At 42.8% G+C, this 111345-nt stretch overlaps 2 protein-coding genes across 2 annotated transcripts; both read right to left on the reverse strand.

The window, feature by feature from the left end:
• Positions 1-6001: 6001 nt before the first annotated feature.
• On the reverse strand, positions 6002-16301 carry LOC309528686 (uncharacterized protein; the record flags this gene model as incomplete). Its single annotated transcript, XM_082216290.1, has 7 exons — positions 6002-6173; positions 7381-7476; positions 8279-8356; positions 8988-9077; positions 10510-10764; positions 11543-11749; positions 16245-16301. Coding segments are annotated over 7 exons (936 nt in total), but the record flags the coding sequence as incomplete, so codon positions are not given.
• A 4453-nt stretch (positions 16302-20754) lies between these two features.
• LRRC1 (leucine rich repeat containing 1) lies at positions 20755-79920 on the reverse strand. The gene is made up of 14 exons (XM_082218326.1): positions 79109-79920; positions 60374-60491; positions 53020-53098; positions 50839-50928; positions 44700-44756; positions 44374-44437; positions 41916-41990; positions 40158-40302; positions 36851-36969; positions 34801-34884; positions 26569-26684; positions 25478-25650; positions 24635-24771; positions 20755-22110 (listed from the first exon to the last, which is right to left on the reverse strand). The coding sequence occupies exons 1-14, from the start codon at positions 79265-79267 to the stop codon at positions 21952-21954; spliced, it is 1575 nt and encodes a 524-aa protein (XP_082074452.1). The 5' UTR covers positions 79268-79920; the 3' UTR covers positions 20755-21951.
• Positions 79921-111345: the final 31425 nt, after the last annotated feature.

A 111345-nucleotide genomic window follows, 5' to 3' on the forward strand; every position in this document is an offset into this window, starting at 1 on the left:
GATGCTATTTCAAAGTAAGGTGAACGGAGGACAATGCTAATTAAAAGGCCAATTTCAGACCTTTGAATATGAGTTACTTCTGAGCAAACATATATCAGGACCTTGTTAGTGGGGTTGGGCACTGCTGGATATTTAATGAGAATATAGTAGCATTTTAAGTAAGGTAAAGGTAAAGGACCCCTGGATGGTCCAGTCAAAGGCAACTATGGGGTTGTGACACTCTTTTCGCTTTTCAGGCGAAGGGAGATGGCATTTGTCCACAGACAGCTTTCCAGGTCATGTGACCAACATGACTAAACTGTTCTGGTGCAATGGAACACCGTGATGGAAACCAGAGGGCATGGAAATGCTGTTTACCTTCCCGCAGCAGCGGTACCTATTTATCCACTTGCACTGGTGTGCTTTCAAACTGCTAGGAGCTGGGACAGAGCAACAGGAATTCACCCCACCCCGTTGTGCGGATTCGAACCGCCGACCTTCTGATCGGCAAGCCCAAGGGGTTCAGTGGTTTAGACCACAGTACCACCTGCGTCCCTTGTCTGTATTTTAAGTACCACCTTTTTGACTCTGCTCTTAGATGCTTGAGAAAAGCAATGCCTCAGAATTGCTAGTAAGCTGCAAGATGCAGGCAACCCAAGCAGAAGTCCATTTAACTGGAATAAGAATATTGCTTCCTTCTGTTATCCTAATATCCCTCCCACTCTTGGCCTCCTTAGTAATGAATGGTAGACTGTAAGCAGCTCAAGGCAAGGCATTCTGTAAAACACCGTGGCACATCAATGGTGCTATATAAATAAAAAAACAAGATTTAATTACATTTAAAAAAACGTGTTTTACACTTCAGAACAGGAGTTTAAATCTTAGAAAACCATTCCCAAATCTTTCGAAGGTCACTTCATAATTACAAAACATCTCCCTTTGTATTTGGGACAACCTATAATAAAACATTTGAGATTTGGTTTAGTAGTATTTTATTGAGTATGTACAGACACACACACAAAGCCTTTTGCATAGCATGGGATGCAGGCTCTGATGTCTAGTTAGTTGTAGAAGAATAACCTGGCAGCAGTTCATGGCTGATAAAAGTCAGCAGTCCAATATTAGTAACTCTGCTGGGAGGGGGATCATTCCCTGGCGCACAGAGCGGGATTCCTAGGTTGACAACAACAACACACCCTTTGGTTGCTACACCAACGAAAGCAGGGCTGCCTTGGAAGTGGTTCAGAGCCATTTGGGCAACAGTTAGCAGCCAGTAGTAGGAGAGCATGCCCAGTAGCAGGAACAACTTGTCTGAGGGTGTTTTCACACATCGCACTAAAAGCGCCTGCGAGTCTCTCATGCCCTATTTTTGTACACTTATGAATGCTATTAACAGGGCAGTGAAAAGTGAATAGTGTCATATTTAAACCAAATGTGCGTTCAAGCCAACTAGATGCCAATGCAAAAAGAAATTTTAAAAAATCGTGGTATGTGTGGTTTTTTGTTTTTGTTTTTAATCCCCCATAACTTCACTCCAGATAATATGATGCCTCAGATTATTAATGTGCAGTAAACTACATGCTTTCATTGAAATAATTCATTTTTCTTTTCTTTTTTGGTAGGTCACTTCCCTGCTATTTCTTGCAAAACCCAACCTGACAGTGTTTTGTTTTGGGACATGAATTTGGATTGCGGGTGTCTCTATGAGCATGTTCATGTTTTCTATGAATTTGCAAAGGTATAATGTAGTTATCTTTTAAAAAGTCAGCTGCTTGGAGACCTTTTAGGTGACAAGTGCCTAATACATCTGCAGAAGAAGAGGAGCAGATTTTTCGGTGGAAAATGAGGTGCCAGTACTCATATAATGACCACTGGACTGTGGTGCCGGCACAAAATGTCTGTCTGGGCTGTGAAAAAAGGTTTGTGCATACTCTGTACCAGTGAGTACTGTCAAAAAAAGCAAATAATAATAATAATAATAATCCCTTAATGCTGTGCTGAATCCGGTCCTCCAATTGCTCAGAACTTTTCTACCCCTGCCAAAGAGTCTTCCATTTTATTTTTATTTTTCCTCTTTCTTGGGGCACTTAAGAATTCTGGTGGGCTTATCTTATTATTGTGAGGTGCCTGTGAGCAGTGACTGTGTCCTTCTTTCCATTAAACTTTCTCCATTTCTGTGCAACCTCCTTGGCTGCCTCTACTTCCTGCTCTGAAAAATCCCCGTGGGAGAAGTTATCTCATGAAGTTCTCTTCTCCAAAGCTTTAACTGAAGAATGGGAAGCTGGGTTGGGGAGTGTGTGTCTGTGTCTACTGAGCACCTGAGATGGGTACACTCACAGATATTGTTCTTGGTACATTAAATATATCCATTTTTGTGTGTATCTTTTTGGAATATCCACAAGTTTGTATAATTATTATTTTCGGGGGGGGGGGAGAACAGCGCTGTGAAATTTGGAGTTTGCAGATTTTGAAGGGCAGCTGCATCTCTCTGCAAATACTGGTTTGATTTCTTCCCCACCCTTAACTCTGGGTGGATGTTCTCACCCTTACAAACATCACAGAAACCCAATAGCCAAGTTGACGGTTTGTGGTTTTCTTGTGAACATTTTAAGTATAGCCAGTGGTAACTTCCTAAAGTGGAAAATGCTATAGCTCAGAATGACTAGAAACATCACATGTCTAAGAACCACTCTTCCATAATCCTGAAAGCACCGGGGATGGTTTCGGGAATGCACTCTGAACGTGCTCAAAGACCTGTTTATTTCTCGTTACATCACATGGTTCGGACACAAAAACATGTTTCTGAGCAGAGGCATGGTGACCCCTTGGCTGAAATTAAACTCTGCGCAGAGAGGTATCCCACTGGAAATGAAATGCACTTGGAGAGCCTGCTGTTATCGTCACAGTTATTCCCTTTCAGCTGGCGTGGAATTGGAGGACGAGGGGGAAGCTAATCTTGTGAGGGATCACAGGCCACATTCCGACAGCAGCACCTGCTGCCATCGCTCTGCAGACAATACTGCTTGCTTTGTAAATACGATGGAGGAGGGCGAGATAACCAGCCATGGGAAATGGGTGGGGGAAAATAGTGTCACGTGCCTTATACTAACTAATACTACGTCCTCCTCTAAGGAGCAGAAACACAGGAACCTTGAGTGCTAAACATCCATAATATGTTTTTCAGAGAGGAACCACTTGACCGCGGCTTCGTGCCAAGCCTTTTTTTATCGACAACAGGCTTCAAGTATGGAATATGCATGCATCTGTGGGGGGTAGAAGGCAGAAGAGTATGTGAAGGAAGAAGTCTGACTATGCTTGTAGAAATATGAGGGCCAAACAGAGGAATTCACGCCCGGGGTGTTCTCAGTTGGAGTAGCTGACAAGGGCAAAATGAGAAAAACAGTGGAGCTAAAATCAGAGTCTCCACCATCTCAGAGGACTGATGGGTGGATGGCTCAGCTTCTTTTATGGATGGTTGTGCAGCTTCAAGGCCAGTGCCGGATTTTATGTATAAGCTAAACAAGCTATAGTTTAGGGTCCCACTCTCTTGGGGGGCCCCAAAAAAATTAAAGGGGAAAAAACTAGATGTACACTTCCAAACTATAAGATAAAAAACAAATAAAATAAAACCTACATACAGCAACAGTGTTTTGTGTTGTGTAGGCTCCTATTTGTTATGTGCAAATGGCTTTAGATACCTATTAGGTCCGTAAATTACCATATAGCATATATTCAACACACAAAACAGTGACAATTTGTTGTTGACAAAGGGCAGCTGGACATATAAAGGGCCCCACTACCTTCAGTAGTTTAGGGCCTCATCAAACCTAAATCCAGCCCCGGCTTCACCTAATGACTGCATCAGCCCTGTTTTGAGAAGGGACATTAGAACAATCAAGTTTGTTATAGCGCAGGATGTAGAGATGCTCTGTTCATCATCAAAAGAATACAGTTAAGAACCCCAGCTTCCAAATTATGGACTTTGTTTTTAAGATTAAGGATAGAGGAAAAGAACTGAAGGGGGAAACAGCTAGCATAAAAAAGAAAATAGTTTCTTCTCTAAAAAAACCTTACAGCAAGCAATCTTAAGTGTCTCAAACTTACTTGTGAGGAGCAAGGACTGCTCATGATATTCCAGAAATCATAAATTTTCGACAGGGGACAATCCCAGGTTTTAACCCTGTGTAATCAGGACAGAGGGTTGATGAGAAGGAGCCTCCAGCCAGGTAAGATGGCCACGAGGGCTTGAAAGACCTATGTGAATCCACCCATTCATCTGATGGAGCCTCTCCTGCATGTACCATTGTCTTCTGACACTTTCATTGGGACAGCATCGCATATGTGGAACTCCCTGTCCTCAGAGTCTAGATCACTTTTCTCTTTATCTCAGTTCCACCAGAGTTTGAAGACCATTTTCCTTTGAAATGAGCCTTTAATTCTGTTGCTGTGCAATTTCATTGCTAATGTCTCGTCTCTGGGGCCTGGGCCATGGGTTTTTTTTAATGCAGCTTTCAGAATTGAATTAGGTTGGCATTTATCTAGTCATTTTAGTGGTGAAATTTTTGTGTTTTGTGAAGCTCTCTGAACATCTCCCTTTGGTTCGGAGAAAATGAAGAGAGATTGTTGTGTAAGTAAATCTTCTTAAGAATGCCGGGGGCTCTGTCTTCTGCATTCTCAGTTATCTTTCCTCTACTAGAATCCTGCATAAACAATGTGAAAATATGGCCACCTATATATATTTTTGATTAGGCCAACATTTTGGTAAGATAAAAAACTTACCATAAAAGATGACATGAAAATCAATGAGAGTTTGGATAAAATGACTGAAAGAAAAATCTGTTGGCCTTTCCTTCAATTATTTCCCAATCATCTTTGAAATAAGTTTTTGTATGACAGCATAGCTCATTTTAAAATGCACTTGAAGCTGAATTTTGAAGCAAAGTTGTGTATGTTTAGCCTGGAGAAGAGGAGAGTGAGAGGAAATATGTGAGCCATCTTCAAGTATCTCAAGGGCTGTCAGATGGAAGAAGAAGAAGAAGAAGAGAAGAAGAGTGTGAATTTGATATCCCGCTTTATCACTACCCGAAGGAGTCTCAAAGCGGCTAACATTCTCCATTCCCTTCCTCCCCCACAACAAACACTCTGTGAGGTGAGTGGGGCTGAGAGACTTCAGAGAAGTGTGACTAGCCCAAGGTCACCCAGCAGCTGCATGTGGAGGAGCGGGGAAGCGAACCTGGTTCACCAGATTACGAGGCTACTGCTCTTAACCACTACACAACACTGGCTCCCATGGAAGATGGTGCATGCTTGTTTTCTCCTGCTCTGGAGGGTAGGACCCAAACCAATGGATTCAAGTTAAAAGAAAAGAGATTCCAACTAAACACCAGGAAGAACTTTCTAATGGTGAGAGCTGTTCAACAATAGAAAAGATTCCCACAAGAGATGGTAGACTCGTCTTCCTTGGAGGTTTTTAAGCAGAGGTTGGATGACCATCAGTCATGGATGCTTTAGTTGAGATTCCTCATTGCAGGGGGTTGGATTAGATCAGGCATAGGCAAATTCTGCCCTCCAGATTTTTGGGACTACAACTCTCATCATCCCTAGCTAACAGGATCAGTGGTCAGGGATGCTGGGAGTTGTAGTCCCAAAACATCTGGAAGGCCAAGTTTGCCTATGCCTGGATTAGATGATCCTCAGGGTCCCTTCCAACCCTACAATTCTATGTACACTACAATTCACTCAGTATATCAGTTTTTATAAATCCCAGTCCAAGCACAATTCAAGGCATATTAATTGAGCATACCAGTAGATTTTGGGCTGCTGAAATTCAATTCCGTTGTGTTGGCTTAAATCAGAGATGGAGAACATCTGGCCTGCAAATGTAATCTAGCTCATCAAACCTCTGAATCTACTGCCAGCAAGCTCCCTAGGCTATCTCATTCTACCTAGCTCTACCCTTTAAAAATATGAATAAATCTGAGCAGTTCACAAACCATATTCAATGCAACAGAAAAACTTTTTTTTCTAAAAAGAATAATTTATTAAGGGGGGTAAAAAGCATTGTTTAAACAGTCTGAATAGAGGTGGCCTTCTGAACTGTCCGTCTCCTCAGGCTCAAAGTCATCAGGGTCTTGCGCTAACTGGTCCGTGTCTTCGTCTGAAGTGGAAGGGCGTGTTAGGATGATTCGAGGTATCTTGGATACAGTAAAAGAATGCAGGGAAGGGGGTAGGGAAGAGAAGTGAATTGCACAAGAGAATCTAGAAGCTAACATTCGTTTGCTGCCAGGAACTCTCCTCTGACACAGATCTCCCTTGCAAATTTTAATGTCATGCATTTTCCACATATTCTCTGAATGCTTAACTGTTCCCCAAATGTTGGATAGCTTAGGAATAGTCTATTCTCATATCCTTCTTCCTCATATTGGAAGGAGAGGCCCACCTACAGTGAAAATATGGCTGGGGTAGGACCAGAGAGGGTCTGTGCTCAGATTATATATGGGGTTTTGATGGATGGTTTTATATTGCTGGATTTTTTCATTCTATTTTTTAGAATGTACGCTTTCAAGCACAATTCAAAGTGTTGGTGCTGACCTTTAAAGTCCTAAATGGCCTCGGCCCACCCCCTTTGTTCAGCCCAAACACAGGTCCAGCTCCGAGGGCCTTCTGGTGGTTTCCTCAGCACAAGAAGTGAAGTTACAGGGAACCAAGAAGATGGCCTTCATCCTGTGGAATGCCCTCCCATCAGATGTCAAGGAAATAAACAACTATATGATTTTTAGAAGACACCTGAAGCAGTGGCGTAGCGTGGGTTCTCAGCACCCGGGCCAAGGCAAGTAATTTGCGCCCCCTAACCCGTGGATTTTAGCACTCGAGTCTCTTCCGCGCCCCCCCCAGATGTTGCGCCAGGTGCACCCCCCACGCTACGCCACTGCTCCCACCACAAGTCTTCAGGACAGCCATACGAAGGCTGGCGCGGGGAGAAGGTCTCTCCGCCCCACCGCCAGGCTTCGGAGCAGCCTTCCGAAGGCTGGCGGCGGGAGGAGGTCTCTCCGCCCCACCGCCAGGCTTCGGAGCAGCCTTCCGAAGCGGGGGTGGGAGAAGAAGCAGAATGTTAACTAATTCTAACTATTGGTAAATAGTATTCATTCTCCAAAGTCGATGATGCATTTGAAACCTTCTGACAAGAGCCCAGGCTAACACTGACATCTGGTGGGTTGTTTTTAATTCAGTACAAGAACCAGACAGATAACTTACCATTCATGGGTAGGTGGGTATAAATAAAAAGAACAGGGGTTTTTTTCTTCTGGGGAGGGGAGATTAAGCTATATTTTACCAAAACATAATAGTAACACCTCTTCAGACACTATTAATGCATAAATATCTTCCTCCATCATTACTTACTGTTATAACATGATTTACTGTCTGGAATGGTCCACTTTTGGAGGGCATCTCAACAGGGCCAGAATCAGGTGTGCTGGGTTCTGATATAATGGCATCCTTAAAAAGAAAAAGAAGAAAAATAGCCAATTCACTTTTCAGGCATTATTAAAACAGGTGAGGAAACCTGGAACCATGTTTATTCAACAAGTGAAAAAACCACCTCTCTCTCTCTCTCTCGGCCATTATTTACTCAAAGAATTTCTTACCCACTCTTCATTATTGAAAGTCACCTCAGAATAAGTTACAGTAGAAACGTTACAGACCAGAGACGTCATGAAAGGACAAAATAAATAGAGGTACAGCCCAGAACCTAACAACCAACAACTGAAGCATGCCACCAGATTCATCTAAAGGTCTGGGTGAAAAGTTAAGTCTTCGGCAGCACTGGACTTAGGTTCATAATATTATTATTAGAATTGGCATTTTAGTCACCTTTTTTGTTTACAAAAAGTAACCAAGAGCAACTTACATTTGAAAATTTTCTCACAGAAGAAGAGAGCAATTTTCTTTCAGTACAGGCCATCTGCTAAAATACACTGCTGAAAGAGGGTAGTCCACAACTAATGAGCTTAATTCAGTATTAAAGGTAAAGGTAAAGGTACCCCTGCCCGTACGGGCCAGTTGTGTCCGACTCTAGGGTTGTGCGCCCATCTCACTTAAGAGGCCGAGGGCCAGCGCTGTCCGGAGACACTTCCGGGTCCCGTGGCCAGCGTAACGAAGCTGCTCTGGCGAGCCGGCACCAGCACAGCACACAGAAATGCCAATTCAGTATTAAGTGACCTTTAATAACCCACCTAACCTACCTTGCAGTCCAGGAGAGCATTTCATAAAGTGAAATATGAAAGCAAAGACTCTATACCTCCGCAACTTTGTCTTCAGATTGTACCCCAGCCAAGTCAAGTGGGCCATCTTTGGACACATGTGCTATTAAGATTCCCTGGGGAGAAATCAGACATTTCAGACCTGGGAGTTTATTTTGGTAGCTATGCATTACTAAGTGCACAGGGAGAAAAAAACTGCCTTAAAAATTATATGGACACCAGTTATTTTGGTGGGCACAACAACAAAAATTGAAGCCAGCCTTCCCGGGCTAGTAAGATCAAACCAAAAATTCACTTGGGAGAGAAGAGGGCCAGAATCAGGTGTGCTGGGTTGGGAAGAGATTTGAGACCATGAACAGAAATGTTTTTGTGGCATGATGACACGGAGACCCTGCCCCAAGAGCAAGGAGCAATTGTGAAATGAACAGGTGTGATACTTGCATTAGCATAGAAGCAAGTAGAGTCACCTTGAATCAAGGTGGGAAATGATACTGGTAATGGCATTTCCAACATATGGGCTTTGTATACAAACAAACAAACAAATATTATTTTAGTCATCCCTCAAGAAGTGGCAATTCATGTGATTATTCTGAGGTTCAGCATAAGCTAATCTTTCTGCTTTTCTTATTAAGACAGGCTGCCATGTAATGACTTCCAATGAGACAATGGCAAGACAGGAGGACGGCTGTTTTGGTCTCTCACAACAAAGAATTAGTAGTTGGAAAATGTGTGAGTAATGAAATGCACCTCATCATTTTCTTTACATGAAGATGAGCCCTTTCCACCAGCAATGCTAATACCAAGACTCCCCATTTGACTGCACACAGTAATCGTTATCTGGAAGAGAATTGTAGTTCATATTGAATAGGCAGTTAACAAGCAAACACAACACTTATTCATTATTATTAGACAAGCAACAAGTAATGAAACTCATGCATGACACACACACATGGAAAATGCTGTTTCGTTCAAAATGAACAGAGATCTCAGCAGTGCCTGTGCTGCAGTAATTACCTTTTTAAACATGGTGGCACAGAACTGAAAGAATACTTATACAACATAAATGGCAGCCCCATTAAATAAATTCTAAGATATATTTGTTTATGACTCCTGGAAGACGGACGTTATTGAGGAAGTGTGAAGGAATTGGAGACAACCCCAGCAGATTCACCCAAACCCTCCAGCATTGACCCTCCCACCTGTTCTCCCTCCAGTTTCCTCCATCTTGTGATCTGGGATGCAATGCAATGGAACCTGTATCAACTGTCAACACAAATTGCAATCTGACAGCTTAATTTTGGGATGGCATAATGAATGTAGGCAGTATATAATGGCAGTCTGGATTCAGAATTAGTCATCAGGGCTATGGATTTCAACGGTTCTGCATCAAGCAGGGCAGTCTGGATCCAACCCCATATTATTAGTTAGCCTCTTAATTTAACAATAAGTTAAAATGAATTATGCCATTAGGCAGTACAAAGTAGTATACCATTAGGTGCTCAAAACACAACATTTACACAAGGGTCCCTTTACCTTTACCTAATGTAAAAAAAAAAAAATCCTTTTAATGATCAAAGCCAGCTTCAATTTTAAAAAATGCATTGTTTGACCAAGAAGCTTGCATAAGTTTAAAGCACAGATTTCTAGCACTCACGTCTCTAACAATTATTTTTAATAGTTTACATCTATTTTGTCTGTCTAGAAAATGTAATTAGTGAAAGCATAAGACAAGTCACAATTTCTGGGACGTTAATCCATGAATATTTTCCCTTAATTTAGTCAACAACACAATCCTCTACAGATCTACTCCAAATAAGTCCGAGTGGGGCTTGCTTCAAGGGATGTGGCTATAGGATGCAGTTTGAAATAAGCTTTGGGTTCTCAGCCTTCTTCTTCTTTACCTCCACTTAGAAAGAGTGCCTTTCCCTCACACACATTGCCTTGTATAAAAGTAACTGAGAGCGTGGGCCTACTTTAGGGACCTAGGAAGGTAAAGGTAAAGGGACCCCTGACCATTAGGTCCAGTTATGGACGACTCTGGGGTTGCAGCACTCATCTCACTTTATTGGCCGAGGGAGCCGGCATACAGTTTCTGGGTCATGTGGCCAGCATGACTAAGCCACTTCTGGTGAACCAGAGCAGCGCACGGAAACGCCATTTACCTTCCCGCCGGAGCGGGAGCTAATGAATACAGACTGTTCCATTTATTAGCATTCCATTCTAGAAAGCAGAACCAAGAGGCAAATGCTTCTTCTTGCTCATGGGTTACCTTCAAGGGTGACTGTGTTGTATCTGCAGCTCCTGGGATCTGCTCCTTGCTTTCTTTTGAAAACCTGTTGCCATCCGTCGGGAAGCTGTTTGCAGCTGCAACTGGAACCTGTGGTTTGCTGTTGGCCACTGGAAAGGGTTTTGACTTGGTTGCCACTTTTTGCCTTTCCTGTTGAAAAGTGACTCTAGCATTTCTTTGATCTCGAAGGTTGTCTCCAGAGTCAAAGAGACTCCCAGAGAATTTGGATATAGGCTCCTGTGCAAATTTAACCAAACAAACAAACCATGGCTTAGCTTTATGTGTGAACCAGACCACAGTAAATGTGAAAAGGCATGAAAGGCAGACAGAGCTGCTTGTGTAGCTTCACTCTCACTTCTGAAGTCACAGCCAGGATTAAATGTTTTCCACAAATCCAGAGAATCTCAGCTCAAGCTCTGAAATCAACAGTTTCTGACAGCAACTCAGATGTCTATGTGCAAATTTACATTGCTGTGAAAATCCCAAGATTATCAGTCAACAGTGATGATTGGCATTGTACAGTTCATCCTGTGAAAATCTGAAGAACAAAATTGTCTGTTCTGGACATACACTAGGGATAGTTGATATATGTCAAAATAAACTAGTGAATTTTACTCAGCATAGACCCATTGAAATTATGAACATAAGTTAGGTCCATTAATTTCAATGTGTAAAATTTAGATGAATACCACCCAGTTTCTCTCACACACCAAAGCCTCTATTTCCTGTTCCAGAATCTCTTGTTCTTTTGCCCTTCAAACTTCTCATTATTTTTTCAGCTACTTCTGATATGCAGCAATCATGTAAATGAGTATTGGACTGATTTCAATGAGTTCAAGGGCTATCATACTGCTAGAAAATCTGTGAATGTTATTACTTCCTAATAACATTCAGAATCTACAACATTAGCCAGCATAATTTCTTTTTTCTCTCCTTGGTTCTTTTCTTTGATTTCCTCAAGCCTGAATATGGCTGCAGGAAGGTGCAGCATATCTTTTGCTGGATTGGCACTTACATCCTCATCAGGATCCTCCAGCTCCTCGGCTTCTTGTTCGGGGCTGATCCGCCCTTCCTTCCGTTTTTCATTGGACGAGTTGAATTTGTACAGACTGCACCCTTGGACATTCTCCTTTCCCTTCAAAGAGCCCCAGCGAGAACCCTGGGAATTCCAGTTATGACTGCCATATAGCTTAGGAGACTTGGGAAGCCATTTGACAGAGTCCTGCATGGAAGAGCAAAAGCACAAGAGTTTAATTCAGCACAGAGTTCAGGCACTCGAAAAGGATGCCTGCTAATTGGACACAAGCTAGAATAGATGACTTCAAGTTTGCCAGGCATCCAGTCAAGCACAGGCTTATCGGGTGTGTTGCGAAGTCAGCCAGTCATTGGCTGTGGGAAATGAATGGAGTCACTATCTGATGACAAAAAGGTTGGACAATAGTGAGCAACTTAGAAGGTGCTGTTGCCTGCCAGAACAATAGGAGGCAGGGGAACACACACAGACATGCACTTTCATCAGTAGCTATTGGTAAACTCTTATTTTGTTGGACAGAGAGATGCCATGCAGAGATGAGACTATCCAGTAACTTGGGCTATCTGCCCCATCTCAAGGCTTGTTTACCCTACCCTTCCCATGTGCTCTATCCCTCCCCATCATTCACACAATGCATAAATGGAAACATAAGTTTGGATGTTTCCATCCACAATATGTGAAAAGGGGGTGCGGGTTGCAGTGGCATGGATGAGCTCAAGGGAACGACAACACACCTTCCCAGATGCAGACATGTCAGTCTTCCTGTCCCCAAGAAGACACCTGATCTTAAAACCAATCTACCAAATTTGTCAAAGTTTCATCTTAAATGTTTTGATACTTCCGGCAATCAAACTGTACAAGAGCTATGGACTTTGCAACAAAGCTCAGCTTCTTCACAAACCTCTTGAACCTTTATTAGCCTTACAGGACGGATTAGATCAAAAAGAGTTGAAAAAGTAACTTCTAAGTTACTTTTGCCTCTGATGACAAATGTGCTTGGAAATTCATAAGAAACACCTGCTATCAAAGGGCTTATCAACTATGGTAGACTTAATAGTCTATTGGGCCATATCTGGTGCCATTCGTGATGACTGCCTAAAACATCCAGATGATAAAGACTAAGGTAGAACAACATATTTCAGGAGCATTCATTTGTTTCTCCTCCTATAAAGCTCTGTACACCTTGGACCCATAACTTACGCCTCATTTTGTCTTCCTGAGACTGAGTTAAGACCTCTGTATTAACAATACACGAGCCTTGTTCAAACAGCAGAGTGATAACTTCAGCATGTTACTTTTCTTTCTTTTTATCCACTCATAGTTCCTGGGAATTGGTGGGCTATAGAAAAAATCTAGGATATTTGGTAACTACAAGCAGTATTTAGGTGGTCTTAATCTCTATAAATAAGGCAAACACTCAGGAAATCCCCAGACTTGTGACAAGACAAAAAAAATGGCAAGCATATTCAAAGCAACAGCCCTTCCACTATCTTCACTGAGGACTGGATCAGATCATTAAATATCTTTAATTTATGCAAATTACATATTTATGCAACCTCTACACACAAACACATATGTACACATATGGGATGTGTAATTGTGTGATACACAAACAATGAATGGAACTTCCAGCAATGTGTCTGTTATGGCACCATCTAGTGGATTCTGTTGCAAGAAACAAACGCAACAGATTTCCCTAGTTCATCTCCAATTGCTGGATCCTATGAAACATTTATTATCTCTATAGCCACAGACAGTGGCATGGTGAAACACTTCCCACTAGGTAAGCAGACTCTAGTGCGAGTCAAAGGAATCTGTCTCTAACCAACGTCTTCTAAAGAAAATGGACTTTTTGCCAACAGCAATTCAAGCCAAATGGGCTGACATAACAGAACACTTAGTTTAAACACACAAAATACGTAAAAGGGGATTTGTGGGTTATTTTTCTGAATACCTCTTTAAGTGTTTAAAAGATTCACACACTTCACGAAAAATCTGGTTCTTCAGCAGCTCTGTTCAGTACTAAGTAATTTACACTTCTAACGGCATTCACACAACTGACAGCCATGCAAGATCTTTGATGGTCCTGCTCTGGATTATTATATTTTCAGTAATGGTTGATTGACAGTAATAAATATTTTGATTGATTATTATGAGATATAGCTGAGAGAGGAACAGGGTTGGGGCAGAGACATGCAAAATCTTTTGGCAATCCCTGTGTTATGGTATCAGATTGTGTCAGGATAAGAGGAAATGTTTGATCAAGGAGTGGCGCTCAAGCAACTTTGGAGCTGGTTGAAGTATTCCATTTATGAATTAAACTCATGTTTGAGTTGGGAAAAACCAAATGAGATGCTCCAAAATGGCACCCGTGAAGACCACAATACACAGCTGTTCAACCACAATACACAGCTGTTTCAGAAACCTATGCTGGTTACAAAGGAAGGAAATACCGTCAGGCCCACAACTATGATTTAGCAGGTGTAGCCTAATTTCTCCACCGCCACCATCCTCACCAGCAAGGCAGGAGCCCGGACAGACAGGGTGCCTAAGCATGCCTGCTAACAGAACAAGAAGAGACTCAAAGGAACCAGTAACTACAAGCCTAAAGTGAGCTGTTGTTCAGGACCTAACCAGAACACACAGTCATCTCACAGCGGTAACAGAAATCACCATGATGAGAAACCAGGAAGCAAGCAAGCCAGCTGTTGAGCCAGCCAAGCACAGTTTTCTTTCCCCTTACACAAGGCGAGGGAGAAGCCCTGCGATGGGTAGACACTGAGCCACAGGATCCTTATCCTTCATCAGGGCAAACGGTTCCCCTTTGCTTCCCAGTGCAGAGAAACAAGCCATCCGGCAAGCAAGCCGTGTTCCACAGTGTGCATGGAACCAATTGGCAAGCCCATGATCTGTATCATCAGACCAACTGGTAAAGAAAGTATGTTGCTATACCAGCTTAGAGATCGATGGAAGCAGGAGGTGGGTAAGGAGCCTCCTCATTGCTGCCGAGACAAACACAGATGATCAGCGCCAAGTGCTTTAACTAAACACTGTGGAAAGTTATTTAGCTAACAGGTATTAGGGAGAGACTGCAACCAAGACTGATGGGATCCTTCAGACATTACAGCAGGGACAGGGAACATTTTTCAGCCTGAGGGCGACATTCCCTTCTGGGAAACATTCTGAGGGTCACATTCCAGTGATGAGGGGGTGGGCAGGTGGAAAAGTGTGTGGAGCAGCTGATGGCTATTTTACCTTTGTGCAGTAGTGTCATTTCTGCACACACACACACACACGTGCACACACACATCTAGACAAGCAAGAGGCATAATCAGATGCACATTCCAGCCAAGAAGAAAATCTAGGTTGCGAAGCAGGGAGCAAGTTCGAAGCACCAGATAAAGGCTTGAAGGGCTGCATTTGACTCTCAGGCCTGAGGTCCCCCACAGATGTGCTACAGTCATGGAAGCACAAAATGAGGACTGTAATCAACAACCTGATCTCCTGGGGTTCTCAACCGTGCAGGGAGCCTCCGTGTGTAGCAAAGGCTCCCTGCTGTAGAAGCTACAGAAGAGCACAAGCAAGCTAGAGGGAGCCATGCAGCATGAGGAGCAGAAATAAGGCACACCCTTGCAACTCCTTCAGGGCTGTGAATCCCAAAGAGGGCTTCAGGGTAGGAAGCCGAGTCGGGCTCTTAGGTCCATCTAGTCCAGCCTTTCTCAACCTGTGGGTCCCCAGATGTTGTTGAACTACAACTCCCATCACCCCTAGCTAGCAAGGCCAGAGCTCAGGGATGATGGGAGTTGTAGTCCAACAACATCTGGGGACCCACAGGTTGAGAACCGCTGATCTAGTTCAATATCATCTACACTGGCTGACAGCAACTCTCCAGAGCTTCCAGTAGGGTTCTTTCCAAGCCCAGCGTGGGGCTTCTGGGGACTGGACCGAGGACCTTCTGCGTGTGCTCTGCCCACTGAGCTTTCTTTCTATAAAGGCCAGATTGTCACCTCAATGTACATCAGCAGAGCCGTACCTTGAAGCAGACAATGGAATCTGCAAGCAGAGGGTGAGAGCTTAGTGCATCAGATGGCAGAGTAGGACAAGGAACCACGAGCAAAAGCGTCAGCCATCCAATACCATTGGCGCATGATTTTAACACGATTTTAAGCAAGAGATATGCAAGAGGGGGACAGGGTCCCACAAGCTCAACCCACACTCCCGCTGACGTGATGTGGGGGGGGGGGGAAATGAGTGGCGTTGGGCAGCTGCCAAAAGTGCAAGGAGGTAGCTATAATGTCTCTCACCCTTTCATGTCCTGGTCTGGTTCGCCCCTCAAACAAACACCCATAGAATATCAAATTTGAAGCCCCATTTGGCCTCCCCGCCCCCCTGCTTTAATGACAAAGAAAGAATCAGGACAGGGCGGGTGCAGCTACCTCATATCCCACTTTTGTCAGAGCGTGTAAGAGATAAATGCTACTTCTCTCAGTTAGAAAAAACAAAAAAGCAGTCCAAAAGGAGCTTGCCTCGTCCAGTGCCACCACCATCATGCAAACAAGCACACTTTATTTCAACAACTTTATTAGCCATCATAAAAAAAATCATTGAGCTTTAAATATTATTTCTAGTGCTATTCTACTACTATGATAATTTATTTACAAACACCTAGTTATTAGACATTAACATTTTTACAAGAACAACCAGGGAACTCTGCATCAGGAACTCCTTCAGATCTTGGTCTGCAAAGAAATTAAAATGGGAAGAATTAGGATAGCAAAAAGCGAGGAATGCTGGCACAAGCCCCAAAACTGCACAGTATGGAGCTAATAAGCACACCAGAATAGCTGTACTAAAAGACAGTTTTAAGTGCATCTTGAAGAGAAGTAGCTACAGAAATGTTGGGGGTACACTCTGGCCCAAATAGAAAAAAAAAGTACTGAAAATATAGTCAAAGAGAAAATGAACCAAGCAAGGCAGAGTTACACCATCCTGTTCCTCTGTTACATCATGGATGACATGGCATCAGTGGCCTAAATATTAATACTATATAAGCAAAGGCAAAAGGGGCAGAAGAGTTGTTCTAACCTGCAAATGCTGTCTTCACATCTGTCTTCACATCAATAGTTTCCTCAGCCCCGTCCTGTAACAGATCTGAAAGGGTATTACCATTTTTCAGTGGCAGGACCACACAGTGCACTACATCTTGCCAGCATACACTCAGTCTCAGTACACAGTGGCCAATCAGATGCGTCCAGAAAGCCCACAGATAGGGCATTAATGCAATAGCCCTCCTGGGTGGAACAACCTTGTTTAGATGCTATGCCAACCCAAGTTTTGCGGTGATCAATAATATTCTTGCACATTGTTTATGCTGCATTGGCCATGCCCTTGTTCGCTACTGAATCAGGCTGCAATCTGAACACCACTTACCTGGGAGTAAGTTTAATTGATTTCTGGGAGGCATAGCTAGGATTGTTATCATGCCACAGCTAATTAGCCAAGGGAGAAGAAAAGTGTTCTTGAAGAATGAAAACTGGTTACTGAAACTTTTATGTGCATGCCCAGCTCTTCTCATCCCTCTCCAAATAGCTGACTGGGAAAGAGTTAAGGAAAAGGAGTGAACAGGGAAAAGAGTGAACAAACTGCTCATGCATTGCATAAAGTCTCAAACTAGGCAAAGCATACCACACAGATTGCTTCCCTCCTATCGAAAAAGAGAGCAAGTGGGAAAAGAGGGAAAGATAAAGAGTATTTTATTAGACATAAAGAAAAGGAACCTACCCTGCTGCTCTGGTTCCTTCCTCCTCTGTCACTGGAAATATTAGCTTCCTCTCAAAGCTGGAGAGGAAGTGAGACTACAACTCCCATGATGCAGTGAGACTTCAAGTAAAAGACATACAGGCATGACTAGGATGTTGTGCAACTTTAAGAGTCTCTTAATCCCACTGTGCAACTTGGGCTCAAGGCAGCAGTTCTTACAGCTGCAGCAGAAAAATAGAAGTACTCTCATCTGCACCAACATCCATGGCCTTTGGTTAGAAGAATAAACAATAATGAAGGAAAGAAGTGCAGTAAGAAACAGCCAGATGCTTTATTGCCTGGTGGATTCTCTTGAGAAATCAGTCTTCCGAGAGAACTGGTGATGGAATTCCATCTACACTGTGGATAAAATCTTTTCAAAAATTCTGGTAACTGGCAACAAATCCTCTGGAAAAAGTCTTTTGAATAAGAACTGAAGGTCAGTAAATGCAAGTGGTAAGAACGATGCTTTAAAAATAAACGTTTTAAGAACTCTCAAAAATAATGTTAAGCTTAATTTCATTTACAGTGATGCTATGTTTGCAAAAATGTTGAGTTCTGTAATTTCAGCCTGGGTGAAAATCTTCCAGGTGGTTGCTCATTGTTTTACTCCAAACATATATATATCTTTAGTATTTTAGTATTTTTTTATCATTTAAAAAAATGCTAACCATGTAAGACACAGGTGCTTTGAAGCAGCAGGAAAAGGCACAAGAGATAGCAGTGCTGAAATGCTGCTCCGTATAGGAAGGGTTTCTGCTGCCAAATTATCATGTTTCATCTGTTTCAAGACATTCATTTCCAATGTAATGAGCTGGCAGGTGACACCAGGCAATGTTCATATGTGTACATATCTCCTATCTAGTAAATCAATACCCCACAGGTGCATACAGTGTTTGTCTGACCTTTTTCTTTTGCTAACAGCACAGCATGCCTTTTGGTCGACTTCATATGCACTTCTCTAAGCATACATTTCTCATTGCTTTGCGATTTTAAAGTGATAAGAAACCTATGGCAGAAACGCAGTGATGTTAAATCTGAAAACTGTGCTTGATGAAGCCATGAAGAGTCTCTGACCAATACACACATGCAGTTCATGTATTGCTTCCCCTGTATTTTCTTCCCAACGGTCCATCAATGCTAGCACTGTACTTGCAGTATTTTAGAATGGTGTTTTTATTTGCTACATTGCAAAAGTAAAGGGCATGGATGTTGACACCCATATGAAATTTGGGGGGGGTGCGTGCATAGGATTTCAACATAATTCTCCATTTGGATATTTATGCACTAGAATGACTAGATCAAACCCCTATTTCCAAGAAGGGAGAGAAAATATGCAAGATATATTGTAGCGCAATATCAGACGCAAAGTTTCAAATACTGTGGCTTCACACTTGTGTTTCAACTGCAACTTGATCAGGATTCTGCTTTCTCCCATTTTTGTTCATTGATGAACACACTTTAGTGCAAATATAGTCCAACAAGACAAGAAAAATATATTCTTGCTTTAGAACATTATTCACCCATGAACACCTACAAGGGAACAATGCCCAGATTGCAATCTTCTAGCCAAAAACATTGTACCACTCAGAACACACTGCAGCCTCTGCTGAATGACAGCAGCCATTCAACTGATCACCCAGCACAAGCCATATTTAAGTAAAATGATTTCATTTAAACTGGGAAGCAAGTATTTCTTCCATAATAGAAATAAACAGTTCTGGCATTGGGGATGTTACTTACACAAGAGCAGTGTACTGAGGCATGCCCATATAAACTAGTGCTAGCAAAAGAAACGACCGGCGGTGGTAAATAATTTAATGCAGTTTAAAGAATTGACCCAAACGCTGCAGAATCTAATCCCACAACAACCATGTTCGCAAGTTGCAAAACTATTTTCCTTTTACTGATAGGGATGGTTAATTGGCAGTTCAAAGATAAAGGGGTAAGCTTTGTTAATGAGTCTCCAGCTATCAAGCTTCCATAATAGGTCCACCACAATCGCTTGGATTATGAAGTGTGTTAACAAGGAAGTTCCTAGAAGGAAAGTTTACTATTCCTTCCTCCAGACCATCTGTGACCCCAGAAAAGCATTTCGGTAGGGTGGGTGGGTGTACCTTCCTGAGCAATGTGAGACAGGGTGCAGGGGCTGCTGCTGCGAGGTGGGGACAGAGTATTTTCCTTCCATAAACTTCCTTAAGCTAAATTATGTTAGGATCCAAGCCAAAACTTTTCAGTGCAGTCAGCACAAACATTTCATAACCCAGTGATCTATATCTATATGGCACCAACGATGAATCAGGCCTTAACAGTTTTAACAGGCCAACTGAAAACTACATACCTGTTTACTGGGGAAGCCGGTGAATTTTACCGCAAGAGTAATGAAAACAATGAAAGAATATCTGTCTCCCTTGAACTGAGTAGTTTCCTTTATTATTTTGCTAGCAGTGAGCAAACAAGGAACTTTGTAGAAGGCTCTCCTCTTAGGGCTGCCCCAACATTGTTCTTCTGCAGAACATGCAAACCTTTGTGCAGATGCTTTTGTAACAATATTCTACCTACATATTCTTGAGAATGAACCCACAATGTTAGGCTTTTCCCCCACCCCCAAATTGCAACTGTTCTCCATCGCAGCACAGTGTCACTCGGCTTAAAACATCTACACATCTTTTCTAAAGACATGTTTTCATGAAGGGTTTACAGAAGATTTTTAGAAATACATTTTCTGGGAGGGCTCTCTTTTGCAAAACACAAGAGCCCTGTTAGAAAACTCCTACTTCAAGTCATAAAAGTCATTTGGTTGGTGTTTTCCAGGTTTGCAGCACACTACACAGTATGTCTGAAGGCTTTCCATTTGCCTAGGATGGGAAATCTGTGACCCTCCAGATGTGGTTGGATTCCCATCAGCCTCAGGTGGTATGGTTAACTGCAAGGAATGTTGGGAGCTGTAGCTCACCAACACCTAAAGAGCTACAGGTTTCCCATCACTTGCATGTGTTCTGATCAATAGGGACAGTTCAGCAGGAATGTTTCACCACCAGGACCACAGAACTTGTGTGACTCAGATATAAGAATTTACATTCCTCTAGAAGCTGAAAACCTTTTATACATTCTTTGGCCAGGCTGTTGGAACTAACAAAGCTACCTTGTGAAGCAACATCTGTTATATTTATCTGCAGGTCTGAAAGAATCGGCATCCAACAAATCAAAAATTTGGTATCACCTTCAGACATTTGTTGTTTGCATTTCAAAGCAAATGTGAAGTAACATTTATGAGCAGTATTATTGGGGGCCAACACTGAGCAGTACTTAGTAAGAAATACAGTGCAAAGGAATTAAAGTTATACATCCATTTATAAAGTACTAGAATGAAAGGTTACCGAGGCACTAAGGTGTTTGGTTTTTTTAGTGTTTTATTAAGGTTTTATAGAGATATAAAACCTTCCAAGTACGTCTGAGAATATCATGCCTGTACAGTACATAACATTCGTTTTCACAACTTATGCTGTTGCTGTTGTGTATTTTGTTCCATTTCTGAAATATATGTTATTCTTACAAATGGCACATTTAAAAGTGGACACCTGAAATTCTAATGGCTGCAATGCTGCTTCAGCCCAAGTAATTTCTTCATGAACAAGTTTTAAAAGTGTGTGAGTGCATCATATTATAAGGCAGTGGCAATTCAGTGTCGTCACCATAGTAAAACACTTTGCAGAAAAACTTCAGCTTTTTCTTCTTCTTAAAACAATGGGAGGAAGTTAAACATTAATTGTTTGCAAAGTCGCACATCTGAGGAGGCACCCTTCTTCAAACTAATCTCGCTGTCTCCTAGGCTTTTTTCTTCTTTAACTAATCTCATTAGGCTGCATTAAGGCACATGCAGATATGACAAGCATGAATGTGTCAATGGAATTCACCCTCTACAAATAGTAAAATGTACCGCTTAAAAATCCTTTTTTTAAAAATGAAATACATCCATCTTGTTGGTTTGTTATGAAACTCGACTCCTATACAAAAAATTATAAAATTTACACCATCTGAGCTGCCAGAGAGGTTTAAAAAGTATCAATTCTGCAATAAAACTACTTTCCCCCACCACCACAGTCCAGAACAGGGCAGAATAAATACCCCATCACTTGAACTGGGGTTGGGGGGAGGGCAGAGGAGAACAGCAGCAGACCAACACCCCTGGGTAAAAGAGATGCATGATTGTATAATAGCATATTCCCCTTGTTAAAAACAAAACAAAAACAAAACAGACCTCTTAATCCTTTTTTTAAAACAAAAACAACAACACTGGAATTGATGGGAACAATTTGCCGGCAAAGAAGCAGGAGTTGTTCAAGCAAAGAACCACAGTGGGGGAGCAGTTTTCAGTGCGCTGCACCCCCTGTGCTCAGATGCCTGGACTGAAATAAGGCACTTTTCTTCCAGTGAGAAGCACCTTCCAAAGGAATGACACAAGGACAAGATGAGTCGGATTTCTGGTTAAAACACATGAGGGTTGATTGGATGGTATTCCCAGGATGCAACAGTAACGGTTCGACAGCAGGTGGGAAGACACAGGAGGCAAATATCTGGGAGGTGAGCCTCTACACAGAAGTGGTCACTCTGTCATTGGCATTATTGACCTCATTTTTGTTTGAATCCAGTCCTTTAGCAGCGTTCATATCATTCCGTAAATTCTCCACTTTCACTTTCATATTCTTTAACTCCCCAGGGTGTGGAGTGGCTCGCCTTAGAAGTGTCCTCTAAAAACAAACAGTGGAATAAATGATTTTTCTCTTTCTTGTGACTCCCCGCCCCCCCTTTTAAGAAATTATTTATAATCTTTAAAATGGCTTTTCAGGCTTGGCAATCAAATACCAGTGATTGAGTCCACCAGGAAATGTGCTGTCAACTTTAAAATAGCTGCTTAAAAATAATAGCAATAATAATAAATAAATAAAATGTGGCAGGGGATAGACCTAATAGCTGAAGGTATGCTTGCCGTGATGCAGAGAGGCAACATGCATTGAGGGGACAACCCACTCAAAGTGCTTCCATCTTCCCAGGATTCAAATACAGTTGATTGGCCCTCACCCTGTCCACCACTACACTGATCCAGAGCTTCCACTGCCTCTCCTGATTTAGTTGTTATGGCAAAATAGGACTGCCTGTCAATGAACTGCAGGTAAATATTATGTTCATTTTTCACATGGTCTAGTCCTTTGCCTGCCCACCCCCTAATATTCTTGAGAAGGTCTTTTTTCCAGTCTTTAGAGAGTAGCTGGAAGTGGGGAGGCAGAAAAAGGTCCCCCTTTCCTTCCACTCTGCAGTTTTAGTCTGAAATTTTAGGCGCAGTGCTGCACCCAGAGCTGAGAAACTGATTGCACTAACAATATTCCCTGTCACAAAATGTGTCCAGAACAATTGGGAGTTTCAAAAACTGGTTGGGTCCAGGAAGTATCCAAAACTACTGAGAAATAGAGCAGAAGTAACAGAGCTGTATTCCCCGTCTCACAATGAAAGGCAACCAAAGTCAACTGGGTTCCAAAACCGAGTCTGCTTGCAGCAAATCTAGATAATGAGTCTCATCCAAGAATACCTGCAGTTACTCCACAATCACCCTTTCCACTATGTTTGCCAAGAAATGGATGTTGGTGACTGGTCTATAGATATTACACTCCATTGGATCCAGAGTCGGCTTTTTAATAAATGGACCCACCACTGTCTTTTAAAGGGACTCAGTCCACCACTGCAGTCCCATGCATTTAAAAGTAGTCATACTCTGTATCTATTTTATCTCTGTGAATTACATGGTATTACTTTTGGGACACTTCATGCTTTATGTGAAAAATACACCCACATTGTCAACACTAATGTTTGAAGAGGAGATGTTCATCAAAACACAGAGGAAACATATTTCAATAAGCATCTGTTCTTCAAACTTGTGTACTGTGGGAAATGTGGTCAACATACATTCACATGTGAGCAGCCATAGCTGCAAAAAGACAGCTGATAATTCTAGTTTACATATGCAGCTGTGAAATGCAATTCTGCTCAGAAAAGTGACTGTAGCACCTTCGTAAAAAGCATCCACCACCATATGCATTCTGAGTCACGACAGCTGCTGTTAGTTATGCAATGAATCTTTTTCCTGCTTTTAATTTTAGTTGATTCTGAAGAATAAAAATAAGTGAAAGTGAGGGGGGTGGCAGGCTGTGTGCACCTTCTATGCACCAAGAAAAATTAAATTATTGTCCCATGATGCAGAAGGTGTGTGCACGCACACACAAACCATGATATTAAATGAATCACAGCGATTTTAACTGCTTTATAGCAGCATTATTTTAATATGAACTGTGCAATTTCACCAGTTACGGAAAGTCAGAAGGACCGGGAGTCAATTTGTTGCCCCAATATATCACCAGTTATGAGGAGGTGCCTTTTGCAGTTCAGTTAAGTATTAATTGCAAGGAAACACTTATGTTCTTACTCTCAAAAATGCTGTAGTCACTATTCAAAGCAAGAACATTCCTTTAATGCATATTTTAGGTTTGTACTGTGGACAATTTCACACATGGCTTCTTTAAGTGTATACCTAAGGTATTTGTTTTTAAGTGTGAACGCAAACACGTGTCTCATACTGCTACACTCCTATATGAAGGTTGCCTGCCTGCCGTTTGACATCTTCTGTGAGTAAAAAGCAATCATTTAAGTGGACCTACTTCACGGGCATATTTGGAGGGAGAGAGGATGTGCTTTACTGGAGGTCTCATAAGTACAGTGACAGGTGCTCCCACTCGGCCCTCCTTCATTTTGAGCAGAACACTGAACATTTCCTGCCAGTTCAGGTGTCAATACAAATGATCGTGTAATGAAGGCAGGGCGATGGAAGGGATTGTGGCGATGACAACAAACAGTATGGTAGGATAGGAGACAGTCCAATGGGGGAGGGATAACTCCAAGGGTTTGCTGCCTACAGGATGTTGGTTCCATATCTTAGATCTTCCACAGAAGATGGATACTTCCATCCTGTTTTTGGAAAACTGAAGGGAACACCCCCAAAAAAAGACAATAAAAGTCAATTAAAGCTAGGATTAAAGTAGGATTAAGTAGCAATATTTTGCTACCCAGGAGTTTCTGCAAGAGTATCTGATTACAAGCATTTAACAAAATTGGCAATTTAGTAATGGTCTGCTGGTGCCGTGTAAATTAATGCCCAAATCATCAATAGTCCAACAAACCGTGCTTACGGCCCCACTTTTTCATTCGCTTTCCAAGAAAACATACCATTTCATTATCCTCTTCATCTTTTTCGTCTTCTAAAAAGCGGATTGCACTGACTCTATTTACTGCTCGTTCATTCCATGTCTCATCTGACATTTCATTTACCAAGCTCTCCAGTGCCCCACATCGGGGAAGGTTATCTGTTATGAGAGATAACAAACAGAGATAGAAGGTTGTTAGAGAAGTCAACATCAACATATATCCAACAGTTCAGATGTCAAGGTTCCCCCCCCCCCCGATAAAAACACATGTTTGACAATTCCATACTACATTCACTTGAGAGGTCAGCTGCAGAGATCTTATGCTTATGTTTAGGAAAGACATTACATCGCATTTGCAATGATACAGTCTTATCAGGAAATTTGGTTCATGTCTCCATATATGAGCAGACAGAGGCTGAAACATCAACTTTCTGGAACTCTTTTCTTTAAGACTGTTGCCCTGAAATGTAAATTTCCCCTATGCCCAAGATTGTCATCAGTTCAAGTGCAAAGAAATCACTTCATGTACGTAACTCTTGTGCTTGCTTGAGCTAAGAGTTAAGAACATGCAACGTATTTAAACATCATCAAGACAAGCTGTTCCAAGATCAAGCTAATGATTTGCATTTATTCAATAAGTTAAAAGTAAAACTACAGGGAATGGGGAGCCGATAAGCCATTATTATCATCACCTGGCAGAAGATATGCAACACTTCATAACCTCAAAACTACAATTTCTTGAAAACCTCTTAAGAGGCATAGCACACTTACATGATACTATGCAGCCAAGGGAGTTTTGTTTGCTTTTCTCATTACCCTGAAGCCATCTTGCTTCATGTGAAATTGATCTGTAAAATGTATTTACCTTGGCAACCGGGCTCAGAAGGCATTTGAGGAAGTAAAACACATGTTAAAATCTTCTCCCCTACTTCAGGGTCTGTGTCTGTCTGGAACGTAAGTAAAGGCTGGGACTGGTTATCAGACAACCACAACGCCTTCAGCTTCAAGCTGGTGAGCGACATGGGAAGATGTAGCAACCTGGCGGAGAAAACAATCCTAATAGTTCTTAAACTGTTATGGAGAATAAAGCATTTCGGTGTTATGAAAAAGTCTTGTTTTTATGTCTGCAAAGAGGTGGAAGAAGGTGCCCCAAACAACTGTTTCCCCATGCAACATCATACAAATTTAATTTTTTACATGGTTGGTTTCTGTGCACTTAATGTAACTTACTGTTTTCCAACAAAAGATCAGCCTTACCACATTGGTTTTGTTATGTGCAGGCAAATATGCAAGAAGCATCTGATGTGATCAGGAAAGAGCTTGGCATTTTCACAAGTATACATAGGTAGTGTCTGGTCTTGAAAATTGCACTATTCCACCCACCCAACTAACTCTTCATATTCCATGCATTTCCCTAAAAGTGTTGTGAGAAGGGTATAGGTATTGCTGTAAGTGAATGGAAAGGGGGGAAATTAAATTCTCTAAACTGGGGAGAGGGGGGATTAATTGCTGTGAACTAAATTACAGACAGACAGCATAAAGACTCACATCCCATTACAGTAGCTGCTGGATCTTAACACAGCACAACAGTCTAAGGAAGGGAGATTTAACCTCCAGTACCTATTTTTTCTTCTGCATGGAAAAGATAATAAAATGATACTAAGATATCTGGTGTTTAAAAACAACATGCCCCAATCTCATTACAGATACAGCTGTACAGCTGTATCCCAGTGGAATAATAGCAAAAAAAAAAATTAAATAAATCTAAATCCAACACATTTCTTCATTTGACTTAAATTGGGAACTAACCTAAACATTTAACTATTAATGTGATTTTTTTTAACTGTCTTTATAACAGCTACCAAATTGCACATACCCCATTTGATGTAGCAAACACTATGCATCTTGAATACATTACAAAAATAATTTGGATTTGTTGTGCATACGAGTACTTGCCTATTTCCAGCTACATCTAGGACATGAAGTTCTGTGGCTTGTGATATCTCAGGAGGAATCCTAGATAACCGGTTGTCACGTACTGAAAAAACATTTAGACTGCAACACCCACCAATCTGTTTTATGAAAAGAAAAGAGAATGCATTATTGTTGCAGAGGCACAGTACGCATGTAAAACATGGGTTGTGAGTACTAATGTTACCAGCACACTAGAATACTCATGTTTGCCTTAGTAGTTGCTTTGTACAACAACAACAACAACAACTTGCTCCACTAAGGGGCAGTCTTGGGACACTCATTCAGATTCCTTCTCAGCTAACCCATTGGACGATGGATGCTTCAGAGACAGCATTTAAAGTTCTTCTGTTTAGCGACTAAAAGAGAGCAGCTGGGAACAAAGTTGATAAGCTTCAGCAAAACATCTGAATTCCTGGTCTGATGGTTCTGCCACTGCTTTTTAAAATTAGGCTTCCTGATCTCATTTCTTTTCCCTACATGCTACTCTGCATCAGGGATGCTCAGGGATGTGCTTGTATATGTTGGCGCACCTGCAAAGCAACAACGGAATACACAAACCTGCTTGCCCAAAGCAAGATTCATTGTCAAATGCACCGGCATCTTCAATTCACTCTATTTGCAGTTGAGGTGTTTTTAAAGCAGCAGTTGCTTATACTAAGTAAAACACCCACAAGGTTGCTCCATAGCAATTATTGAGACTGCACTTATGCAAACTTGAAAACTCAGTACTTATGTAAGAGTGCACTGTAAGGCATCTTGCACTCAAAAAAAAAAAAGCCATAATTTACACGAACCCCAATAATTAACTCAACAGCACAATGGAAAGCAATAGATTGAAGCAATAGATTCAAGCACTTAAGGCATACTTTTTAAGTTACACAAAATCACAATCGCCATTTTTAAGTTAGCAATTCTAAGTAGGTTTTAAAATGTAATAAGATTGAGTAAGTTCCACTAAAATCAGCAAGCCTTTATTCTAAATGAACATGGCTAGGATTTAAGAGTGGGTCTTTTCAATTTACTGTGTCAAATATCCAATTTCCTCTGAAACTCTGTATAAGCTTCTGTTTACATTCACCTAAACTTCAGCGTAGCAAACACTATGCATCTTGAACTCAAGATATCATCTCACACCCAGGTTCTGTGAAGTTCAAAGCTTCATTTCAAAGCATTCTATTATAAAGAACTTCAACAGCACATGCATCTTTAAGATGGTCACTTTGCAACATGAATGGAATTTCCATCATCACATTTCTCTTTTTAAAAGGATAAAAAGTTTTCTACTGTCATTACCACTGATGCTAACCACCAACTTAAAGAGAGTCTGTACCATTTGAAGGAGACCACAATCTTTGTATCAACAAGCCACTTTAAAACCCCCTCTAAGCCTTGGTTATAAATCTAAAAATACTTTTTCAAACAATTCATTAAATGCTAGCTAGCTATTGGAGTCAATTCAATTTTGGTTGAATTGAATGTTCATTCCCCCCCCCATTACAACTGAAATCTTTTTTTCCCCAGTAACCACCAAAAAAAGTATTCTTTTCATCACATTTTAATCTTTATGCAAAGTTTTTGCCAACATAAATATTTCCATCGTATTCCCTTCCATTAGAAACAGGCATACTTTCCTCCTATTTTCATGCAAGGAGTTCATAGTGGAAAAAAGCATGAGCAAGATGATTATATATTGTGTTTTTTTAAGTTGCAGAGCCTCCCCAGGAGTGAAAAACCATGCACTAAAATTTCTCTAAGTACTCTTGGCAGGATATGAGGAACCGTAGCAAAAGTATCCATTGTCTGCCTAACTGGTGCATCTCTAAAATGAAAAAACTGAGCACAATTATTCATTCTGGTTAGTGAATGCTAGATGAGCTGGCAAATGATGCCCTGTAGCACACAAGGAGTGTTTTCTTTGAATGATTCTGTGTCGAGAACAAGCAGAATGAGTTTTGGCCATGCAGCCTTCTTGAGAGGAACCCACCCCTTGAGCTGGAAAACCCCAGACTTTTGGGGGCAATGAAAGTGCAGCCAGTTGGAATCATCATGCATTGAAAGCAGTTTGGATGAAAGGAATCAGTGCAACCGTGGACAGAACAATACTTACAAGGTTACAAGAGTTTACCTGACTCAATTTTTCCAAGCAGCTAACAATTAAGAAAAACACAAGAGACAGTTGTTTGATATAAACACACACTATTATTTCAAAGGACAAGACAATACCAGTCTTGCACAAGCACACACACTCTATGATGAGACATTTTTTTCTCTACCAGAGAACTCAACATTTCTGCCACTTCACTGAAACTGGCTTCCAGCTAGTTCTGCATTGAACAGCCTTGAGCAATTTGCCTGGTGAACTGACCACTGCATGGTAAACTGTAATAAATCTGTAAACTGACTAAATGAAACCATGTGAGAAGCTAGTTGTCCATAATGCTGAGCTTTGTGGACCTAATCCAAAACATGGTAAAGTATTTGCTTACCACAGGGTCAGATAATAATGACCAGTTCCCTATGTGTTTGTATACATCCTAGAGCGAGTTTTGCAAATGAATACTATGTGATAAGTGATTGCTTGCTATCTACACTTCATGCTCATATGGAGGATACAATCAGGAGATGCAAATAATGCCTTAAGGGTTCTCTTTTTTTAAAATAGGAAAGTTGACTATTCAGAGCACAAAAATGCTACACATTTAATGGCTGGCTACACACAGCACATTCTTAATATCTACCACATATAGTTACTTTAAAAATGCCATAGTTTGCAGCTGAGCAACATTGACAAGGTTGAACCATTTGTTACCATGCAGCTCTGTCAAAAATAATAGGTGAAGATGTAGCATCCAATCAAAACTGATAAGATATCAACTGTGAACTAATAGCCCTTCTTGAAATAATCACCTCAGCCTTTTTTTCTGAAACTTACACCTCCACTTCAAAAATTACAGGGTTCCCTAGGCATGAATGAATCCCTAGGTGAAACAAAATTCTGATCTTGACACTTTCCGGTGAAGTTCTCAGGTGTTGTGTGCACACTTAGGAATTTGAATGGAGACAAGGGCTTAGGGTTTCTTTGTATCCCATTCTGTAACATGGGGACACACTGGGTTCAAAAGGATGGCCGTTCAGTACCTTGAGGTTTACTGACCTTGCTGCCAAAATATTTCACACTTTGTAGAGGGGGGAAATATCTACAAATAGTGGTAAGGAGAGTTTGCAGAAACATTTACTTACATGCAACAATTAACAGAAACAATGATTACTAGGGAAAGCATTTTAGTGGGAGAATCCATTCTACTTTTGCGGCAAGCCAAATAAACAGGGTTCAAAGAGCATAAGAATATAAGGGTCTGCTGGATTGAGTGCATCTAGTTCAACACCCTGTTCCTACAGTGGCTAATCAGATGTCTATGGGACGTCCACAAGCAGTACTGGCATACAGGGGCATATTGCCTCCAACACTGGGGAGAGAACATAGCCACAATGGCTTGTGGCCTTGATAGCCTTCTCCTCCATGCATGTGCCTAATCTTCTGTTAAAGCCATGCCAACTTAGTGGCCATCACTGCATCTTGTAGAAGTGAGTTCCATAGTTGAACTAACATTGTTTTCTAAATGGCATGCACGTTCCGAAGCATCCATGCCACAACACTAATCCAGAATATTCTCTCGCCATCTAAGTCAAGTGATGAATAGCCAGTGACTCGCTTGATATTATATTTGCCAACAGTTTTATTTGTCCCCGCTGCCAATTTATATCTGTAGCCACCACTTCATTTTTATGTATTTATAGATACCTAATGTATATCTCAAAACATGGCTCAAGTGCAGGACAAAAAACACAACACAAATGCAAAAAAAAGTCAAAAATAGCAGACATTTGAATCTGGTTAGTTGAATTGCATATATGTTCCTCTGACCCCTTTTGGATAACCTGGTATGACCGAAGAGTATTGTATTCATTTGTGCATGTTACATTGCATACCAAGGATCTTCAGGGGCTCTGATTCTAGACTTCGTTAAAGATCCCCATTTGCAAAAAAGGGAACAAGAAAATAGTTGACAATACGACAGACAAAATTCGTATATATGTATATATATTTATGATCTCAGAACTCCAAAACTTCAACATTAAGTGATGATTTGCAGGTGTAAAACAGCCACCACTAACAAGCACCAGAGTTTTTATATCAGTGCACATCATTTCAGACAATACCTTATCAAAGCAGGCTGCCCCACATCAAATGCCGAATAACAGAGCAATGAAATAAATCACTGTGTATGAATCAGCTGTTAGTTCATATAATGATTTCAAACAGGTAGGAATAAAAGAACCTGACCGTCACTTCATCAAACCTGCCTGCCTGCCAGAAGCTGCCTGCTGAAATCCACCCACTAATCTCCCCATGTCAAACCCCTTTGCTATTAAGGCAACGCAAGCCCACCTCCTTTGATCTCACCTGTCAGAATTTTGTCAAGGTTCCATCCCAACACTGCGCAGCAGAGGTTCTCATTATCACACTTGGCAGTTCACTTTGTCATATTTCTGTAGGTGGCACTGATGGCTATGATTAGCTGCGGAGCAGCCTGAATAGCTGGTTTATGTAACACCAGACACAGTTCACCACTGGCAATATGAGGTTTGAAGGTCTGAAACAGCTACTTATGACATCATGAAAAATACCAAAGAGGGTATAGGGAAATAAATTTGTGAATATTCAAGATCCAGAGAGTGAGCAAAACTAACTGGACTTTTGAACAGTTAATGGAAGCAAAAGGAGTGACCTATTAGCAGCAGAAGTGACACCGGAAGCTGATGTTTGTGACATCCCTGGACAGGAGAAGAAGGGCTTGTGGGTCTGGCTTATACCATTGCCTGCCTCTGTACTAAACCAAAAATAAATTGGCCACCAATTATTTAGTCTGTAGTCAAACACTTAATTGCATGGCACTACAGAGCAGAAAAATTACCCAAGCTTTTTGCTATGCTTCTAAAAAACAAATAAAGCACATATTTAAGGTTATCTACAGAGTATGTTGATACATTTGAAGCTGAACTCCAGTATTTCCTTTCCTGCTCTCAACAAGACAACTATTTGACTCAGCATGCAGTTATCTCTGTACTATAACACAACAGTCAACTTCGTGTAGCAGCTCATTCTGTATAATCTGAAGCTTTCACAGTAAAATGACAGGCTGGATCGACAGGCCCTCAGGCACAATTCAGGTCCCTCAGATATTTGTGACAAATTAAGTGGTACACAGAAAGAAGGCTAAACTCACCAGGCAAAAAACTGTTTCTTATCAGACCCTAGCATACATTCAGTGAAAGACAAAATTGTATTTATAATTTAATTTTATCTCCAGTTTTAAATATCACTGACATCAGAAGAAAACAGTCAGCTTCCTGAACTCACATTTTCTAATCAATGAAGTATCATATAACCACTAAACGTCTCTACTATTGTATGAATAAAACTGTAGAATAAACTCTCAGGGTGGTATTCAATGCTAGTCCTATGCAGAGCAGACCCATTGAAATTAATGGAAATTACCAATTTAGTTTCGTTGATTACAATGGGTATACTCTGAGTAGGACTTGGTCGAACACAATCTTCATTCTGCAGTTACATCCAATTAAGGATGCTGATTTGCTTTGCTTTCAATTAACTGTTCTCATACACTTAATTGTCAACATATTTGTTGGCTTAGAATCTAGAGAGTAACCACATTTGGTTACGTTCCCCAAGGAAGAAAATGAATGTACAGCCCTCATGCTTTCAATGTAGGGCAGGGGTGTGGAACTTGTGACCCACCAAATGTTGAAATCCAACCCTCATCATCCTTGATCATGCTGGCTAAGGCTGATGTGAACTGGAGTCCAACAACATCTGGAGGGCCACAGGTTCCCTACCCAAGTGTAGAAGCTCCCAGGTTCAGTCCCAACATCTGCAAGTAGGGCTGAGAAAGACTCATCTGAAACCCTGCAAAGCTAAATGGAGACCTGGTCTGATTTGGTATAATCCTATATAAAAGGGTATGAGTACACTTATCCAAGGTTATCTCTTTATACTGGGCCCCCTTCACATTTTCTAGCATGTAGAACTGCTCAGGATTGGTGATCCTCAGTGCTCATTGCCCCCATCCATCATGCCTGTTCACAGATACCAGATGCATCTGGAGAGGCCAGAAAAATCAGCATCCAAACTACAAAGAAAAGGAAGGTTCTGAAGACCTCTCTGACTTGGAAGCCTAAAAGTGCAGGAGCATGAGGCCAACTGAACCAACAAACCTATGTTGACCTTCAAGGGCTAATAAGACTGTTTTTGAAATGTTTACTGCAATGTAGCAGTAATCCCCATTGAGTGGCGAGGGCAGAGTTGAAGCCTTTGTGTTACTAGGACAAATCAAACCTACTTCCAGGGCCAAGGCTCCTGTCACCAGGCTGAGTCTGCAGAATTTGTAAGGCTGTCAGCTGGCAGACTCCTCACCACACTGCTCCATCCCTGCAGTCTTTCAGTCTCTGGATGTATTAAATTAAATTTCTTCTTGTCATTTTGACTTTCACACCATGTGTGGCTTTTCTTATTTATAGCACATGTTCATATTTTGCTGAAAGCAAATGTTATCAAACAGCTACAAAAAAAACACCACCAGAAGCCTGTCGGCTGTCATTCCAACCCCCCTCCCACCCTCCTTAAAAACCAAAACCAGTTTCACTCAGCAACAAAGCAGAACTGAAAGCAAACCAAGCAGATTACATGTGCCCAGCACAGTTTTTGCATAAAATGAAGAACGGAAGACACATGTGTGTGAAAGTAATTGTGTCTGTTGAAAGTTATGCCACAGTGACATTTGTTAGCCTTAAAGGACACTGATTTAGACTAAGATGGCAGAACTGAAGCCTACGTTTACTTCCAAAAGTTGCAATTCCCAAGGACTAAAGGGGACATTTGCAAGGTACACTACGCTTTGAAATCAGAAATATTACATTGCAGGATTCAGTTACAAGGTACATGCTTGCTCAAACAGATCACGGGACTAGCTTCCTATGAGGAATCTAGGGCTCCTGAGGATTCTCAGCAGATTTGCGATAGGAAATCTATTAAATCGTTTTTTCCCCCCTGCAATGCTTTTTGTTTTGCTGCAGTAGACTAAGCACAGCTACCCCTCAGTAAATTATTCACACAGAAAGACACAAGCATTCTGCAGGTCAGAGCCTGCCACAGACAAAAGTCTGTGACAATAAGACTGCCAGGAATGCAATCTCATCAGTGTGCTAAGTACAATTTTTTTAAAAAAAAAACAACAACCTGCAGATGTTGTATAGATATCCAAGAAGGCAGCGTTCTTCAGTTCATTTGTTACAAGCACCCAATGCCATTTCAAATCTTGTGACCTTGAGACGAACTTCTGCATAGTAATTTTTAACCATAAAAAGCTAAATGGCTAACCAGTAATACTCATAATTGCTTGGGACTTTCAAGGGTATTCTGATAGAGCACCACACACCACACATTCATCAGCAATTAGTGTTCCAAAACATTGCCCTGGGAAAGGAACTGGCCTTCTTTCTTCCTTTTTCTAACTTTGAAAATGCTTCATCTGCTGTGTTGAGTGGATTTTGATGGAAATTAAGAGCTCCTTTCAGATCTGGGATGTCCAAGACCATGAGAAGTGAAATCATTTGGGCTAAACCCAGTGGCATAGCGTGGGTTGTCAGCACCCGGGGCAAGGCTAGTAATTTGTGCCCCCTAACCCATGAGAGAGCAAGTGAGCCAGGTAGGGGCAGAGAGCTGCGAGTGCAAGCCCCCCCCCCAGATGTTGCACCCGGTGTGGCCGGCCCCCCCTGTACCCCCCACGCTACGCCACTGGCTAAACCACTAGACACAAGCCACAGCACATTGGACAGTAAATTACCATTTCAGTTACAGACTGCTCTAACACACTTCCTTACTTCCTTATGTGCATTTATTTCCATCCACCTAGGTCCACTTATTTCAGGTTTTACTAGTCAGTGCAGTCCAAGCTCTCGCCCTACTACATTTCATTCTAGTTGAGAAATGGGGAACCTATGGCTCTCCATTTGTTATTAGGCTACAAGCCCCATCATCCCTGACCCAAGGCTGCTGGCTGAATGGAAATGACATACCTTTTTGCATGCTGTCCAGTTTCCCCTGCAAAGACAAACAACAGGGATATTGCTTACCTCTTTGGGTAAAGACACTAGTTTGTTTCTGTCAGCGTTCAGTATATTCAGCTTCTTTAGCCGTCCAATGCTCTTCGGCAAAGTCTGTTTCAGATCAAAGCAGAGCAATGTCAGTGATTACCAATACCACCAGCTTTTCAATATGTGTTTACCTTTCAGAGCAGTTTGGAAATTCCAGGTGATACAGGTTGTTGAGATTTAAAGACTTAAGATTCCAAGGTGTGTGAGCTCAATGAAGTTCTCGGGGTGAATGTGGTGGGGCAGATCAGAGCAAAGCAAGGTCATGTTTGCACTAACATGACCTTTGCCACCAATCCTCTGCTACAACCATGTGACTATGACCTCAATGCTGACTCAAACCTAACCCCATCCCAGCTAATGAGCAGTGATGACAGTGCCAAGAGAAATGCTCACCACCACATACAGATTTACATATGAATAACCTGAGGATGAAGCCGCATGTAACAGAGTTAAGTAACTATGGTGTGCACTCTGTTTTTATGTTTGCGTCTTGTCTAGCGAATCAAAATGCTGCTGTGTCATTCAGGACCCTCCTTGCTTCCTCACCTCTGCAGCCATTACTGCTTTTGCCTTCTCCTCCTCCCCTTGCTTGAAAACACAATGTCCCAAGATCCAACACCATCCTAACTTGGGCACCCACCTGGAAGTGTCAGAAACAGCTGCCAACATAAGCAGCCCTATTTAGGGAAGCTTTTAATGTTTAACTGACCACTGTATTTTAATATTTTGTTGGAAGCCACCCAGAGTGGCTGGGGAAACCCAGCCAGAAGGGCGGGGTATAAATAAATTGTTGTTGTTGTTTCCATTTTCTTTTTCTACACTGCCTTTATTTCCAGCACCAGGGACCTGAAAACACCTTTTGTGCACTATGGATTTCTACCTCCTCATTCCAATACCTTTAAAACATCTAGTTGATTTAAGAAACTTGCAAAATTATTAGGCGAGCTTTTGTGCCATAAGCAGGAGCAGTTCCCCTGATGCAGAGGTGGGTGGGTGGGTGGAGCTACAGCAATAGCATTTGCACAACCCCAACCTCATCGCTCCCAGTAAGTAGCAGTGACTATGCTGCTGGGAGGCTATTGCTGCTGCTCTGCCACACTGGGCAAATGGAGAATGTTGGAGGTTTTAAATTAAAGCCTCTCTCCCTCTGAAGATATAACCATCAGCTTACTATAGAGCATCTGCAATCAGATATTCATTTGGGGAGATATGTGGACCCAAACCCTTTTAATCAAGGCTTTTCATTATGAGGTGAATGCATGTTAGGAAAAACTGGGTAGGGAAGGAAGATAGAATGACACAGTAGTGAAGTCCTACCAGCCAATCTTGGCAAGTTTCTTAAATTTGGTACAGGTGTTCCTACACTAGAGCAGTGTTTCCCAAACTTGGGCCTCTAGCTGTTTTTGGACTACAACTCCCATCATCCCTAGCTAGCAAGAATGATGGGAATTGTATTCCAAAAACAGCTGGAGACCCGAGTTTGGGAAACACTGTGCTAGAATGTAATGATGGGACATTTCACCCAAGGAAGTAATAAGTAGCTTTTCCATCCCTGTGGTTTCTTAAATATGCAAGCAAAATAAACAAATATATAAATAAGCAGGGTAGGCAAAACATATTTATTAATCAAATGTGCTTTGGACCCTACTGGCCCTTCTTTGGGGAAATCAAGATCCAGTTCCATTTTTTGTGTGGGGGGGTTGTTCTCATTTCTGTTGCACTTTTCATACATGCCACAGATGGTTTCTGAATAATTTATTGTAACAAGCTAGATACAAGTAACAGCTGCTTAAAACTAAGTTTGTTCTCATTCTCTCTGTTAATCCCATATTTTCCCTAGACTACAGCCTCCATGGTATGCACAGTATGTGTTTAAGAAAGCACATTGAAGGGTACTAATTCGACTGTCTTATATTTTACTAGAGTAGTCATAAGTTGGAAAAACAAAGATGCTGCAGTGAAAATGAGTCAGGATGTGGCAAAAGGCTTAATTACTGCCACCCATTTGAAGAGCTGCAGCCATACTTACCAGCAGCTGGTTTTCTGTGAGAACTAACTCAGTAAGGCTTTCACAGTCTCCTACTGCTTCTGTTAACTGAACAAGCCGGTTCTGGTCAACCTTCAAGATGGATAGGTTTTTTAATTTACCTACAAGCAGAAGAGAGAAGTTTATGCTAGTTACTTTAACTGCACCAGTAGCAAATATGTGGAATAAAACACTTGCCAGACATCATTAGCAGGTATTCTAAAATACTTGAGGTGTGCCAGCAAAATTTTGTGGTGATGTTGTTTCTAATAAGGTCTTTTCAAAGATAATTATTTCAGGTATGTTTATAATCTAGAAAATGAAAAAAACAAAACTCCATGTGACTTTTATCTAAGTTTTTTTATCCAAGTTCTTTAATGATAGCTGTTGCAGAACAGGAAAGGACAATATAATCAAGAACCATTGAGGTACACCTTCCATCAGATAAACTGAGAATAAAAGTTATGAAGCAAAAATGTGCAAACAGCCTTCTAAGTGATTTATGTAAGATGATCAAGCCTGGCTACACCTGGCTTGCAATGTTTTTAGCCAATGAGTGAATTCAAAGCAGTGATGGATGAGTGAGTTGTTTAGATACCAGGATATAGGAATCACTGGGGTTTAATGGGGATTAGTCTTAGATTTCTTGTGAAAAAGCAACGGGACAGTTCAAGATGGGAGGAGGGTTGTCATTATCAATGCAGATATAGGTAGACCACTATGTTTAAACTGTTGATTAAAACTTCTTAAAAATCAAATAATTGTAACACAATTACATTATTCAATGAAAACAAATTCCATTTTAAATTTATGCTAGTTATTTCAGTGGTTCTGCTGTGCAGCAAAACACCGAAAAGTAGGGAAAGGCTTTGTTTTTATTTTTAACTAAGCAATTAGGAAAAATGCTGACCGTATGCTTTTCCTTACTATTTCACCTGTAAAAGCAAAATAGTAAAAAGCTTTTTAAAATGAAGGAAGATTACTCTGTTGTCCACAGTCCCTTATTCGTGTCCGTTGTAGATCACGGGACCCTCCCCCCATGCCTACCCCAAAAAGCTCAACAATTTATAGTGGGAGTAGATCTCAGTCTCTTGAAAGTTGGACATGCCTGCCTTATGGCACCACCTCTTTGGAATAAATCTTCTGTGCACACTTATCTGTGAGTAAGCTCAACTCAGAACAAGTGGGAGTTATGCATCCAACAAACACAGTAATCAGGCCAAATTAAGTTTGGTTAAAGCCACAGAGTTGTACCAATGTATATGTGTGTATGGGGGGGGGAGTCCTTTATAGTACAAACCTGCATCTCAGGTTAAAGGAAGCAACATTTGATGCATATTATACCAGCACTAAGTCTCTGTTTTTTTGCCATTTTATGGTAAGTTAAGTGAGTTTAAAATGTGAAACTGCCCATTTTCAGAGTAATTTCTTTTCGTTTAGCAAGGCTAGCAAACTGTCTTTTGCTTGTGTTTAGCTGACTACTGCAAAATTGTAGTTGCTATTTTTTTGTAGTTTATGAAAGCTTATGCCATAATAAATTTGTTAGGTACTTTAAGATACTTCACAACTTGCTTTGTGTATTCGGTGCCGGGAGGGGAGACAACTACTTTGCAAACTGCGCCATGGCCCCCAATCACCTTATTCCAGCCTTGATTTCAATATACCCTCAACAACCCTGTAAAGTATGTTAAGCCAACAGAGGCAAGGCTACCCAGCAAGCTTCATAATGCAGCAGGGATTTGAATTCTGGTCTAATTCCATATTTCCATCCACTGGATATAAGACACAGGTGTAGAAATTCATGCATTTTTAGGATAGTTGCTTTTGGGGAGGGCAGTTTCATTTTTAATGCCGTGGCCACAGTGAGAGAGTCTGATGAAAGGTAATTAATGGCCTCATTCATAAGCCTCCAGTTGCCCTCTCCGTAATAGGTAATTGGTTATGTACCAATAAAAAATTGGCAAGGCACAGCGAGTAAAAAGGAAACTGCTGACTGACTGCTTTGGGCTATATCACCAAGAGTTAGAGTACTAAGGGCAGCAGCCAGGATGTTTAGCAAGTGGGAGGAAGGCAAGGACAAAGAGGGAGAGGCCTGGGCAGCACCAGACAAGATAAGGCAATCAAAATAAAGCTTGCGAAAATAGAGATATTACAGTGGGAAGAATCTCATGTGAGATGTTTTCTTAAGAGTATTCCCTTACTGTACCTGAAAACCATTGTACTTGAGTTACTATTATTTTCATAGCAACATCAATATGTATAGTGCTTTAACTAAAGCAAAAAAATAAAACTAGGTCCCTGCCCCAGGAAGCCTGCTAGCAATAGTGGGAAAGGAAGAAATGTCGCAAAAGAAATGGATGCAACCAAATGAATTTGCAGCTATCACACTTCGTTTAAAAATGACCACAGGACATAAATGGATTTGAGAGGGAGAACCATGTTGGTATTCCAGAACAAAGCTACAGGCTCAAGTGGGAGAAAGATTTAACAGCCTGTATCATGGAAGACGCAGGAGTCTTTTGAGCAGATGAGGTAGCAGAGCAGAGAGTGACTAACTACAGTTTACAAGTCCATCTGAGTCCAGACTAGCTAACATTAGTCTTAAGCACCAATTTACTAAAACGGAAGCAAGCTGTGGTTTATTATACTAGTTTGTTTTTATCTCTCACTTTTCCTCCCAGGATCTCAGAGTGGCATATATGATTCTTTTTCCTCCCTTGCTTTATTTTCAGGAAGTAGATTTGACTGAGAAAAACCAAATGGCCTAAGGACAACCAATGAGCTTCATGACTAAGTAGGGATTTGAACCTTGATTTCTCCCAGATCCTGGGCCAGACATTCTCTAACCCAGGCTTCCTCAACCTCGGCCCTCTAGATGTTTTTGGCCTACAACTCCCATGATCCCTAGCTAGTAGGACCAGTGGCCAGGGACGATGGGAAATGTAGTCTCAAAACATCTGGAGGGCTGGCTCTCTTCACAGCTTAAAGTTTGGATACAATACTAAATTGAGGATAGACAAAAGCAGAAGCTATTACTATTCTGCTTATGGCCCCGCCTGAGGAGGAAAGAGGCTGGAGAATACATGAGTCCAAGAGTCACACAAACTCAATCTTGCAACCCTAAACCAAGGGCTAGTGTTATGTGTAAATACAGCCAATGTACTGTGCTGTCCTTTACCAGCATTAGTCCAAAGCAGAAATTTCTTTGAGAAAGAAATTGTTCCATTGGAAATGTTTGGACTTGATTAAATTCTTGTTGCTCTATTTTATTATTTTATTTTATTTTTTTAAAAAAACACTTTTCACTTACCTACGCCATCCGGTAGCACCTCAAGAAGGTTCTGAGAGATGAGTAGGTCAGTTAAAGACAGCAGACCACTTATCTCTTCAGGCAGTTTTTCCAGTTTGTTTTCGGAGATATCCAGGCATAGCAGGTTTTTCAGGCTTCCTATTTCCTACAAGACAAACATCTAAGTCATGTCTCAACATGCAGCACCCAGAGATCTGACAACTGCCCCATAACAAGATGCTTAACAGCAAAAGGGCAATTCCTCTCTGCCAGACGACAACTCGTTTCTGATGATATCACAAGTGATTCACCAGTAAAATCTCTGTGTGCAATACCTAGCATGTGCTAACAGTCCAAGTTAATTTGCTGACTTATGAGTGTAGCCCAGCACTGCCAGCCAGTCATTCATTCAACAGTAGCCAACACCCAATTCTGAATACTATTCAAGGTGAAAGGGCTAAACATGTAAAAGCTTAGGCACACAATTAGTCAAATCAGTCCTTGCTGACTAAAGCTTCAGTATCAGTATATGGGGAACCTGCCTCTGCATTCCTTATAAGAAGAAATATGTCTAACAGGGGGATATTTTAACTATTTAATCTCACTGAATTGTATACCAAGTTTTGCCATTATACCATCAATGTTTGGATTACAGTTAGCTGAAGATATGGGTGCTTTATGTTGAATTCTGCTCACATGCCAGTGAACCCGCACTATAAAATCCACACCTACACACATTTTCTCATGGTTCATCTCCCAAGTTATCAAAACACTCGTGTTGCTGAATCGGCACAGGTGGAAAGATAGCAGAAAGCAGACATTCCAAAACAGCAGCTCGCTCTTTCTATGTAGAGCATCTCTCACGTTCCTCATCTTCCAAACAGAAAACTGCGAAAAGCAGAGGTGGGCAACCTGGAGTTCAAGGGTCAAATGCAGCCCTCTAGGCCCCAAAGCATTCCCCACGCCTTACCCCCTCTGCTTGGGCAACACCTCTCGTCATCTTTAAATACATTTGATAAGTCTACTGCTTCTTGGATAGAGGGGTGTGAGGAGCTACAGAAACATCTGGCATTTGAGTAGCTGAAATGTAGCCTATTCTACAAAGGTAAGTGCCTCTATTCATTACGGTGCCCATTTTAGTCCCTGCCCACCTGCCCTAATGTTTGCCTCTGGTCACACCCGCTTTTACCTTTGGCCCCCTTCCCTGGCATGTGACCACACCCACCCACAAGAAAGGTCAACCATGAGGAAATGAATCCATCAGACTGAAAAGGATTCACCACTCTTTGGGGGGGGGGGCTTAATATCCTTGAGAGTCACCTACTTCCCCCTTGAGATTATCATGGCCCCTTCCACTTCCTTGCAGTTACATGACACCATAGCTGTCAGCTTTCCCCGTTTCTTGCGAGGAATCCTATTTGGAATAAGGGAATTTCCCTTCAAAAAGGGGAAACGTTGGCAGCTATGCATGACACATAAGTGACCTCTCCATTGTGAAGCAGAGAGGGAAACCGATCCATGCCTAGCAATGGGTTTCTGGAGGAGTCACTGACATCACATCCCTTCCCCTGTGCTTCTTCAGCTTCAAAACACACATACAAAGATGAAAAGACATTTACAGGCGGAAATCAAATATTACATAATCTTTAAATGGGCACTTTGTCTTTTTTAAATAACAGGATATGAAGGGCTTAGATTCCCCCTTCAGTCATCCAATAACAATAATAATGTTCGATGTAGTTCAGTGTAATTTAAAAATTTATGAGAATTGTCTCTTACCTGAGGTAATTCAGCCAGCTGGTTCCCATCTAGCCAGAGATCTTTAAGATTATAAAGTGCACCTATAGTTTCTGGCTGCAACACGTGAAAGAAAATGTATCATAAATACCATTGCAAAATACTTTTAAATACACAGGGGAATCCAAAATAACATCATTTCTTCAGCTAAGTATCCTTTATAGCCAAATCAAGAATGCAGAACTCCTGCAAGCATTACGCCTGTGTTTGCTATATCCAAAGTCCCATAGCAAAGAAATCTCACAACAAATAGGTGCAGCCATTGATAAGGAATAAGCACAAACCCTGTGTCTCCTCCTGGTTCTTGGCTGGCTCAAGCATGCCATTACTTAACACTGCTAACAGTTCAGAACTTCAAGGAGGAGGAGAAATGGTATCTCAACATGTTGCAACAACTCCACTTCCAGGGTCAACTCCTGATAACCCTAACCACATCCCAAAACACTCCAGCCGACATTCCACAGCCCTTTCTTCAGTTCATGGAAGTGAAATCTTTTCCAGGCAACATTCGGAGATACAGAGTTTCTTGATTACAACCACAACCTACAATGTGCATGAAACATTGTAACGAGAAGCGCTTCATTTTCACCAACGACAGAAGGGCCATCTCCCTATGTTCTAAAGTGCTGGGATCTAAGAGTTTTACATTATTCTGACGGGCCACTATTTTGAGAAGTTACGTTTTATTATTTCTTGCTAGAAAAACCTGGCAATTTTTTCTTTCTCTTTAAATGAAGTTATATGACCCGCTTGAAAGAGGAACATGCCAAGAAGAGCAAAATGCCAAGACAAACAGTGCAACTAAAGCCCGTAAGCAAACTTACTACCAACTTGCAATGACTCTATACTGCAATAGAGCCACACACACACACACACCCCTCTCCCCTGCTTTTTAACAGTGAGCTTCCAAAACCACACTATAACATTAATTACCATTATTAAGAATTTAACCTCAGAATATTTTTAGTTGCTATAGTCTGTCTTCCATGCACATTCTCTGTGGTTATTAAATGAGAGCCTGCACTGTATCTAATTTTTTTTCATGCTCTGCCTTCAGTGCCACATCAGTGGATGGGGGAAAGGAACTAAAAAAGAGAAGCAGCTGGAATGTTAATCTTGCCTAGTTTGGGGTATGAATTAAATTTGTGATTTCATACTGTACAGTTTGAGCTTATTTTAGTGTGTGTGTGTATCTGTATTTTTAAACATGAATTAAACATTAAAGCAGTTAAGGAGGGCATGTGGGGATTTTCTCTTGATGTGCTTGCCATTTCTGTCACTAGTGAGGACTGTTAAAAAGAAAAACACTACAAACTGAGTGGCATAAAAGCAAGTCTTAAGAAGAATTTGCAAATTTTCAAAAAGGGGGGAGGGAAATATAGTTTTGGAAAGCTGAGGCGAAGAAGAATTTAGAGGCGATGACTATAAGGACAAGCCTACAAAAATAATCTACACAGGGAACACGATGGGCGAGTCTACATAAACAGTAATCTATACAAGGAAGCATCACCAAGTTGTGACAACCTTTCACTCTTCTATGGCTGTATACATGTCATGTGTGCATTTATACATTACCTGCATGAAAATGAAGTCAAACAGAAGAAAGGTAATGCTAATTTTAAGTGCTCTCCATTTCACCCAAGAAAAGCGTATGTATGAGAACATGTGGGCATATAGTAATTTCAGTGAGTTCGCATTTCATTAGTATTAACTTTTGTAAAAAGAAAAAGATGATCATCCTAGACTAGACAATGGTGTGAATAGCCCATGGAACTCAAAGTGGGAAAGCAGAGTAGTGGGTTTTTCAAGCTCTCTCCAAAGTACATCTTAAGACCAACTGTCCATGTTTTAACATTGTCCTATTTTGACAGACTATAAGAGATGTGGTGGCTTTCCTTCTTAGATGTTGAGAAGGTGCCAACTGGAGGGCAGTCAGTCTCAACAGCAGATCGCTGGTTATTCTGCTTCAGGAAGTGGAAGCAAACCACAGCCTTCCTCCAAGGGGCTGTTTTCACTCCATTTCGTTTGAATGGGATGGCTGCTTGGAAGCTCCTTCTGCAAACCCTTGTTATTCATAAAAGCTTCTCATCCATGGACCACATGATTAGATCCTCTTCTCTTGATAAAGCATGAGCAACAGGTGCTGCACTTGTGTACCCAAGATGGAGTTACATTCCCCAATAACCTTCTATAGTCTCCCTGCAAGAGGTTCCTTATCCACGTCCACAGCTCATACGGCAGCCCTTCAAACACAGGTGCTTTCGGGTCCCAATAAGCAAAGACAGTTCCAAATGCTACTGGAACGAACAGCGTTAATTGCAATCAGTACAAAATAACGCTCTGGAAGCCTTGCTCTTTTCAGATGTCACTGTTGCCAGTTTGGGAATTTGCATACTAACACGCCAACACTATAAACCAGAGGAAAGTGTGGGAAGCTTACCAAATTATAAAGTTCATTGTTCCCTAGGTCTAGCTCTTCTAGTCTCTGTAGCTGGGCAACTGACCTAGGAAAACAAGAATAGTGTATTTTGTACACATGGCTTTAAAAGCAGCCTATTAGCATTAGGGCTAGGACATTCCCCTCTTAATTGTTGAATAACATTCACACAAATTAAATTAAAAGATGCTAATGAAAATGTTGCGTTCCAGCGCCATCTCTTTGTACCGAATGACTCATTTAAAGAATGGGGTTGGAGAAAGAAAGGGAGGCAGAAATGCTGCAATTCATGCTATGAATGCAAAACAAACTTAAAACGAACAACTTACTCAGGTAAATATGTCAGCAGATTCTCTCTTAATTCCAGTGATGCCAGGTTATAAAGGCTAAAAAAGATAAAACAAACCTCATTAATCCTTTGTCTTTGTTTAAAAAGAACATTAAAAATAATTTCCAAAGGGGTAGCAGTATTAGTCTCTTGCAGCAAAAATAAAGCATCTTATGGCACATCTTAAAGATTATAGCATAATCTTTTTCATGGACTCATGCCCACTTCAAAAGCCATGAAGAGTAAATGGCAAATACAAGATCATTTACTTATATCGATGTGTAGGGAGAGCTTCCACATATCACAATAACAAGAAAAGGCACTGGTGGATACACATCACTCAAACTGTTGGGACGGAGATCAATAAAAAACATTAAGGAAAAACCTGGACTTTCACCTCCTTACAGTTCTATTACAAATTGCAAAAGACTGATCCATTTCATGTTTCACATTGCTTAGACACCAATAACTCAACACTAAAAGAAAACTAATGCTATTAGTGAATCTGTGTAGATTAATAAAATCTGGAACACATAGATAAGGACAAACACTTGCAATGAGAATGTGTTAAGGCAAATGAGAACCTATTTTAAACAAAACTGGTGTTTTTAAAATGAGTACCCAGACAACGAATGAAAACACACACACTTAAATTCAAAGTTGAAAATGTTTGTTTTTGAATGAGTGGTGGAGTAGAGACAAGAAGAAAATGATGAATTGCCTGGATGTGTCACGCAATGGTTAGGCGTCAGTGTGTAAAGCTTCCCCCCTTTTTTCAATTAAAGAAAACGTGCCTTTGGTATACGAACTGCATTTATTGGTTCAGCGCATCTCCAGCTATCCATAACTTCCCATTTATGGAGTGTTCATCATTGTAAGTGGCATTACACGACTAAGCTAAGCTTTCCACTCACTTCCCATCATAGTAAAAGCCTATCATCACCATAGTAACAAACAATTCCCCCACCCTGGCCAGGGTTTTATTTAGGACCAAATGGAACACAAGGTATCGGACATTATCCCAATGCTGTAATCTGCCTTAATCCTCCAACCTCCCTGAACAAAAACAAAAAACAGAAATGCATGCCCATATTTTCTGCATCATAGCTGCCTCTGCCTTAAATTCCAGAGGGGCAGCCATGCTAGTCACTTTTGCAGAAAGACACAACAAAGGGCTCTGTGGCACTGTAAAGAACAACAATGTTATTGTAAGCGTAGGTTTTCATGGGCTACAGCCAAAGCTGGTCAGATGCATGAAATATTACTTCACTTAGCAGATAAATACATGGGTAAAAGTGGGGAGGGGAAGGGTCACCAACACTGCAGCCATAAGTCTGTGAGATGCAAAGTTAGAAGTTTGGTCTGCAACACTGTTATGCTAATAACACGTAAAGAGAATTAATTGCATAGTGTAGTGGGAAAGAGACCTCCCTGTCGCTACTGAATAAAGTCAAATTCACACATAAATTTTGGTTGCAATTTCACACTATACCCACCCTTTGAAATGTATTGTCACTGTACTCAAAAGTGACAGTGGTTAGGAATATGTCTAGGCCAGCCATGCCCTGTTACGTTCCTTGTAGACTGAATTCCACGGAAACCATTCGGACACACATAGGGTTACATTATCATAGCTGTCTCAGTGGTGGCCAAGGAAACCTCAGAATGGCATCTGAGACTTCTCTAGTCACATTCCAGCTCTGCCCTCCCTCTGGTCATTTTTGTGTCATGTGACAGCTGAGTAGACACTATCCTGACATCACCTCTGGTTTGTTTGTTTGTTTTTAATGAAGTTTTATTGCATTTTTTCACTATACAATAAAAGACCAGCTAATCTACACAAAGAATAATAAAAGGAGAGAAGAGAAGAGAAAAAAGATGGAAGAGATTGAAGAATACAAAATCCTCTCTCACAATGTACCTTAACTTTTGTCTCATACAGAAAAAGATGTGTCTTCCCAGCTTCCACCTGGAAGCATCCCTCTCTTCTCCCAGTCTCTCACCCTGGGATATCTCCCCTTCCCTGTCTCTCTCACATGGTCCTTCAAACTGTGCATTACCTCTGTTGAAAGCACAGTGGTGTTAATCTCGGGTTGCTATGCTGGCACAACTCCCTGGGCCCAGATTCCAGTTCAAGCCATGGGATTGTGAACTTAGAACAGCGGGGTGTTCTGCAGTAACATATAGGTGTATCATTCACTATTGCCTCTTTTGGGGAAGGAAATGCAAAGTATACTGCCACAGTATGTACACATTTTGGGAGGAAAAACCCCAATGTTTTCCCATCCAACGTCCAGTGTTTCAAAGCTCTGTTCAAGTATAAATTCCATGCAAAAAATATTGCCAAGCCAACACAGGGAGTATGCAATTTCTGAAGTAATTACAATTGTTGTTTTTCTCCCTCGGCATTCCAGATGTCTTTTCTACTTTTAAGTATGGGATCAATTAGAAGCCTGTGGGGGCTACATTCCAAAACATGCCCTTTTCAGAAGAACCAAGTTGCTGGCGCAGTTTCAAATCAGAGCAGCGCTTAAAATATGCTGGCTTCATTCAAATATTTCAAAAGTAATGTAGCTATCTATTAATGCAGCTAAACCATAACTAGAAGCTGAGGTCCACCTACCCTGGGTATGTATAGAAGTGCACAGACCTATCTATTTTCTACTAGACTAGACATCTATAATTCGTTTTTCCTATACCATTTTGGTAGGTGAGAATTCAGTTTGTCCGATACAAGAAACTGAAGAAGCAAGCAGTATCTTTAGTTACTGTGGCTCAGCAAAGCTGTCCTGTAGCTATGCATGAAACACATACTTATAAGTCAAGGAAAAAGGAACTGTGTGGTGTATGAAGCAAGTATATTATAATATACTATGCCTCTACAATTGTATGTTTTTCTATCCCCATATACTTGCTGCCTTTGCTATTTCTACTGCTGTCTTTATTTTCCCTATTTATGTATTGCAGCCCTGTAAATGACTGGTCTGAATGAATGACGACTCTGTTCCAGAATTACTACAGGGAAGAAAGCAGGGTGGGAACAGAGATGAACTGCTAATTATTATAATAAACAAATAGGACATTAAAACTCTTGCTTCTATAGCACTATCAAAAAAAGCTACCAGTGATAAGAACCATAGACCTCTAAATTTCCAGGCTTCACAGGAACCCCAGAAGTGAAATTCCACGTGGCATTCCAGGGGATAGATAGTATGCAACCTTCCCCAGGAAGAATCAACATCCTGAGAATTCCCAAATTCCTAGGAAATGCGATAACAATCAGCCTGCCATGCACCTGAGAAATTTGTGAAGTGCAAAATGAATAGAGGAAGAGCCTAAGAGAACAGATTCAATAGCTAGAAGTGAAAAAGGTAGAAGACTCCCAGAGACCTAGAGCTGTTTTGGAGCAAGATCTCTGCATCCCCCAAACAATGGAAACTTCCACCATGCCCAACTGCACCTGAAAACCTAGCTGTCAGAGCACTGATTCCTGATAAATACTTGCTGTGGGTCGCAGCAGATTTAAAAAGAATAATTTGTATCCTCAGTTGTACTGCTCTTCTGTAGTACAGGCAGATTTCCAGATATCTGGAACAAGCTGTCACACAACTTAACCAGTACTCTACTAATAATCTATCACGTATAATGTGTTGAAACCTGATCATACAAGCAGTTCCAGCATACATAACAGAGGGAGGCCAAGGGTCCTACTCACTTAATTTTAAATCATATCCGGTTTCCTCTGCAAATAGACAGGGAACTGCAGCTAGAGCATGAGATGTAATAACTGAATATAATGTATGGAATATATTTTGCGTACATAACCCACAGAATTACTCTTTTTAATCACATTTCTTGCCATGTTTCCCCTTTTTCTGTATTCAATTCTGTATGCTTATTTGCAGGTGTCATTTGTATTTAACACACATTATACATAATTGGTTCCTGTTTTTGAATGCCAGCCCATAAGCGTGTGTGCACGCACACACGCAGACAAGCACACACAGAACAAACTACTGACTCATATTCATTGTACAACAAAAAGTGATACCAAAGTTACCAAGTAGACCTTAAGTACTTCCTGAAGGTCAGGGGACTGCGCTATTTTTACAGCGAGTTGAATCAGGCCACCTCAGTTTGTACGTGGGCATAACTACATGCCCATTATGTAAAAGAAAACAATTATCAAAAGAAGAAAGCAAAAAGAACAAAAGTTTTTTTAAAGCTTCATGTTCCCTCTGTTCTACCTATGGAGAACCTCTAATTTTATAGAAGTGAATTCTGTTTTTGGTTCAATAAGTACTAAAATCAACAATTGCAATGGGAAGTTAAAAAGTGCTTTGACTCCCTGAGTTCACAAAGGCAGTAATCATTTTCTTGAAGGTGTTATTGATTTAAAATATTACCCAAGTGTATTTATAGATACTTTTTGTGCATATGTGTAGGTTAAGGGGGCTCTTTGCTCTGCTTTTATTATATAAACCCAGTGAAATAAAACTTCAGCAGCAGGCAACATCTAGCAATAAACAATAGAACTTTTATCATAAATTATCATAAAATGGCTGGGAGCAGAAAGAGGCTTTTCACCAGGTAACCAAATGAATGTTAATGATGGTCCCAGGCAGATCTAACTGAGGAGGAACATTCAACAAGTGAGAAGCCACAACTGATAAGGTCCTCTCCCCTTGTCCCCACCCTCCAAACTTCCCTAAGAGGGGCAAGTGGAGGAGGATGTCAGATGAAGATCAAAAGGCCCAGGAAATGGGATCCAAAAGATAGTGGAATCTTGAATTGTGCTAGATCAGGATTTCCCAAACTTGCATCTCCACCTGGTTTTGGACTACAACTCCCACCATCTCTAGCTAGTCAGGGATGATGGGAATTGTAGTCCAAAAACAGCTAGAGACCCAAGTTTGGGAAACCCTCTGCTAAATGCTTTTATTTTATGAAAGGTTTTTAATTGTCTTGTGGCATTTTATATGGTTGGCCACCCAGAAAAACAAGTTATTGGGCAGTTTTATATAAATCTAGGGGAATTATTTATGAAACATATGCTTCTTTTAAGATATGGAACTTCATATTTTCGAGACTGTTCAAAGACTTTAGGATAATAGTGTCCACATAAAAGTGATCAACTAAGCATTGCTTAGTTATGAACTATTATATAGAGTTCTTATATATTTATTTACACCCTGTCTTTCTGCCTGATGGGACTCAAGTTGGCTTACAGATTTAAAAAAAAGAAAGAAATATAGAAGAAACAAGCATCAAAAGACAATTAAAATTTGATAGGATAAAAACTATATACATACATAAAAGCTGTTTAAAACATAATTGCGATAAAAACAGCACAGCAGTTGCCCTTTCATTTAAAGCAGTCAATTCCCAAAAGCCTATTGGAACAAGGTGGTCTTCAACTCTGCTCTCCCAGTGGGTTGTGTCGGTAAAGCTTCCGATAACAGATTTAGAAAGTTTTCCATTACATTCAAATATTGGAAACTGGTTTGTTCTAGGCAGTTAATCAACCAGAATCTGAAACCACAGTTTGATTAGCCTGAACCAAATGCAGTTATAACAGTTTCCCATGTTTGGATGTAACAGAAAACTATGGTTCATTAAAAATTGTGACAGGAAGCCTTAAAACTTGCTCCTCACACACATGCAGGAAGAAGAGTGGAAAGCTCATTATTCTAAATCATCATGAACATTCAATTTGTCTGAACTGGGACACTATCTCCATGAGATATTGAATGTTATGAATTTTAGGTGAGTTTTTATACAAGGCATTCTTCCAGCCTGAAGTGTTGTATCTGTACACATGTTGAGAAAGAGAGAAAGAGAGAAAGAGAGAGAGAGAGGACTTACTTCATACAAGAGAAGGAGAATTCTGCATTAAAATAAGGGTTAAAAGTCATTAATGGATGGATGGTGGGATGCAAATTTGAACTGGAGACTTGCCAGCTTACCTGATAGCCATGCTACCCCAGCTCTAGATGACCTAAAAGATACTTGCAAAATATCCTGAGAAAAAAACAACCAGTTTTCTATACCATGTTCACAGGTATTTAGGCTTATGCATAAAATCCACCATTGACAAATTTCAGGCATCAATTTTTTATTTTATTTTAAAATGAACTTACTTTCCAATGTTATCAGGTAATGCTTGTAGAGAGATATCATTTACAGAAAGACATGTTAGATTCTGCAGCTCAGGGAAGCTTTCAGGCAACCTAGAAAAAAGGAAAGTACAGATCAGCCAAGGACAGCAGAAAAGGACATTTCCATCTCTCTCTCTCCTCAGCATCTTGCCATGGAGAAACACTGCATGGTTTACATTGCAGCAGCTAGGAGCTGAACTTTGCTCTGCTATTCTTCCAGTGCAATCCTTAAAACCAAAATGCCAGTTTGTTCAAACACAAATGGAAAAAGTAAATCATCGAAATTGTGGTAAGTGGTTCAGTTTTGTTAATTGTGTGTGAGTGTGTGTGTTAACATATATTTTCTTCTCCAATGTGTTGCTGCTGGAAGGGCCTTTCTTCCCACCACCTCCTTTGGATTGCTTTCATCATACGACTGTTTTCTCAAGGACAAAGAGGGGAAAAATAAAGCCTTCTCTCTCTTACAACCAGGCAGCTTGGCCTGCAACAAGGCACACAGCACATGCTGTTTTTTTTAAAAAAAAACAAATCAATAGTTCATTAAAGTGGAACAGAGCCACAACACTGAATCCAACTAGACTGACAAAAGGCAAACATCAATCAGCTGCTGTGTCTTCTTTTCTTAGCCCTGCATGCGAGGAAGATGGCTGTCATTCACAGGAGCTCATTTCAATACAAGAATCTGCAGCAGATTAGATATCATCTCTCATGATCCTCTAGTTCAGTCAAGGCTTAATTGCAGTGAAAAAAAGATTAACATCACTTTCTCCATGTAAATAATTAGCCCCTTAGGAGGCGATAAACAGCCTCTGTTTTTGTCTAAATGTATGTTGTGTGTTAAACAGGAAGCAGTTAGTTGTTGATGGGATCGATAAACAGAATAGGAAGTATTGCAGCTTAACTAAGGCTGCACTGCTTGCCTCAATTGTAATGTGCAAATGTTCAGGGGCTGAAAAAAGCAATGAGGCAGCATAAGGGACCACCCAAGGCAGAATATGATCAGCTTGCCCCATTCTCACTTGAGATTTTGTATTCTGGAACAGGTAAGAAATATTAATCCCTTGCATCATTGCATCGTTCTGAGCAGCACATGCTGCACATTTAAACTGCCATTTTTCCTTGGTAAAATGCACAAAGCAGACATCCCTCCCCCCAGACATATATAATTGCTTGCATTCTGCTGAGAAAAACAGCAGCCATTCATAATTGTCATGAGGTGCCCATATTTTGCATCCTGTGATGAAGCACACAACGCCATGCAAAAAGTAGCACAGAGGTTCCTGAAGAAATCTGTCCACTTTCCTTCAGCATTTATGCATCACGCTCAGCCATTAATTTCCACCAGCTGCTGCAGTCTTAAAAAAATAATGGCCTGGTTTAGAGGTGGTGTGTGCCCACATGCCTGAGCAGTCTCACAAATCATTAATAGTTCTTGAGCGGCTTCTCACATTCCCTCCCCCCAATTCTTTTCTGTGTAAGCTCATCTGAGTCAGTGTTCCATATTATTCTGGGGGATGCAGGTCTTTGGCACAGACAAAAGAAACACAGTTGCCAATACACACACACCAACAGTTCACTGCCACAAAGAGAGATTGCATTAAGCAGCACAGAAATGTCGAATTTTTCACTGGCTTTTGCCAGAAGGTTAATGGCCTTCCCACCATTCATCAATTCTGTTTTTAAAGTAGCAGTCATTGGGTTTATGTGTTTCAAAAAGTAGTCCGTCCACTTTCCGTTTCATATTTTTAAATTACTTTTTTAACTACTGGGGATTCAACAAAGCAGTTTTGTATGCAGAATGAGATCCGCTTGCACAATGGGAATTCAACCACCTTTACCCCTCTAATTTCAATCAGGAAGTTAATGGAACCCCAGAACAGGTTGAGGAAGGGGTGAGAGGAAGAGAGGGGTGCAAGTCCCCTATTGCAAGTGAATCTTGTTCCCCACGTGGATGCTTCCATTTAGCAATGTGTTGGATTCTGCCCTCAAGTTTTATTATTGTATTTTGTAATCTTTTTATGCCACCATGGGCTCCTGCAGAGGAAGGGCACAACAGAAAACTGCCAAGTTCAAGCCAAATAGATGATTACCTTTACACACCACACTTCTAAGACCCGAACACTTTTTGCAATTTTACCATTCATTCCATTTTATGAAGATTACCTAGTGAGTGGGTTCCCACTGAAGTCTGCTACCTGTAATGATTTGCAGAAGGAAATGCTTTCAGGGATTTCAGGAATATCTGCAAGGGAGAAAACAAAGAGTAAGAAACAGCAACCAAGAATCTACCATACCATCTCTATTTCAAAATCAAAGAATGGTATTCAACTCAGCTTTACTTAGAGCAGACCCAGTAAAATGAATGAACATGACTAAATTAGGACCATTATTTTCAATGGGCCTGCTCTGAGTAATGAGCAAATACCACCTTCACTGCATTTTAGATCCTACAAAGCAATACAACTTTGTAAGATCCTGTCTGGTAAATAAAAGCAATGACAGGTCTATATATAAATGCAAACCAATAACTATCATTTAGGGATTTCAGTGGAATCCAAAATGAACCGTTATGGCTCCACTAGCATTGTGTTTTACATCACCCTTTTCTCTCCCCTCATGTTAACACACCCTTGGCAGTGTTAAACACAGCTAAAGTTGCATGCAATTCCCGTTCTTTTTAAAACACACACACGCATACTGTAGGTGAAAAGGAAAACAAGCCTCTGACTGTTTTAGTAGCTTGGAAAGAGGAATGCAGTATAATCACAGCCATGAAGAACCAAGTCAGTTTCTGACACAGACCTCAAAAGAAAAGTCAATATGCACTCAGGGACACCACAGAAGATTCCTTGGAGGTGGAATGGGAGGCAAAGGGCAAGGAGATTCTCAACAAGGTTTAAAAAGGTGGAGCTGTATATATTCTAGATTGCCATTATAATTTAATTGCAAAATAAAATACACTGGACAACAAAAGCAGGGCAGGATAATATCAATCTACACACGCGCACACACTCCCCCAACCAACCAGAAGTAGCAGATGATCGGAACATAATGAAATATTGCTGAAGCAGAAAAAAACATAGAATTACAGAGCTGGAAGGGACCCCCAGGGTCATCTAGTCCAACCCCCTACGATGCAGGAATCCCAGCTAAAGCATCCATGACAGATGGCCATCCAACCTCTGCTTAAAAACCTCCAAGAAAGGAGAGTCCATCACTTCTTGTGGGAGTCTGTTCCACTGCCAAACAGCTCTTATGGTCAGATAGGTTTTTCCCCCCTGAATGTTTAGTCTGACTTATATTAAGTTTTGTGCTTGCATGATAGCTAAATATGAAGATTACGGTAATTTATAACACTCATTGTTAACCAGTTCAAATCCCCTGGAATATCCAGCCCTGAACACCAATGAATGCTGCTCTATAAACATGTGACATACAGATGCTCTGGCAAACAGTCAGTACACAGACACTGCTGAACAACAAGGCTATATAAACTGTGTGACACAGGACAGCGCAAACAGGCACATTGTCAGTGAATGTTAGGCCAGCTGAAGCGAGAAAACCAAGCAAGCAGCCTTCTGCATATAAAGTCACATGCACACCATATGTTCGAAGCGCTCTTGTACTGTTTTAATAGTCACGGTTTCCCCTTAAAGAATCCCGACAACTGTAGCTTGTTAAAGGGGTGTTAAGAGACACCTCAAAGAGTTACAGTTTCCATCGCCCTTGAACAGCAGTTGCTAAGAGTCAATGTGCCATTTTAACCATCACTGTTAAAATGGTACAGTGGTACCTCGGGTTACATACGCTTCTGGTTACAGACTCCGCTAACCCAGAAATAGTGCTTCAGGTTAAGAACTTTGCTTCAGGATGAGAATAGAAATTGTGCTCCGGCAGCGCCGCAGCAGCAGGAGGCCCCATTAGCTAAAGTGGCGCTTCAGGTTAAGAACAGTTTCAGGTTAAGAACGGACCTCCAGAACGAATTAAGTACGTAACCAGAGGTACCACTGTATAGGGGTGGATGTACAGCAGGCAAGGCCTAAGATTATGCCTTTTTCCATTTTCTAGGCACAGTTGTCTTCTCATTATTTGCTGCCACAGCTTCAAATATGAATTGCACCCACCCATAGCTGATCTTAAAGTCTAATCTTAAAGAAGTGTACAAGTTTAATTAGGAATATAATGTAATGCAAGTTATTTACACTGCTTCACTAAAATGCTGCCGAGTTCGATATAACTTTGCTTTAATCACTGCAAGTGAAATGCTAGACATTATGAGTTGAGGCACTGAGGCAAGGAAGGAGGCACGGGGGGGGGGGTGTAAATATGGCTGTGTGCACAGAGATGCATTGTGCTTCATATTCTTCACCCCCCTCCCTCCCTCCCTCCCATGAGGTTCCTATAAGCAGAGGCTGAAGTTTTCTTTTCTCTGCACAGCCACTCTGCTCCGGCAGAAGTTTGTAACTGCGCTTAAAATGTTGGCTTATTGGTACAGCGAAATTACATAATGATGGATCATGAAGACTTACCGCGTTTACATTAAGGACAAATGAGAGCAATTTAAAACAAAAACAAAAAAATACAAAAAACCTGCAGACTCTGCCAAGCTATCATTATTAGGCTATGTATTTCAGAGGAGAAAGGTGTACGAGCTTTATGGGCTTAGGAAAAAACTAACCCAGCATAGGTACCCTGTACCCCCCCCAAATGCCCTTCCTAAGCTGCATTGAACCACTTCCAGACAACTTCCAAGTTCCACAATTTTAGATGGATGAATCAGCAAAAGCCACAAGTGTGTGGACTCCAAGTCGCCCCACTCATTGTCTCCTTCTCATACGATTTCATACACACACCACATTCATCTACTGTACTCATTTCCCCAATCTCTCTCTCTCTCTCTCTCTCTCTCTCTCTCACACACACACACACACAGTTGCTACATTCACACATACCACTCATCCACTGCCAAGTCATCTCTCTCTCTCTTTTTCTTTTTCCCCTGCCCGGACCATCCCTCCTCCTCTCACCCACACTTTCCCCCTGAGCCTACTTGGTTGGGAAAGGGGATTCAACATGAAAACTTCCATTGGCAAAAATGCAACCTTTTCCTCCATATCTAACAGGGGGAAATGTTCAGAGGGGACCACAGTGTGCAGGGAGGCTTAACCCTCCTCTCTCCCCAGTGGCTGCCACCCTGAAAATCATCACTGCCATCCTAGGGCAATTAGGTTTAGATAAAATGGTCCCTGTTTGCATAAATGGGTTCCTTTTTTCTAAGCTTAATTGGTGCGTGGGAAGTGGGCTGAGGAAGGAAAAGTGTAGCTGAATCCAAGGCAGAGATGGCCACCTCTGGCTCACTGGTCAGAAGTTCTCCAACCCTGTTCTTCAGGATATATAGATGTTGTAGCAGTCCCAATAAATTTATTTTAAGCAACAAATTTATAGGCCACTTCACAGGGGGGGGGGGAACCATCAAAAGCAGTGTGCATAATAAAAACAGAAAACACAAGCTCTTAGAACAATGAAAGCAAGTCAACAAACTCTAAATCAATAAAGCTAGATGGAAAAGATAATGTTAGCCATTCTACCAGGTGTTGAACTTAGAACTTGAACATTTCAGTTACTCCTCTAGTTGTTTGCAAATGTGTGTAAATATTTGCATATTTTTAAAGTGGTTCAGTATTAACAAATATAGCTAACTTTCAAACCACACCCTTGCATGCAATATGTCATAATGCTACCTGAGAAACCTGTAAAGGAAGATTTTTTTCCAGGGTTTTTTAAAAAGTGGGAGGTGCAGGAAATAATTAATCCACATTACCTACTTCTTCATCCTTTATATTTACATTGAACAGTAAACCTATAAATCAACATTTACTCCATCACACTTTAGCTGTGGAGTTGACCTGTTAAGAAACATACTACTACAATCCTTAAACACACAACAGCAGTCCCACTTAATTAGGAGGGGAAAGTGACTGAGTTTGTGATGGCTCTTTGATGGTCACTTCTAGACAATTGTTATTTTGCAGTAGGAGTCAACTACATACCAGCAAATCCACGATACACAACAAAGCCACTTCCAAAAATAAAAATTGGAAAGTCCCGGGGGAAAACACTAGAAATCATAGGATAACAAGTGTTTCATGTGACTTTGTATAACCTCCCCACAAACAAATCAGAATGAATGCTCAACAAACGGTGGATATTGCATAACCACCCCAGAAACTTTGTGTCAACAAACCAGGATGAATGCTTTAAAAAGACAGGTAATTTAGAAACAGCCAATAATTCCAGTATGACAGTGAGTTACTTAGCAATGGGAAAGTCTTACAGTGAGAGTGTGGAATATAGCAAATGCTCAACAAAAAGTAGTCTATCTTAGCTGCTCACTCAGCTTTTCTTGAACTCACTCCTTATCACTCTGCAGCAAAACACCAAGAATACTGAAAGACAAATAGTGCTTGGGAAAGCAATAGGTTCAACTTTTTAGGAGATACTTATCACTCGGTTCACAATAGACAGGACACTCATTTTCAGGCCTTTAAAGCCCCAACATAGTGTTTGTGACTGGGTTCCCATCTTGATGTAAACACTTTGGAAGAGAAGAGACAATGAAAGTAGACATTTGGATGATCAAATGGGCAACCCAACATCTATGGAGTGGAAAGGACATATTCTAGTGTTGTTTTCATGAGATGGAAGTCTGTTTGGGTGAGCTGTGCTCAAAAGGGTGGCCTTTAAATAATTCTATAAATAAAAAAAAACCTAAAACTGCTGCAATATGGGCTCTGGGAGAGATAGGCTAGACAAACACTTTAAAACTCCAAGCATAAAGGAGAACACTGAAAAAGAATAACACACATCCTTAAACCTTACAGACACTTAATAGTAAGGAAGAAGTTGTTCTGGAGATACTGAGGCACAGCCAAGAATCGAAAGAGCAGCTTCTGTTTCCCCATAATTAGGGTTTTCCAAGGTCTGAGGCCTTGCTGCTCTTGCATGTACAACCCCTGCTTTTGCCACTGCTTCCCTAAGCAGCAGCAGTAAGCTGCCAAGAACAAGAAAGAAACCAGACCTATTTTGTTTTGCCAGGAGGGGTGTGGCAGCTGTCTCCACAGCTAGCTTGACTTAGCTCAAGACTGAAGTTTGGCGAGACCATTACAGCATGGTCCTCTGAACATGCAGGCTTAGAATCTTTTGACTTATTCTGCCAGACTCAAGGAAGGGACCCCTGCAATGTGACAGCCTAATACCTATGTGGAACTAACAAAAGAATAGTAGCAATTGCAATGTTATCATTTGACTTGAGCTTTTTTAAACACCCAAAGTGCTTCGCTACCATTATCTTGCTGTAAATCTTACAATAACTCAATAGGGGTACAATAACCCAATAGGCCCAGACACACACACATGACCTCCCTACTTGGCTCGCAAGTCCATTTCAAGTCAAGCCATGGCTATCCACCACTATCTGCTGGGCAGGTAAAACCATGGCTAAGCTGAAAAGCTTTTTTCCTAATTGTCAGGTCTTTAGAAGCCCCTTACAAAGCTCCATCTTGTGGAATGCTCTGCAAGTCCTATACTGGCAAATGATCACCCAGCAGCTCACCTGTCTAACTTGGCCCAAGAAGGACAGGAAATATAATGATCTAGTTCCCCACCCTAAGCCAGTACTATTATCCTCCATATTGCCTAAAGTCATTTAGCAAGTTAATAATAGATTCAGATTTTAGAACAGGGACTTCCTGATCCACAGCTATGTTCCTTAGCAGTGTTTATACAAGTTACAGAGAATACTATTACCATGCCTCTTTCCTTTCTCTCATGGCAGCCTCTCTTCAATCATTCTGCTAATTTCAATCATTCTGTCTATCCATACCCTTTGAGCCTGTGAGTGATGCCTCTCCATACAATTTTTTTAAATTTTTTATAAAACAGACCTCTGCAAACGTCAAACTTCTCTTGACAAAGTCTTTACAAATACAGATACTGGAAACATGTTATGTAGTTTCAACACCAGATTTTATTTTATTTTTAAGGTACGGCGCTCTGCTGGAGTATCTCAATGAAGGTAATCTTCGCCACTGTCAGATACTTGGCACCTTCAACCCAATAATGTTCCACCCAAGTTATTTTTCCAGCTAGAACACTATTCCCCAGTGCCAAAATGTTGATACTATAGGCTTGTCTGCACTATATGCTTCATGGAGACAGCTTAAAACTACCATTCCCATAATGGTTTGCCTTTTTCTTATCTGCCATAGCACACAGAACAATCAAGGCATTGTATTTGGGCATCACATGAACGTTCCCCATTCTTCTGGCACTTCAACCTCCTAGCAGCTGGTCTCCCACAGGAAGTGGCAAAACCTCTACATGCCACAGTGACAAGTGAGGCAGCTCAAAGAGGCAGTTTCAAGGGGCCCCAGTGCAATCAATAGAATGTCTTGACAAGGAGCGGGCAACCTTTCTGGCCCAGAGGCATGTGGGGGGGATTTCAGCAATCCCATCACGCACCTCTCTCTCCCTGCCTAGCTTCTCAGACTGGGAAGTAGAGATGTGTGAAATGGGCAGAGAGATGGGGAGCAAGGTGAAAAGGGGGAGTTATCCCATGTACCAGTAACAACAACAACACCCGCCCATCTGGCTGGGTTTCCCCAGACACTCTGGGCGGCTTCCAGCAAAATATTAAAATACAATAATTCATCATTGGACTAAGGGAACTAGAGTAGTGCCCTAAATGTTCCCCTGGTGCCTCCTTCCTAAAGCCTGGGAAGCTTCTGCCTAGCTTATGGAGGGAGGTGTGAGGCTCTGATGGGTCCAAGATCCGTCCTGCCATCTTCCCAAAGCCCATCCAACTTTTAGAAGGAAGCAGGAGGGCTCCAGCATCCTCCCAGAGCCCTGTAGGCGCAATGCTCATGTGCGTGACATCACATCATATGCATGACATTGACACATGAACCCCCAACGGCCCTTGCAAGCTAGTGTCTCTGGCCCTAACTATTTCCCTATGAAAAATTTCACTGCACTCCGCTGCCATGCACCTTCCTGCACATGCAAATTGTGCTCCCAGCAGTCTGCAAACTTGGGCAGGCTGAAGGAAGCACAGTGCATTCAGGAGTGGCAGTGGGGATGGGCATTCCACGGTGGGCTTCAGAAAAGGCCTGTGTGGACCACAGGTGGCCCACCTGTAGCCTAGCCTATTTCATCACCCAGGAAGGAAACCGTATTACACGATATTGGAAATGTGAAGATGCATATAAGCCAACATGTTAGGAAGGAAACAAGACTAATGCTTAGAGCCTATGTGCTGGTTTAGCCCTTCACCTGCGTGGGTTTGAATTGGGGTGGGGATGCAAACATGCAACCCGTGACTTTTCCAAGTAGGGAGAGAGTAAATGCAGTTCAATTTGGCTAAACAGTTCTGCATGGAGGTACTAAACTTGACTCACCATGAACAATCCTTAAAACAATTCCATATAGAAGATGTATGTATTCATATAGTCAGACTTACCATTTCGAGACAGATCAAGTTCTACCAGCTGCATAAAGTTTGCTATCTCTGGAGGAAGCCGCTGAATTTCATTATCACTAAGCCCAAGTTTTCGTAACTTTACAAGCTGAAAGAAAGGCTGAAAGAGAAAACAATTATCCATTGTTAAGTGCATATACAAAAACTGCAGGTAGTCATGTTAGTAGTCCATTAAAAAATAAACCCAGGTGGTATAGCAAAGACCATTTAATGTTCCCTAGTTTGTGACACTTTAAATCTCACTCTTTGACAGAGACTGCCCAGTGTGGAATATCCCCTGTGAGTATGCATGCATGGGGTGAAGTCTGAATGACAGCATTAACATGTGAGCCGATTTGGCCAAAGCTAACATTGATGGTGATTCTTTGCTGCTAAAATTCCCCTTGCCTGAAATAGTGTTAAATATTTAACTGTGATCACAGCGAATTCACCTGAAGCATCTTTTCAATTACTCACAATGAAGATTTCATTACTTCATTCACCAGACTTAAGGAAGTCAGCCCTGAGTGCTCACTGGAAGGACAGATCATGAAGCTGAGGCTCCAATACTTTGGCCACCTCATGAGAAGAGAAGACTCCCTGGAAAAGACCCTGATGTTGGGAAAGATGGAGGGCACAAGGAGAAGGGGACGACAGAGGACGAGATGGTTGGACAGTGTTCTCGAAGCTACAAACATGAGTCTGACCAAACTGCGGGAGGCAGTGGAAGACAGGGATACCTGGCGTGCTCTTGTCCATGGGGTCATGAAGAGTCGGACACGACTGAACGACTAAACAACAACAACAAAGACTTTGTCTCGTCGCCCAAAGACTATTCTTACCTTCTAAATCACATCAATTGAATGAATGGAGGAGAGAGCAAAATCGTTTGCATCAGCCCTTCCTCCCAACACATTTCATGATTACCACTGCACAACCAATGATAAGGCTCTCACTCTCCTGATCCCCATGCATTGAAAAGACAATAGAGTTTCATCGCCACACTCCCTTGGTCAGGTTGCCTATTTCTGCAAGCTAAGTTGCTTATATCACTATATAACAGTGCTCTGTCCTCATAACCAGTATATCGGAACAAATGCACTGCTTTTTTATTCCAACTGGGTATTACAAACTGTGCAGTGGTAGCATACAATTGTCACGTAAAGGGTGCTGCTGCCTTGTTTTATTCAAATGGGGTCAGAAATTCATGACTAGATCGTCCTTTTTTCGGCACAGCTTGCTGCAACAGTAAGGCACACAGGATGGCTTCCCAGCATTCCACATAGTTGAACATTCATCTAATTAATTAATATTGGCTGATTAATATTCTGCAGCCCTTTTTTAAAGTGTCTGGGGGGGGTATTGTTTTGCTGTTTCGTTTTACTTATTTACTTGTTTTATTCTGTGGACTGCCCTGAGAACTTATGATGGATGGTACATAAATCTAATAAATAAAAAATAAAAAATTAGTTCTGGAGCGGTGTAAGTGCACACATCTCTCTTTAGCTGGAGAGAGGTGGCTCCGCATACATTTCCCTTTACAGTGGTACCTCAAGTTAAGAACTTAATTCGTTCTGGAGGTCCGTTGTTAACCTGAAACTGTTCTTAACCTGAGGTACCACTTTAGCTGATGGGGCTTCCCACTGCCACTGCGCCGTCGCACAATTTCTGTTCTCATCCTGAAGCAAAGTTCTTAACCCGAGGTACTATTTCTGGGTTAGCGGAGTCTGTAACCTGAAGCATCTGTAACCTGAGGTACCACTGTACAAGCACGAAACCATTCCATTCATTGAAATGGATGGGAATTCCATTGTAAATGCATAGGAACTCATCGCAATTCTCCAGAGGAATTCTGGCACCAGGCAGGAAAAGAAAGCATTTTTTTTTAACAAGGTGGTGGAAGAAAAAGGTACAAGCATATTTCATTCCTGTCATGTAAATCTAGAGCACATCTGCACAGTTTGTGACACACCAGAGTAGATCACAAGCTGTGGGGTGGCTTAATAAATCTTTTCTTTGTTGCAAAAACAGCTGTGCTGGCAGGCAAGAGGCAAGCTAATGTGCTGCGTTCAGCTTGATGGGCCCACAGGCTGGACAGATCTGCTCTAGAGGAAAGAAAATTGTTTAAACACATATATTATGTTAATTTTTAAAGTAGAGTCGACAACACTGTGTTGCAAATCAGAAGTGTGCATTTTGGGGATTCCTGGAGATAAGGATCAAAGGATTCTGTATCCCTTAGGGGCGAACTTACAACTTGATGTGTTTGCTGTTCCCGAAGAGATAAGAAAACACTCTTCCCTGCTTCTTCCTCCACATGCCAAACCTTACCTGCTTTAACCCGTGTGTGTTTTGATATTATTAAAAGTAGCAGAATAGAAAGTGTGCTTCCCACCACCACCCAAAAATATGCAAATATTGTGGACAGCTTTTAATTAAGCTGAATGGAGCATTCAGGTTTTGAATTAAGTGATACAAATTCTAAATATTTAGAAGGATACTGTAAATCAGGGAAACTTGCATCCAAACTGATGTTTTGAAAATGAAGCAAGTAAGATGTACTACCTCTGCATCATTTGTTTTGTTCTATGATTGAACAGTGAATATATGTAGTGATTCTGACACCCACATACAATAGAAGTATTAGAAATTTGCTGGTACCATACACTGCCCATTTTAAGGTTTCTATGTGGCATGCAATGAAATGTTTTGCTTATAATCCTCCTGTGATTAGTACTTTGTGCTGACCCCAAGCTGTCTGCAGTAGCTTAGCAAAAAAAGGTCAACATTTGTAAAGTCAAAGCTAGTTTGGAAGCAGCCTGACCAAAAGAGACAAGGAGAATGAGCAACTTAGGAGCAACTTAGGACGGTCCAGGAAATATGTTCTGTGCACAAGAACGGCAACCAATTTGCATAATTTTTTAAAAGCACAACTTAAAAATCCATAATGTGAAATGTCACGTTGACATCAGACATTTATTTTGCTCACCTTCCCTCTTCGTACCACTACCACCTTGCAGAAATGATATCAAGAGCTCTCAAGTTGTCAGATGAGATGAACAGGCAAAGCCATAAACCACACCTCCAGTAAGTGGAAGCTACCACCATCTGACTTTGTCTTTCCTCCCAGCATGCTGCTTACAGAAGCCACAAGCCATATACAGTAACTTCGATATGGTGTGCATGCATAAAAATCTGGCATGTATAGGTTTAGATCACACTGTTGACACCTGAATTTTACCTGGGATACCAATTGTGCTAGTCAAACCTGCAATCTGTACACAACAACCTATTCAAATATTGCATCCCACACATGTTACATGAGGAAGTCTTACAGGAACAAACTTCCGAGAAGTCTCCCTCACGCTAGCAATCCTCCTCAGCTTGTGGACAGAATAGGTATGCAATATCTTACTCACTGGGTGCGAACAGCTTTTAATCAAGAAGACTGTCTTTATAGAGATTCATGTGGTGATTCAAATCAAAACCCTGAACAAAAAAGGGAAGGGAATCTCACTGCACTTTCTTCCTCCTTTTTCCTTCTCTCACTCCACCCTGAATATGATCCCAAAGGACTCCCAGAGACAGGACCCACTTTTTCAGAACACTTGGCATGGCATTCTCATGGCATCCTCTGCCATTTCATTGAACCTCTGGGCTGCTCCAACCTAGAATATAATTCAGCTTCAAAACTTTGTACCACTACCCATTACTGAAATGAGTGCTCACCTGTACGTAGGTGATTTGTGGTTTTAGCCTCTCTTTTTTGTAATTATCGCTTAGGACTTTAAAAAATGTACTTACACCCATGTGCCTGTGGGCAATGGATGCATCTTATAAAATGTTACAGCAATGATTGTAAGCTTCCCTTATTCAGTCTAAAGATGTAGTGGTTACACTGCACGCAAGTATAGTGTTAGTAATTTGTGACTGTTTTCCTCCATTTACTAAGGCCCAGTAGGTAGATCAGGGCAGAGGTTTCCTAACACACGCACACACCCCTTTTCGAGCCAAGGGAAACATTTGGAAGTTTTAAAAACTGTTGTGGGCACCACAAAATACCCATTTCACAGAAGAAAAACTGGCAGTGCTCAGAACCAACCCCACAAACAGGTAAAACACCCACCTCCAACCAAAAAGACAGACAAAAGCAGGTGAGACACACCCCTTGCAAGCCAAAAAGCAATGATTTTAAGAAACTGGGACAGAAGATCTTTGCAGGTGCCAAGGGAGGTTTTGAGTGTGATGATGGGGATTCCAGGGTTATTGGATATGGTGCATATGGTGCAGCTATGTGATATAGCTAAGAATATATTCCGTCACACCTCTGTGATTAATGCAGCAGTTTTATTGAAGAAGGAGAACCAGATCTGTCATCCGCTTTTAAGTCACCTCAGTTTTAATGAGTGGATGAGATTTTAGCCAATAGCTGAGAACTGAAAAAGATGAGCATTTGCCCCTCCATCCCACAATTTGTATTGGACATCCATCCATTTAAAAGATGTAGTCACAGAAACAGGAACAGCCCTTTGTTTTTGTTGCTTAACATAAATGGGACCAAACCCCATACAAAACATCCAAACACCAACCTGGTGGGGAGTGGAGTTGCTGTTTTAGGAGACAGACCAGCACAGAATTAAGGGGAAATATTTCAAATTCCTCAAGCACCAGGAGCAATTTTCAAAGTGCCTAGGATTTTTCCAGCCACACAACACAAATCTGCTGCTGTGGTGCATTAAGAAGGGATGCACAGGGTCACCCTGCAAGGATCACTTACTCACCCTCTGCACACACACTCTAACAAAATCACTGAGATTATCTGCCGGTGCATCATTGGTCATTAGCCAAGTAGGTGAGGCTCATTTGACAACAACAAGCAACCTAGCCTTTAGTTTCATAAACACAGTCCTGCAGAACACTCTGCCGATAGGGAGGCAACAGGCTCCTTCTGTTCCAGCTTTGAAATGCCTGCTGAAAGCTTTTCTATTTCATCAGGCTTTTTTAGGCACTTAAGAATACAACTTTTGAATGGTTTGATGTTAAATTTGATGTTGATTTGTTTAAAAGTTTGTAAAATTCAATAGAAATTAATTGGCAACAAAACAAAACAAAAACAACTTTCCACATAATAGTTCTCTGATTTCGAAAACATTACATGGAATTTATTGTATTGGTTTTATGTAAAGTTGCTGGGAACTGTTTTGATATTTTCTTTAAGATTTAGCAGTATATAAATATTTTCATAGCAACATTGACGTTCTTAACATTTTTCGGTCATTCCCAATCATGTAAAATTGACCTAAAGCATACTAATCAAGGGCTACCCACTAGCTAGTCTAAACATTACTGATACCAAATAGAGATCACTTTCGAATCACCCTCACTGCAGCTGTTATTTCATGGTAGACAGATAGTGTACAGCAGCTACCTCATGCAGCCTGGTGATTTTCTCTGTACCAGTGGAAGCATTTGAAAATGCTATGTGTCAGTGTGTTGGAAGGGGAAAATCACACCAGCTATATCATGACCTTTTATCATTCAGTAGCTTATCACTGCCGGTAATAGATGCCACATGGAGCAATTAACAGTAGTCCTTTCTTACTTATTTGTACACATGTAGTCAGTTTTGCCAACAAACAAGGGTGTAAACACCATCTCACAGAAATTGGAGATTTAACACCTTAGCTGTTTTTTTGTTTTTTTTAACACATGGCAAGTGTTATAAGCATGGTTCTCACTGTGTGTCCCCCCCTTTAAATTTCTGTCTCATCCTTTCTCCAAAAGAAGTGCAGAGTGGCAAACAACCAAGCCATATAATACAAAAAAGCTGGCCGCCTTATCTTTTAATGCCTCTAAGTCTTTAATAGATGCCTAGTTCAATTTGTACTCTTTCACAGAATGGTATTTCATAATTAGTAACACAGGTTAGACAACAGAGGTAGGGGAGGCATTAAAGAGTGCAAACCTTTGCAGGATCATGCTGAAACCAAAACATCCACAAAATCTGGGCGTGGCTCACCCACTTGAGATCTGGCAGGTGATCTCAAGTCTAACAGGGTTAGCAAAATAAGAAGATTGAAAAGGTAGACAGGAGGTAGAGTGAGCAGAATGCCTGAACCCTCAGCAAATGCTGGCATTTCCCTCTGACTTTGCCAGTCTAGTTGTGGCTGCTGTGCTCAGAAAAGCTTCTCATCTGTGTGACCTACACTCCTACAAAGAGGCCAATTTTGAGCCCGTCTACATTACTGCAGACCCACTCGGGGGTGAGGAGGGAATGGGGAAGCAACTCAACAGAAGTGAGGGCCTTCTGTCACAGATAATTCAGAGTTCCTGCAAAACCTAACTTCCACATGCTCACTTCAGTAATGCACTGAAATCATTGCTTTGTTTTGTTTTCTTGTGGGCACAGATTTACTCCCACACACGCACACAACATGTAGAATGAGCAGCAAAAGCAGTGAAGATTAAAGAGCATCTGCTGCGAGACTCATCAGATCACAGCAGAGGGAAAGAGCTTTCACCTCCAGCTGCTGCAGAGGAAACCTATAATCATACTTTGTTACTGGATGCTACCGAATCTGTGGCCAGTTTAACTGGAAACAGAGAAACAAGGACTGGGGCATACAGTAACAAGCCGGATAGTCGTGCTCAGCAGTGGGAAAGGGGAAGAGAGAATGTAGACAGATTACTTCCATTACCAGCAGTGCCATGGAGAATAAGTAAACAACCCAGCCTGCCACTTTGTATAAGTAATTCTTGCACAACCAACCACAAAACTGAACAACATAACAATGTAGCACAAAAGAAAGAAAACATTAAATACCTTGACTTTGCCTTATAGTCCCCTGAAAGTGAATTGAATGGCACAAACTTTCCCTTTAAGAAACAATATTTTTTGGAGTTTTACAGGTCTGTGCCGTTGTTGTTGTTTTTTAAAAAGCCTTCAGAAGTTATCAGTGAGGGAACTACCTAGTTTGAGACTGATGGAACCTGATGTGTTCCCGAATGCTCAGGGAGATTTTGCAGTGGGGGAAGCTGGCCATTCTGCTCTCGCCATGCAATGCAAAGATGAAATGGGCAGCCGACACAATTGCCGGCTCCTTGGCATTCTGGGGAACTTCAGACTAAGGAAGAATGCTGGATGAAGACAAGCACACAAATCTCGCTCTAAAGCCAACTAAATACTGGCTAGTATAGGTACGCAGCCCAACCCTGTGGTGCTTCTGGGCCCAGATCTGTCAGTGGAGGCCCCGGTAGCCCTAGTGGCTAGAAGCACCTTTTATCAGCTGCACCAGCTATGACCACCTTGGAGAGTTTGGCCACAGAAGTTCAGGCAGTGGTGGCTTTGAACTAGATTACCTCAATGCACTTTATGAGGAGCTTCCCAAGACCCCATCAGCATATAGAACCTGATTTGTTACTGGGCCACATTCTAGGCATCACTATCTGTATTTAAAGCCCTTGTGACCAGTTTACTTGCAGGATTGCCCTAACCTATGCATGCCCCCTTGAGCAATTCAATCTGCAGCACTGTTACTGTTCCAGGTGCCACGTAATACTCATTCTAAGAATGCAAGAAATTGGGCTTTTAGGGTGTTGCATCAACACTTAGCAACTACCTTCCTATTGACTGTACACTGTATTCTTTTTGGTGCCTGCTTAAAACATTTTTGATTAGGGCAAGCCTATCCAGACATGTAGAAGCAGTATTAGAAACTTAAATATATAATCTAATTGCCAAATGGCACCTTAGACCTAGGTTATGGTCGCCACAATGGAATGTCTAAGTGGTGTTTGGGGTTTTTTTGCAATGGGATTTGTTGTTGTTTTCATTTCTACACTGCTTTATATTTTAAAGAAAATACATCAAAGTGGTTTGCAACACATTAAAACATCAAATAAAACAATCCAGAATAAAACAAATTCAAAGGTAACTACTTCAGGTCCTTCTCTAAGTGACATTTTGCTTTCTCCAGTCATCAGCCTGGCATCCAGAGATCTCCATGTGGTTGCAATTGGACCCACACCAGTCACAAAATGCACCTGGTGCCTGGCTAATTTCTAACATTGCAAAGAAGTTACATGTGTCTACTCTAATCTACTTAGAAGTTTTATTAAAACAAAGCAATATATGAATTTTGTTAAATATATTCCCCCCCCCTTAATTGCAAAGCTTTCATGAAGATGGGCAATTACTGAGTTAGTGCTCTGCATCAAGTAATTACAGCAGTTGTTGAAATCTGAAGTACGCCACACTCATTGCAGCTACTTTTAAAGCACTTGGGATTAACGAGAGAGAGAGAGATACTAATGATGCACAGAATGAAATCTCAAGTCACATCCCAAGACGGAAAGGTCCACACTCCCTTCCTGCCACTAATCTACACATTGTTGTCCACTCAAATCTGGAGGCAGCAAACATGTGAAGAGAAGAAGTGTGTATGTGGACTATGTGGGGAAGGGGGATAGTTCAGTGGTAAAGCATCCGAAAGCTCCTAGGTTTAATCCCTGGCATTTCCAGGTATGGTTGGGAGAGACTCCCTAGCTGAAACCCTGGAGAGCATCCTCCAGTCAGTATCAACAATACAAAGTAAGATCAACCAACAGTATAAGGGAGCTGCCTATGGTTCCTAAGAGATTACCTGAGATAATGGCAGAGGATACATTTCATTTTTTGTAAGAATGCAAATACATGATGCTAAGCGGTTCTGTGTAAACATGCAAGCCTATTTGGGAGAGGGAAGAATTCAACACAGGGGTCACACAGGAAAAATGCAATGAACCTCCCACTAATTCTCACATAAGCTTGTCCTACTGGGCTATGGACATTTCTAGTTGTGTCCCTTATATGCCCTCCCATCCTCGCAACCCATCCTTTCCCTCATTAAATCCACCATTTAAGCCCACATTTTCCAGCCGGGTCTTGTACGGTACACATTGGTTTCACTACAAGGACAGATGAAAATCCCTATTGTACTGTTGAGAATAAGGGTTTTGCTAAAGTATGTCTACACATTGCAAGAAAACAAGTGTTACTGGAAGCACTTGGGTGTAACTGAGTGCAGGCCTGCACCCTGTTGATTTAAGGCGTTTTCAAACCAGGTTTTCCACTCCAAATTTATAGAGGAAAGGCTGTCATAAAACATTGTGACAGAGAAGAAAGACATGACGTGACAGCTAAATCCAGAGTTTCGTCAGGTTTTTGAAGACCTGCACTTCTGTCTATCTGGCTTAGCATCAGAGGTGTGCCTCATGTGTCTTCAAATTGCTTTGGAGGATCCTAGGATGGAGTTTACTTACCTAACTTAGAGGCCACCCGATACCATATGTCACATACAAAAAGAAAGAAAACAGTGAACACTATAAAATGTTCACAATAAAAGAAACAGAAATGTCAGCAAGATATAAAAAACCTAAACTACTTCACAAGGTTGTTGTGAGGATATAAATGAAGAAGGAGAGAACCACCTTGAGACACTTGGAGGAAAGATGGGTTGTAAATGCTAAAAACAAAAGCAGGAGAAATCTCTGAGTAGTTCCCAACATCAAACCTTCCCAAAGGCTGGGATAAAAGTTCCTTGATGAAGACTGCTGGGTCATTGGCCAGCCTGCAGCCTAAACTGTAAGCACTTACACTCCTTTTGACAATGCGTCCAAAATTTAAGAAGGCTGCAGAAAAGTATAAAATTAAAGAAGTTGTTAGACCCATTTAGCCACTACAGAGCAATTTATTATTATTATTTTTTAAATGCATGTTAATAATCCAAGTGCTCTTTCACTTAAGCAGTCTGAAGAGCCTCAAGGAACAATGAAAATACTCTGATCATATTAACTTACAATAAGAGGAACAAAAAGTAACATGCAAACAGGGGCGGGTGGGTGCTTGATGCAGGCCTTTGAATTCAGTCAGAAGGCTATGCAGAGCAAGTAAACAGGCAAGCATCTTTATATCTCTGTGCTTCTTCCTCCATGCTGCTCTTCTAGCCCCTCCATCCCATTTTTTCCTCCCACCCAGTTTTCAAGGTGTTTTCCCTCAGTCAGCATTCTACAGGCACTGGGCTTGCTCAGTACCCATGAGGGTGTTTGGAGGGAATATCCTCCCTGCTGCTGCAGCCATCCATGCCTTTGTAGGGTGGTTTGTATCTCTGAATATATCATATATACCTGCTCCTACCTCCCATTTGTGCAAGTGTGCTGCAATTCAGGCTACCTAAGCAATGGCATTCAGGTAACTGAATCAGAATTAGAGTATCATATTTGTTTTAGAACATTGCAAGTATTAAAAAAACAACCCCAAGTTTAGCTTGAAATATAAAAAAAACTAGTCACAAGTATTAAAAATGAGAAATTTAAGGAGGTGATGTACCAATTCATATTTTAAACTGAAAGTTCAAATACCCACATATATATGTTGCTGCTATCATAACAACACAAGAAGAGTTGACTGGATCAGACCACCTAATCCAGCATTTTGTTTTCTCACAGAAGCCAACCAAGATGCCTATTGTCAAAAACATCCTAACTGCTCGCAATGGCGTGCGAAACCTTGAAGCAACTTGCGCTATCTTTTGTCCTCACTTCATTGCAACCCCAACTAGAAAACTTGCTTTCAAATCGACACTATCACATGGCTGAATCAGGACCAATTGTAAATCGCCTCACATTTAGTGTGGGAACAGGACACAGTAACATCCTGTAAGAACAGAAGCCAAAAGGTGACTAATCACCTGTGAAAACAACGTTAGGGACTGTTAAGGCATCAACAAGGCATGAGACACGAGATATTCTCTTGTGGGTCCTGGGTATAGTTGAGAAACTACGCAAGCAGTATTGTCAGAAACATTTACATCCCAAAAAGCGCTGCCGTTCACAATCCACACAGCTATGGCCCAGAGAGCAGTCTGAAGGCATATAACACAGTTCCACTACTACTGGAACTAAGCCGGAACAATGTTGTTTTGTTTTTTGTCCCACACAGTTACTTGTTTAAGTACGAATTGAATTAGTGGGGAGAATGCCTTGCCCACCACAGGTGTCTCCTTTCGAAAGCCTGACTTCATGACAGTGGAGAGGTGGGCAGTGACAACCCACACAGGATCCCCTTCCTCCACCACAGGAGAATTACTAGAATAATAGTGTTCCAAGCTCCTTGGAGGAAGAGCAATATATACGGAAGCATTGCAGGAACCTCAATTATCCAGTTTCACATATGTCTGGCCTTGCTCATGGTACAGTATCACCTGCATACCTTAGCTGACTTGAAGCCATGCCTTAAAACCTGCTGTTCCAGAGAATCTAGATATTTCAAAAGAGAATGTTCAGGCAACAAGCCATCCACTTCAGTGATAAAACTTGCTGGGTGGAAAGAATTATTATTATTATTATTATTATTATTATTATTAGCATAAGGAAATGTCAGTTCCATTATGTATTCGCCATCCTCCAAATGCCATTTAGTTTCTTTCTGTCTCTCTCTCTCTCACACACACACACATCCTATATTGTCATCTCTCAGGGAAAGGCATGAATTGCTTTAAAGTCTCAAGGCTCGCAAACGAAAACACATTGTTTCTTGCCTAACTGTGATTAGCCTTCCCCTTTATACTAAACTGCTAAGGCAGCCTTCTAGAACCTTCTGTTTTGGATTCCAGTTTCCATCAGCCCCCAGCCAGCATCGTCAATGGTCAGGACTGGGGAGGGGGGCGGCGGCTGTAGACCAGAACATCCAAAGGACAGCAGGTTGAAAAAGACTGCTTCTGTTATATATTTCCTGAAAGGAAATAGCTATAAAAACATGCACACTGCATTGACCCCACACGTTGCTTGATCTGTTCTTCCTACACATAATCAGGGTGGCAAAGAGATTTCCATTATGCTTTGGAAGTTTTCCCCTATCGGGACAGGTGTGGGGGGTTATTGTTTTCTGTCTCTACTATACATTGAATTCCCCCCCCCCTTTATTTGCACAAGTTATCAAATGTTCAGAGAGCTAATTTAGGCAGCCTTTCAATGTTTTCACACCTTGGACAATTTCTTTATTTATTAAGACCATATCTATACTATGGAATTGCCGAGTTCTGGACATTGGATCTGAGAGCCAAACTACAGCTGATGTTGATAAATCTGTTAGCTATGAATCCACGATTGTAAGCCATCCTGCTTGCAATGACAACAACTGAGAAAGGCAAAGATGTGTTCCTGGTAGTCACTTGCTAGACTGTGTAGCCCATGCATATAAGAAGGCATAAAATATAGTGAAGGAAGTACCTTCCCAGATATCAACCATGTCAGATAACCCTATGATCAGCAGCAGATGCCTTGGTGCTGCTGTCAGCAATGGGTGCTCAGTTGGTGCTCACTCATTGCAGGGCCTTTTCAGTGGTGGTCCCATGTTTGTGGAATGCTCTCCTTAGGGAGATGCACCCATCTTTATCATCAGCAACTTTCAGGAGAAACTTGAAGACATTCCTTTTTACCCAGGCATTTGATAGCTAAAGAATACTGTTCCTGGCAACACTGAGACCACTGAGTGGAATCATATTTTTAACTCTATGCTTTTAGAATGTTTCAGATTTACTGGTTTTAGAGTATTTTTAATTGTAGTGGGGGGGGGTTAAATATCTTCGTTTTTAAATTGTGGGTCTGCTTGTAACCCTGGGTTCCTTCGGGAGGAAGGGCAGGATATAAAATTCAATAAATAATAATAAATACTGGAAGGTGCAAAACAAAGACCATTGTTAAAAATGAAAATATGTACACTCAGATGTTTGGTAAACTGCACAAAATGTTATTTAGACCAGAGAGAGGTATTGGCAGAGGTTTATATATATAGGTGCTCGGCGGCTGCGGAGGACAAGAGCGGGAACGCGGCGGGCGGAGCGCGGACACGTAACAAGAAGCCGAAAGCACCAGCCTGAAGATGACGAGTGAGACCTCGTCGAAACGTCGCACAGACACCCCGACTCTTACACGGGAAGACACCCGAAGACACCAAAACCTGCATATATATATATATATATATATATATATATATATATATATATGCAGGTTTTGGTGTCTTCGGCTTCGTGTATAGGGGCGAGCTGTGATTTTGTGCCTTGTGCCAGCCAGATCTGTGTAGGGATTGCAGGGGGGTGCAGCATCCGGAGGTGCCACTATAGTTTGGCTACTGGATGGAGTCTGTAATATGTCTGTGGAGAGGGTCTGGGTTTGGGTCTGGTGTGGTTGATTGGTGACGGCGTTCTGTGTGCCTCTGGTTCTGGTGTCGGTTTTTGTGGGGAGGGCTAATTTCCAGATGTCTGGCAGGCGGGACGTGTCATCACGCTTGTTCATGTTGTGAGGGTGTTTCTCTATCTCGATGGCTTCCATGATTATTCTCTTGTGGCACAAGGCACAAAATCACAGCTCGCCCCTATACACGAAGCCAAGCCAGAGCACAACTAAATGCAGCACAGCCATCTTCTCAGAAAAACTCTTCACAAGCTCAAGAGGTCAAGACACGAAAGCTTTAGCAACTAATCTACACTTAATGACCCACCCAGTGGTATTCAGAATATCACTCATGAAATCACTCAAGATATCCCTCAAGTAATTAAAGAACAAAAGAAGAAAAGGCACACTAATCTAGGAACTTCCTCTCTGCCCAGAACGTTGGAGGCTATACACCACACCCCTCAACAGTATTTATAGGAACTCAAACACCAGATTCTGCTCTGTTCCAGTAACAAGAAGCCGAAAGCACCAGCCTGAAGATGACGAGTGAGACCTCGTCGAAACGTCGCCTAGACACCCCGACTCTTACACGGGAAGACACCCGAAGACACCAAAACCTGCATATATATATATATATATATATATATATATATATATATATCATCACATTGCCAGTAAATAAAAGGTTTTGGTAAAGCTTTATTTTAATGGAACCACATTTCTTTTGTTTACGTAGAAATTTCTATCCTGCCCTTCTTAATACCTATGGACTACTCAAAGCAGCTCAAAACAGGGGTCAGCAAAAGGTAGATTGGGATCTATTGACAGATCTCTAGGAGACTGGCAAAAGTTTCTGACTTCCAATTGTTTAACAACGAAGCTCTCCCAACCCCCATGCCCAACTAGGTTTATGAAAATGAAAGTTCAGGGGTCGGGAGGAGAATCAAGAGTAGGACCTTCATGTGAAAAATGTTGTGAGCTCATTTCTGGTACTGATCATAAATTTATGGGCTGGGCATGTGCTCAGAGGGAGCTTGGTTCTAATTCTTTGAATCAGGTCCACCCAGTCGAGCCTCTATTTTGCAGCTGCCACTGACTGAGCTACAGTAAAACAAAACAAAATAGAACCCTCAAGTGTTAAAGCCTGCCAGTTCCTGCCTTACAGCCCTTGGAAATCACAATATTCCCTAAAACAATTTCAACGGAAGCAAGGGCCGCAGATAAAATGCAACCTTTATTTACCAGCTGGTGGTTATTTTTCTTTGGCTGTGGGGAGAAGCAAGTGGAATGCTGGAATGTGACCTGGGTTCAAGCCCTAGAAACACTTCCTGGATCTGACATGTTACTAACCATACATCACTGGGCACTGCTCTTGCAAGGGCAGATGAAAATGAATGAATGAATGAATGAATGAATGAAACACTTTTGTTGAATTCAGAAAACACACCAAGCCATACTTTGTGGTAACTATAGACTAGAAACACAAACATACAACAAGTTCACTCCCCTGACCAGGATGCAGCATCTCTGCAAAAAGAGTGATGACTAACTCCTTTGCTCAGGCGGACATCACACCAAAGTCCCTTCATGTCTTACTCATCTGAAGTGGGCTCCTCACATAAAAGCAGCCTCAGGGTGTGGGTGTTGATGTCTGAGTAGGGGGAGTCAGTGTCTACGCACAAAGGCTTGCACACATTCAGAAACCCTATGGGCCACACACAACTAAGTCCTACTCAGAGTAGACCCACTGAAAGCAACAAACCTAAGTTAGTCATGCCCACCAAGAGAAGAAGAAGAGTTTTGGATTTGATATCCCGCTTTATCACTGCCTGAAGGAGTCTCAAAGCGGCTAACATTCTCCTTTCCCTTCATCCCCCACAACAAACACTCTGTGAGGTGAGTGGGGCTGAGAGACTTCAAAGAGGTGTGACTAGCCCAAGGTCACCCAGCAGCTGCATGTGGAGGAGCTTCAATGTCTACTGTGAGCAGGACTAGACCCTGCATGATCAGGATGCCAGAATGAGTGAGTGCCTGTGTGTGTAGACAGGCTTCCCCCATGAAGACATCCACACAATGCATGGATAGAGGGGTGTGGGGGCAGGTAGCAATGTGACTTGGGGCGCGGTAGTCCTGCCTTGCTGTGCCTACTACTCATACAGCCCCTTTAACCCAAGTAAATTCTGAAGAGGGCTTGAATCAGAGTTGGCAAAAACCATGGTTTGAAAACAACTTCAAACCATAGCTTCTTATTCTGGTTTGGTGGTCAGTCATAAGCCTTCCCCCCACCCTAGTTCAGACATCCACTGCAAACCAGTTATACTTTCTTAACCATGTTTTGCTCTGAGAAGAGTCACTGTAAACTGAGAGTACAATAGAAATAAGGTTAGTTCTTTAGAAGACCAAATATAGGAGCTGAAGGTATTGTATTTCTTAAAGGAAAAATTCAAGAATGGAAAGACAAACATGTTTATCACTTTTAAGAAGCATGTTGTCAGGTTCAATGACTTTACCCAGACAAACAGACAGACCACAGCATGATATTTGAGCATGAAGCAGCTACAAACACACACACAGTATGGCTCAGTGATTTGGCATATGACTCGCACAAAGGTCTGCACCCATGAAGCTGTGCCTTTGAATCCTGGAAGAAGGCAATCTAAGAAGAATGAGTTTTTCTAATGAAGTTCCCTTTCCAGAGGGGAAGCACAAACTGTATAGGGCAGAGGCATAGCTCAGTGAAAGAGCAATGTGATCTCCAGTAAAATAATATCAGAGAGCAGGACTAGGAAATACCTATTTTTCTAGAAAAATAGGTGCTGGTACGCACCATGAAGTTGTTACAGTAAGTGCCACATTTTTAAACAACCAAAAAAGAGGTGCTGGTACTGTGTACTCTTAAGTTCCCCCTGGGGGGAAGCACTGAGAATACCATTTTCTAAGATTTTGAAAAGCCAGTACTAGAGAGTGTTGATTGGTCTTTTTATTACAGAATGTTTGATTCCAAATCAATGGACAGGCAGTGAAGCAGTATACTGTATCTATCATTCCCAAGGAATTCAGCTAACCTGATTTAATTCAAGATAGTTCCTTATATCCTAGATGGAATGAATCATCACACAGAATACTTCAGGTCCTCTGACAATTTATAGGTGCTAAAGTCCTTTGCCCCTAGGGTACGGGTTCTAAGAGTGAAAATAGCAAAAGGAAACAAACAAACACTCATCCTATAAATTGAGAACTGATAATTCTCAGTCTTTCTACTTCAAAAATGGCCTACCTACCAAAAGTGATGATTCTGCTCCATTCTACTTGAACCAAAGGGTGCACTGCAGGCTTGCAGTCCTAAGCAGCTAAGAAGCACAATATGGGAAAGCACAGACTTCCACATCTCTTACAGCAGGGATGTTGGAATTACCTAGATATTGCTGGACTCCAACTTGCAGCAGCAGCCAGTGCAGCCAACAGCCAGGGATAATGGGACCTGAGAGTCCAGCTGTATCCCATCCCTGTCTTATAGAATCAGGAACCATTGCTATAAACCAAATGTGGCTCAGAATACACATCTGTCTTCATCATATTGTTTCCAGTGGGTTCCGGATTCATATGCACATCGAAATGCTCATTAGTATTTTGACACGACTAGCCACGCATAAATGGTGGGGAGGGTTTTTAAGCATGACCAGAGCTAGATAAGGGTGATGTTTTCTCCAAGTGTCATGCATGCTGATTCAGCAGACATGCTTGTACATCACATCACGTGGAAACTTTTACCAAAATCCAGTAGCTAAAACAGCAAGCAGCAGCTTTCCTCAAGCTGAATTCTCCACCTATGCTTCTTTCAGGTTACTCTCTCAGGTCCTGGCCTGTTCTGTCCTTCTGTTTCGGCCTCTGTCCTCTGTGCAGCTTGTCACTTAGCTTCCCTGTATCCCAGTTCTCAGACATACCCTGTGTTTCCACTTTAATCTAGGCATACCGAAAACCTTCTCTTCCCTAACAGAGACTGGACTGCAAAGGGCTTAGTTCCCCAAGAAACCACAGCAACTCAGCCAGTCGGTACCACAGGCTGTTCACCACCACAAATGTAGATGAGGTGGTACTTGATTCATAAACTTGTACAGTGAAAGGGGAAGTATCTACATTAAGGGGGGGAAACAGTGGCAGAAGGGGACTTACTTGAGGCCATAAAAATGCTTTCTGCCCATATCTTAAATCCATCTAAAGACCCTTTTCAGAACCACTGGTAAAAGCAGCAAATATCAATACCATTGCTGCATCTATGGATTATATCACTCACTTATAATGAGGCCTCACTACAGACTTACCCCAAGTATTTCAGAAGAGATGCAAGGTAATTCGAGCTGACGTGGTTAAGTTTTACTCACAACCCCCCTCCAAAAAACAAACAAACAAACAAAAAACCATAGCAGGAGACTAGGAATTTATAAAACAATGTTTGCAATAGTTCCTGTGTAAAGGGGATAGTTTACATGGTCTTCTCCATCTCATTGTAAATCCAAATGTTCTATTTTCCATGGTGAACCTGCGCATGGGCCAGTTCAACAACTATAAGCGGCCACCCTCATGACCACATTAATTGAACACAATACCGCAATTCCCATCTCCACAGTAATACCTGCAAATGGAAGGTTAGTTCCAGCACTACTTTAGTGGGAATTCACCTTTAAGTATTAACGGGGGGGGGGGAATCCAGAAGTTAATTTACATCAGGAAGATAGAGTCAGGAAGATAGAGTCTACCCAACAAGAGCCCAGTACCACTTTCACTCTTCTCCTATATCTTGGGTCCCAAGTTTGTTCGCTCATTTATTCTTTCCTGACAAGATGGTATTCTAAAATCTCATTCGTACCTGGCTTGTGAAGCACGACAGTTTTTGTTGTTTTTTTTAACAAGGCAAACAGGCCATCACACATACGGAAAAGCAGGTCTTGCAAGACTCGAGACTTAGGGCTGTGTTGGCAAGGAAGGCTGGCGCCCAGGCAGAGACAGCTGTTTTTCAGGTCCCTTTCCCTGCCTAGCCAGCTCCTTGCCCCACACTTTCTCCTCTCGCCCAACGTAGTTCCATCCCAAACTAGCGAGCGGTGGGGGGGGGCGGGGGCTTCTGACAGAAGCCCATGCGCCAAAGAGACCACCGTCGGAATGTCTTGATGCCCTCGTGAGACCGGGGGTCACGGCACACTCCTTCCGAGCAAACCATTCACCCGCGCTGGTAGGTGGCTCGAGAAGAGCACTGAGTGCGGACCCCCGCCCGCGAAGTTCAGAAGTTTGAGAAACGGCCCTGATTTCAATGGGCCACCTCCCCCCCCCCCCCGCTTCCCTGCTAATGGTTGCTCCCAGTCCCAGCCGAGGTGAAGGAACCTCTCGCGGACTCTTTCACCTTTAGGGTCGGGGAGGGGGAGGCGAGAGCGGCGCTCCATTCCTGACCCACCTGCGAAAAGGAATCTCTCCCTTCACACCCACACACCCCAAGGGCGGCCCCGCCGTCTCCTCGCCCCCTATCTCGCTCACCTTCGGCAGCTCTCGGAGCTGGTTGGCGTCGAGCAGGAGCTCTTCGAGGCTGCGGCTGTAGCGGTAGATTTCCTCGGGCACGGCGGCCAGCGAGCAGTGGCGCTTGTCGATAAGCTCCACATGACGGTTGCACCGCCACAGCGGGATGCAGTGAAACATAGCAGCAAAGGCGGCGGCGGCGGCGGTGGCAACCCTCTGCCTGCCTGCCTGCCTCCCGCAGCCCAACCCTCGGCAAGCTGCGCGAGGCTCGCGCGGCCACTCGGGGCAGCGCCTCAGCCTCCCCGCGGCCCCCTGCCCGGCTCGCCTTCCAGTTCCAGCGCCAGGCGCGCGCGCGAGAGAGAGAGGCTTCTTTCGCCCTCAGCCAGCGAGCGCGCGGGGAGAGGAGCGCGGAGGGGGGCGGCTCCAAACCCGGCCCTTAGCAACCCTCGCCGCCGACGCCGGCTTCGCTGGTCTGCCAGCAGCCGCCTTCGAGGCCGCCCTCGCCTTCTCCTCTCCTCAGCAAGTCCCGGAGGAGGAGGAGGAGGAGGAGGCGGCAGCAGCAGCTCCTGCAAACATTCGCCTGGGACAGGAGAAAACTCTTTCCTGCCGCTCCAGACTACTACGCGCAGAAAAGAAAAGAAACAGAAAACCTTCCTGCTGCTTTTGTCTCTTATTGGGCCTCCGCTGTCCAATCAGTGCCCCCCAGTTCTCCCACGGAGCCCGGCTCGCTCGTCGCTCAGGCTGCAGCAGCAGCAGCAGCAGCACCTTTCTTCATTCCTGCGCCTGACCCGGAACACTCGCTGGCTCTGCGCTCTGGCTCCCTCCCTCCCTCCTTCCCTTCCTCCGTCGCGCTCTCCCTCTCCCTCCTCTCCCTCCCTCGCTCTTCCCAAGCTGACATCACCAGCCGCTGGTCCCTCCCCTTCTCCCTCGCTGGGACTCTGGGATCTGACCCCGAGGTGGTGCGTGCGACACCCATGCAAGGGAGAAGGGAGAAAGAACAAGCCCCTCGTCTCCGTCTGCTGCGGGGAGAAAATCCAGGGGACGGGGAGGAAGGGTGGCAAAAGGAAGAGGGAATGATTCCCACCCCTAGCTTCTCCCAAAGTTTCCTGGCCAGGGGTAGCTCAGTCGATAGAGGATGAGACTCTTAATGTCAGGGTCGTGGGTTTTGCGCTCCATGTTGAGCAGAAGATTCCTGCATTGGTTGGACTAGATGACCTTTGTGGTCCCTTGAACCCAGTGCCGGGTTTACCTATAAGCTAAACAAGCTATAGCTTAGGGCCCCACTCTCTTGGGGGCGGGCCCAAATAATTGAAAGGGGGACTTGATGTGCATTTCCAAAATATAAGTTAAAAAACAAATAAAAACTCACATACAGGAACAGTGCTTTGTGTTGTGTAGGCTCCTACAGTGGTACCTCGGGTTATATACGCTTCAGGTTACAGACTCCGCTAACCCAGAAATAGTGCTTCAGGTTAAGAACTTTGCTTCAGGATGAGAACAGAAATCGTGCTCTGGAGCGGCAGCAGCGGGAGGCCCCATTAGCTAAAGTGGTGCTTCAGGTTAAGAACAGTTTCAAGTTAAGAACGGACCTCCGGAACGAATTAAGTACTTAACCCGAGGTACCACTGTATTTGTTATGTGCAAATGGCTTTAGATACCTACAGTATTAGGTCCGTAAATTACCATATAGCATATATTCGACACAAAAAAACAGCGACAATTTGTTGTTGACAAAGGACAGTTGGACATATAAAGGGCCCCATTACCTTCAGTAGCTTAGGGCCTCGTCAAACCTAAATCCAGCCCTACTTCCACCTCTGTGATTCCTCTTTTGTGGAGAAAGATTCCACCAGTCACATGTGGACTAAGAGGACTAGACTAGTTCCCTAAATATTCCCAGTACATTAGAGTGTTAAAGTCTGGCACTTCCTCCCCCAAGTCTAGGATGCTTCTGCCTGGCTTAGGGAGGGAGGTATGATGCTGACACCTGCAATGTCACATGCTAACAACATTGCCTGCCCCCCCCCATTGCCCTCGCAGGCTGACGCCCCTGGCCCTAACTGTTCCCCTACAAAATAAAAATTTCGCCACTGGATTCCACTCACATGGCATCCCAGCCAGCCCCCTTTGCAAATCAAAGTCAGGGAATCAAAGGTATTCTGCAAGGCACAGCACCCTTCTCTGCCCACCGTACTTGGAATTAAGTTGCACAAAGGAGAGCAGCCCTGATCTACTATGAGACTTGCTTTTTCCTTTCTCATAGATGAGGAGCCTAAGGTGCTCCAGTTGTCAGCAGCAGCCAGCAGGGCCACATCTGGAGTGCCACTTCATCGGGGTGGGTTAGGCTGAGACCAAAGGGACACCAGTTATGCCCAGGCTTGGTAGTAAAAAATAAAACCCCACTAGCCAGAAGAAACATAGTAAAAGTACCTCTGTGCTCACACAGAATTAAAGAGACAGGTTTCTAGGAAAGATGGTGTTGCTCCTACACAAGTCTGAGCCCCTATATGTATCTAGAAATGCAACACGATCCCCACCTCCCTAGCAAATATGCATAATTAGAGAACACAAGCTGTCTTGCCCCAAACTCCCGACTCCATCCCCCAACTTTCACACTCTTCACATTAACAATACTTAAAATAAAAAAACCCTCAAAGAAAATATATTTTTCAACTCTCTTGCCATAGATATAATCTTCATTCCATGACCAGACCAACATCACTGTAATGAATATAGGGGTTGCTCGTACGTAAGTTGCCGCCACTCCTGGCTATGTTGCCTTGTTAAACCTTTTCTGTCTGGACACCCCTTCACTTCGTGGCTGCCTCAGTCACTAGCAGAATCCGTCAGTGGGCGTTTCTTAAACCTTTTCCAGCATAAAAGCTGTTTGACGCCAAGTCTCCTCCTACTCTCCCTGCTCTGAAGTCTTCTGCGCAGGGAGGGTGTGGGTAGTGGAGGACCCGTGCTCTCCCCGCTGGTGTCCGGCGAAGAGTCCTGGAGCCCTCTCGCTGATTCCCCCATCTGCCCCCCTTTATCCCTGGTGTTGCGCTGATTTCCTTCCCCATCTGATGAGCTGCCTCTCTCCCTGCTGGGTCCCTCTCCAGCATCACTTGGGAGCCTTCCCTCCACCTCTGGCTCCAATGTCAGTTCCCTGACAATCACCAAATAAGCTTTGCAACTGAACAGGGATTTGAACTCGAGTTTCTCCAGTCCAATGGGATGCGGGTGGAGCTGTGGTCTAAGCCACACAGCCTAGGGCTTGCCGATCAGAAGGTCGTGGTTTGAATCCCCGTGCCAGGATGAGCTCTCATTGTTTGGTCCCAGCTCCTGCCCACCTAGCAGTTTGAAAGCACGCCAAAAGTGCAAGTAGTTAAATAGGTACCACTCTGGCAGGAAGGTAAACAGAGTTTCCGTGTGTTGCTCTGGTTTTGCCAGAAGTGGCTTAATCACGCTGGCCACACGAGCTGGGAAAACTGTCTGCCTCGGCCAATAAGTCCAAGGCATAAGCAGCTACAGTACACACCCTCTTTGAAGGAATTTAAGCAGTATCACTGTGTGTTACATGCTTGTACCATACATATCTAAAGAACACATACCGTCCCTCTCAAAATCTGATTTGTTGCATATCTAATTCGCATGCACCTCTTTTTCAAGGTATTTCTTAGTCAGCATCCTGTGTTGGTGATATGATAGCCAGAGCTTCCCATATCTGGAAATACTCACAGACCTGTCTTAATGAGGTCCTTCAAAGGAAAGTAATTGCATTGGCAGAAGCTCATCAACACCTCATCGTCTGTTTGAGCTACAGACCTTGAAACTCAGGTCTGTTGTCAAAGTGTTGCACAGGGGGCTTCTAGGTCCTAATAATGTGGCTGGGATTAGGATTAGTGCCAGCACGCCTTCATCCTCCACTATCACATTGTCATATGACTCATGCAAGGCCTTGTGCAGTGAGATTGCACCAGGTTAGCTGCAACGCACTGACTCATTGCAGAAGTGTCTATGTCTATATCGTATTGCATGTAACGAGTCTCTGCCAACGAACAGCTAAAACGACATGAGGGCATAGAACATTCCACTGCTAAGGAAAGTAAACAGCTTTGCCGTCTAGCAAATATGAGGGAAATGAACACTGTCAGTTCATCTGGGGGATGGCTGAGGAATGCATTTGGAAGTTAAGGGAGAAGTTGCGCAAAAGGAATAAGGAAGAGGACCCTGAAGGATAAGTAGATAGAGAATGAGGCTCCTTGCATTCTGCTCCACCAGTCCCAGAGGGGACAAGACACCACTGCTTGGGCGCATCTCCTCTGTAAATTAAGCTGCATCCTAATTGCTTCTGGGTGGCAGGAGGCATGAGTGAAGCAGACAGCGTTAACCTTCGCTTTTGGCGCTTATATTGACTCCTGTTAGGCGAATTTAATTACCGTGCGTCCACATTTTAGCTAGTTAAGGTCAGCCCACATTCTCAGAAGGAAGGACATACTGCAGCTTTGTTTATTCCTCCCTTTGCCCTTCATGCACCCATTTCCTAACCTTGACATGTCCCTAAAGTTATTTATCCAAAAGTAAGGCTGAAATCCTATACACAATTTTCTGGGGGTAAATTATGATGAATTCAGTGGAGCTTACTTCTGAGTGTACATGTACAGGATTGCACTATAAATCTCCCTGAGTTCCATGGGGTGTGATTTGAATTGCAGTACCAGTAAGATTTTTATTAGTTTCAATTAACCAAGATAAAGTTCTGTATCTTCTTTATATTTCTAACAATGCATGCAATGAAAAATGTAAAGAATAATAAAAGGAAAGAAGCAAAAAAATTCCTAGTAGGGTATTTGTACACTTTTTGTTTTTGTGTTCCTCCAAGTACTGAAAAACAAAAACAAACACACACAAAAATCAGTCACAAATCCCAAGAGACTGAACTGATCTCCTTATAGATAAAATGAGGCAGCCCAATTCTCGGCTTGCTATCTGAAAGCTGTGGGAGAGGAATGGGCATAATCTAAGTCATCACCTGCCCTTTGTGGAAAATTGTTAGAAGAACTCCTTTCTTCTCTCCTGAAAGGCATGCGAGGAATGCTGAGCTTGTTTGTTATATAAAGCCAGTGACATAATATAGAGAGGGAGCTTTAAAATTTGACCAGTCAACAAGAAGCAATAAATTAATAAAACTCATAGTTATTTGTCAAAAGTGGGGATGGGGCCTCTGCCTCAAAATTTTCTGGAATGCAATTGAATGCAGCCCATGAAACATATGCAGATGTTGCTCAAGACATCAGCTGTTGATTTGAGGCTGAGTCCACACATGGTGGCATTTCGAAGAGTTGCACTCAGAGTATAGACCTTTTATTGCCTGCAGTGTTGCAATGAATATTCCAAAAATTAGTAAATATTCATATTCTGCATGTTTTGGCTGACAATCCTATTCTGCATGTTTTCGCTGACAATCCTAAATGAATTTTGCAATATCTTTGGAGATAAACACCAGTTAATTCTAACAATCATCTTGACATTACAACCCTAATTGTCATGTCTTCTCAGAAGCAATTACTATCAGGTTTAGTCTCAGGTAAGAAGCTATAGGAATGGAGCCGAAGATGAGAGTCAACATTAATTGCTCTCTTCTCTCTCTCTCTTTTTCTCTCTTTCTCTCTACCTTTTGGACCATCACAAAATTTGACTAGTCTGTGAGGGGCAGAACTAAAGGTCATCACATTTCAGACATTCATTAAAAATATTCATGCACCACCCAAGCCCTGATGTGGTCACTGGCCAATCTGATTTTGTACCTGCAGTGCTCTAAAAAAAAAAAAAAACCCTGTACAGTGGTACCTCGGGTTACATATGCTTCAGGTTACATATGCTTCAGGTTACAGACTCCGTTAACCCAAAAATAGTGCTTCAGGTTAAGAACTTCGCTTCAGGATAAGAACAGAAATCGTGTTCTGGCGGCGTGGCGGCAGCCATTAGCTAAAGTGGTGCTTCAGGTTAAGAACAGTTTCAGGTTAAGAACGGACCTCCGGAATGAATTACCATATTTTTCGCTCTATAAGAGCACCAGACCACAAGATGCACCTAGTTTTTGGAGGAGGAAAACAAGAAAAAAAATATTCTGACCACATGCACCAGACCACAAGATGCACCTAGTTTTTGGAGGAGGAAAACAAGAAAAAAAATATTCTGAATCTCAGAAGCCAGAACAGCAAGAGGGATCACTACGCAGTGAAAGCAGCAATCCCTCTTGCTCTTCTGGCTTCTGGGATAGCTGCGCAGCCTGCATTCGCTCCATAAGATGCACACACATTTCCCCTTACTTTTTAGGAGGGGAAAAGTGAGTCTTATAGAGCAAAAAATATGGTAAGTACTTAACCCGAGGTACCACTGTATTTAAAAAGACCCAAACAGCACAATCAGGATTTCTACAACAGACACATGTAGTCATGGGTACCTTTAACTCAGCCTATTAATTACTTAAATTAATTGCAAATTATAAAAATCAGTAATACAAATATATCCGCTCTGCAGTCAACATTTGCAAAATAGATTCAGACTTATATTTTTTTACCAGTCTCCATGGTATAGTCATGCTCTGATTTTTATTATTATTATTTACAGCAGCAGCAAGAGCAAAGGCTTCCTAACCCACATGTACATAGCAGTTTTGCAACTATTTTAGAGCACCCGTTTTGCATGCAGAAAGACCTGTGCTCAACCCTTAGCATTTCTGGAGAGACCCCTGTCAGAAAACTGGGATTGCTGCTGCCATTTAGTGCAGAAAAGGCTGAACTGGGTAGACCAATGTTTTTTCCTCAGCATAGCATAAGAGAACTAATGGAAGGGTGTCCATGTATCTGCCTAAAGCACACTCTTCTCCCTTTCAGCAATGCCTTGCCATTCAAGAACATTTTCCTCTCAATCCTTGGGAGCACAGGATTGACAAAGCCAAAAGTTCCTTGCAATTCACGTTTAGTCAATATTCCTACTGTACTTTTTGTGTGGGACCTGTGAGACTCCAAGTGGCAACAGTTCCTGCCAGAACCCTTCTCACCTTCCCTACTGTATCTGAACAGTTCTCAGACTTCCAGTATGAGAGCTAGCTTGCATCGAATGTAACTTTTTCAAGAGGCGAGTTATCTCCCGCTACTCCTTTGTGCGAAGCCTGACAGTTGCAAAGCAGGAGAGAGGACATTTTGTATCTATTGCTTCCTGCGACACCAGCTAGTAACAACTGTATATCAAATGTAGCATTCTGCGTCCTCCATCAGGATGCTTCCTCAGAAGCGGGTCCCACTGTGTTCAGCAGGGCTTCTTCCCAAGATTAGCTGTACAATCTTGGAGCTGCTGTCCTAGACATCATTTCTCAGGATGCAGTCCCCAGTGGCCTCTAGGAGATTTGCTTCTGAATAAATTTGCTTAAGGTTAGGCTGCTATTTTGTTACATTCGGCCATCACTGCGGAGAGAAAATGAGTATAAAATAGGCAAACCGAACCAAATGCAGCTATTCTAGTATGTGATTTTAGGATAGTGGAATCAGTGGCCTCAATTTATATCAATAAAAAGGAATGCAATCCCTCCCCCCCCCCCCCCAGTTTCATACATCCCTTTGGATGAAAATGACATCTTTAGTTAGATCAGTGTTTCCCAAACTTGGGTCTCCAGCTGTTTTTGGACTACAGTTCCCATCATCCTGGTCTTGCTAGCTAGGGGTGGTGGAAGTTGTAGTCCAAAAAACAGATACAGACCAACATTTGGGAAACCCTGAGTTAGATGTACAGAGAAGTCAGTGCACTGTTTATAGACTAGCTATCCAGGGGCGGTATGAGGGTAAGTTCACTTTTATTCCAAGTGAAGTGCGCTTTCATGCACCAGCCAAAGTTAGCCCCACAATATTTCACCATGTACCTCGTTTAAATTTTGAATGAGCAAGTGTTAATTTTGGTACCACCGCAGCAAAGGCTTGAATGTGCCCGAGTTGGTACAACGTGTGTGTGACTATTTATAGCCCATTGTTCTCAGAGTGTTCCAGTATTATGGGAATGTAACCCTGCACTTAAATCTGCCGTGCTGTTTTCTGCTTATCAGCGTTTGCCCATTATGTTGTTACAAGGTAAGTTGCCAGGGGTAGTGGGAGTCTGCAGTATTGTTTTCCTTTGCTAATAGTATGTTAAGAGAGCATTATGTGGATCAGAACAGTAGCTATACACTCTTTTTAAGATGCATCAGTTGAAACAGGGATGGCCACTTTAGTTGGCTCAAACCTTTAAGTTATAAGACACACAAGGATATTATTCTGGGTTTATCACGCAGGACATAAACCCAGAGTGAATAACATGGGAGCAGCAAACACTGGTAGCATCAAACACTACTGAACTACTTGGAAGAATACTTTAGTTTACAGTGCAATCCTATGCACATATACTAATGAATTCATATGAATTTATTTCTCCATAAGTGCATATAGGCTTGCAGCATTGCAGTGCAATTCTAATCTTGTCTATTCAGTGAGAAGTAAGCTGCATTAAGTTTAATGGGACTTACTACCCAGTAGGTGGGACTAGGATGGCAACAAAGTTAAAAATATATATAATCTTTAACAGTCCTTTAGACACACTTACAATTTTGTAATAGGGATGTGGGTGGCGCTGTGGGCAAAACCTCAGCGCCTAGGACTTGCCGATCGCATGGTCGGCGGTTCGAATCCCCGCGGCGGGGTGCGCTCCCGCTGCTCGGTCCCAGCGCCTGCCAACCTAGCAGTTCGAAAGCACCCCCGGGTGCAAGTAGATAAATAGGGACCGCTTACTAGCGGGAAGGTAAACGGCGTTTCCGTGTGCGGCTCTGGCTCGCCAGAGTAGCTTCGTCACGCTGGCCACATGACCCGGAAGTGTCTGTGGACAGCGCTGGCTCCCGGCCTCTAAAGTGAGATGAGCACACAACCCTAGAGTCTGTCAAGACTGGCCTGTACAGGCAGGGGTACCTTTACCTTTACCTTTACAATTTTGTAATATTTCTTTTGACACATGTTAAAACATTTTAAATATTTTAACCATGTTGTGAAATATAAGTTAAAACATGTGAGCCAATTTTTAAGCACTTTCAAGTCAAATTCATTTCAGAGCCAGTCACTTGGATCACGCCCTCAAACAGTCCCACAGAAATAAATGAGGCTTGAAAGTGCTCAAAAATACCTGGGACGTCCACAGGTTGTCACTGAAAGCTCTGGACTGATAGCAGGTTCCTTTGCTCCCATGTGAAAAGAAATGACACCATTTACTATTGTTATTTAATTTGTGACTTGCTTCCCATGAAAACCCTCAAAGCAATTTCACAAGGCAATAAAAGCACACCTAAAACAATTGCATATTTCACAAAACAGATAAAACCATTTCATATGTGCAGACATGCCCAGGGATTTCTCTTGTATGGCCGGGAGTGGGGAGAGAGCTCAAAAAAGAGGATAAGGAAGCCACAAGGGCAGGGCACAATTCTGCAATCGTTTGTGCCATGCAAACATAAACTTGGGGATGCGGGTGGAGCTGTGGGTTAAACCACAGAGCCTAGGACTTGCCAATCAGAAGGTCGGCGGTTCGAATCTCCGCAATGGGGTGAGCTCCCGTTGCTTGGTCCCTGCTCCTGCCAACCTAGCAGTTCGAAAGCACGTCAAAGTGCAAGTAGATAAATAGGTACCGCTCTGGCGGGAAGGTAAATGGCATTTCCGTGCACTGCTCTGGTTCACCAGAAGCGGCTTAGTCATGCTGGCCACATGACCCGGAAGCTGTACACCGGCTCCCTCAGCCAACAAAGCGAGATGAGCGCCGCAACCCCAGAGTCAGCCACGACTGGACCTAATGGTCAGGGGTCCCTTTACCTTTAAGCATCCAGCAATTCTGACTGGTGCTGATGGGAGTTTGAGTTCAACTACATCTTGAGGACCCCAGGTTTCTTATCTCTGACCTAGGAAAGTCTCACAAACCAGAGAGTAACTGACTTGGGTTTCCTCTGCCCTAGCAGGGAAAGGTTCAGTGCCCTCCCCAGCTCTTTGCCTCTCGTTGGCTTGAATCAATTTATACAAAAGCAAATGATTATATGAAAATCAATGGGATTTTGTTTATTTCATTGCAGGCTCCTGTCCCTGATGGATGCAGAATTTGCCATAAGCACCGTCTGTCAGTGGCGTAGCGTGGGTTGTCAGCACCCGGGGCAAGGCAAGTAATTTGCGCCCCCTAACCCGTGGATTTGCGCCCCCTAACCCTAACCCCCAGATGTTGCGCCCGGTGCGGCCGGCCCCCCCTGCACCCCCCACGCTACGCCACTGCCATCTATAATAATGCTGCCACTTCTCTCTGATCATTTAACCATTCTTAGCAGATAGGGGAGTAAATCTGTTGTTATTTATTCATTAAACATTCATTCCCCATCTTGCAATTCAGTGAGTCTGCAAGGCAGCCTACAATATTGTTAAAAACCCACAGCATTGTGATTATTTTTGACTAAAGTAATAACATGAAGAGCATAACCACGGTGAGGAAGACTTAGACAGGTCAACCTACATAAGGAAAGCAAAAAGCAAAGCAAAGAGAACTCCGAATGGGAACTAGCAGAGGAAGAGGCACGCTAATCAATTAACTAGTGATCTGGCGAGTGGGAAACAAATGTGGATAAAAAGAATCCTAGTGTGGAGATGCCAAATCCTTCCAAACAGATTGAGCCAAACTATTTACCAAACAAACTTCATGATAAGAAACTTGGAAGTAGCTGGAGGCCCAGCTTGGCAGCCTTCCAGAGTTAATTAGCACGCACAATAATCTTCTTTCTCTACTTTTCCACCCGGCCCCTGAAAAGTAGTTCGCTCGAAAACCACTTTGACCATTTCTGCCCCGCTTGTTGTGCAATATGTTGCTCTGAAAGCAGCACAAGCAGTTTTAATGTACACCCACCCACTACTTGGCTGGCAGAGTGCTGGATAGATCACTCTGTGGCATCAAGTCCTTAATACACATCATTTGTTCATGTCCAGCCAGGAGCTGTTTGAGGATTGTAGCAGGTTGACCAGATGCAAAACGAGAGGGCAGGGCCTCTGCAGGGTGGGGTGGCAGGAAAAATGGAAAATATCATTTCAATAGCTGCGTCTCTTCTCTGCCCTGCCACAACCTGGTGGCATGAGAAGCAGTGCCAGATTTATGTATAGGCTAAGTAGGCTGAAGCCTAGGGCCTCTAAATCTAGGGGGCCTGGCCAGCCCACCCGCTCCTCAGCAGGAAGTTTCCCCTCTCCCAAAATTGCAAACCCAAGACTTCATGTGAGGGCAGGGCAACTCAGGCCTCTAAATCTAGGGGGCCACACCAGCCTGCCCTCTCCCCAGTGCTGCAGTCTCCCCTCTCCCAAAATTGCAAACCCAATAATTCATGTGAGGGCAGGACAACTTGGGCCTCTAAATCTAGGGGGCCTTGCCAGCCTGCCCACTCCCCAGTGCCGCAGTCTCCCCTCTCCCAAAATTGTAAACCCAAGACTTCATGCAAGGGCAAGGCAACTCAACCCCAGCAACTATGAGACTCAGGGCTAGCCAGTGGGGCCCAATTTAAAGAAGTGGGGTGCAACTTGATTTTTTTTTTTGTAAGGCCCCAGTTCACAGTCAAAGTCTGCAAAATCTTTTAGATATAAATAAAATCCATCTAGATTGCCCTGGTGCGGGGGCCACCTTAGGAGCGGCACACAGGGCCCAATTTGGCCAAATTGCTCCAATCGCCTTAAGGTCAGCCCTGATGAGACTGTCAGGAGCTTGTCCCACACTCGAGTAGGACCCTGGCAGAGACGCATGCCTGACTGGCATGTTCCCTCCCTCCTCGTTGATCGTTCGGGAGCTTCAAAAGCTTTCTTCAGCCTGAAGATCACAGCGACCGATGCCAACAGACATCGGCACACTTAGGGATCCGCAGAGTCTTCGCAGCTTGTGTAACAGACCTCAGCAACACAGCTAATCTACTTTATTTACATATAAACACACACGGAGCACTGCAACATGGCTCCCTCTCTCTCTAGCATCAGACAGCAAAGAGAAAAAGAAGAAAGGACAGTAGTCCCACCTCATGGAACACAGTAACACAAACATCCTGTCTCCGTCACTTCCCACTTTGTGGAGTCAAAACATACACCGTCATGTGATAGACAAAAATCCCATGACTGCAATCATGGAGCAGGAATTCTAACAGAGACTGTGCAGGGGTTGGATTGACAAGCCCTGCACCTTCTAGGTCCCTGGTGTCACTATTCAGAGTACAGACTCAAGGACTTGTTATGGAAATAAAGGGGGAGCACTTATTGGAAATCAGTTTTGTCACCTCTCCGCTCCCCCATACCCCGAGACAATGAGCCCAGTCACTTTTATTCGCAGTTGCATAAACACTACACTACAGCATGACCATAAACCTGTACGTTCAACTGCTGAAATATACACCCAATATGTAGCAATGGAGATTTATGTTACTGCTTTATGAATGAACATTGTGTTTTATGAATGGACTCTGTATTTCGTGAATTAGCTAAGAACCACCAATAGGGAGCTCTAGAATCTGACAGCTAACCAGTTGGGTACTACCAAACAGCGACCCCTGTTGCTGAAAGCAAGTAACCAGCAGGGAATGCTCCAGCTCAGCCTTTGCACTGTTGACAGAACACTCCCAGCAGTGCAGATAATGGAGAAAGCTCATAAACTGTATCCCTTCTGGCATCCTGGCCAACTCTATTATGCTGGTGTAAGCCCTGGTGCACTAGAAGCACAGAATAGCAGCAAATAAAATCCACTCATATGTCAGCAACTGAGAAGACTTGTCAACCAGTTCTTCCAAAGTCTTCCTAAATTATAAAGCTCCAAAATACAGGCCAAAAGAGAGCAGGTCTGGGAAGAGCGAGGCATACAATGGACACCACCAGTGAAAAGGCCCTGCTCTGTGTAACTCCTGCCCTGTCATTTGATAGAGTGCCCACTTGCCCTCCTTCTTGACATGGAATGCTCTCTATTGGAGTCTCCAGGTCCAGTACAAAGAGCATAAGAAGGAAGAGCAGGGAGCACAGAGCAGGGACCTTAAGTTCCCAACAGCTATTAATCAAGCAAGCAAGCAAGCACACAGGTCACCTTGGTCACAGTCAGGACACCTATGTCCTGGCCAGGCCTGCACCCAATCTTGTTTTTGTACAATCTTGTTTGTCCTCAGTAACCAAAATTATATTATCAACATAGACAAGCAGAAAAGTTGTTTTCCTTCATTTGCAAGGAATCGTACAAAACAAAGTGGCACTAATAAAGAAAAGTTCCAGGGTGACAACAGAAAGCAAACTAAAATGCTTTTGCAGTTCATCAAAACTATCCAGCAATATCAAGTTATAGGAAAACTGGTACTATTAACAGTAATCCTTCTAGTTGGTTAATTGGTTTGGCAACTTACATGGGATGCTAATTATTTTCCCCAAGAGTTAATGATAACTAATCAGAGGCAGCTACAGCAGAGCTATGAGATTCAGGAGAGGGTCAGATGCCTTGTCAATCCCAGCAGGTATATAACAGGACGACCTGGCCTGCCCACCATTGCGTTGTTGTTTTTTTTTGTTATATAAAAAAAAGTTTGCAGAGTTCCCTGAGGAATGAAATACATCTCCTTTGGAGTGTGGTGGGGGTGTAATTGCTCTGTATGAATTGCAGCACAAAGCTAGCCTTGACTCTTTTTTTCTTTTCTTTTCTTTCCCCCCCCCCCTTTTTTTTTTGGAGCTAAAGACAACTGAAGGCAGCCCTCTTTAGGGAAGTTTTTAATGTCTGATGCTGTACTGTTTTTAATATTCAGTTGGAAGCCGCCCAGAGTGGCTGGGTTTCCCCAGATGGGCGGGGTATAAATAATAAATTATTATTATATGTTATATTATCTCCTGCTAATGTCAACAGATAGTGCTGCTGTCAAAGGCACAGGAAATAAAGGCAGCAAAAACACAGGCAGCCTGAATGCAGTGATTTGTAGGAATACAGGAAGCTGCTGTGTACCGAGTCAGAACACTGGTCCCATTTAGTTCAATGTTGTTTGCACTGACTGGCAGTGTCTGGGATTTGCAACAGCCCTAACTGGAGATGGCAGAGATTGAATCAGGGACCTTCTGCACTCTTCCCTGTGCTTCACCCTGCAAAAGAAGAAGAAGAAGCATAAATTGATATATTAAATGAGGAGGTGTGAATAGCTACCCTGGGCTATCCTACCCCTGCCAATAAATATTCATTCTGAAATGATCTCTGGTATTTCAACTGTGTGCGAGTTCAATCAACAGTCCTCCACAAGCCTCTCTCAAAAGGTCACGTACACACACAAGCCAGGCAGCACTTAATTGAACAGGTTGTGTGCGAAATGTAACAATTGTGTACACTGCGTTTAAAGAAATCCATGCAGGGATCCTGGTGACATAATAGGCCCCATAGCAAAACTGGCGTGACCAGTGCTGTTAACCGTTGCATTTAAGGCTATAAATAGGAAGGGGGTATTGAACTGCTGCAAGGCATCTCTTTCCTTGCCCTTGCCATAGAGGGAACGATTGTTCATGCGCAGCCCTGGTCTTTGTGTTGGGGAGGGGGGAGATTTTCGAATCACATCAGGTGGCCAGCTTTCTATTTCTTTTGATCTAAATTTGATTCCTGGAGAAAGGCAAGAAGCATGCCTCTAACACACCCCTTCCATGCTTCGTTAAATTGCATGCATTATTTTTTTTTAAAGGGTCATTTTTTTCAGCTGAATGGCTGTGAAAGCAAAGAAGGAATGCTCATGATTTTAACACACAAGAAGGGTGGCGAATTCTCTCCAGGGAGCCTGAGGTACCACCTCCACAACTCCTGCCTTGAGTCTAATGAGGAGGGAAGCAAATAAATGACTTGAAGACACTCCAAGCAGGGCTTTTATCCCCCAGCCAGAACTCACCAGAACTTAGATCCAGCACCTCTCAGGTGGGTGACATTGTCATTCTAAGAAAACAAGGGAGGCATTCGTGATGAGTTCCAGCAACCTTTTCCCCACCCCAAGAAAAACAGCACTGACTCTAAGGGTGTGCAACCTTATACACACTTACCTGGGAGGAAGTGACATTTGGATAACCATCTCTCACTATAATAAGCTGAGATATGTATAAGCCTTCTGTCCTCACACGGCCCTTTGTGCAGGTGAGGGAACAAACCAGGAAGTATTCCATTAAGTCTAGCTTCCCATCACATACAAACCAGGAAACTGTAGTTAGCTGTGTCTGAATTAGCCAAGATTCTAAACCCTCTATAAACTGGGGCTTAATATCCTGGCTGTTTCTGAAGCCATTAGCTACAGTTTCCTGGTTTGGCTGAAGCAATGAAGACTTCATTGATTGTTCGCTGGCTGCTGCAAACGGAGAAGTGAAGAGGCCATCTGCCTGGGCAAAAAGGTTGTTCATTTCTCTGCTTAATATGCTGAGATATGACCATTCACCCCATTTCCGTGCAAGTATAAGCCTTGATCCTTTTGCGAAGGGTCAGTGTAACACAACTAAAGCTTTTTTCCTGTCCTGGTTTTCCTTCAAGCCTCTCAATTCTTGGGGCAGGTGGCGGGTGGGAATCCCACAACATTATGAAAACTATGGCTGCTTTGTTGCCTTACAGAAACTATGATCAGCAGTGTTCAAATTAGTCATGAATATGTTCTATGTGGAACAAAGAAGCAACCTACGTAGGATTATTACCTGTCAGTTAAATAATATTGGAGTCCATATTTAGCCATGATATGAACAGTTGTCAAAGGGCGTGGGAACTGAGAGGGTGGGGGGCAAGGCTCAGTTTTCCTTGACTAGTGTTTGCGATCAATTGGGGTTTCAACCAGAAATAGCAGTTCGTAGCTCCTAATCAGGGCCACTTCTGATGCTTTTCATTTGAGATGGCAATGCAACACCCACATACCTCACAGGAAGCCCCATAGAACACAACAGGACTTGGTTTTGAATAACGATGTATACAACAGTGGTGCAAAATGCTTGTTGAGGGAAGGTCCTTTAGCAATTAGGACCAGTTTTCTGTTAGGCAGCTAACAGAAATCATAAAAGAGCTATGATATCATGAAAAGGGGAAGCGGATGGGAAACAGGCAAAAAATAGCAGAGCCCCCCCGTCCTAAAAACAATTAAAAACAGCAGGAATAAAAATGTAGATTACTGGGAAAGCTGGACAATAGGGTCCAGATTCTAATACTCATATTTTATCTACCTGGATCTTATGGTCTGTGAACGCCATTTGAGAATGCATGGAATTTATTTTCCAGGTGAAGTTTTGACATTCATTCCTGAAGTTGAACTGATGATCATGTGCTCTCTTAAATGGAAGGGGGAAGAGGCGGGGCACCACCACCAGATCTCGAACCTGAAAGAACCTGAAAGTGACAGTGCTCCCTCCATCCCTACTGTATCAGAAGTCCAACCAGCACTATCAAGACTAGCATTAATAGCCCAGCTTTTGAACATGGGGAATCCCTGAGTGATGCTCACAAGCATCTAGATAGCTCAAGGCAAAGGTTTTGGGGGTGGAGGGGTGGACAAAGGAGGCTCATGCTCCTCACCTTTTGTTACAGCAGATTATATTTTGGGAAGTTGCAGGTTGGGTGTGATTTGACTAAAGTTGAGGAGAAATCAGAAGATAGGGGCATGTGGATTTCATTGCGCTCCCCACAATATTTACTGTATTTTTCGCTCTATAGGACGGACCCGACCATAGGACACACCTTGTTTTAGAGGGGGAGAACAAGAAAAAATAATTTCCCCCCCCCTCTGCTCAGCGCCCCTTCAGCGAAGCGGCAGGAGAAACGGAGCCCCTTCCATTTCTCCTCCCGCTTTGCTGGAGGAGCGCTGCGCAGCTCTACCTATCTGCTGAAGCCAGGAGAGTCTTGCTCTCGTGGCTTCAGCAAAAGGAACCTGAAGCCTCAGGAGCACAGAGGGAGCGCTCCCTCTGCACTTCACATCCTTTGCGTTGCTATTGCTGAAGCCAAGGAGCCTGCATTCGCTCCATAGGACGCACACACATTTCCCCTTGATTTTTGGAGGGGGGAAAGTATGTCCTATAGAGCGAAAAATACGGTACCTCCATCATTTTAGCCCCGGAATAAGGCATGGAAGCCAATTGCTCCCAAACCTTCATTTCACCTATAGTGATCAGTTACCTGAAAATGTGTTGGGTGGGAACTTTAGCATTCAGGGGTTTCTTCCTCCAATTAGCACATCCTTCAGCAACACATAGCACAGGGCTACAGTAGGGCTGCCATATGTCCAGGTTTTCCCAGACATTACCAGGACAAGTCAAAAAGCTTGACAACTTTCCTGATTCTTTACTTTTTGAAATATGGCAACCCTAGGCTACATGGCATTCCTGCTTATGAATACTGCCTCCTTCCTCCTCCCTGCCCAGCTCAGCTATATGGCTGCAGTATTAAAAGGAATTCTACACATGCTTTTGTTGACCAGTCACTTTGCTGACTTGGCAGAACCTTCTTTTGACCTGGGACACAATCAGTGCTTAAGCATAATCCCTGCACTGAATACATTCAAAGGGCCTCAGAATGGAGGGCACATTCATTCACAATGGAACTGCTGCTAACACAGAAGGGGAATGCCCAATAAGAGGAAAAAGTCTGCCTAACCAACGCAGGGCCTTGTAACCAGGCAGAGCAGATGCCTGGCACGTACCAGACCCCAGGATGGATTCCTGGCATCTCTGAAGATGACTGAGAAGAGGGATGGACTTTCACATTTCAGCAGCACCTTGTGCAAGGCCAAAATTTGATGCCCCCCTCACCTTCCATTCTGCTCACCATAGTTGTGACACCCTGCTTGGACCCAGTACGGTGGAACCGGTCGTGCTGCCCTAAATCTACCTCTGCTACAAAAGATTCACCTGAAACTCGAAAGAGTCGCAGACAGTTAGCAAGATGGAGCTGGTTGAAGTGGTCGGATATGAAGCAGCTCCCCAAATTTCCGTGCATGAGAAGGTGCTAAATTCACAAAGTAATTCAAGAATGTGGATCCTATACAGCAGGGGTAGCTAACCCAGGTCAGGCCCCACAAGAAAATGTTTCTGTTCCTCCCTCCAAAAAAATCCCTACTGCTTTTGGCAGCGGCAGCAATAATAATAATAATTAAGAAATAAAGGAGTAGACAGTTCTGAGGTAGGCAGAGCCTAGTGTTCAGCTGCAATTTCAGCTGCAATTTCCCCTTGTCCTAAGTGACAGCCATCAGACAGAACATTTGGTGGATGCAGAAGGGGAGATAACATCTGAAGGCAGCCCTGTTTAGGGAAGTTTTAATGTCTGATATTTTAAATATTTTGTTGGAAGCTGCCCAGAGTGGCTGGGAATAAATAATTTTCATTTCATTTCATTTATTAATTATTACCCCTTCCTTAATAGACCTGCGTGGATCAGCTAAGGAGAAAGGCTGTAGGTGTGGATGTCCCAAAAGTTTTGGAGGCACAAGCCAAATTGGCAGTGAGATCAGGTATAACAGCCCCAATACCATCATGAGCAGAAATCATCCTGGATAGAAAATTAAAAACATGTCTGCAGGGGTCCTGCTGTTAATGGTCCACAGTTTGATGTGGCCTCCCCTCACAGATCTGGTTGGCGTGGTCCTCAGTGGGTGCTAGGCATCTTTTGCAGACGTTTTTATTTGCCCAGGCATGTCATTGATCTTTTTAATGATGTGCTTTTCAGATTCACTGAACTGTTTCGTGACTTTATTCACGGTTCTTACTTGTTTTAAAACGAGTTTCTTATGGTAACGTGCTTCGATATTGTTTCCTGCTCAGATATTTCATTTAAAAGTGGCCAAAAAAATAAATAAATGAAACCAGGCTTTGCTCAATTTTTGCTATTATATTTAGCTACGAATCTTTCCAAATTAATTGCCATTGCGGGGAATGGTATAAACATTGTTAGTTAACAATAAAGCAAAGTTGGTGAGCCTTGGAAACGGCGACATCTTGTGGCAATGTGAGGCACGTGTTGTAGCAGATCCAGCAGTAGTCATGCTGAGGGATGGATCAGCACACCAGCTACAAAAACCAAGTTCCCTGCAGCACAAAAGCTTGACCCCCAACTTCTCGCTGTGGATTTTAAGGGCAGTGCCCTTCTTTGCTCCATAGGAATGGCAATTTACGATCTGCTTAGGTGGAAATAAGATGTCTTGACATGAGAGTTGATTTGCACTTCTACTTTTTGAGGTTGCTGTGTACACTTAAAGTGCATGACTGCCCACAAATAATCCTGTAGTTTGTTAAGGGTGCTGGGAACTGTAGCTCTGTGAAGCGAAAACTACAGTTTCTTTGGAAGAAGCCATGGGCTTTAAATGTATGGTGTGTTTGCAGCCAAATATATGGAAGTGAGAGCTGGACCATAAAGAAGGCTGATCGCCGAAGAATTGAAGCTTTTGAATTATGGTGCTGGAGGAGACTCTTGAGAGTCCCATGGACTGCAAGAAGATCAAACCTATCCATTCTGAAGGAAATCAGCCCTGAGTGCTCACTGGAAGGACAGATCCTGAAGCTGAGGCTCCAATACTTTGGCCACCTCATGAGAAGAGAAGACTCCCTGGAAAAGACCCTGATGTTGAGAAAGATGGAGGGCACAAGGAGAAGAGGACGACAGAGGACGAGATGGTTGGACAGTGTTCTCGAAGTTACCAGCATGAGTTTGACCAAACTGCGGGAGGCAGTGGAAGACAGGAGTGCATGGTGTGCTCTGGTCCATGGGGTCACGAAGAGTCGGACACGACTAAACGACTAAACAACAACATTTAGGAAGCAAAGAAGTCCTTGTAGCTAGAAATCACTAGGGTCAAAGTTTAGGCCATTCCATTCAAGCCACTGGGAAAAAAATCTATCACCCTACTCTGAAGCCCAACTATAATTTTCTTTAAAGCAGAACAGCACAAACATTCCAGAAATAGAGAGTTCAAAGCATGGGTTGTAATTACTGAGAAGGTTCTACTCTCATTCATAAGAAGAAGCTGCTGCTGGATGAAGACAATGGTCCATCTTGTCCAAAATCCTGTTATCACAGTGACCAACCTGATGCCTGTGGGAAAAATTTGCATTTTAGAGCTGTGGCTCAATAGGAAACCTCATCCCGATCTTCCCAATGAAGGCCCCACAGCGCAAGAGGAGATGTTTAGGGAAAGTCTGGCAAAAATTAGTTATTTCCCACAGAGGGCAGCAGTGGCCAAGTAGTGTCCAAGTAATATCCACTGTTCATTATAGCTGCAGCTTTACAGGTTTAGTAGCCAAATTCCTCCTGTTCTTTGACTCATGCGGAGTGTGCAATATGCATTGATAAACAGATCAATGTTTATGGCATCTACAGAGCTTTAGAGTATATAGTTCTGACATGCCCCGACCAGGCAGCCCCGACAACTTTGTCTTTTGACAAAACAGCATGGAAGAAAACCATCCTTTATATGTGAAAGTCAAAAGTGACAAGCTCATTCTCATGGCTGATCTAGACCTCTCCTCATAGAGTATCCCTTAAAGATTTAGCAGAGGAGACACCAGATGGAGTTGTTCTGAGCAAGGATATTTTTGCAAATGTGATTGACACAAATTATTGCTGTCATCCCTTATTTTGCTCAAAATAAGCTTCTCGCAAAAAACACCACCCTATTCCATGAATTTAACAACGAGAGAGAGAAAATAAATCAAGCGAATAATACAAAATTATCAAGAATCAATAGAGCTCCCAGTTAAATTATATCCTTACCTGATCTCTGCAAACCTCAGTGCGGTCTTTACAGTGACCAAGTAACAGCACAAGTCTAACCATATCTACTCAGAAATAAATACCATTGAATTAAATGTGAATTATCCCCAGGCAGATGGGGTTCAGATTACAGCAAAAGGGTGCTTCCAGGTGGCTGTTTATTAAGGGATGGTGCTACTTGTGCATGCATGTTTTTCACAAGTATCCACACTATCAAATGCCAGCCCCTCACCCTTGCCCCACCCTCATTGAATCTGGCATTTCCCTTTCCAGGAAAAATCCAATAAAGTTTTGAAAAGCTGTTGCCAGTGGCCCATCAGAACAACCTGTTGGCAATATTAAACCCCCATTTGAAAGCAGCCTTTGAGAAGGAGCAAGAGCTTGGAACTTTAGGGCTTCAGAGTAACAAATATGTGCTTACCCCTTTATGGGCCTAGCCAGGATTTTTGTTGGGGTGGGGCAGGCTGTTTGTCAGAGGCGGCAGGACTTGGGGGGCAGAACCAATGTGATTGGTCAGTTAGTTAAGTATTTCTTTTGTTTTACTTAATAGGGGGCGGCAGCTACCCCCCTGCCCCTCTGGCTATGCCCATGTACCCATTGCTCATTCCCATAGGAGCGAAACAGGACAAACCTCCATTGTTTTAATCCAGTTTATTGCACCGTGTGCTTATTCACTTGCTAGATAATAATATAATCATGCAATGCAAAGCCACCAATAACTTAAAGCCTTATCATACTGTGATCTCCTCAACATTAGTCTGATAATATCCTTTCATTTTCTTCTCTTGCTATGTCTTGGGAACAGTTCCATTCATTTTTATACAGCACCTAAGGTTTGGCGTTTTATAAATTATATGCATATATTCTCTGAAGGGTGGGGAACATCAGAAGATGACACTGCTGCCACCACCAGCAACGTGGTCTTCTTTGTGATTCCTTTGTTGATGTTTTTTAATAGACTATATAAGTTCTACAGAGGTTGTTCTTTGTCCCTCTCCTGCGATGGGATACTCACCAAGCTTGTACCCCAAAATAAGGCTGCACCAAGAAGACACTTTTTAATATTAATATTTTTACTGAAATAATTTCAATTATAAAAAAATAAAGTGATACAAAGGAAAAAGAGAGGGAAGTGAGGAGGAAAAAAAGAGCAAAGATGTGTATAAGAAAGGGGGGAATATACAAAAATGCAATGTCATACATATATAAATTGATATAGTGTTATTATCCTAATACATATATTGATGTTAATACCTTACTACATTCTGTATAAACTCTGTCTAAATGTTGTCATATTTATCCGAATGAAGTCTACATCTATAAACAGTCTGTTCATAAGTTGGAAGTGTTGTCATGTTGCCAGTCCATCGATTAAAGGGAGAGACTTTAGGATTTATTCCAAAGCAAGAGGGCATAATGTTACTTCCCAGTCTGTGAGAGTATTGAATAATTTTATTTGACATTTTTACTGTTTTATCATTTGCGTGCTTCCCCCCTGGGCTCGTTTGGCAGGAAGGACTGGGCGAAAATGCAACAGATGAATAAAGAATGATGTTACATCTATGGATGTCTAATTTTGGAGTGAAGAAGGTACCATGACACTTCCTGTTTTACTAATAGGTAAAAGTAAATGGACCCCTGACCATTAGGTCCAGTTGTGACCAACTCTGGGATTGCGGCACTCATCTCGCTTTATTGGCCGAGGGAGCCGGTGTACAGCTTCCGGGTCATGTGGCCAGCATGACTAAGCCGCTTCTGGTGAACCAGAGCAGCGCACAGAAACACTGTTTACCTTTCCGCCAGAGCGGCACCTATTTATCTACTTGCACTTTGATGTGCTTTTGAACTGCTAGGTTGGCAGGAGCAGGGACTGATCACCGGGAGCTCACCCCGTCGCAGGGATTCGAACCGCCGACCTTCTGATTGGCAAGTCCTAGGCTCTGTGGTTTAACCCACAGCACCACCCACGTCCCTTACTAATAGGTAGACAATGCTTACTCTTCTGTTTACTCCCAGTAAGCTTGGGAAGGAACAGGTTGCAAGTATTTGTTTGATTAAAAATGGCTAACCTGTGAGGTTGCTGCTTTCTTAAAAGAAAGAAAAAAAGGTTATGACTAATTTAACGCAATGCCCGGCTTCTGAAGCCACTGCGGGATAAATTGCAAGCTGCTGCAGCATAATCTGCCAGCAGAGGAGAGGCACTGCAGCTTTGCAAGGACGGGACAGGTGGCTCAAGCAATGATCTTTGCTGTGAGGACAGAGATACTGTGAGCAGATGTGTCCCTATTTTCAACTCTGAAACGTCGGAGAATATGGTCAGGGCCAGTATCCGCACCTGGCATCTTTTGACAGCTGCCAAGGCCCCAAATACTGTTGATCTCAACCTGGGCCTCCTTTAGAAAAGAAAAAAAAACCTCACACCCTCTGGCCTAGCACCCAGATGCAGCTACAGAGGAGAGCTAAAACCACCATTTACATTTCCCCCAATGCTCCCAATGGCCCCAGCTAGAAGACAGCCAGTTTGGGGAAAGTTTCCCTAGAATGAAACCAGATTGGGGCACTGAAATATACTCGGAGTCGAGTGTGTATTTCATGCTCTTTATTCATCTCATAGTAGTGAGGAGGAATGGAAGTTCCCCCGAAATGTCTGCTTTAAATACATTATTTATACACTGGGCCCCATGTGATTGGCTAATTCCGGGATTCTCCTGTACGCCAATCAGGTTGCGGATTCACTTCCACCTGGAGTTGGATTGGGTGTCTCCTGCGGACCAATCAGACTGCTGCATTCTGGATCCTATTGTTCTAGGACCAATCAGGCTGCTGCAGTTTTGGTCCTATTCAACTCAGTACATAACAGACACTGTGAAATTCAAAGGGTGGCTGGAGACAGCCACTCTGAACTGCTTGGGGCACTGCCCGCCATAGCTAGGTATAAGTCCACCAGATGTCAGGGACTGGCTGGATGAGAAGTGGTGGAGGGTGCCTGACCAAGAGTCCCCCAGGGAAAACACAGAGTGAGAAGGTTTGGATCTGGGCTCTTGGTGGTGGGAAATCAGCTACATCCTAGAGGAGGTGCTGGAGGCTGGGAGTTTGGAGGAGGACGAAGAGGAGGAGACAGGCAGGTGCCCCAGTACAGGGCAGTGGCAGGAATCAGACTTAGCAGCTGCACCACAGAGTCACCTTGACAGCTTCTCTGCTGACAGCCAGCAAGATGCTACTCCCAGAACGAGGCATCTATTGCATGTCATAGAGCAGAGAGCCAGGCAGAAACAGAGGGGGTGGCTTGGGGCTCACCGTAGACAGAGGGAGGGGCCTGACACAGAGGGATAGGAAGGGAAGCCAGTCTGGGCAACTGCTCCATCTATACAGGAGCAACCCTCAGAGGTCTATGTGTATACTTTGTTCTGCTTCCTTAATAAAGAAGCTAACTGTAAGTTAACTGGCGTGTCATTGTCTTTCTCTGTTCTGTGAACCAGTGGCGTAGCGTGGGGGGTGCAGGGGGGGCCGGCCGCACCGGGCGCAACATCTGGGGGTTAGGGTTAGGGGGCGCAAATCCACGGGTTAGGGGCGCAAATTACTTGCCTTGCCCCGGGTGCTGACAACCCACGCTACGCCACTGCTGTGAACGACCCGTTCTCCCTGTTGGCTCCTTGACACCAGGACCCACGGGACACACCAAGAGTGGAGGAGGCCTGCGAGAGGACAATTTGCCCTGAAGCCAGTCTTGGGTTTGGTTTAGCAGATGGGTATAGGTATGGTTTGAGCAGGGCTATTGTCACCATCATTCAGATGGGTTACATGGAATGATGTCCCCAACACATTCAGATTTTAAAGTTGTCTTTTCTACCTATCTCATACAGTCGTACCTTGGATCTCAAACACCTTGGCTCCCGAACAAATCAGCTCCTGAATGATTGAAACCCGGAAGTGAAAGATTCAGTTTTTGAATGATTTTCGGAAGCCCGACATCCGGTGTGGGTTTTGTGGCTTCCGAATGGCTGCAGGACACTTCTACAGCCAATCAGAAGCCACGCCTTGGTTTTTTAATGGTTCTGGGAGTTGAACAGACTCCTGGAATGAATTCTGTTCAAGAATCAAGGTATGACTGTATTTTGAACCCAAGAGAATGCCAGTTTGCAGGCTCTAGATGGCAGAAACCTGGTGTCTATCAAAAACAAAGTCCCTAAACTTGCCCCTAAACAAAGCCCCTAAACATGCTAAAATGAAGTTTCTTTATTAGTTGCTGAAATTTAGGAGCAGAGGTCCACAAAGCCCCATATTTTTATTTGGAATACCAGTTTCCATGTACAGTATTACAAAACATTTGCAGCTTGTTCAGTATTTGAGCCTGATCATATTTTTGCATAGCTATTTTTAAATGGGTTAGTGATGCACAAGAAGAATATTTTCTGCATAGATCCCCCCTCCCAAACTCCCTAACACACAATAAATAAAGAATGAAAATAAAGGCAGGCAGAAAACAACAACCCCAGAAAAACAACTTGTATAAAATGTCAGAAGCAAGCAGCAGCCTGGAGGAGGTGAGACCTGCATTTATTTCAAGGCCTGCTGAGTCAAGGCTCATAAAAGGAACCAGCATTTCCTGGATGCAATTGCTTTTGCAGTGGCTGCAGAAACAAAGCCGAAATTCTAATTAGTTCCAGTATATAAATACAATTTTCCCAGAGCTAGCAGAAGTGCCAGGTATAGATGGCATTTTAATTTTAGAGCAGGAAGGTATGCAACTTGCATTCTAAAAAGTAATAGTAGGCAATGTGTGCTGCTGCTAGTTTCTGAGTAGAGAGAAAAAGTGCCATTGGTAAGATGAGTTGGAAAATCAGCACACTCTTTCTAAAGATGCTTGAGGTCAGAAGATATGAGGGAATTGGCAACTGGGAGCCCATGAGCTTCATCTGGTCTCCCAAAACTACCAAACCCAGAGATAAAAATTGCAGAAGGTCTATTTGGATCATTCCGTTCATTGTATTCACTCTGTGGCCGTGTGACTAATGGTTGGTTATCTTTTTGTATATTTAAATATAAGAAGAGGAGGATTATTAATAATATTATTGGCAACAGTCTGTTGAGGTGGGAAAGAAAGGCTTTGACACCTGCTGTTTTCTCCTTTCTCAAAGCAACCCTCCAGCAAAATGAAGGGAGGGGGGGTAGAGCTTGAACAAAGCTATTTAGAATATAAACATTCCCCCCTGCCCTGTTAAATTGCAGGGGGTTAGACTGGATGACCCTTGGGGTCCCTACAAACTCTACAATTCTATGATTCTATGACTCTCCTGAAATCAGAGTTTCCTGGGCACATCTACTTAAACCCCCTGATAATCAGTTCCTACCAGTTAGGTTTGCGGTGGACCAGAAAAGTCTTTCCCCACTAGTGAGGGGAATATGAACCCAGTGGGCTCCTTAATCGCACTGATTTGCTAGTTGAATCAGTAAGCCCCACACAGAATAAAGCAAGATTCCCTAGCCATCCTTTTATGGAAAGTGCCTCCTGTGCGCAGTCTCTCTCTCTCTCTCCCTCTCTCTAGAAAGCATGGAATAGCTGAGTTGGCAATGAGATCAGATGCTATGTATGGGAATACCATAGGACAGACAGCTCCATTTACATTGTACTATAAATGGGCAGTGTAAATGCCAGTAGCTAGACTGGGCGAAAAAAAGGCTGACCTCACTCTCCCAACACACAGGAGAGGCCAAAGCCTGAACACAATCAACAGCAATTCACACGCATTCCCCACACAGAAACCCACTTCCCTGTAGGGAACTGCATGCAGCCTTTCCGTGGATCTTCATCCCTGATAAGGCATTTGGCTGCCTATACAGTTGTTGGAGAACTAGGAGCACTTCAGCACTGTGAATAATAGTGGTGCTGGTGGGGGGTCCTCTGAAAGAGCTCTCGGTCATGACATCATGACTTCCCCCATGGCGATAACAAGTCCCTGTTACAAGAAATCTCTGCCCATGTGCAAGCCTGGATAGCTCAGTTGGTTAGAGCACGGTGCTGATAACACCTAGGTTGCAGGTTCGACCCCCGTCAGGGACAGCTGCAAATTCCTGCTTTGCAGAAGGTTGATGATCCTCATGGTCCCTTCTGACTCTACAATGATATATATAAATGTGGGAGGTGATGATGATGATGGTGGTGATAATAATAATAATAATAATAATAATAATAATAATAATAATAATAATATATTTATAATCCGCCCATTCAGCAGGGTTTCCCCAGCCACTCTGGGTGGCTCCCCACAGAATATTTAAAACACGATAAAGCATCAAACATTAACTTCCCTAAAGAGGGCTGCCTTCAGATGTCTTCTAAAAGTCAGATAACTGTTTATTTCCTTGACATCTGATGGGAGGGCGTTCCACAGGGCAGGCACCACCACCGAGAAGGCCCTCTGTCTGTTTCCCTGTAACCTTACTTCTTGCGGTGAGGGAAGCACCAGAAGGCCCTTGGCACTGGACCTCAGTGTCCGGGCTGGATGATGGGGGTGGAGATGTACCTTCAGATATACTGGGCTTTAAAGGTCAGCACCAACACTTTGAGGTAAGGGGGTCATGCACACCAGCTACACAGCAACATCTCTGTAATATGTCAGGCTTGCCTTCTCTGTATCTGGCCCTCTTGTGTTGCTTGGATATGAGAAGAACCGAGTGCATGACCAGGAACCCTGATCGAGCAGGATCTCCAATCAAACGATGACTTATATTCATATTCATGCAAATGCAGGAAGACGCTCCCTCTAGACCTTCCCTGATCAACCTGGATAGGCCAGGGACCCAGTGGATGGCCATATTAGGCTACCGTGTCTCCTGCATGTGCTAATATATCATTTTGGGGCACAACTCCCTAACAAGGTTATAGTGCAATTTTCTCTGATGTATTATGCCAATATTCAGCATCAACTTCATATTCTTTTCAGGTTTTCCCCTGCCTTATGAGCTGTATGACGGCCAGACATTTGACAGGCGAAGCCTTCCTATATTTCTTTGCTATGAAGAGCATTTGTGCACCAGGAATGTTTGATAAGAACATAAGAAAAAGCTCACCGGACCAGCCTATTGACTCAAGCACCTTGTCTCCTACTGTAGACAATACAGTGGAGTGGTACCTCTGGATACGAACAGGATCCATTCCGGAGCCCTGTAAACATCCTGAAGCAAACACAACCCATGTCTGCGTGTGCGCGGGTCACGATTCGCCACTTCTGCGCATGCGCGTGACATCATTTTGACCATCTGCGCATGTGCGAGTGACGAAACCCGGAAGTAACACGTTCCGTTACTTCCGGGTTGCCGTGGAGCACAACCAGAAAACACTCAACCTGAAGCAACTTCAACCCAAGGTATGACTGTATGATGCCTCAGGGTAAGCCCACAAACTGGGCATGAGGACCTTGGAACTCGCTGCCTTTGAACTTGGAGGCCACATTGACTAGTGGCAGGGCTGGCCCAAGACATTTTGGCACCTGAGGCAAACCACCAAATGGCATCCCCCCTCTCTGCCAGAGAACAGGGGGTGATCACCTCAGTAATCCACTGCTTATATTTCAAATCCTGCCCACAACTTCATGTATGGGTGATACTTTGATAGATAATCCATCAGTGGTCTCTGTTCCTCCTTAAACACTTTGTCGTTATGTCCTCTTAGTTCAGCAGTGAATTTCACCATTTCAGCATAGTCCATCAGTTTCAAAAGCCATTCCTCCTTCGTTGGTAATCCTTCTCTCTCCCCCCACTCATATCCTTATGACTGCAGTACAATATGCCCCCCCGGGCTTCAAATTATCCTTTTTGAACTATGTTTATTCTGTTAGAGATGCAGCGCTAAAATGCGCAAGAGACCACTAGGAAAAATTAGGTATAGTAAACCTAGTTGATAAGATCAAACCTATCAATTCTTCAGGAAATCAGCCCTGAGTGCTCACTGGAAGGACAAATCCTGAAGCTGAGGCTCCAATACTTTGGCCACCTCATGAGAAGAGAAGACTCCCTGATGTTAGGAAAGATTGAGGGCACAAGGAGAAGGGGACAACAGAGGAAGAGATGGTTGGACAGTGTTCTCGAAGCTACCAACTTGTGTTTGACCAAACTGTGGGAGGCAGTGGAAGACAGGAGTGCCTGGCGTGCTCTGGTCCATGGGGTCACGAAGAGTTGGACACGACTAAATGACTAAACAACAACAACAACAACAACAACAACAACAAACCTAGTTATAAGAAGAAAAGGAAGTTTATTTTCTCATCGTGGAGACATGGTGGGCCAACCAGCATTTCTCTGCCAAGCAAGATCATTCTTACTCTGAGGTGTTGTAGGTGAAGAGATTTTCTGTCCGTTCAGTTTACAAAACTGCTGCCTGATGTCAACTCTAAGTTTGTTTATGTTTCAGACGCATGTCCACGCGGGAAATCAAATTCAGTTTACAGCAGTTGCTGAGAAAATAAACAGTCCTCAGTAGCTCACAAAGAAACGGTTGCGGACTGAGAAAAAGTGCAGTTGACCTATATTGACCTATGAAACACAAGGCATTGCCAAGACCTACTTAAGGGCTGGCTCACACCCTTGGCCATTGAGAGACCTCGTGATTATATCTTAATGGCTTCTGTTAGCTGCTTAGGCCTTGGCATCGTGCGCCAACGATTTCCAGCACCACCAACAGTTGTCAATAAATAAACCTCCCTTTGACTTAACGTTTTCAGAATCAGAACTAAAGTGGTTCAAGGCTGAATTCTTCTACACTAGCTGGGAACACAAACAAATGGAGGGCTACATACCCCTCAACTGCTCTGGTTAAATTGGGACATCCTTTTTTTTTGCTCCGGGCTCACGTGCGATCACGTGACACCCCTGAGAATATGGCCCGGAAGACACACAGCCTGGGTTGGGGGCTGAACATGTTAGAGGGTATGGGGCTAAATGCTGCAGAAGGGGAACAGTTTCCAAAATGTTCAGGGCAAATGGTCTGCAATGGTAAGGCTGCCCAGATTATTTCTTGGCCTTGCTAATGTGGTCCAAAGGAAAGCAGAGCAATACATTTGACACTAGATTGACTGCAGGAGTTGCTGGAAGGGGATGCCATTCATCCATCTTAGACAGGGGTCAGCAAACTTTTTCAGCAGGGGGCTGGTCCACCATCCCTCAGACCTTGTGGGGGGGCAGACTATTTTTTTTGGGGGGGGAGAGAACGAAGTCCTATGCCCCACAAATAACCCAGAGATGCATTTTAAATAAAAGCACACATTCTGCTCATGTAAAGACACCAGGCAAGCCCCACAAATAGCCCAGAGATGCATTTTAAATAAAAGGACACATTCTACTCATGTAAAAACATGCTGATTCCCAGACCATCCGTGGGCCGGATTTAGAAGGCAATTGGGCTGGATCCAGCCCCTGGGCCTTAATTTGCCTACCCATGATCTTAGGGATTCCACTCTAACTTTGTGTAGGGTTTTCTCCATAGCCTCTTCTTCTCCAAAATATATCCCACAAGCCAGCAGAGGTTTATGATCAGAGCTTTCCTTCTCCTAGATGGGCTACCTTCCCAGGTTGACAGGTTCCATCTCCCCCTCATTTTCTCCTCCAGCATGTGCATAAACCACCTTCTTGACCATTGGACCCACTTTTGGTCTCGTCTGCTCAATCTGTCGGAGCTTGTCTTCACATGCAGAGGAAGTCCTGGGCTAGTCTACACTGGTCAGTGAAAATGTTAAAAATGTGTTATAAAAGTGTGGCACCAGAGGGCACTGTAGAGCAGTGATCGGTCGCCAATGTAAAATTGCACTGAGAGTTATATTACATGTGTGGGTTTTTTAAAGTGTTTTTACAAATCACTGTAGATCCAGCCCCTAACTCACCAAGGGTTTGAGACCCATCAGCTGACCTCACCTTGTTTAGCCGGCCTGCTGAAGCCATTCCCAGGGGGTGGCCACTGTCACGCACTGACAGCTTCTAGTAGCCACAGGTGAGAGCTGAGTGCAGGGTGGGGACCAAAAGGGGACAAAGTACTTGAGAAGAAGCACGATGTGTCCCTCACCAGAGATACTAACCATCCCCTAATACCCTATACACCCCAATTTACAATGAAATCCATAAAAAGTTTTACAGCCTTTCAGTCTACAGTGGTACCTTGGTTTATGAACTTAATCCATTCCGGAAGTCCTTTCTTAAACCAAAGCGTTCTTAAACCAAGGTGTGCTTTCCCATAGCAGAGGAGGACTCAATTTACTTTTTTTATAATTTTTATTAACCGACCAATCAAATCAAATCACATCACATAAATTCCGAATTACAAAGCCGAATTTTAATTTTTTGTTGAGGGGACCCATATTTCAAGTTCTGAAGGGGGATTCCGATCATCATCTTGCTACTGCGTTAATATCCAAATCAGTCCAAATAAAGTTCATAATTCTATCCAGTCTTATCTTGCTGTTTCCACATCTCATCTTGTTCGTATATTTTTTTCTTTTTTTCTTTATGATCTCTTCTGATAATCTCCTTAAGCCGATAAACACCAATTATAATCCTGTGTGAATTTTCTGTTCGTCCAATCCTCATATCGAGATGGTTTCCATATATCATCGCTTTCATAAATAACATCGCTCTTTCCATCATTTATCTCGCAATCTGTCGTTCTTAAGTCCCTCTGAGGAGTCTCACACACAATATAAAAGCAGTTTTATTCCTCCTCCCAGACTCAAGTCCTCCGACAGAGCTTGCCAACATGGCGACGTTATTTTTAATTGCGTCATTCCAAAGCTCTTATATTTTCCACGATCTTCTTAAAACATGCTTTGGTTAGAAAATTTATCTCCACAGCTTAAGTCATTAAAACGACATTTATGACTTGTGAGGGGGGGTGGGAATTCTTGTTTAATCACATAGAGCAAAGAAAGGAAAGTTTTTCCCCCTCCCCCATCCAGTCCCTTTGCCATACCGAGTCTTGGCGTATCTTCTCATGATTTATTCTTGTTCCTCCGACTCGTCTTATTTATCAGAGATCTTTTCATTTAGCAGTCTTTACTCCCCCTCCTTCCTTGAAATATGTGCATTCACTTCCGAGGAGGACTCAATTTACAAATGGAACACACTCAACAGGAAGCAAAAGATATTCTGCTTCCAAGGCAAAGTTCACAAACCAAAACACCTATTTCCGGGTTTGCAGCGTTCTTAATCCAAGTTGTTCATAAACTAAGCTGTTCTTAAACCAAGGTACCACTGTACTGTGGTACCTCGGGTTACAGACGCTTCAGGTTACAGACGCTTCAGGTTACAGACTCCACTAACCCAGAAGTAGTACCTCGAGTTAAGAACTTTGCTTCAGGATGAGAACAGAAATCGTGCTCCAGTGGCACAGCAGCAGCAAAAGGCCCCATTAGTTAAAGTGGTGCTTCAGGTTAAGAACAGTTTCAGGTTAAGAACGGACCTCCAGAACGAATTAAGTTCTTAACCCGAGGTACCAC

This window comes from Podarcis vaucheri (assembly GCF_965113315.1).
Source record: "Podarcis vaucheri genome assembly, chromosome: 3".
Classification (NCBI taxonomy): domain Eukaryota; kingdom Metazoa; phylum Chordata; class Lepidosauria; order Squamata; family Lacertidae; genus Podarcis; species Podarcis vaucheri.

Coding starts and splice junctions, on each gene's coding strand:
- LRRC1 (XM_082218326.1), bottom strand. CDS start 79,267: ATGTTTCACTGCATCCCGCTGTGGCGGTGCAACCGTCATGTGGAGCTT. Junction 40,303..41,915: donor AGCTGGCTGAATTACCTCAG/GTAAGAGACAAT, acceptor TTTGTCTTGTAG/GAAATAGGAAGCCTGAAAAA. Junction 22,111..24,634: donor ATGAAGAGGATAATGAAATG/GTATGTTTTCTT, acceptor GTTTGTTTTTAG/AGGACACTTCTAAGGCGAGC.